This window comes from Aquarana catesbeiana, linkage group LG05 (assembly GCF_042186555.1).
Source record: "Aquarana catesbeiana isolate 2022-GZ linkage group LG05, ASM4218655v1, whole genome shotgun sequence".
Taxonomy (NCBI): domain Eukaryota; kingdom Metazoa; phylum Chordata; class Amphibia; order Anura; family Ranidae; genus Aquarana; species Aquarana catesbeiana.
This window is the reverse complement of record NC_133328.1, coordinates 346,524,090-346,668,268: the sequence shown is the minus strand read 5'-3', so window position 1 is coordinate 346,668,268 and position 144,179 is coordinate 346,524,090.

The window sequence follows — 144,179 nt, the reverse complement described above, 5'->3', positions numbered from 1 at the left end:
CAGTGAGGCTGCAATTGATGGGCACAAATTATGGGGGGGTTTCAGTATTTTTCAGTTTGTTTGCACCCCCCAAAAAATTTTGAGCACCAGACACCACTGATATTGAATATCTGGGGATATAAGTCTGATATCAAATAGAATTGGGCAAACAGTTTGGGTCAAGCAAAAGTTCAACCTGACCATCGCCTGTTCGCCCCCTTTGGCAAACAGCCAAATTTGCAGGCTGCTCGGCAGGATGTTTGCCCGCCAGAAACCCCATAATTCTTTTTGCACGCTGCACACTGCATTCTAGGGCCCTAATTGGATGAAGCCTTCCACCTTACCACTGGTCAGGTGGAAGGCTTTGCCAATTAGGGTACAGAGCACTGTCAGAGCCCTGATTGGACAAAGTGATGATGACTTTGTCCAATCAGGACTCAGTGCTCATAGTCCCACCCCCCACTATAAAAGGTTCCTTCCCACAGGAAGCTTGTGCAGTGTGTTGTTGGAATGGAGGTAGATAGAGCAGGGCTCAATTTGCTACTAGCGAGTTAGTGTGTTCACTTATTGTGACTGAGTGTAGAGTGTTAGTGTAGTGTTAGTATAGTGTGAGTATAGTGTGTCAGTATAGTGTAGTGTGAGTATAGTGTGTCAATGTAGTGTGTCAGTATAGCGTGAGTATAATGTAGTGTGTGAGTATAGTGTAGTATGTCAGTATAGTGTGGGTATAGTGTGCCAGTATAGTGTGAGTATAGTGTAGTGTGTTAGTATAGTGTGAGTATTGTGTAGTGTCAGTATAGTGTGTTAGTGTAGTGCAGTCTTTAACACAGCATTACATAACATTTCGTGCTGTATACAGTGCTGTATAAATTTTTTTGTTTGGTTGCTGTGTGTTTTGTTTTTTTTGTCCCCTGCCTGCCTCCTTTTTTTAAAATAGTCAGCCGCAGTTTTTCTGACTGCAGCGCTGGTGTTCCTCCTTTTTTATATTTACATTGTTTTCTCGTTCAATATTTTTATTGAAATTTTGCAAATCGATAGTTACAATGACACATCAGACATAAAAAGACCAAAGCGGCCAGAAGAGGTAAAAACAGAAAACTTACGAGTTATCTCTTACAGTGGTGATATAGCATCCAAGCACCGATAAGTCTACACAAGTGACACTGTATTTCTAACTAGGAACATTCCCTTTTTGTAACTGGGAAACTATAGCTCTCAAGATAGGAGCCAAGAGTAAAAAAACCTTTAGAGATAGTAAAATAACAACTAAGGATAACAGTATATCTCAGGGTATAATTGTTTCCCATATGCAGACTTTCTACTGTGAAAGACGTGTTAAGAAACGTAGAGTGAGCACCCTTGGACGCTAATGGGTCACCAGGCGGGGGGGACAGAAAGATCTGACCCCCCGTGCCTGCCGCCCAGCCCAGCAGATCATTTCAGTGTTCTATTGCAGCTGATGGTCAGCTTTAGAGTAATTTTGACTGGGACGTCCCCCAGAGTGAGCCCGCGAGAACCACAATCCACCCCAATGGGAACACACTGTGGAATGAAGTAGCTCGAAGACCACTCCCGGTAGGAATACACATCTAACATCCATTGGCTCCCACCGGAGGACACTCCCACCAGGAAGTTCCCCAGACATTGCGCTCCCCGTAAAGGAGCCGATAGTACCAATGTCTAGTTCGGATGACCAAAAGTGAGTGGCTGTTCTCTGTGCTGGGTTATTCAACATACTTTTGAGGACAATCCGTGTGGAGCCCACGAGAAGGTATACACCCTGTAGACCCAGTATCTGGTGGTATTGATCATGGAAAAGAAGAGAGGAGAGAATAGAGAAAAGGAAGTGAGCAGGGAGGAGAGGAAAGGAGGTGGGGTGGGGTATGAGGTAATGGAGTATGGACTCGCTGGACCGCCCCCTACTTCAGTAAGTGGCCTGGGTAAAGTTGAACCCCGACATGAGTGGCCCAAGGTTTCCAGATCCCTTTAAAACGCTGAACTGTGTCTCGCAGTTTCGCCACTGTTTGTTCCTGTGACATGATCCACAAAATTTGGCAGCCATAATGGACACCGTGGGAGTTTTCCAGGCTTTTGCCAAAGTGATCTTGGCTCCCAAAAACATAAAGAAAATGAGCTGTTGTGTGTACTTAGGTGAGTTGTGTACTCTGCAGTTTATTAGAATGTATGTGGGATCCTGCGGATCGTCAATCCCGGTCACCTTCCGTAGGAGGTGGAGAGATTTGTTCCAGTAGCTTCGTATGCGGGGACATGCCCACCAAATATGAAGCATTGTACCCATGTGTCCACATCCTCTGTAACAAAGAGGGGAGGCATCAGGAAATATTGTGGCGAGCCTGGTGGGGACATAGTACCATTTAGTGAAGACCTTAATGTTAGCTTCTATCAAAGCAATATTTAAGGTACCTTTAGACGATCTGCTGAAGGCCTGAAACCACATGTCGGGATCCCACCCGATATCCAGATCCGCTTCCCAGGATCGGGCGTATGCCGGGGCGTCTGTCCTATCTGCCAGGGAAGCATAAATAATGGAGATCCTGCCTTTTTGAGGTCCTATCGAAGAGCACCATTGCTCATATATCGTGGCCTTAGGGTTGCTCAGCTTGTCAGTCCAGAGCGTGCGGAGGAAGTGCCTGGTCTGCGACAGTCTAAATGTTTCCGAAGCAGGCATTTCTAGTGTATTTAGACAATGGCTTAAGGAGATAGGGCCATTAGGTGTAAGGAAATGGCCTATCCTGTAGAGGCTTTTGTTCAGCCACCAGTGAAATGCATGTATATTAATTCCTGGGGGGAGGCTGGGATTATGAAATAGGTGCGTGAGGGGCCTTAGCGGGGAGATCAAGTGTATATTTTTATGTAATTGATCACAGAGTGTCAAGGAGTGAGACAAGGTAGGGGCTAAAATGGCCAGTCTATGTTTCGAGGGTCGCCACGCTAAAAAGTCTAGAGTGAAATGTGGTGTGGCCTGCCTCTCAAGGGAGATCCAGTCCAGCCTATGGTTTTTAGCATAGATGGCAGAAAACTGAGCAAGCTGTGCTGCCTGGTAATAAAGCCATAATTTCGGTAGGCCTAGACCACCCTGAGTCTTAAGTCAGAACAGGATATCCCTTGAAAAGCGGTGACCCCGGTCAACCCAGACAAATCTGACCACCCTGGATTGAAATTTTGATAGGATAGATTTTTTAATTAGGATAGGGAGGGATCGGAACAGGTACAATAGGCGGGGCAGAAGATTAATTTTGACTGCGTTGAGTCTACCTAGCCTTTGACCATTTCTGAAGGTCCAACTCTATTGAGCGGAACATGGGGGGGTAGTTAGCAGTGAATAAGTTGCCAATGCTTTTAGTCAGCCTTATGCCCAGAGAGGGGATTAAGTCTGCTGCCCACATGAAGGGAAAATGTTGTTTGAGTTGATTGAGTAGTGGTGTGTGGACCGAGACATTGAGGGCTATTGATTTGGTCACATTCACCTGAAGCCCTGAGATGGTACCAAAGGCAGAAGACATTTGGGGCAGATATAAGAGGAGCTGTCAAGAATAATAACATGTCGTCGGCGAAGAGGGCACATTTGTGTTCCTCAAGTCCACATTTAACCCCTTTGATGTTCTCATTTGTTCTTATGGCTATGGCCAGTGTTTCAATCGCTATAGCGAAAATCAAAGGCAAGAGAGGGCAACCCTGCCTGGTCCCCCTGCGAATGTCAAAGGACTGGGAGTAGTGACCCATTAATCGTACCTGAGGGGGATGAGTAAAGTGTGCGTATTATAGTAAGAAATCTGTCCCCGAACCCCCAGCGTTCCAGAATATCGAAAAGATAGGGCCATGACACAGAGTCAAAGGCCTTCTGCAGATCCAGTGACAACAGGAAACCCTCTTGAGTGGGGCCCCCATCCCACTGAGTCTGCAGAAGGGAAATCAAATCAATTGCTCTTCTGACCTGGTCCGGACCCTGTCTCCCCGGGATGAAGCCCACTTGGTCTCTGTGAATGTAACTTGCTATGAAGTTAGACATCCTATTAGCGAGGATTTTTGTCATAATTTTGAGATTGTTATTAATTAACGAGATGGGGCGGTAGCTATCGATCTCGCTGGGATCTTTACCCTGTTTGTGAATGACCGATATAAAAGCTGCCTTCAAAACGCTTGGGAGAGGGGCTCCATCCCGGAGGGAGTTGAAGAACCGGGCCATGTAGGGAGCTAACTTTGGGCCAAACTTCTTGTAATAAAAAATTGAGAACCCATCCAGGCCAGGAGCCGAGGACGACTTCAAAGATTTAATGACAGCTAATATTTCTTCTGATGAGAAGGGAGCGTCGAGAAGCTCTCGATGTGTTTGCTTCAGGAGAGGGAGGTTAATATCCTGGAGGAACAGCTTTCTGGCCTTGAGATGAGTGTGAGGAAGCCTCTCATAAAGGTGTGAATAGAAATCATGAAATGATTCCATAATGCTCGTTGGATTCTGTGTTAAGTTGCCTGTTGCGGTGCGAATTTTGGGAAATACCGAGGTGCGAACCCGTGAGCTTAGTTTGGCCGCAAGCTTGGAGCCTATCTTATCTGACTGGTAGTATAAGCGTGCTCCCGACCACCTCAAGTGTTTCTCAGCCGAAGTGGTGAGAGAGAGATTAAGTTTCTCTTGAGCCAAGTCAAGTTTGGCCAGGTTGTCTGGTGTGGGATTTTGTTCGTCTCTTACTCGCCAGGTGACAGTCCTCGGTGAGTCGTGAGACTTCTGCCCTGCTCTCCTTCTTGAGTTGTAAGGAGAGTTGTAAAAGCCTACCCCGCATCACCGCCTTGTGTGCTGCCCACAAAACGCCTGGTGAAGTAGGCTCCGTGTCGTTTTCACGGAAGTAATCCATTAAAGCTGTTTCTAGGAGTTTGCAATGAATTGGGTTAGTCAAGAGGGTTTAGTTGAGGCGCCATCTAAAGGGTCCCTTCTCATTCGTCCCACCCTTTAGTGTCAGTGTCATTATAGAGTGGTCGGACAGTGGTGTGTCATAGATTTTGGAGTTTACTACCCTTGGGATTACGTGTGTTGGGACAAAGATGTGGTCTATCCTAGAGAAGATATGGTGGGGGGCGGAATAGTGTGTATAATCTCTAGAATGGGGATTCATCTCCCTCCAGATATCAATCAGGCTGAAGGACTGGACAATCTGAGCTACACGAAGGCTGCGTTTAGGGGGGCGTTTGGTTCTCGGTTTCAGGGGGTCAGATTTGTCTGAGGAGTAGGCGAATGGGGTGTTGGAGTCTCCCCCCACTACCACTGTGCCCACAAAGTGAGGTTTTAAGATCTTCAGAGTGGCATCAAAGAATAGGTCTTGGAGCGTGTTTGGTGTATAATATGAGACAAACATGTAAGCCTCTCCGTTAATCATTCCGGTTACTAATATGTAACGACCCTCGGGATCTGTGACGGTGTTCGAGTGGGAAAAGTGAGTTCTGTTGGAGAAGCAGATTGCCACACCTCTTGTTTTGTTGTCGGCGTTAGCTAAATGAAAATGCGGGAAGTTTTTGTGGAGAAACATGGGGTGGTAGGTAGCTGGGAAATGAGTCTCTTCGAGCAGTACTACGTCTGCCTTCAATGTATGGAACTGTTGCAGTATTTTGCGTCTTTTCACGGGGGAATGTGGGAAAATATCTTGAGTGTCCCAGCCGTCAGTGTGGTGTCAGACATGGGGTAGTGATAAGTGTAGTACTATGTGCATGTGAGTCTTACCTGACCTCATTGCTGTGCCTGGCAGATAGTTGGTGACCCCAGCAGTATTGCGGACTTGATCTGTATTCCAGAAAAAGGGAGATCCAGCGAGACCCTGTATCTGAAGGGGAGAGGGGGAGGAGGTGGAGAGGAAAGGGGGGAGGAGAGTGAAAAAGAGAAAGAATATAGCGACAGGTAGAGGAGTGAAAAAAGGAGACATTAGATAGTGCATCAAATAGTAACAACCACAACCCCCTCGGACCAGAGAGGGACCCATCCCTGCCTGAACCGGTACCCAAATGAAATGCACCGCGACCTGAGGGTTTTAAAGCATCTGGGTCCGACAGAAGAACATGCGTTCAACTATCGGGGCCAGAGGGAGGCGCACTACGACCACTCCGATCAACGCCGCCTCATAGCAAACCTGTGGTGGTATATAAATAGTACAGTCTAAGCCCTGCTTGCGTTTAGTGGAAATGTACACATGGCCTAAAAAAAAAAAAAAAAAAAAAAAAAAAGGGGGGGGGGAGAAAGTTAAATGTTTAAGAGTCCATGGGGTAATCCCAGAGAGCACGTAGGTAAGGAGAGTTACCATTAGAATGGCATGAGTCGGGTCACCGACTCAGACCAAAAGGAAGTCTATAGACAGGTTGAGAGCAGACTGCAGACTTGGTCATGGTGGGAAGGATTCTTTCGATCCTTTGGGAAGTTGTTTCTGCCACACTGGAGACACGGGGCTGTTAGGTGATGGTCTTTTGGATGATGAAGCTCCTCGGGATGAAGACATCGTGGAATTTCCTGGGCTATCAAATCGAGGTGTAGAAGAAGTTGTTCCCCTTCTTGGAAGGTGGAGAAGCTATACGGTTTGTTGCGGTACGAGAAATTTAGTCGCAGTCGGAAGGCCCATCTACAAGTGATCTCTTTGCCCACCAGGACTTGCAGGAGCGGTTTCAGGGCCCGTCGCTTTTGTACAGTGTATGGGGATAGGTCTGTGAAGACTTGAATCTGGTGTCCCATGATCGTCAGTTTTTCCGCCGATCTGGTATGTTTCATTACTTCTTCCTTTACCGCGTAGAAATGCGGTTTCACTATGATGTCCCTCAGGAGACCGTCAGAGCGGGGGGGTTGTAAAGCCCTGTGAGCCCTGTCCAGCTCCAAACGATGTGCCGGAATGTCAGGAATTAAACTTTTAATAAAGTCTTAGACTGCCATGTGGGTGTCCTTTACGATTTCAGGGAGACCTCTAATGCGGAAGTTGTAGCGTCTAGACCTGTTCTCGAGGTCGTCTATTTTAGAGGTGGCAGTCTCAAGTTGATCCTGGAGCTCCTGGATTTTAGCAGTGTTTTGGTTGATCCGCAGAATAGCTTGGTCAGATTTTTGTTCAATCACCTAAATCCTGGCACCAATCTGCTGCATATTGGCGTGTATGGAGGCTGTAATCTGAGCTGCCGTTTGGGATAGGCCTTTTGAAAGCATCTGGGAGAATGCGGCCATCATGGAGGGAAAGTCAGTGGGGGGGAGGAAGGAGTCCCTGGCCTGTGTGTCCCATGGATTCAGGCTGTGTAGCAGGTCCTGCTGAGGAGTGAGAGCTCCCCCTCCCAGTGTCCTCCCTAGCAGAGATTCTGTGGAAGCTGGTGAGGGGGCCCCAGGGAGGTCACTTACTGTGGCATCCGATGATTGGGAGGATGGGGGAGCATCTTGGTCCTGGTCGGCAATGGAGTCCATCAGGTCAGGCAGGCCTCGTGAGGAGATGTCTGCCATTTTGGGAAGACCGGACCTCGCTGTGGAAGCGTTCAGTGCAGCTGTGAGGTTCCTCCGGGCCGCACTTGAGGACCTCTAGCTGTTGTGTGGAGTGTCCACAGTCGGCAGAGAATTCTGCCGGGCCGGAACGAGGGCTTAGATGGCTGCTGTGGCGGGCATTAGGACGGAGTGGCGCGAAGCTCCTGGTCTAAGCGGCCATCTTGGACGCCGCCACGCATGCGCCTATATTTACATTGTTTTATAATTTTTACATTTTTGTCAGCATCGGTCCTCAACTTAAAGTGCACCAAATAACACTTTCCCAGTTTCTTTTACATAGTTACATAGTAGGTGAGGTTAAAAAAAGACACAAGTCCATCAAGTCCAACCTATGTGTGTGATTATATGTCAGTATTACATTGTATATCCCTGTATGTTGTGGTCATTCAGGTGCTTATCTAATAGTTTTTTGAAACTATCGATGCTCCCTGCTAAAGCTACCGCCTGTGAAAGGGAATTCCACATCCTTGCCGCTCTTACAGTAAAGAACACTCTACGCAGTTTAAAGTTAAACCTTTTTTTCTTCTAATTTTAATGGTAGCCACGTGTCTTATTAAACTCCCTACTACGGAAAAGTTTTATCCCTATTTGTGGGGTCACCATTATGGTATTTGTAAATTGAAATCATATCCCCTCTCAAGCGTCTCTTTTCCAGAGATAAAAAGTTCAGTGCTTGTAACCTTTCTTCATAACTAATATCCTCCAGTCACTTTATTAGTTTAAATTTGGGTAATAAGCCCCCCTGGGAGGCAAACAAGGAGAGGCAGACGTTCCCATGCCACTATGAGGGGACCAGCAGTGTCTGTCCTCAGTCAGGGCACATTTGTCTCTCTTTAGTGATGTTGCATGTGCTATCCAGCCTCATCACTTACATCAAATACTTGATTCTGATGTTGGTTGTGAAGTAGAGAAAGGGAGTAACATGAGCCTACAGAGAGGCGAGAACACTGATAAACAACAAATTGGCAGTCATGTTCCCCCAGCCACAGCGAATTGCCAAGATGGCTCCAGTGATGATGAGGATGGAGGGGGTGATGATGATTATGAGTAGGGATGGGCCGAACACCCCCCCAGTTCGGTGAGAACATACCAAACAGGCAAAAAATTCAGCAGAACACACGAACAACGTTAAAGTCTATGGGACACAAACATGAATAATCAAAAGTGCTCATTTTAAAGGCCTATATGTAAGTTATTGTCATAAAAAGTTTTTGGGGACCCGGGTACTGCCCCAGGGGACATGTATCAATGCAAAAATAAGTTTTAAAAATGGCTGTTTTTTCGGGAGAAATGATTTTAACAATGCTTAAAGTGAAACAATAAAAGTGAAATATCCATACCAGGCCCTTCAGGTCAATAAGGAGGTCCTGTTTCTGGTACAAGAAAGTATCAATCTATTTAATTAATTTGGTCATTTATAATGCCTACATAATTTAGACCAAATCCACAGAAATCCCTGCCCACTTCCTAAAATTCATCGAAGAAGTTGTCACGTCCCTCATCTACCAGCAAACCCCCCCACCAGAAAACCCTCGTCCTGCCCCAGGGGACATGTATCAATGCAAAAAAAAAGTTTTAAAAATTGACTTTTTTTTCGGGAGCAGTGATTTTAATGATGCTTAAAGTGAAAAAAAAAGTGAAATAATCCTTTAAATATCGTACCTGGGGGGTGTCTATAGTATGCCTGTAAAGTGGCACGTGTTTCCGATGCTTAAAACAGTCCCTGCATAAAACAACATTTTTAAAGGAATAAAAGTAATTTAAAACTGCTTGCGGCTTTAATGTAATGTCGGGTCCCGGCAATATGGATGAAAATCAGTGAGACAAACGGCATGGGTACCCCCCACCCCCCAGTCCATTACCAGGCCCTTTGGGTCTTGTATGGATATTAAGGGGAACACCACACCCAAATTAAAAAAAGGAAAGGCGTGGGGCCTCCAGGCCCTATATACTCTGAACAGCAGTATACAGGCGGTGCAAACAAGACAGGGACTGTAGGTTTGTTGTTAAGTAGAATCTGTTTGTAATTTTGAACTGGTACATTTTTGAAGTGTGGCTCCAGCCAAAAAATCTATTTTTAAGCTTTTTGGAAAACATAGGGAAGGGTTATTACCCCTGTAACATTTGTTTTGCTGTCTGTGCACCTCTTCAGAAGATTTCACCTCACTTTCTGTGGCAATGACAAATATTTTTTGAAAATTTGGGTTTTTTAGTGAAACAAAGATTGGTGATAAAGCATCAGTGAAGAGGAGACACGTTTTTCCCATATTAACTCTTACAGGAGAGAATTTCCCTTTCTAGGGGTAGATTTCATCTCACTTCCTGTTGTCTCCTTCTGTTTGCAAGTAGCAGTCGTAAGTTGGATGTTTGAAAGTAGGGGCCTGCCCTATATACGCTGCAGAAATTGGAGCCTTAGGTGTTGGTGTTGCCACAACACTATAAACCCTCACAGTTACTCTTGGTGGGTGCAGGAAAGGGCCGTGCTGTGAAATATTAGACCATGAATTGTAATTACATGCCATTGTTGAACAGTGGTAGAAAAATTGGGCCTTTGGTGGTGGTGGTGGTGCTGGTGCCACAACACTGTAAGCCCTCACAGTTACTCTTGGTGGGTGCAGGAATGGGCCCTGCTGTGAAATATTAGATCAAGAATTGTAATTACATGTCCCTGTTAAACAGGGGCAGAAAAATTGGGCCTTAGGCACTGGTGCCACAACACTGCAACCCCTCACAGATACTATAGTTGGAGCGCAGGAATGAGCCCTGCTGCAAAGTATTGCATCAAACATTGTAATTACACGCCCCTGTTAAACAGGGGCAGAAAAATTGGGCCTTGGCCACTGGTGGCGGTGCCCAGAACCAAAAATGTTCTTACAATCAGCATGAAAATTGATGAGGAAGAGGATTGTGACTCAGAATAATAGGATAGTCACTCAGCATCAGCATAGACAGTCTCGAAGGGATCTCACATTAAAAAAAAATCCATCAGTTACATCAGCATCAGGTGCTTGGTAGCTGGTGATCCAAGACTGATTGATTTTTATGAAGGTCAGCCGATCGACCGATTCGGTGGACAGGCACACCCTGTGATCGGTTACAAAGCCTCTAGCAGCACTTTGTCCAGCAGGACCAGAAAATTGTAACCTCCCAGGCTCTGGAAACGCGTTGCACAAACCTTTCTGCAAGGCCTCCCGAAGATGTTTCATCCTCAGCTCCCTCTGCGATGGCAAGATAAGGTCTGCAACCTTACACTTGTAACGTAGATCAAGGAGGGTTGCCAGCCAGTAATCATCCCTCCCCATGATACCACGAATACAAGGATCCTTCCGCAGGCTTTGCAGGATCAGGGAGGCCATGCAGCGTAGGTTTGCTGAGTAGAGATGAGCCGAACACCCCCCTGTTCGGTTCGCACCAGAACATGCGAACAGAAAAAAAGTTCGTTCGAACATGCAAACACCATTAAAGTCTATGGGACACGAACATGAATAATCAAAAGTGCTAATTTTAAAGGCTTATATGCAAGTTGTTGTCATAAAAAGTGTTTGGGGACCTGGGTCCTGCCCCAGGGGACATGGATCAACGCAAAAAAAAGTTTTAAAAACGTCCGTTTTTTCAGGAGCAGTTATTTTAATAATGCTTAAAGTCAAACAATAAAAGTGTAATATCCCTTTAAATTTCATACCTGGGGGGTGTCTATAGTATGCCTGTAAAGGGGCGCATGTTTCCAATGTTTAGAACAGCCTGACAGCAAAATGACATTTCAAAGGAAAAAAAATGGAAAATTGTATAATCACCTTTCCATAATTTTCCTTTCCTGACGCATCTTCATGGCAGCACACACTGGGTTGTGACTCCGCCTCCACAACCTGACAGGATTGGTCTAGCTATAAAAGTTTGAAGAGAGATGACCCCCACCATTCTCTGTATATATCATCTAAGAACAGGGTGGGAACCTGTGTGCTGCCATGAAGATGCGTCAGGAAAGGAAAATTACGGAAAGGTGAGTATACAATTTTCCATTTTCCTGACGCCTTCATGGCAGCACACACTGGGAAATAACTCGCCAGTCGGGAGGGTGCAAACAAACACATTTTATTATTCTAAAGAGCTGTGGAGTTGGCTTTAATAATGGATCTGCCAAAATCTGCTGTTGTTAGTTGAGCAAAGTCAATTTTGTAGTGAGAAGTAAACGTATGTCTAGATGACCAGGTCGCTGCTTTACATATTGTTTCTGGTGAAACCCTGCAGTATGCTGCCCATGAAGTTGCCACTGCCCTGGTTGAATGTGCCTTGATACCTTCCGGGATATTAAGTTGCTGAGTAGAGTATGCCTTTTTGATGGTGTTAACCAGCCAGGATGCGATGGTTCGAGAAGTTGCTGGATGACCTTTCCTAGGTCCGTGTGGAATTATGAGAAGAGTATCGGTTTTCCTGAAGGAAGCTGTGGTTTCTAGATAGTTGGTAATGACTGTTTTGATATCCAATGCATGAGGCTCACCTTGGTCGTCAGTAAAGGATGGAAGGGTGATATCCTGGTTATAATGAAAAGAAGATGCTACTTTGGGAGTGAAATGCTCCGAAGGCTTCAATACCACTCTATCGGGATAGAGAACTAGGTATGGTTCTGTTATCAGTAGTGCTCTAAGTTCCGAAACTCTTTTTGCAGATGTAATAGCGATAAGGAAGGTTAGCTTTAGAGTCAGGTTCCAAAGAGATATTGATTCAACCGGAAAAAAAGGAGGTTTTGATAATGCGTCAAGTACTGTAGAAAGATCCCATGCTGGAAAGGTGGGTTTTCTTGGAGGTCTGATTTTTAGGCAAGCCTTCATGAACTGGATCACCAGAGGATGCAGGGCCCATCTAATGCCTGTTTTAGCCGATAGGGCAGAAATCTGGACTCTAAGGGTACTTGAGCTTAATCCTTTGTTGATACCCAGCTGAAGGAATTCCAGAACTTGCGGTGGCTCGGGTGATACTGGGTTCCAATTTTTTTGTTGAGCTAGTGAACAAAACCTATCCCAGACTTGTGAGTACGTTTTGTTAGTGGTGCTTTTTCTTGCTTGTAAAAGGGTTGCAATTACTTCCTGCGAGCATCCCTGCTCTAATAACCTAGTCCTTTCAATTTCCAAGCTGTCAAGTGTAGTTTCTCTGGTGCTGGATGTAGAAATTGACCCTGAGATAGGAGGTCTGATGTTACCGGGAGAGGCAGTGGATGTTGCAGGCTGAGCTGTAGTAGGGTAGTGAACCAAGGTCTCCTCGGCCAAAGAGGAATTACTGCTATTACTGTGGCTGACGATCTCCGAAGCCTGGATAGGAACCTCGCGATTAAGGGTACTGGTGGAAAGATGTAGCCCAGCTTGAAATTCCATGGATGGGTCAGACAATCTATCCCCTCGGCCGACGGGAAAGCCGCCCTTGACAGGAATCTCCGACATTTGGTGTTCGTAGGGGTGGCTGCTAGGTCGATCTCCGGTATTCCCCAAGTTGTTGACAGGAGGGAAAAAGCTTGTTGGCTCAATGACCACTCGTTGTTCGAGAGAAGTTCCCTGCTCAAATAGTCGGCCAGCATGTTCTGGGCTGCTGGGACATATACCGCTCTCAGGTCTACAAGATGCACTTGTGCCCAATCCATGATAGGACGAACTTCTTCCATTAATGTGCGACTCCTCGTACCCCCTTGCCTCTGAATATATGCTACTGCTACTCTGTTGTCCATTTGGATCACAACGCTTTTTCCCGTCAGGTATGGAGAGAAAGCCAGGAGTGCCTGAAAGGCTGCTCTGAGTTCTAGTATATTCGACACTATACCATGAGCTTGAAACTTCCATTGCCCCTGGGCTGCTAGGTTTTGGTAATGAGCTCCCCATCCTGCCTGGCTGGCATCCGAAGTGACCACCTCTGGCTGTGGAGGTACTATAGGTTTGTATCTTTTGAGGTTGCTGGATCGTGTCCACCACCATATGGATTGTTTCACATACCTGTGAATGTAGATCGTCTGAAGCATTGATGCTCCATTCCACTGCCTCAGGAAGGAATTCTGTAAGATTCTTGTGTGCCATTGGGACCACTGGATCATGGGCAGGGTTGCAGACATGGAGCCTAGGATACTCATACATACTCTGGCTGGTAGGTGTGTAGCTGAGATTAGCCTCTGAATTTTCTGGATCAGGGGCATGATCTTCTCCTGAGGAAGCTGCACTCTGTTCTGGATGGTGTCTAGTTCTGCCCCCAGAAATACCATCTTCTGTGTGGGTTGTAGCCTGCTTTTCTGCCAGTTCACTAGCCAACCGAAATCTTGCAGAGTTGAGAGTAAGATTTCTCGGTGTTGTATCAGGACCTGGCGACTCTCTGCTAGAAGAAGTATGTCGTCTAGATAATGGTGCACCCTCAGACCTTTTTCCCTGAGGTATGCAATGACGGGTAGAAGAACTTTGGTGAAGGTCCTGGGAGCTGACGAGATGCCGAAGGGTAGGCACTGGAATTGGAAGTGATGTTGGTTGATTGAAAAGCGGAGAAATTTTTGAAAGGCAGGATGTACTGGGATGTGAAGATAAGCGTCCGATAAATCTACGGACAGCATCCAATCGTCTAGATTTACTGCTAACAGAATGGATTGTAGACTTTCCATTTTGAAGGATTCTAACTTGATGTTTCTGTTTAGTCTCTTTAAGTCCAGCACTGGCCGTAAGTCCCCTGTCTTCTTTTTTACTAGAAAAAGAGGGGAGTAGAATCCTCTGCCTCTTTGACATAGCGGAACCTCCAAAATGGCCCTTTTCTGTACTAATTCTGTTATGTACTTCAGATGAATCCTTTTCTTGTCTGGAGAAGACGGTAGTTTTGTTGGAAGGAAGTGGTTTCTGGGAATCTTGCACAGGAATTTCCACTTGTGACCGAATTTGATCGTGGAAATGGTCCAAGGGTCCTTGATGTTTTCTGACCATATTCGTGCAAATTCTTTGAGTCTGGCGCCCACCCTCAGAGGATGGGCGGGCGTACCTTCAAAAGGACTTCTGTTGTTCGCCGGAAGGGGTGGCCTTGGTTTTCCGCATCCTCAGAAAGGATGATTGTGTGTTCCTCCAGTTTCTTTTAAATTCTTTACCTGGTCTATAGGTTTTGGCTTCTCTGTATCTTTCGGGAAGACTACCCTTGTAAGCAGGACCTCTTGATCTCCTAGGTCTTTTGTCAGAGGGAATAAGGCCGGATTTTCCCCCTGTTACTTTGGAAATGGCTGCATCCAACTTAGAGCCGAAGAGATTCAAACCATCATAGGGGATTTTGCACCAATTCGTCTTTGATGCTGTGTCGGCCACCCAGGGTTTTAACCACAGAGCCCTCCTAGCCATCACCGAGGCTAACATTGCTCGGGCCGAGCACCTGATAACGTCCACGGAGGCTTCTGCGATAAAATCGCCTGCCAATTTAAGTTCCTGCAGAGACGTAATCACTTTCTGTAAGTCTGTTCCTTCTTGGAGAGATTTTTCGATATTGACAGTCCAGCTAGAGATGGCTCTACCAACTGCTGCTGTGGTGACTGCTGGTCTACATGCGCCACCTGCTGTGGAGTAGGCTTTCTTGAGTTCCAGATCAATCTTCCGATCTAGAACGTCACGGAAAGAAACAGCGTCCTCGATGGGTAGTGTGACATGTCTTGCCAGACGCATTAGGGAGGCATCCACAGTGGGAGCGTTAATCAAGGGATTGACTTTAGGTTCTTTCAAAGGATACATCTTGGCTAGTCTATTGTTTAGGCTGGGCCTCTTGTCGGATCTTTCCCACTCATCCTTGATCAAATCATTCAATTCCTCAATGAAAGGGAAGGTCTCTGGGTCCCTCTTTAGGTTTGGAAAATACTTCCGGATTTTCTGAGGTGCTTCCTCAGATTCTTCCCAACCTATGGCTTCCTTGACTGATTTTGCAAATGGTTCGACCAGAGTGAAGTCAAACCCTGGTGGTCCATCTGGATCTTCGTTTTCTGAAGGGGATTCTGGTTCCATCCCAGCCTCGATAGCTGAACGAGGGGGGGTCATGGAAGTACCTGGGTCTGATCTGGCCGGCATGGGTGTTGCTGATTCCATTATGGATTCTTGCACGGATTCCCGAATTAGTTCGGTTACTTCTCTGACGTCAGATTCTCTTTCTTTTGTGGCTTCATTGAAGCACGTACGGCATGCTAATTTGTCTGGCAATGCGGTGGCGCCACAAACCCAGCAGGTATTAACTGTGGGACGGGTATGTTGACTTCGCCCATGACGTGATGAAGAAGATCTTCTGTGATGTGATCGACTACGCCGAGAGTGACTGCGGCGTGAGTGACCATGGCGGGAATGACTGCGGCGTGAGTGCCTGTGACGGGATGAGGAGCGTGACCGACTTCTGCGGGATTTCCTGCTTGAGTGACTTGATTTCTCTGTGCGTTTTGATTTAGACCTGGAAGGGCTGTCAGAAGGATTCTTGTTAGAAGATATGCTCTCTTTTTTTTTTCTCTCTCTCTTCAATACTTACCACTGAATGCGGACAGCCTCTTACCCTTACCGGCCTTGGATGGTCTGCTGGGGCAGTGGTCTCCATGAGCAGAGAGGAAGAGGCAGGCAGGAACAGAGGAAGTTCTGGAAGGAGGACAGAACAGACATATATATACATATATATATGTGTGTATAAACATATACACACTACCTTCATCATGACGATTTTATTTATTTATTTAAAAAGATAAACAAGAATAATAATCAGAGAGGAAGAGAAACAGGCACTTACCTGGATCCAGTGGAGTAGTTTCTGGGCAATGATGTGCAGAAACGAAGGCTGGAACCATAACTAGAATATTTTCCTTCATCTGGAGTCCTCTTTTAAAAAAGACCGCCGCCGTCGCGGCAAAATGACGCTTCGCGCATGCGCAGAAGCAGCGCGAAGATTCCGGCGCCATCTTGGAAGCTGGAAAAGGCTTAGAACGGCCCTATCTTTGCCCCTCGCGCATGCGCGATGCAGATGAGACACGCGGTGGCCATGACAGGCATAGAACTAGCGCTGTGGGACTACAGGTCCCAGAGGAGAACAAAAAAGCATGAGAAAAGTGAAAGGAAAGAAGGAAAAAGAGAAAACGGAGACCACTGCAATTGTTGAAGCTTCTTTAAAGCTTGCTTAATGCCAGAGGATATGTGCTGAAGCCCCTGAGACCACCAGAGTGGGGTTCCCTCCATAGAAGCTCCTTTAGAGACTGTACAGGAGGGACTTCCAAACAGGAGAGGCTTGAACCTGCTGGGGCGATGCGGTAAGAGGCTCTGCGATGTCCATCCATCTTGTCAGGTGAGGATAAAAAAGAGAATGGTGGGGGTCATCTCTCTTCAAACTTTTATAGCTAGACCAATCCTGTCAGGTTGTGGAGGCGGAGTCACAACCCAGTGTGTGCTGCCATGAAGGCGTCAGGAAAGTCATTTAAAACTACTCGCGGCTATTGCATTGCCGGTCTGACAATACACATAAAAGTTAATTGATAAAAACGGCATGGGAATGGGAACCCCGAACCAAAATTAAAAAAAAAAAATGACGTGGGGGTCCCCCTAAATTCCATACCAGGCCCTTCAGGCCTGGTATGGATATTAAGGGGAACCCCGGCCAAAATTAAAAAAAAAAAATGACGTGGGGGTCTCCCGAAATTCCATACCAGACCCTTCAGGTCTGGTATGGATGTTAAGGGGAACCCCGCGCCAAAATAAAAAAAAATGGCGTGGGGTCCCCCCAAAAATCCATACCAGACCCTTATCCGAGCACGCGAACTGGAAGGCCGCAGGAAAAAACGGGGGGATGAGAGAGCACCCCCCTCCTGAACCGTACCAGGCCACATGCCCTCAACATTGAAGGGTGCTTTGGGGTAGCCCCCCAAAACACCTTGTCCCCATGTTGATGAGGACAAGGGCCTCATCCCCACAACCCTGGCCGGTGGTTGTGAGGGTCTGTGGGCAGGGGGCTTATCGGAATCTGGAAGCCCCCTTTAACAAGGGGACCCCCAGATCCCACCCCCCCGTGTGAAATGGTAAGGGGGTACTTTTCCTACCATTTCACTAAAAAACTGTCAAAAATGTTAAAAATGACAAGAGACAGTTTTTGACAATTCCTTTATTTAAATGCTTCTTATTTCTATCTTCCTTCATCTTCTTCTTCTTCTTCTTCTGGTTCTTCTGGCTCTTCTGGTTCTTTCTCCGGTGTTCTCGTCCAGCATCTCCTCCGCGGCGTCTTCTATCTTCTTCTCCTCGGGCCGCTCCGCACCCATGGCATGGGGGGAGGCTCCCGCTCTTCTCTTCATCTTCTCTTCTTCATCTTCTTCTCTTCTTCTGTTCTTCATCTTCTTCTCTGGGCCGCTCCGCATCCATGCTGGCATGGAGGAAGGCTCCCGCTGTGTGACGCGTTGCCTCTTCTGACGGTTCTTAAATAATGGGGGGGCCACCCGGTGACCCCGCCCCCCTCTGACGCATGGTGACTTGACGGGACTTCCCTGTGACGTCACGGGGAATGACACAGGGAAGTCCTGTCATGTCCTGTGTGTCAGAGGGGGGCAGGGTCACCGGGTGGCCCCACCCCCCATTATTTAAGTAATGTTAGAAGAGGAGACGCGTCACACAGCGGGAGCCTCTCACCATGCCAGTATGGGTGCGGAGCGGCCCGGAGAAGAAGATGAAGAAGAGAAGAAGAGAAGAAGATGAAGAGAAGAGCGGGAGCCTCCCCCCATGCCATGGGTGCGGAGCGGCCCGAGGAGAAGAAGATAGAAGATGCCGCGGAGGAGATGCTGGACGAGAACACTGGAGGAAGAACCAGAAGAGCCAGAAGAACCAGAAGAAGAAGAAGAAGAAGAAGAAGATGAAGGAAGATAGAAGAAAGAAGAAAGAAGAAGCATTTAAATAAAGGAATTGTCAAAAACTGTCTCTTGTCATTTTTAACATTTTTGACAGTTTTTTAGTGAAATGGTAGGGGTACAAGTACCCCCTTACCATTTCACACGGGGGGCGGGATCTGGGGGTCCCCTTGTTAAAGGGGGCTTCTAGATTCCGATAAGCCCCCCGCCCGCAGACCCCCACAACCACCGGCCAGGGTTGTGGGGATGAGGCCCTTGTCCTCATCAACATGGGGACAAGGTGTTTTGGGGGGCTACCCCAAAGCACCCTCCCAATGTTGAGGGCATGTGGCCTGGTACGGTTCGGGGGGTGCTCTCTCATCCCCCCTTCTTTTTCTGCAGCCTGCCAGGTTGCGTGCTCGGATAAGGGTCTGGTATGGATTTTTGGGGGGACCCCACGCCGTTTTTTTTTTAAATTTTGGCGCGGGGTTCCCCTTAAAATCCATACCAGACCTGAAGGGCCTGGTATGGAATTTAGGGGGACCCCCACATCATTTTTTTTTTAATTTTGGTTCGGGGTTCCCCTGTGGGGAATTCCCATGCCGTTTTTATCAATGAACTTCTATGTGTATTGTCGGACCGGCAATGCAATAGCCGCGAGTAGTTGTAAATGACTTTTTTCCTTTGAAATGTCATTTTGCTGTCAGACTGTTCTAAACACGGGAAACATGCGCCCCTTTACAGGCATACTATAGACACCCCCCAGCTACGAAATTTAAAGGGATATTACACTTTTATTGTTTGAATTTAAGCATTATTAAAATCACTGCTCCTGAAAAAACGGCCGTTTTTAAAACTTTTTTTTGCATTGATCCATGTCCTCTGGGGCAGGACCCAGGTCCCCAAACACTTTTTATGACAATAACTCGCATATAAGCCTTTAAAATTAGCACTTTTGATTTCTCCCATAGACTTTTAAAGGGTGTTCCGCGGCATTCGAATTTGCCGCGAACACCCCAAATTGTTCGCTGTTCGGCGAACTTGCGAACAACCGATGTTTCAGTCGAACATGAGTTCAACTCGAACCCAAAGCTCATCCCTATTGCTGAGATATTCGGTCCAGAGTCCTCTGGGTCACTAAGGACGACATGATGTGCAGCCCAGCCACGTACAAGTCCATGGGTTTCTTCGGACTGTAAATGATCCCTTGAAAACTGCTGCTGATGCTGAGTGCCAGGCTCCACCTCCATGCTGACACAATCCTCCTCCTCCTCCTCCTCATCCTCTTCCTGTGTGATCAGCGGGCACGCAGGAACACTGTCTGGATAAAGGGGGCCTTGAGAGGTAAGGAAGTCCTCCTCTTCCTCCCTCTCTTCTGCCTCAAGTGCCCTGTCCATTATTCCATGCAGCGTGTGCTCCAATAGGTGGACAAGAGGGACAGTGTCGCTGATGCATGCACTGTCACTGCTCACCATCCTCATGGCCTCCTCAAATGGTGATAGGACAGTGCATGCATCCCTAATCATAGCCCATTGGCGTGGGGAAAAAAAAAAGGTCCCCTGACCTTGTCCTGGTGCCATAGTCACATAGGTACTCATTGATGGTCCTCTGCTGCATGTGCAGCTGCTGCAGCATGGCCAATGTTGAACTCCACCTGGTGGGCATGTCACAGATTAGGCGGTTCTTGGGCAGGTTAAATTCCTTTTGGAGGTCAGTCAGCCGAGCACTGACATTATATGACCTGCGGAAATACACACAGACTTTCCTGGCCTGCCTCAGGACATCCTGTAAGCCTGGGTATCTGCCCTAGAACCTCTGCACCACCAAGTTAAGGACATGAGCCAAACAGGGCACATGGGTCAGTTGTCCCTGTCGGAGGGCAGAGAGTAGGTTGGTGCCATTGTCACAAACCACCATACCTGCCTTAAGCTGGCGTGGCATCAACCAGCTCTGAACCTGCCCTTGCAGAGCTGACAGAATCTCTGCCCCAGTGTGGCTCCTGTCCCCCAAGCACACCAGCTCAAGCACTGCATGGCATATTTTTACCTGTGTGCTTGCGTAGCCCCTTGAACGCCTACGGAGCAGCGCTGGTTCCGAGGACAAATCAGAACAGGAAGAGGCCATGGAGGAAGAAGAAGAGGAGGGGGTAGAGGAGAGAGGTGTGGCAGAATCACCACTAGTAGAATTTTGGAGGCGTGGTGGCAGAACAACCTCCAACATTACTGCACCCTGTCCTGCATCCTTCCTAGCTGCCAGAAGAGTCACCCAGTAAGCGGTGAAAGATAGTTAACATCCCTGTCCATGCTTGCTGGACCATGAGTCAGTGGTAATATGCACCTTACCGCTGACCGCCCTGTCCAGCAAGGCCAAGACATTGCCTTCCACATGCCGATAAAGAGCCGGAATCGCCTTCCGTGAGAAAAAGTGGCGTTTGGGAACCTGCCACTGAGGAACCACACATTCCACAAACTGACGGAAGGGGGCAGAGTCTATCAACTGAAAAGGCAACAGTTGAAGTGTTAGCAATTTAGCCAAGCTAGCATTCAAACGCTGTGCATGTGGATGGCTGGGAGCGAACTTCTTTCGGCGGTGCAGCAGCTGGGGCAGGGAAATTTGCCTGGTACAATCTGATGTCGGTGTACCGATAGCAGATTGCCCGCAATTACTTGGCTGTGACACACCTAATTCTACACCTTCATTCCTCTCAGTGCAGGTTTCGGAGAAGACTGAAGGTATAGTGGGGTTTGGAGATCACAGCTGATGAGGAGCAAGGAGAGGTCCGTTTTGTTCTTTGGTGTGGGTCTTTTAGGTACGCTTGCCAACAAACTGCATGGCAGGTCGACATATGTCTGGTCAAGCATGTGGTGCCCAAGCGGGTGATGTTTTGGCCATGCTAGATACACTTGAGACATATGTTGCAAATAGTAGCGGTGGGATCTGATGCACTCCTCTCAGAAAAGGCCCACACCAAAGAACTTTTGGAATAACGTGCAGAGACAGCAGCGCCCTGCACATGCGGAGCTCTGCGGTGTGATGCAGTCGGTTAAGCTGGCCCCTGGAGGGCATCCTGCCTCGTTGGAGATGTGCCTCCTCCTCCTCTCTCCTATCAGGCACCCACATGAAGTCAGTGACCTCATCATCCCCTCCCTCCTCATCACTGGAGCAAAGCTGACAGTATGCTGCAGCTGGGGGAACATGACTGCCAGATTGCTGTCCTTCTTGGGCACCCCCTCTCTCTGGGCTCACGTTACTGCCTTCCTATAACTGGGTACCATCATCGGAGCCTTCAAAATGGTGGACATCCTCCTGGAGCATGTACCCAACACTGTGGTCAAACAGTTCGGAGGGCTCCTCAGGAGGACAGGAGGGCTAGGGAAGGAGTGACTGATGCCATTGAGCTTAGGGAAGAGGCCGCGTTGGCAGCTGCTTTGTCAGACAAAGTACCCTGAGCCTGGGTGAGAGAGGATGAGGAGGATGAGGACGGCTTGGTCATCCACTCTACCAAGTCTTCCGCATGTTGCAGCTCAACATGGCCAGCTGCTGAAAAAAAGGACAAGGGTGTCCCATTGCCACGTGTTGATGAGGATGCACTGTCTTCATGACCAGCACTGTTGCCTCTAGACACAGAGCCTGTTTGCCCTCTTTTATTGGATTGTGACTGTCTGCCTCTCCTTGTTGGCCTTCCAGACATACTAATGGCCTGCAGTGAGATGTAGCTGGGATGTATATGTATACTGATACTGCAGCTAGCAGAATCAACTGCCTGCCTGTGGTACTAATAGGATCAGAAGAACACCAGCAATTGTCTTCAGGTAGCTATAAGTGCACACTGTGCAGAGGACACAGTACACTAACTGTAAATACTGTAGCTGCCTGCCTGTGGTATTAATAGGAGCAGAACAACAGCAATTGTCTTCAGGTAGCTTTAGGTGCACACTGTGCAGAGGACGCACTACACTAACTGTAAATACTGCAGTTGCCTGCCTGTGGTACTAATAGGATCAGAAGAACACCACCAATTTTCTTCAGGTAGCTTTAGGTGCACACTGTGCAGAGGACACAGTACACTAACTGTAAATACAGTAGCTGCCTGTCTGTGGTATTAATAGGAGCAGAACAACAGCAATTGTCTTCAGGTAGCTTTACACTGTGCAGAGGACGCAGTACACTAACTGTAAATACTGAAGTTGCCTGCCTGTGGTACTAATAGGATCAGAAGAACACCACCAATTTTCTTCAGGTAGCTTTAGGTGCACACTGTGCAGAGGACACAGTACACTAACTGTAAATACTGTAGCTGCCTGCCTGTGGTATTAATAGGAGCAGAACAACAGCAATTGTCTTCAGGTAGCTTTAGGTGCACACTGTGCAGAGGATGCAGTATACTAACTGTAAATACTGCAGCTGCCTGCCTGCGGTACTAATAGGATCAGAAGAACACCACCAATTTTCTTCAGGTAGCTTTAGGTGCACACTGTGCAGAGGACACAGTGCACTAACTGTAAATACTGTAGCTGCCTGCCTGTGGTATTAATAGGATCAGAACAACAGCAATTGTCTTCAGGTAGCTTTAGGTGCACACTGTACAGAGGACACAGTACACTAACTGTAAATACTGTGGCTGCCTGCCTGTGGTATTAATAGGATCAGAACAACAGCAATTGTCTTCAGGTAGCTTTAGGTACACACTGTGCAGAGGATGCACTACACTAACTTGTAAATACCACAGCTGCCTGCGGTACTAATAGGATCAGAAGAACACCACCAATTTTCTTTAAGTAGCTTTAGGTGCACACTGTGCAGAGAACGCACTACACTAACTGTAAATACTGCAGCTGCCTGCGGTACTAATAGAATCAGAAGAACACCACCAATTTTCTTCAGGTAGCTTTAGGTGCACACTGTGCAGAGGACACAGTACACTAACTGTAAATACTGCAGCTTCCTGCCTGTGGTATTAATACGGTCACAACAACAGCAATTGTCTTCAGGTAGCTTTAGGTGCACACTGTGCAGAGGACGCACTACACTAACTATAAATACTGTAGCTGCCTGCGGTACTAATAGGATCAGAAGAAAACCACCAATTTTTTTCAAGTAGCTGTAGGTGCACACTGTGCAGAGGATGCACTAGCTAATAGGACTAATAGGATCAGAAGAACGCCAGCAATTATCTTCAGGTAGCTGTAAATACTGTAAAAACACCTGCCTGTCTGTCAGTAGGAAGAGAATAACAGGAACGGATCTAGCTAAACTGAATACAGTGTATATATCTATATAACACCTAGGATGCATTTATATACACAATACACTGTAAGTGCAGCTAACTGACTCGCCTACCTACTCTATCTAACTTAAATCAAATGACACTGTCTCTCTCTCTCTCTCTATCTATCTCTCTCTCAACGCTGGAACACACTACACAGGGCTGACGTGCAGGTGGCCTTATATAGTGTGGGGCGTGTACTAAATCCCCTGAGCCATAATTGGCCAAATCCACCCTGGCTTTGGCCAATTACGGCTCTCTGTACAGATGGCACTGTGATTGGGCAATCATCAGCCAGCAATGCACTGTGATGCCGCAGTGAATTATGGGCCGTGACGCGCCACTCGAATTTGGCACGAACGGCCCATATCGTTTGCAATTCGACGAACGGGCGAACATGCGATGTTCGAGTCGAACATGGGTTCAACTTGAACTCGAAGTTCATCCCTACTCAGAACTCGCCTTTGCATTGGTGAACGCTTCCCACTGTTTCACACATCCCTAAAATATTAGCCCATATTCTTAACCATTTCCCCATTTTCATCATCTGTGCTGACCATTTCCCATGCTTCCTCAAATAACCATGCCACTGTCTTCCATGTGAACTTACCCTGGCCTGTTTTTTGACTATGCCTCTGCCTACCATTTGAACGGCTTCCATGTGAACTGACCCTGGCCTGTTTTATCAACTATGCTTCTGTCTACTGCTTTGACTGCTTGCACATGAACTGACCCTGGCCTGTTTTATGGACTATGCTTTTGCCTACCATTTGGAGTGATCTCTTGCCCTGCTACTGTAGTACACAGGGGTCTCACATGTGAGGGGCTCCAGAAATGTTTTTCCGGATGGAGAATTTTTTTTTTGTTTTCTCCGTTTTTTGTAATTTCCAGATTAGTGTCTGGAGTCCGGAGACTTCATAGAGATTTGGGTTGGCGAAGCCTCTACCCTTGTGCCCCTGTGCACAGGTCTTACCCAATTGCGGCCCTTAGCCAGCTGCTGCCTTGCTGCCATCATGCCTCTACCTTCCGCATGAACTGACCACACCTCTGCCTGCTACCTGGACTATTAATTAGCTGAAGCAAGAGGCAGTATGTTTATGAAGGGCTGGAGAGTGGTACAATAATGAGTGTCTGCAGGTAAGAGTGTACCAGGACCAATATTATGGCTGTGCTGGCTGTCTCTGCCTGGACAATTTCTATGGACAAATGCTTTGGTTGTGCTGATGATATCCTTGTGCTGACTATAGACAATATTCCTGCCTGCTGCTTGGATAATTACTATTGTTGTCGCTAAGCACATCCCTGCCTGCTGCCTGGACCAATTCTCTCCTCTGTGTACATTACTAAAACCACAGGTAATACTTTTTTTTTCCTTTTCCTCAGTAGAATTTATTTTGGAGTGTAATTCTTGGTATGTAAATATTATGTGTTAGAAATATGAAAGGCCTTCAAAAATTATAGGTTGTCAGGAAATTAGATGTGTAATTAATGCTCCTAGAATTCCTGAAGGTGCTATTTGAATGTTGGGTCTCTGTATGTGGCCAGGCTTTGTACAAGTCTCACACACATGGTATCGCCATACTCAGGGGTCATTTTGTAGGCAGTTCCATTGTCCTGGTGCTCCAGGGCCTTAAAAACCGTAATAGGTGGTTGAGAAATGAGATGTGTAATTTATGCTTGTAGAATGCCTGAAGGTGCTACTTCAATGTTGGGCCTCTGTATGTGGCCAGGCTGTGTAAAAGTCTCACACATGTGGCATCGCCATACTTAGGAGGAGTAGCAGAATGTATTTTGTGGTGTCATTTTTGCTATGTACATGCTATGTGTTAGAAATATCTTATAAATGGACAACTTTGTGTAAAAAAATGCATTTTCAATTTTTTCCACATTTTTCAAAAACTTCTGGAAAAAAATTAACTGTTCAAAAGACTCATAGATCATACGTTGGGGTGTTTGCTTTGCAAAATGGAGTCATTTTGTGGGCAATTCCATTGGTGCTCCAGGGCCTTTAAAAGTGTAATAGGTGGTTGAGAAACGAGATGTATAATTTATGCTTGTAGAACACCTGAAGGTGCTACTTCAATGGTGGGCCTCTGTATGTGGCCAGGCTTTCTAAAAGTCTCACACATGTGGTATCACCATTCTCAGGAGGAGTAGGAGAATCTATTTTGGGGTGTAATTTTTGCTATGTACATACTATGTGTTGGAAATATCTTAAATATGGACAACTTTGTGTAAAAAAAATGCGTTTTCTTTTATTTCACATTTTCCAAAAACTTATGGAAAAAAATGAACCATTCAAAAGACTCATTATGCCTCATAGATTATACGGTGGGGTGTATGCTTTCAAAAATTGGGTCATTTTGTGGGCGTTTCTATTGTCTTGGTGCTCCAGGGCCTTCAAAAGTGTGATAGGTCATCATGAAATTATATGTGCAATTTATGTCCTTAGAACACCTGACGGTGCTCCTTGCATGTTGGGCCTCTGTATGTGGCCAGGCTGTGAAAAAGTCTTGCACATGTGATAATGTTTTTTTGAAAATGTCTAGGTGTTTTTAATGAGCCTTGCTGGAGGTAAATGTCTTTTTTGCATGTGTGCGCTGTAATATTTTGTTCTGTTGTATGGTCTTATGGCTGCACCATCTTTAATGCATCTTTTAGGGCGTGCCCCCCAAATATCTTGTTTGCGTATTGTATGGATTCTGACCAAATTCTTTTGGGTGCAGAGCACCCCACTGCCTCGTTAAGTACCTCTCATTAGTGTCCACCTGTGTCAAGGGTGGAGACCCCAAGTTCTCCCATATAGAGGAGTGTATTTCTCCCATGGTTCAGGGAAGCAGGATCTCACAATCTATGGATAGTGTAGGACCCACTAATCATGGGGTACTTTGTCGCAGTAAGTGGGCTTAAGCACCATATAGCAATGTGGTGTGACCAAATCCCCATATCTTTTGATAATGTTTTTTTGAAAATGTCTAGGTGTTTTTAATAAGCCTTGCTGGATGTAAATGTCTTTTTTTGCATGTGTGCGCTGTAATATTTTGTTCTGTTGTATGGTCTTATGGCTGCACCATCTTTAATGCATCTTTTAGGGTGTGCCCCCCAAATATCTTGTTTGTCTATCGTATGGATTCTGACCAAATCCTTTTGGGTGCAGAGCACCCCACTGCCTCGTTAAGTACCTCTCATTACTGTCCACCTGTGTCATGGGTGGAGACCTCAAGTTCTTCCATATAGAGAAGTGTATTTCTCCCATGGTTCAGAGAAGCAGGATCTCCCAATCCATGGATAGTGTAGGACCCACTAATCATGGGGTATTTTGTCGCAGTAAGTGGGCTTAAGCACCATATAGCAATATGGTGTGACCAAATCCCCATATTTTTTGATAATGTTTTTTTGAAAATGTCTAGGTGTTTTTAATAAGCCTTGCTGGAGGTAAATGTCTTTTTTGCATGTGTGCGCTGTAATATTTTGTTCTGTTGTATGGTCTTATGGCTGCACCATCTTTTCTGCATCTTTTAGGGTGTGCCCCCCAAATATCTTGTTTGTTTATTTATGTCCTTAGAACACCTGACAGTGCTCCTTGCATGTTGGGCCTCTGTATGTGGCCAGGCTGTGAAAAAGTCTTGCACATGTGGTATCGCCATGCTCAGGAGGAGTAGCAGAATGTGTTTTGGGGTGTAGTTGCAAGCATGAATATGCTGTGTGAGAGAATTAACCTGTTAATATGACAATTTTGTAAAAAAAGAATTGTGGGAAAAAATGACAACTTTAAAAAACTCACCATGCCTGTTACTAAATACCTTTGGATGTCTACTTTCCAAAAAGGGGTCATTTGGGTGGTATTTGTACTTTCCTGGCTTGTTAGTGTCACAAGAAATTAGATAGGCATTCAGTACATCATGTGTGATCAGATGTGATCAATTTTCAATGATTGGCACCATAGTGCTTGTAGACTCTATAACTTTCACAAAGACCAAATAATATACACTAATTAGGGTTATTTTTTACAGAAGATATGTAGCCATATCCATTTTGGCCAGCATTTACAAAGAAAAATTACTAATTTGCAAAATATTATGATGGAAACAAAGAAAAAAGCATTTTTTTAATCAAATTTTCAATCTTTTTTTTTTTTATAGCACAAAAAATAAAAAAAACCCACTAGTGATTAAATCCATCAAAATAAAGCTCTATTTGTGTGAAAAAAGTAATTGTCATTCAAAGTGTGAGAGCGCTGAAAGCTGAAAATTGGTCTGGGCAGGAAGAGGGTGAAAGTGCCCTGTAGGCAAGTGGTTAAAAACATTTTTTTTAAAAAGGTTTTTTTTTTTTGCATTCTACCCCAGGGCAGTATCTGGGCCCCCATACTTGTTTTATGGCCAATAACTTGCATATAAGCCTTCAAAATGGAGACTTCTGATTTTTCAGGTTTGGTCCTATAGACTTTAATAGGGTCTGAGGTTTGGGTCCAAACGTATATAAATACTACATTAATCCAAAGAAGGTAGCAATCAGTGACAGGTGAATAAATAAATAAAAAACATTGCTATAAAATCAGCCACTTTGTATCTATATACTGTATCATAAAAGCCTACCTCCAGACAGCGAGGCAGCAAAATAGAGGCAGCAGACTAATTCCTTTTACAGTATGTTCTTCCCACCAAAGATAATGCAAGTGTTCTTGCGTTACTTCCGATACAGATGCCACAACACGCATGTGCAAGCCAAGGTAAGGTTACAGATGCTAGATTGTGATCCACTCACGACACACAAAACATGCCCAACTGCCAGAAATGAAATGGAATCAGAGGAGATGCCAAGGACATCCAGCTTGACAACGCTAATGCAGGCACACCCAAAGTGCACACAAAGTGTGCAAACCAGCAGTCACAGGACACAAGAGATGCCCACAGCGCCCACCCAGATCCTTCAATATCCAATGTCGGCCAAGGCCCAGAGAGAGAGAGGGATTAAAATTGGAAACACTGTTTCACAAATGCCACAGACAACAGGGTATGGTAAAGAAGAGGCCATAGGATGGATCACATTACAGGCAAAGTAATACCCTTGGCAGCACCGCATTGAGGTTAAAGGACCCATTGCCCAAATTAGGGTGAAGGATCCCCTAGGTGTCCATACTGTTCCCCGGCATGGGGGTAAAGATAATGAGAATAAAGTATGAAAAATGTCAAAAATTACAAAACGTTAAAAAAAATACAGTATAACCTGCATATTCTCACAGTTCTCCTCTTTAATAGTGTTTATGTAATTAAAAAGAAAAAAATCAATATGATACCTTAAATCGTACTAACCATTAGACACTCTAAAAAGAGTATCTTAAATGTGTAACAAGTTCAATCACTATAAAACACTCCACAATGCTGGAAATTAAATGTCCATCCACTACAATTCATTCCACATTGGAATTTAACTTGAAATTAACTGTCCTAATATTGTCACACAAAGAAAGAGATTTGTTTAAAGCAAGTTCTTTCAAGTATACATGTGCTTGGCTTCCCCTGCAGTCCATTTCAATCCATTCCTTTACCTTGTGATTACACTGAGGTAACACTTGACTGGAGGAATAAGAAGGCTAATAAGGTGTGGCCAAGACTGTTTTTCCTGTGTGGTCACAAGATATCCAGTCTTTCAAAACCCTAAAAAAGTATTTTACCTTTTACTTTTTCTATCTTGTGGCATTTGGACCCTGTCTTGCTGTTCTTTTTTGAGGTTGACACTTCTGAGATGGGGCAGGAGCTACTTTGTTGCAACATTATTCATTATTACAATAGAGGCATCATTGTCTGGAGGGGACCTGATGTTCTATTACCATCTATACAGATCACAAGAAACCTGAGTACGTTAACCACTTCAGCCCCGGAAGATTTGGCTGCTCAATGACCGGGGCATTTTTTGAGATTTGGCACTGCATCGCTTTAACTGACAATTGCGCGGTCATGCGACACTGTACCCCAACAAAATTGACGCCCTTTTTTCCCCACAAATAGAGCTTTCTTTTGGTGGTATTTGATTGCTTCTGCAGTTTTTATTTTTTGCTCTATAAACAAAATTAAAAAAAAAAACACAATGGGGGTTATTTACAAAAAAAGGCAAATCCACTTTGCACTACAAGTGCACTGCAAGTGCACTTGAAAGTGCACTTGGAAGTGCAGTTGCTCTAAATCTGAGAGGTAGATCTGAAATGAGGGGAAGCTCTGCTGATTTTATCATCCAATCGTGTGCAAGCTAAAATGCTGTTTTTTGTTTCCCTTGCATGTCCCCCCTCGGATCTACAGTGACTTTAATTCCAAGTGCACTTTCAGTGCACTTTCATGTGCACTTGCAGTGCAAAGTGGATTTGCCTTTAGTAAATAACCCCCTATATCTTACCTTTTGCTATAATAAATATCCCACATTTTTTATCAAAAGAACAACATTTTTCTTCAGTTTAGGCTAATATGTATTCTTCTATATATTTTTGGTTAAAAAAAATTGCAATAAGCGTATATTGGTTTGATTTTTGGCATTTTTATTATTTTTTTTCTAGTAATGGCGGCTATCTGAGATTTTTATCGGGACTGCGACATTATGGCAGACACATCGGACACTTTTTAAACATATTTGAAACTGTTGACAATTATACTGCGATCATTGCTGTAAAAATGCACTGATTACTGTATAAATGTCACTGGCAGGGAATGGGTTAACACTAGGGGATAATCAAGGGGTTAACTGTGTTTCCTATGTGTGTTTCTAACTGTGGGGGGGGGTAAGACTGTTTAGGAGGAGAGAAAGATTGGTGTTCAAACATAGTATGAACACACAATCTATCTCCTCTCCCCTGCAAGAACCAGGCTCTGTGTGTGTAACCTCGCAGATAAACTCGCCCTCTCGCGAGCGATCGCGGGAGCATCGGCTCCGTGTACACACTGCAGACACGCGTGCTCCCCTAGTGGCCAAAAGGCGAATCGACATAATGTCGTTTCGTCCAGCCGAGCCATTCTGCTGCAGTAAAACTGCAGAGGCTGGTCGGCAAGAGGTTAAAGGGTTAAAGTGTTATTTAATCCAAAAAAGTATAATTCAGATCCTGTTCCCTTAAAGCAAGTTAAACAGCACAGTGCTCTAAACTGTAAAAAAAAACTGGCTGATCCTGCCACTTCATGTGTCCTTCTGTCTGTGCTGTCCATTCGCAGCTGTCCTCTCTGCATCTACCACAGCTGTCCTCTTTGCTATCCTCTCTCCCCCTCACCCCCTCCTCCCCACCTGTCAGCTCTGTGTCTGTGTCTCTGTCTTCGCCCCCCCGTGCCGCTATTAGTGAAAATAAAAAACTTACAATGGTCACTGCCAGCCCCTCTATTATAGACAGGCATACCACACTGTGTGGACTCACAGCTGCTTTACATCTCCGAGACAGGGGTTCTGAGGGAGGGGCTGAGCGGCCACATGACTTCTGGCTGATGTCAGAGGGAGATCTCGGCCCCTCCTGCAGTATCCATGTATCAGAACTGTAAAGCGGTCGCAAGTCATGTAGTCGGCCTGAAGATCACCCTAAAAAGCTATTTACAATCCTTGTTTTTTATAAAAGACATGTACAGTACTTTTGAGTTAACAAACACTTTAAGTCAGCAAAATGCCTAAATTCTTGGTAGACTTGGTGGCCCCTCTTCTTTTCCAGGTTCAGTTTTATTATGACCTACTGTCCAGGTTCTAAAAACATTAAGGTAGATGTTCTTTTTCAAAGTTCTTTAGGGAAGTGCCCAGGCATTATGACATTTGACTGACAATAATTTAACTTGTAGCCTTAAAAATTGCATTGATTTCTAATATTCAGCTTCTATTGACTTCAATAAGGTTTAGATTCAGCACCCGAACTTCAGTACACTTTGACAAACCAGGGGACATACTAAAACATTTAATGTGAAAATGTCTTAATGTAGCTTAATGTGTAATAAATTGCCTAAACCTCATTCAATTGCCCTGAAACTTTGCACAGCCTAAGTTTTTACCTTTACAAACCTATCCAAGAAGTTTCATGCGATTTGGTGTGCCACAAGGCAAACTAGGGACATTAGCTTGTTTTTTGGGGAGCTTAATGTGGCTTAACGTACAAAAAAGACCTTAAGTGTTAACCAATTTCCCCCAATCTTCACACAATAGAACACTGTATCTATGCCAATATATTCTGAAAATTTCAGCTCATTTGGTAAATCACACCAAAAGTTATTCCCGTTAAGCTATATTTTACAATGCTAAAACATTTAATGTGAAAATGGCTTAATGTTGCTTAACGTGTAATAAAGTACCTAAACCTCAATCAATTGGCCTGAAACTTTGCACAGCCTAAGTTTTTACCTTTCCAAACCTAAGAGGTTTTTATGCGATTTGGTGTTCCACAAGGCAAACTAGGGACATTAAGCTTGTTTTTTGGGGAGCTTAATGTGGCTTAACGTAGAAAAACCCTTAAATGTTAATTAATTTCCCCCAAACTTCACAAAATAGAAGACTCTATCTATGCCAACATATTCTGAAAATTTCAGCTCATTCGGTTAATCACACCCAAAGTTATAAACAAGCAGGGTTAACCTCAATTGTATATGGGAAACATTATCATTAAAATCAGAGAGGGGGGAGGGGGAGGGAAACAAAGAGACACACAAGACAGGCCACAAAAGGGTACATGTATAAGTGAACTGGTATTGTGACCAGAACACTCATACACACACATCTGGACATACAGAGACTGTGGAAGATACCGCTTGACCCAGAGATGGCATGGTGATCCAAGTCACCATGTCCTCTGGTATAATTCCAAAAGAACAATGATCTAGGTTGCCAGGAAGGGTTGTAGGTTAAGTTCCGTATTGAGGCCCATGGGCACAAGAGAGCCCAGCTGGAAGATCCACCGTTTTTCCTTCTGCTGTAATACCTGGTCAAAATCTCCTCTTCTAGATGAGAGGTTGAGGACATAGATGCCTTTAACTCGCATGCCAGACAATTTGCCCTGGTGGAACTAGGCAAAGTGTCTGGCCACCGGTTTGTCCAGGTTTTTTTCCCCTATTTCTCTCATGTGTTCTCCCAGACGAATTCTGAGCTGCCGTTTCATTTTGCCTATGTACATCTTGTTACATGACAGGTAATCATATAGATGACTCTGGTAGTAGCACAGTTGATAAGATTTTTTATATGGAACTCAGTTTTACTCTGGGAGTCACTGAAAGTGGCTGTCCTGTGCACATATGGGCACACCTGGCAATGTCCACAGGGGAACATCCCCTTACTTTTAGGGAACTGGGACAGCCAGGAAGTGTCCATACTTCTGGTATGTTCCGACTGGATAAGGCTATCACCCAGGTTTCATGCTCTTCTTGCCACCATCTTAGGGGAAGAACCCACTATCTGTTCTAAGCCGGGGGTATTGGTAAGAATTCCCCAGTGTTTCTGTAGTATAGATCTTACGGTATCCCACTGGGTACCAAATTGTGTAATGATCCTCACTGGGCCAGGGTCAGTGGTAGGAGGGAAGGGGAATATGGAAGGCTTTTTCTTTTGTAGAAGGATAGAGAGTTCCTGACCTGCTGCCTAGCGCTTTGCCCTTCTAATTTGTTTATGGAAATAGCCTTGTTCCCGAAAGCATCTATATAGGTCGTCGCTTTCCCGTCTATAGTCTTCTGCCTTGGTACAGTTCTGCTTAATGCGGAGAAATTGACCCACTGGTATGCTATCCTTCAACCATTGTGGGTGATGGCTGTCTGCTCAGCATAAGGTATTGGCCGCAGTCTTTTTACGGTAGGTATAGGTTAAAAGGGTGTGATCACTGATACCTATGCACAAGTCCAGAAAGGAAATCCTTTTGCGATCGCAGGCAAATGTCAGTTTGATGTTGCGATCATTGGAATTCAGAATACCAATGAATTCCTGAAGTGATTTCTCATCGCCCTTTCATATGACAAACACGTCATCAATGTACCTGAGCCACGTGTGTACATGGCTCATGTACATTGGCGAGGTGTAAACCAAATCCTCCTCCCATAGCCCCAGATGCAAGCATGCATATGCTGGGGCCCAAGGTGCTCCCATGGAGGTACCATTGATTTGTTGGTAATAATGAGAAAGAAATTGAAAACAGTTGTTATTCAGGGCGAAGGTGAGAAGATCCACCAGAAACTCGTTCTGGGGTCCACAGCTGGGGAAGTGTTTCTCAATAAAAGTTTCTGTGGCTCTAACCCCTTACTCATGGGGAATCGACGTGTAGAGTGACTCCACGTCAATCCCCACGATTAGGGGCTCCCCCTGTAGGTCAATTTCCGCAATATGTCCCAGGACATCACCAGTGTCCTTGACATATGACCTAAGGACTGATACCATGGCCTTAAGAAGATTGTCAAGGTGCCACTCTCTCTAAGGGACCTTTTATGGCCGAGACAATAGGTCTCCCTGGAGGATTCTCCAGGAACTTGTGTACCTTAGGGATAGCGTAAAAAATAGGTACATTGAACTCCTCCACTGTGAGATAGTCTAGTTCATGCTTACTCAAAAGGCCCTCCTCCCCCGCCAGGCGCAGTTTCTCATTAAGGTTCAAAATAAGTTTAGGAAAGGGGTCGCAAGGTAATTTTCTTCTGCCTTCTGCTCTGCTGCTGGGACCCTTCCCTGTCTCAATACCCAACTATTCAGCAGGAGCTGTCAGAAAAAAAGAAGCAGGCTGGCAATGTTTATCAACAACCACATCACAGAAAGTTACATTGAAACATTATCAATTGTAACTTTCTGTGTTTTGCATTTACAGATGGAAGGGATGAACTTCAATTTGCAGGTGAAGAGAGTTAAAGCATCCTTGACAAGTAAAAACAAAATATTTTTTTCTAAATAAATGTTCCTCTGTTGAACCCCTTATTAACCCTTTAGTTTTCTCTAATCAGCACTGATTAACTCTATATTCTCCTTCTCTCCTTTTCCTGGTGATTTTTTTCTTTTCTATTTTATTAACTTATAGTTAAACTTTTTTTCTGTTTTTGTTTGCTTTGCTTATTAATATTTTTTACACCTTTTTACAAATATTTACTGCTGAAAAAAAGAAAAAAATGCCTTTTGTTTAGTTTTATTACATTTAATTGTCTAAGGATTGCAAAAAAAAAATATTGTTGCATGACAATATTCACAAAAAGAAAGCCTTGCTTGTCCTTAAAAAAAAGTACATGTATTACATTGTTATCTTAAGTCAGGGGTAGGCAAGCTCGGCACTCCAGCTGTGATGAAACTACAAATCCCATCATGCCTTTGCCTCTAGGAGTCATGCCTGTGATTGTCAGGGTCTTGCAATGTCATTGCTGGATCTAGATGGGACTCAGGATAGTGTTAGGGGGGCTGCTGCACACAGAAGGGTTTTTATCTTATTGCATAGAATACATTAAGATAAATAAACCTTCTGACTTTACAATCCCTTTATGCTTGTTTTTTGGGGAGCTTAATGTGCTTTAAAGTGATTGTAAAGGCAGAAGGTGCATTCTATGCATTAAGATAAAAAGATAAAAAACCTTCTGTGGGCAGCAACTTCCTTCAGCTCCCCCAATACTTACCTGAGCCCCCTCTCTATCCAGTGATGTGCATGAGTGCCTCGGCCATTTGGCCCCTGGCCTCGGCCCTCCTGATTGGCTGAGACACAGCAGTGGTGCCATTGACTCCCGCTGATGTCAATCAAAGTCAGGTAGGCAATCAGGAGAGAAAGGGGCGGGCCTGAACCATGGCTCCGTGTCTAAATGGACACACGGTGCTGTGGCTTGGCTTGAGTGCCCCATAGCAAGCTGCTTGCTGTGGGGGCACTTGGCAGGAGGGAGCAGCCAGAAGTGCCAGGGAGGGAACTGAGAAGAGAAGGATCAGGGCTGCTCTGTGAAAAACCATTGCACAGAGGAGGTGCGGTATCTCACAAGAGTGAGTACAGCCCTCACATTTTTGTTAATATTTTATTATTTCTTTTCATGTGATAACACTGAAGAAATGTCCTTTAAGAGCCATAGCAGGTGCATGACTACTGCACAGTGGGGGGCACGGTGCGTGTGGCCTGCAGGCACGATAGCCACCGGCCACCCGTGATCGCGAGAGCCAGGACGGGGATTTGTGTATGTAAACACACAAATCCCTGTTCTGACAGGGTAGGAGAGACAGATTGTCTGTTCCTACTATGTAGGAACAATGATCTGGCTCCTCCTCTAGTCAGTCCCATCCCCTCACAGTTAGAAACATACCTAGAGAACACATTTAACCCCTTGATCGCCCCCTAGTGTTAACCCCTTCCCTGCCAGTGACATTTACACAGTAATCAGTGCATTTTTATAACACTGATCGCTGCATAAATGTCAATGGTCCCAAAAATGTATCAAAAGTGTCCAAACTGTCCGCCACAATGTCGCAGTCATACTAAAAATTGCAGATCGCCGCCATTACTAGTAAAAAATAAATAAATATGCCATAAATGTATTCCCTATTTTGTAGATGCTATAACTTTTGCGCAAACCAATCAATATACGCTTATTGTGATTTTTTTTTTTTTACCAAAATTATGTAGACGAATACATATTGGCCTAAAATGATAAAGAATTTTTTTTATTTTTTGGGGGATATTTATTATCACAAAAAGTAAAAAATATTGTTTTTCAAAATTGTCGCTCTTTTTTTGTTTATAGCGCAAAAAAGAAAAAACGCAGCAATGAGCAAATACCCCCAAAAGGAAAATCTATTTGTGGGAGAAAAAAAGGACATCAGTTTTGTTTGACTAAAACCTCACATGACTGCACAATTGTCAGTTAAAACGACGCAGTGCTGTACCACAAAAAATGGCTTGGTCATTAAGGGGGCACTTCAGCCCTTCCAGGGCTGAAGTGGTTAATCAATAGCCTTGAAACTTTGCACAAACAAAGTTTTTATCTTCCCAACCCTATCCTGAAAAGTTTATGGATTTTAGTTTCTCACAAGGCAAATGAGTGACATTTAGCTTAAAGGATATGTAAAGGTTCATTTTTTTTAAAAACAAACATGTCATACCTCCTCTGTTTAGTTGGTTTTGCACAAAGTGGCCCCAATCCTCCTCTTCCGGGGTCCCTCAGCGGCGCTCCTGGCTCCTCCTCTTCTCGAGTGACCCGTTGGAGAGCTGCTCTCCCTCAGGGAAACTGCTGCTGCATCTACTGACACAGACAGCAGGACTTGGCCCCGCCCCAACTCCCATATCATTGAAATTGATTGACAGCAGGAGAAGTCAATGGCTGCTATCATTCTATTCAATCAGGACCCGAGACAGCGTCTGGAGCTGGTGTGCTTGCCCCCGTTGCTGGAAAGACCGGGTTCAGGTAAGGCAAAGGGGGGCTCTGGGGGCTGCTGCATCACAGGAGGTTTTTCACCTTAATGCATAGAATGCATTAAGGTGAAAAACATTTAGGGTTTACAACTCCTTTAATTTTTTTGGAGCTTAATGTGGTTTAATATACACAAAAGAACTTGTGGAAAGTTACAAGGCAATTGATTGAGATTTAGGCTAGAGCTGCATGATTCTGGCTAAAATAAAAATCACTATTTTTTTGCTTAGAATACAGATCACAATTCTCATGGTGTAACATTTTCTTTCACATTACACAAAAAAAAAATTGGGCAAACTTTACTGTTTATTTTTTTTAATACATTAAAGTGTATTTTTTCCAAAAAAATTGCGTTTGAAAAACCGCTGCGCAGTGTGTGACATAAAATATTGCAACAACCATCATTTTATTCTCTAGGGTCTCTGCTAAAAAAAAATATATCATGTTTGGGTGTTCTGAGTAATTTTCTAGCAGAAAATAATGATTTGATCCTTTGATAAAAGAACAAAAAGATAGATTTTTTTCCAGCTGTGCAAACTCTCTGAACTTGTTAGAAAGAATTGTGACATGCTGTTTTGAAGATCAGGAAGGGAAAAAGATTGCAATTTCGATTCTTAATGATTATTCCTACAGCTTTAATTTAGGCACTTTATTACACATAGAGCCCCTTTTACATTAAAGTTTAAATTCACCTTTGCAGAAAATCTGTAAGGTGAACTTACACTGGACCCCCTCCCCATCCCCCCGGTCCCGCTAACCTGGAGTCCCGCGATCACCCGCTGTGACACATCAGCTTTACCGGTACAGGGATTTGAAGTCCCCACGGCTTTCTCTCCTCTTCTCCAGCGCTGACAAGATGGGCTAGGCGGGTTCTGATTGGTCGGTGCCACCCATGTGATGGCGCCAACCAATTAGAATGCCTCCTATATGTACATTTACGAGGTACGTTTAGGAGATCAAGCCACGGGGATATCAAATCCCCTGACTAGTAAAGCAGCGACCCAATTTGTCACAGCGGGTGACTGTGGGGCTTCAGGTCCGCTGGACCCGGGGGATGGGGAGGGGGTCCAGTGTAAGTTCACCTTACAGATTTTCTGTAAAGGTAAACTTACCCTTTAAGCTATTCCAATTAAATGTTTCAGAAATAAAATAAAATTGTTAAAAGTGAATAACCTTTGGTCTGTTTTACCAAACAACTTGAGATTTTTAGAATATTCTGGCATAGATATAGTTTTCTAGTGTGTGAATTTTGGCGAAATTGGATAACATCCAAGATCTTTTTTGTACATTAATCCACATTATACTCCCAAAAAAACAAGTACAGCACCCTCCTGACCCCCAGAAGCAAAGCATGGACCCCCAAAGTCAGGGAAGGCTGACATTTTGATCTTGGGCAGATCCTAGGCCAGTGAAGAGCTGTGCGATCAAAGAAAAGTTTGGCGCCAGTCATTTAAAATAATTATTGAATGCTTTATTGGAGAGCCCAATAACTGATAGAGAAGGTATAGCGCTGAGAACATCCATGGCAAAACTAGATTAGAACAGAACTCCAGTCCCTTTCAGTATTCCACAGTGCAGAATCAATAGGGGCATGGGCTGGCACTGGGTTTTAGAGCAGCAGCTGAATAGGGATAAACATAAGATCTTCAGTAGGAGAGACACCAGACATGCTCCTTAGGTCCTTTCCAGTAACAGGTACCTCCAGTAGCCATCCAGGGTCTCTGGTTCTCCTCCTCAATCAGCATGTGAGGTCTCTTCTAGGTTTGAGGCATAGTCAAACCTTTCCCACACTTGAGCATTCCCATCTCCAGGACAAGCGTGGATTTAGCCTGTATGAAGACTGAGCACATGGCTATTCTCCTAAGTATATACGCACTTCCCCAGCATGCACCACTGGCCAAGAAACCCCTAGTGATTGGCTGGCACACACACACACATGCACAATATTCCACCATTGGCTGTCCCACACTATGGCCACTACACATTAGGTGGCAGGGACTACACAAGCTTAATGTCACAACAAAAATCCATGAAACATCTAGGAAAGCTTGGGTTGTGCAAAGTTTCAAGGCAATTGATTAAGGTTTAAGCACTTTATTGTAAGTTAAGCACCATTAAGCTCCCCACAAAAAACAAGCTTAACACCCTCATTTTCTTTGTGGGAGACCAAAATCCATGACTCTTCTAGGATAGGTTTTGGAAGTTGAAAACTTAGGTTGTGCAAAGTTTCAAGACAATTTATTAAAGTTTAGGCACATTATGGTACATTAGGCTCCTTTTGCACTAAGCCACATGTTTTGGGATTGTAAAATATAGCTTAATGTGAAAAACTTTTGGTGTGATTTACCAAATGTTCTAAAATTTTCAGAATATGTTGACATAGACAGAGTCTTCTATTGTGCAAAGTTTGGGGGAAATTGGTCAACATTTCAGCTGTTTTTTGTATGTTAAGCCTTGTGGAACACCGAATCGCATGAAACTTCTTGGATAGGTTTGAAAAGGTAACAACTTAGGCTGTGCAAAGTTTCAGGGCAATTGATTGAGGTTTAGGCACTTTATTACACGTTAAGCCACATTAGGCTCCCCAAAAAACAAGGTTAATGTCCCTAGTTTGCCTTGTGGAACACCGAATCACATGAAACTTCTTGGATAAGTTTGGGAAGTTGAGATATTAGGCTGTGCAAAGTTTCAGGGCAATTGATTGAGGTTTAGGCACTTTATTACATGTTAAGCTACATTAAGCTATTTTTACATTAAATGTTTTAGCATTGTAAAATATAGCTTAACAGAAATAACTTTTGGTGTAATTAACCAAATGAGCTGAAATTTTCAGAATATGTTGGCATAGATAGAGTCTTCTATTGTGTGAAGTTTTGGGGAAATTGGTTAAAATTAAGGGTCTTTTTTGTACATTAAGCCACATTAAGCTCCCAAAAAACAGGCTTAATGTCCCTAGTTTGCAATGTGGAACACCGAATCGCATGAAACTTCTTAGATAGGTTTGGGAAGTTGAGATATTAGGCTGCGCAAAGTTTCATGGCAGTTGATTGAAGTTTAGGCACATTATGGTACATTAGGCGCTTTACATTAAATGTTTTAGCATTGTAAAATATAGCTTAATGTGAATAACTTTTTATGTGATTTACCAAATGAGCTGACTTTTACAGAATATGTTGACATGGATAGAGTCTTCTATTGTGTGAAGTTTGGGGGAAGTTGGTTTAAGGTCTTTTTTGTATACTAAGCCACATTAAGCTCCCAAAAAACAAACTTAACGTCCCTAGTTTGCCTTTTGTAACACTGAATCACATGAAACTTCTTGGATAGGTTTGGAAAGGTAAAAACTTAGGCTGTGCAAAGTTTCAGGGCAATTGATTGAGCTTTAGGTACTTTATTACACGTTAAGCTACATTAAGCCATTTTCACATTAAATGTTTTAGTATGCATATCACCCACATCTAATGGATAAAAAGAGATCAGATCCTAGAATAAATCCCCTGATGAATGAACTGAATGGGCCAGTTACCTCTAGTGGGCAGAGTTTGATTATAACAATTGGACACCCTCTTCCTCTCAGTTTTTACCCTTATTTTGTGTGTGTAGTCTCCATCCCAGGGTCTGTCACTTGTAAATCTGTGCATACCAACTGTGTGCATGCCTTGAACTCCCAAAAGGCCCTTGATGATATCCAACATTTAACTACTCCCACCTTCAAGGTTGTTGATTTGGCATGGCTATCCACAATATCTTCCACTAGTCTCAGAAACTAGCTCCAAGGTTGATTGGACTTTTTAAAATAAATAAACAGATCAACCCTGTTTGTTTCTAAAATGCTCTCCCCCCATGAGGTTAACCAACTCGTTCCTTGTTTCTTTGCTGCAAACAGTCCACCCAAATATAGAAAAGCCCGTAGTAAGACGCAGGCTAGGCGCAGGGCTATCATAACTGGGGCAGCAGGGAAAACCAGCAGTGAAAGGGGTTAACAGTTAGGGAATGTTCCGGCTGCGGGGGTAGTCACACCTAGTCACACCTTGCCACGGTATTTTAAGCAGGGGAAGGGACGTTCCAGGGATTCTTCAGGAAAGAGGGACGACTCCAGTGAGAGTGGAAAGGATGCTTTCTTTTCTAAGTAGATATCCAGACTGGGCAGCTGCCCTACTTTTGGAATCATCTTTAAGGAAAGGTTTTTGCATACCGTGTTCATTACAGTGCATCCCCCCCTTGTCTAGAAATTGATGGTCAGCATTACAACATCCTTCGGTAGTAGTGGAAAAGTTTGGAAAGGAGGTGACTTTTTAACTCCTCCGCTGGCAAACTTAGTGGTTTCTCCATTGTTGGTAGTGCCCAAAAAGGAGCCGGGTAAATTTAGTTTGATCCATCACTTGTCCTTTCCTAAAGGGGGTTCTGTTAATGACGCCATTGATCCGGAGGCATGCTCGTATCATATAGGGTGCCCTTATGGTGAAAAGGGCCGTGGAGGCTGCATTCCGGTTGCTGCCAGTTCATCCGGACAGTTTTTACCTGTTGGGGTATCAGTGGCTGGACATGTTTTATGTCGATCGGTGTTTACTTATGGGCTGTTCGATCTCATGCTCTCTGTTTGAGACCTTCAGTTTATTTGTAGAATGGGTGGTTAGGGATGTGTCAGGCATAAACTCTATCATCCATTATTTGGATGATTTTTTATGTGTGGGCCTTCTGGCTTCCAGATCATGCGGGATTTTGTTAGCTATGCTGCAGCATATTGTGGAACATTTCAGTATACCTTTGGCGCCGGATAAAACAGTTGGCCCGGTGGTTGAGATTCGTTTTTTGGGTATAATAATTGATTCACTGGAGTGTTGATTACCAGAGGACAAGTTACATGGGCTACAGGCGGAGATCGGCTTAGTGGTGGGAAAATGCAAAATTCAACTTAGGCAGCTGCAGTCCCTGTTAGGGAAGTTGAATTTTGCGTGCAAAATTATGTCCATGGGGCGGGTATTTTGCCGCCGCTTGTCGACTCTTATAATGGTCGTTCTTTGTGGATGGAGGGGCCGGTGAGCAACTTTGATCTTGATTTCTATACCAATGCGGCCGGGTCGACCGGTTTTGGGGCTTATGTTGGGGGGCGGTGATGTGCGGAGAAGTGGCATGAGTCTTGGCGAGGGGCAGGGTTCCTCAAGAACCTGGTATTGCTGAAACTGTTTCCGGTGATTGTGGCAGTGGAGATTTGGGGGTCCATCTTCCAGGACAGGAAGATAAGGCTTCATTGTGATAACATGAGGGTAGTTCAGGTCATCAATCACGTGACTGCCTCCTCGGTGCCAGTGGTGAAATTAAATATTCTTAAAAACTATTAAAAAATTTTATTTTTTTTTTGTATGCAGTGCACATTCCAGGAACGACTAATACAATGGCTGATGCTTTGTCTCGGTTTCAGTGGGACAAATTCCGAGAGTTGGCACCGGAAGCGGAGCAACACGGGAGTCTTTGTCCAGCTGTGTCAAGTCGCATTAGAGTCGTTGCGGGTTTGATCAGGAAATCCGCAAGCAAGGGTACTTGGTCAGCGTATGCGAAGGTTTGACAGGAGGTGTGTGACTTGCTGGAACGGGTGGGACAAGTGATGGGAGAAGGGGTTGTCACTGTATTGTTATACTTTATTGGTTTAAATTATGAACAACTAACGTCAGTATCATTAATTAACCTTAAGATGGTGGGGTTGGCCTTTTGGTTTAAGTTGACAGGGAGCAGGGATGTTACAAAAGAGTTCGTGGTCAGGCAGGCCTTGAAGGGTTACAGGACTGGCAATAAGAGACGTGACGACAGGCACCCAGTCACTTTTGCCATATTGCGAGAGTTGATGTTACAGGTGAGTACGGTGTGTACTTTCGGTTACGAGGCCAGTTTATTTAAGGCAGCATTCTCATTGGCATTTTATGCGGCCTTTAGGTTGGGGGAACTGGTCATCCAGGTGTCCGATGTGCATTGTAGCAGTTCTTCAGTGGCCATATTCCTCCGCCGGTCAAAAACGGACCGGTGGGGAAAAGGTAAGTACATGCATGTGTACAGAATCCTGGGGGAGGTGGTTTGTCCAGTGGCAGCTGTTCAGGACTTCTTGGTTGTCCGTCCATCAAGTGGGGGTTCATTTTTGGTTCATCAAGTTGGGATGTCATTGTCAGTATTTCAATTTCATTCTGTTTTTCATAAGTGTTTGGTGGCAGCAGGCTACGATCCATCTGGTTACTCGTCTCATTCCTTCCGCATTGGGGCTGCTACTGAGGCAGCCAGATGGGGATTGGACACAGCGGTAATCAAGCGCATAGGGCAGTGGAAATCAGACAGGTCTAGGCTCTATGTTCGTCCCCATTTGGTTTAAAGAATGAGTGTAATGTGTTATGCCTTTATGTTGGTTATTGAGTTATTTGTGCTATGTGCTACATTTTTCTTTCAGATGATGCGGCTGGTCTTGTGTGGATCATGGGACACTCTTTTGTCTTTTGAGGGGCAAAGTGGGCTGATGTACGGCCGAACGGTCGTCGGTTAAGTGTTCCCAGGGACACAGCTATGGTTTGGTGGATTGGAGTGTGGGGCATGCTGTAGTGCAGGGTGTTGCCTGAAATTCATAAATATGCCTGTTTGGATCGTGCCCCTGATGTTCTTTTACATGTTGGGGGTAATGACTTGGGGGTTAGGTCCATGAGGCACTTGCTCAGGGACATCAAGTATGACTTTCTGAGAATTTGCACAGAATTTCCACAAACCATGGTCAAGTGGTCTGATATAGTTGGCCGCACGTCTTGGCGATGGGCCAGGTCAGTGGAAAACATCAACAAGACCCGAATAAAAGTGAACAAGGAGGTGGGCAGTTTTATTGTCTGGAATGGAGCTTTAGTGGTATGTCACCGGGAGTTGGAAGTGAAGACCCAGAGAGGATGGTGTTCATCTTAATGCAGTGGGCTTATATATGTGGTACTTGGGACTGCAGGATGGCATTCAGAGAGCATTGCGTTGTTTGGGGCATCCTCAGGTGTAAGGTGTCACACCTGTGGTCTGTGGCGGTTGGGGATCTTTGGAGGCATAAAAAAGTAAGTTCAAGATGGGGTATGTGGGGAACCATCATGGTATGGGATCCTCGGGTGATGCCAGTTAACCGAGGTTTAACTGGCATTGGGAGATGGGTGTCAGCGTTGTAAGGTGCAGAGAGGTTTTTTTCTCTTCGAGTCGGTGAGCTACGACTGGGGACCTTGTGTGGACGAAGAAAATTTGGTCTGGGCCTCCAATGATCCTCAACATAGTTAATACATATATGGGAGAGTATGGTTAGATAAAGGTTATGTTGTTATGTTAATAAAATGACCGTTGAGGCCAATTTACTCCAAAATGGGTGTCGTCTGGTTATTTAAGAGGTATGCAGTAAGTGATGATATTTTAGATAATATGCAGTTTGCATCTGCTTTAACATAGTCATATTGTCTCCTCTAAACTGACAAGTAATAGGCTCTGAGCTGACAGCAATATCTCCCCACTCTTGCTGGCGGGTGACAGGAGGCATCCTCCTGGTTTGGCACTACCTGTTCTGTATCCTTCCCCTCTGATTGGCTGCAGCTTTATTTGAGCATGATTCTCATGGCTTTGCGTTTATAATATCATTCAGCTTCTCGGGTCTGTACCTGTGCCTTACTCTATATTACTACTGTTACTTGACCCCCAGCATGGATTCATTTATTCTACTGTTTGCTGCCTGCACTGACCTTACCTGGAAATGGATTACTCCACTGAATTCTCTGGCCCTTGCTTGGATAACAATAATTCTTCTGATTGCCTCCTGCCCTGACCCCTGCTTGCATATAAAACTCTAATGCCCCGTACACACGTTCGGACTTTGTTCAGACATTCCGACAACAAAATCCTAGGATTTTTTCCGACGGATGTTGGCTCAAACTTGTTTTGCGTACACACGGTCGCACAAAGTTGTCGGAATTTCTGATCGCCAACAATGCAGTGACGTCAAGCACATACGACGAGACTAGAAAAGGCCAGTTCAGAACCAAGCGCGGCACCCTTTGGGCTCCTTTTGCTAATCTCGTGTTAGTAAAAGTTTGGTGAGAGACGATTCACGCTTTTTCAGACTCGTGGTTTTCAAATCGTTTTCTGCTGTTCAGTTTGTGCTTGTGGGTTTGTATCTGCTCTTCAGTGCGTGCAGTCAGTTCGTATTGGAGTTTTCTGTGCGATCTTGTCCGCTCATTGCTGTTTTTCAGGTCGCTCTTCACAGGCCTTGCTGTTCTTCAGTGCGTTCTGTTACTTCGTTCTGAGCAGCCGACTGTTTTCTAGCCATGTTGAGTATGCGTACTCCTCGTAGAGTTCATGCTGTGCGGGGGCTTGGTGTTGGGGTCCTGACCTTGACACAAGTCCAGTCCATGAACAGGGTGGGGAGGAGTTCATGGACCAAGAATTGGTTGCTTCAGCGTGACCAGTTCTGTCACATGCCTTTGCTCCGTGAGATCCGTGAGAATAATCCTGATGATTTCAGGAACTTTCTCAGGATGACGGACCCCGTGTTTCACCGTCTGTTGGCTTTTCTGACCCTTTATATTAGCAGGCAGGATACCTGCATGAGGCAAGCCATCACTGCGGAGCAGAGGCTCGTCGCTACCCTGTGGTACTTGGCGACAGGGAGAAGCCTGCAGGACTTGAAGTTCTCGACAGGTATCTCTTCCCAGGCTCTGGGTATCATCATCCCAGAGACCTGTTTTGCCATCATACAGGTCCTGCAGAAGGAGTATATGAAGGTAAGATTTTTATCCTTTAATATCACATTTTTTTGTATTTAATGTTTGATAATATATTGTATTTCTTTCCTCATTCCCTAATTACCATGATTGGAATCTGCTGTGAATGTCCCCTTTGTTCTCATGCATGCTGGATTTTTATGTCATTATTTTTTTAGGTCCTTCATACAGATTGGCCTTCAATAACCTCCCCAGCATGTTCTCTCCGGGCCCTATATTCACCTCATGTAGTCACTTAACAATGTATTTTATCAGCTCCATAGTAGTGCTTTACCCCAAAACACCCCCTAAAATGTTTATAAATGTTAGTTTAGCTTTAAGAGTGGCAGAGGCTTATTTTTTGTGGTGTCCCCAAATCATTTTTAGTAACCCTCCCTCCCCCCAACTGCTAAGTCAGCTGATCCTAATTCTCTATCTATCCTCAATCATCTATCTGCTGACTTTGCCAAACCCATACACACTATACCCATCTCTTTTGTGCTCTGATTTATGGATGAATTCCCCAAAGCATGTAGTGCAAGGGCCTGCCTGTATACTTTCCAATGGTACTGTTTGAATTTTTAAGATACTATTATTATCTTGAGTAAGGTAATAGCAGAATGTTCAAATGTGCTCAAATGTGTACAGTGTGTATTTATATCTTTGTATTATGACACTTCTTACCTGTCCAGTGGGCTGCCAATAGTGTAACTGGGGGGCTGTTCCAAGTAATACCCTGTATTTAGGCATTCATCTCTCAATGAAGTGAAGAGGGTTACCTGTCCAAGATTTACACACCCCCCATAATGTTTGAAATGGCCCATGAGAGGGGGGGGAATATGATAGGTGTACCTTAGACTTTGGTGTTGTTAAAATCCCCTTAATAAATGCTATCTGGAGGTTGCCCCAGAATGTTTGTGCCTAATTTGCTTGCCATGTTTCTGTGCAAAAATATTAATTTATTTTTGTTTTCCTCAACAGTTTCCTTCCACGCCACAGGAATGGCAGACTGTGGCCTCCCACTTTGCCCAGCGGTGGGACTTTCCTAACTGCGGAGGGGCAATTAATGGGAAACATGTCCACATCATCCCACCACCTAACTCGGGGTCGTACTATTTCAACTATAATGGGTTCAATAGTATTGTGATGTTGGCGGTGGTGTCGGCTAATTACGACTTCTTGTATGTGGACGTGGGGAAGAATGGCCGGATGTCCGATGGTGGAGTCATCGCCCAGACGGAGTTCTACAGGCGTCTCCAGAATGGCAGCTTGGACTTACCAGCTCCAGAGGACAATGTGGAAGGACTCCCATTCGTGTTTGTTGCTGATGAAGCATTTGCGCTGGGGGACCACCTGATGCGGCCATTCCCGATGAGGACCCTCACCCCGGAACAGAGGGTTTTTAATTACTGGCCAGAGCCCGAAGAGTGGTGGAGAACACATTTGGAATCCTGGCCAGCCGGTTCCGCCTATTTCTGACACCTATATATATGGCGGAGTATAAACTGAACCATATTATACTGGCGTGCTGTATTCTCCATAACTTTTTAAGGAAACATTCGGCCAACTATGCTGGCTCAGTTGGGCCTGAGGCTGGAGTGACACCTGAAACGCTGACGGCGCTTGAAAGCGGCCGTCCTGGCTTGCCCTCCCTGAGTGCCCATGATGTCCGGTTACGATACCTGGAGTTCTTTGCGGGTAGGGGGGCCATCAATATGCCTTCAAATTTGTGAAGCCTTTTTCCAATAAAAAAAAATAAAAAATTCTTTGTGGACATTTACTGCTTGTGTTTGTTTTAGCTGACCCTGACAGCAATGTGTGGAGTCCTGAAAATGGCGTGATTGTGTAACCTTATACAAAGCACTGTTGGCTGTTATTTACTAAAGGCGTATACACTTTTTAGACTACAAGTGCTCTTGAAACTGCAATGAAAATGCTCTTGTAGTGCAAAGAGGATTTGCCCTTAGGAAATAACCACCATTTTTTACGAAAACAGCAATTACATCACCATAAAATGTTGTCGCGTTGAGACAATAATCCACACATTCTTGATTAACAAACTTTTTAATACCTGCACAATCACATGTGCATTTAGAAACGGTTTTTAGAACAAACCAACATGCTTGTTGTATAACAATTTTTGGGGTGGCATTATCAAAAATAGAAATGTCCATTTACGATAAAACAGGCCTGTGTAAAACCAACAAGAAAGACCAAAAACTTGAACTTACAAAGTTCACATATGGTAATCACCCCTTGAAAAGCCAAATTTGGAAGATGCACACCAATTTACGAATGTCAAGGGACGTGTTTTGGGGGAGCAAGCCCTTCCTCACCGCTACTTTATTATTGAGGAAGGAGTTGCACCCCCAAAACGTGTCCATTGATCTCCTGTGATAGCAGATAGCACATGTTGGCACACTGTGTGCATCCTCCAAATTTGGCTTTTCTAAACATTACAAAAAAATTTTGAACATTGTACCACACAAAACCAAAAGTGATTTTGTGGGGTATTAAATTCGCCCCAAAACATCAATGATGTTATTATTCCTTTTAATCACATCATTGATTTTTGTCTTTAGGTTCTCCAATTTGAAATAACACCCCATGATCTCCCCGATCAGCATCTGGGCACTTTCAGATGTGAAAGGATCTCGTTCACCTAAAAAGAGAGAAACCAAACAAAAACAGGTATCAAAAATCTGCCAGCATCCATCTCTTACCTGAGCCTGTGGTCGCAGACACTCACCTGTTGTGGTGGCAATTTCAACCACATCTTCTTCCTCCTCCTGCTCCACTTGGGTTGGGGGTATTTCCCCTTCTTCCCGAGGTGGGGGGTCTCTGTTCTTCTCGGATGAGGGGTGTCCTCCGAGTCTTTTCTCCCCTATGTAAAACAAAAATGGTATAATTAGCACACAGTGATTTGATGGCAGAACTATAAATAGGAAACATTGCTTGGAAGTGGGGTACAATTGTCTATTTTAGCAGAGTTCCAAGATGTCGCTTTTTTATTGTCCTTTGCCAACCTGCAATACTTTACCTGTCTTGTACAAGCTTCACAGATGGAGACCCCCCTATAGTATACACTGGAGCACCTGTGTGCCCCCCCAATAAAAAGGGTGTTCTTGTGTCCCACACTAGTGCTCCAGTGTCCAGATGTGAAAATAGCTGCTGAGTGTCCTCTCCTTACACAGAATCTAGTTAGCATTTCATTCTAGTAACAAACCCATCTACACAACCAAATATTTTTCATCCAAGTAGGCCCTAAAAAATGTGGGCAAATGCATATGGCAGAAACAATGTTGTTTTAGAGGGTGAAAAAAAATTTTTGTAGACGAACGAATAATGGACCCATGAACATTAAAACTGACAGTTTAAACTGTACAATTAAGATAAGCATATGGAGCAGCACGAACGTAATAAAGACAAAAATAATAGGAACACAGCACAACTACTTACTTTTTTGCAGCACTCTCCGGATCTTTCGGTACTGCTCGGGCTCTTTTAATTTTAGTTCTGACCACTGCTTCCTGAGCTGATCTTTCGATCGTCGTACCCCGAAGTTTCTGTGCAGACTTTTGATCACTTTCGCAATGATTTTGGCCTTTCTGATGTTGGGGTTGGGGTAAGGCCCATACTTTCCGTCATAGTCGGCCTTCTTCATGATGTCCACCATCTCCAACATCTCCCCAAAGGACATATTTGTCGCCTTAAATCGTCTCCTTCTGGACTGGGACGTTTCCGGATCCGGGCTTTCCTTCTCCTCCTCCTCGTTGCTAGAATTAGCATGCACCTGCTCTAACTCCGCCATGTGCTCTTCACCCACTGCGCCGAACGAAAAGGGGCGGGGAATAGACTAGAAAGAACGTCAGGGGCGGGCGGAGTTATACGCATGCGCAGTGTGTATAAAGCGCAACACGCGTGCGTAGTATGTAAGATCTGTGAGCGGACGAAGGAGCATTGGACGCGCCGATCGTAAGAATGAAGGTAAGAGACAAACTTGTGCCTATACTGCTTCTATATTGAGGCCTATATTGTAACCAGATTAGGAGAGTTTTTTCTGACATTAGGCTTTGTCTTGTGTTGTGTCTTGCAGTGAACATGGATATCTTATTAAAAGATAATGACTTCATGTCAATATTCATTGATATGTTAAGGGAGCTGCCATGTCTGTGGGAGATCAACCACCCACATTACAAGAACCAAACAAAGAGGAAGGCAGCGCTGGATCAATTGTTGCAAATTGTGAAGCAGGTGATCCCCACGGCAGACATCACATATTTGGAGATCCTAATTGGTGGCCTGAGGAGCACATATGTAAGGGAGCACCAGAAAGTCCAGGATTCGCAGAGATCCGGAGCAGCAGATGACATCTATGTCCCCAGGATGTGGTACTATGACAGGCTGCATTTTCTGGCAGGCCAGACTGAACCCATGTCATCACTCTCCAGTCTTCCTTCCACGCTTCCTTCCCCCCCAGCTGAGGCTTCTGATGCCCAACCTGGGCCTTCCAGGCAGCGACATGTGGAGGAGCCCAGCTTGAGCCAGGTATAGCATTCCTCTAAATACTGCTGGTTGTCCAATCAATGATGTTAACTAGATATTAGTTTGGAGCACTAGTTTATGATTGTGATTGATGATGCAAAAAATAAAACCATGTCCCTTTTTCATACACAGGGAAGGCTCAGCCAGGAGGTGGCTGGGCCGAGCCGCCTGCCTGATCTGCAGGTCCCTCCCCAACACCTGGAAAGAGAAAGTGGCAGGAGGAGGAGTGCCCTAGAGGAGGCTGCCATAGGTCTCTTTTGGAGGGCTACAGAGGCCCTGGGAGCACCACACACCGTGGAGGAGGCCATTGCTGCCCTCATTGCCTCTAAAATGCAGAGGATGGAGGAGGGACAACAACTCATGTGTGAGTCGCTCATATTGGAGGCTCTTAATAAAGGTATGAGGGGCCAAATTACATCTCAGACACACCTTTGCGAACTCACAGATGGTCCTCCTCCTCCTCCTGCAGGTTCTCCTCCTCCTCCACCTCCTCCTCCTCCTTCTCCTCCAGGTCCTCCCAGTCCTCCTCCTCCAGGTCCTACTCCTCCTCCTGCCACATCTCCAACAGCACAGCCACAGCCCGGAATGAAGCGTGGAAGGAAGACCAGAAAGTGAGGACCCTGGATCCAGTCTGGTCGGCCAAAAGATGCAGCCTCTTGTGGTACCACAGCCTGGGGACACAGATGTCATCTGCTGCTTTCCGGATCTCTGCGACTTCTGGACCAGACTGGCCTCCCTTACATATGGACTCCTCAGGCCACCAATTTTGATGTTCAAGAATTGATGTCTGCCCTGGGGGTCCCAGGCTTCGCTAATTTCTCCTGTTGATCCAGTGTTGCCTCCCTCTTTGTTTGGTTCTGAGCCCTTAATAAAGGAATTTTGTTTTGAATTATACTTGCCTATGTGTGTTTTACTTCAAAAAGGACAGTTTGTTTGTGAGGATTCAGGTACATTTCAAAAATACAATGTGAAATTAACAAGGGACACCAACACCAAGCAATCTCCTTGAGATTAAATAATAAAAGATATCAATGGTGTTGTGGTAACTTGACACACAAAACAAACACGAAAATAGTCTGGAGTAAAACTAAAAATAACATTAAACAAAGATCAGCCTTAGAAAAAATACAAACATAAAATCTAAACCAAAAATGGCTTGAAATCACACAAAAAAAAAAAAAAAAATTCTGTCAGATGTGACAAATAACAATATATTCAGGGAATCCCAAGAAAAAAACACAAAAATAAGTTTGTGAGAAGTGTGTGTGAATATGAGCAGCAAAACTGCAAAACTACTTAATTCTTGTCACATTATAAAGAAGAAGAGAGTGCGCTGTATTAAACCATTTTTAACATTGCAGCATGACGAAAGTGCTGTATCCATTGCGAACGCTAATTTTACCTGACTGAGCTGTTCCGTGTCGGAATTTCTTCTGAGCATGCGTGGCACTTTGTGCGTGGAACAGGCCACACACGGTCGGAATTGACGCGATCGGATTTTGTTGTCGGAAAATTTTATCTCCTGCTCTCCAACTTTGTGTGTCAGAAAATCTGATGGAAAATGTCCGATGGAGCCCACACATGGTCGGAATTTCCGACAACACGCTCCGATTGGGCATTTTTCATCGGAAAATCCGACCGTGTTTACGGGGCATAACTCTGCCTGCTGCAAGGCAGCCTTGACCACTGCACGCTTGCCGTCCACCCAGCCTCTAGTCAAGGTAATTTCTGCACATTGTACGTACCTTGAACCATCTCATCATTTTGAATGCACCTGACATGGTTCTTTATCACCATACATGGGTACAGAGTGTCTTGGTACTGCAAATATAGTTCCACACCTTAAGTCCTGACAAATCCTAGTACTGGTAGACATACTAGTCTTAATGGAAAGGAGCCTGATATAGGTGAAGCTGGGCAACAACTGTCATTATTTTTGCAGAACAAGATGTAAACCAGCAAACCTTACAGCTTTCTCCTGATCTTTCCAGCTTCAAGAATTCACTATGATGCCTGAATGCTTTTAATTTTATGTAACCAAGTGTAGCGCTAAAAAATGAAAAAGAGAATATTGCTATATCACATAAAATAGCAAAATGAATTGTGAAAAGATAGTGTTTTGTATACTTTGTGAACATTCATACATATAGAACACTTATGTTATAAAGCCTTAGGGTCACCAAAAGTGATGACAGGATGTAAAATGGCAATAAAGTCCAAAACTGAATATGCAGGTACGGTGAACATAAATATTGCAATGGTGATAAATTCCAAAACATATATTCGTGAGAGATTTCTGTATGTAATCCAACATGTGCTGACAGACACTTGTGCGAACCACCACCTAGGATGACTGGAGGCTTACCAGAAAGTTGGGACCCACCTAGCATACGCTATATGGGTCAAACAGGCTTGAATTGCTCACTGGCAATGAAGGTAAGGAACCAAAGGCTGGTGAATGGTGAAGTAGTAACGTTGCTATCCCAAAAAGGTCTTCTTCATATGGAAGCTCGGACACCAACGGACATTACCCACATGTAATGAAGAAGGGGCTCATAGCGTAATTCCGTAAACCATAAAAAATTTTATTAAAAGGAAAAACACTTACATTTCAGAATAAAAAGCGCTTGCAAGTAAAATGGCGGCAGTGGAGTCCTCCCGACTGGCTCACTGCAGCCCACTGCAACCAGTACCCCAGACGAAGTCTTGTATGACGAAACACGTCGGGAGGACTCCACTGCCGCCATTTTACTTGCAAGCGCTTTTTATTCTGAAATGTAAGTGTTTTTCCTTTTAATAAAATTTTTTATGGTTTACGGAATTACGCTATGAGCCCCTTCTTCATTACATGTGGGTAATGTCCGTTGGTGTCCGAACTTTTCACAATTCATTTTGCTATTTTATGTGATATAGCAATATTCTCTTTTTCATTTTTTAGCGCTACACTTGGTTACATATGATTTATTACAAATTTTCTATTTGTTGTGTTAGCTGCTTACATTTATGACTTTTTTGGAGTAAGCGCATGGTTTTTAGGTTTTTTATGCTTTTAATTTTAGACCTAGAATGATCCATGCTTTACGCACATTTTGCCCTGTTTCCTCAAATCTTTCAGATGCCTCCACTGGTCAGAAATAGTTGGATGTACATTCTGGACTTATAAGCTTTTGAGTTCTGTATCCATCCTAGTGGCTTTCTTAATGTTGGTGTTATTAGCAGTCCACAATCTGTTATCATTTTCTTTTGCTTAGGATACACTTATGAAGCTACCTCCTTTTTGTTTTTTGTGTAGCTAAACTTTGACCATATTGTATGCACTTATGACCTGTTCTCTCAGCTCAGCTTAGCAAATCCTGGTATTGTGTAGCCCCCTTTTAACCCAATTTGTAATTTTTGACATTCTCCTGGAATGCCTCAAGAGAAGTAAGGGAATCAGGGTGCTTGCAGATTTATACTTACCTAGGTCTGATGCTGCATCTGTCCCCCGGCGCCTCTGCACTGAGAACCGAGCTATCGAACATCGCCGATGGCTCAGTTCTCTCAGCTCCCCAAGCAGAGAGCTTCTTCCTTTCAATCAGCAGCTCTGCTGCTCTGCTCCTCCATGCTCTCTGGAGCGCTGAGCTGTCGAGGGGCCTTCTCAGCCTCTCAGAAGGGAGATGAGAGGCTAAGACGGCTATCAGTCCAGACACCTGGTGGATCCAGACTCCCAGAGTCTGGATGGCGTGGTGCTGGTGTTTGCAATGTCAGGTGTTTGCCTGTTCGCCGAACAGCGAACATTATGCGGTGTAAGTTTTTAAAACTATTTTTGCATTGATACATGTCCCCTGGGGCAGGACCCAGGTCTCCAGACACTTTTTATGACAATAGCTTTCATATAAGCCTTTAAAATGAGCACTTTGGATTTTTCATGTTCGTGTCCCATAGACTTTAATGGTGTTTGCGTGTTCGTCTGAATTTTTTGCCTGCTTGCATGTTCTGGTGTGAACCGAATCGGGGGTGTTCGGCTCATCCTTAATGGGGACCCAGGTACTGCCCCAGGGGACATCTATCAATGCAAAAAAAGTTTTTAAAACAGCAGTTTTTTCAGGAGAAGTGAATTTAATAATGCTTAAAGTGAAACAAAAAAAATGAAACATTCCTTTAAATATCATGCATGGGGGTCCCCTTAGTCTTCCTGTAAAGTAGCACATCTTTCCTATGTTTATAACAGTACCACAGCAAAATGCTCGTGGCTGTAATGTATTGCCAGATCCCGGCAATATATGTAAAAAATCATTGAAAAAAATGGCGTTGTCCCCCCCCAGTCCATTACCAGGCCCTTTGGGTCTGACCCTGGTGCCCCCCCCCCCCAGAGTAAGAAGCTGAACAATCAGGGCTAGTGTACCCACAGACCATGGTGGGTAGTCATACAGGTGTAATGAAATGAAAACATGCATCGTATGATGTATGTTATACGGGCGAGAAGATTGTGGTCAACAATCATTTAAAAATGAAACTTCAGCCACTATGAATTTGTAGACGTGACAGTCCTGCCATGTGAGCACTAGCTAACTAAACCCAGGTAAACAAACATGAAGATGAAACGGCTGTTGGTTTATGCCAAACTGCATGGCACTGACCTGCTACAACAGAACATGCTACGACATGACCATTATGGCAGAAACACTCTATGACAGAAACATGCTATGACAGAAAACGCTATGACAGAAAACGCGCTATGGAAAAAACACGCTATGGCAGAAACCACTGAGACAGAACATGCTAAAATGGAACTCTGTGACTGATCCGCTATGACAGAACATGCTGACAGAACCACTGTGACAGAACCGTTATGACAGCACCACTCTGACTTAACACGCTGTGACTGAACACGCTATGACTGCACCTGCTGTGACTGATCACGCTGTGACAGCGCCCACTATGACAGAACTAGCTATGAGAGCACCCATTGTGGATGACCTCCCTCATGATACCAGCGTGAGCCCGGGAGGAGGAGTGGGTGGACGGGCGGGTGGCCCTGCTGATGATGCCGGCATGAACCCGGAAGATGAAGTGGGGTGGACGGGCAGGCACCCCCCCACGATGCCCAGCGTGCACATCGGGAGAAGTGGGCAGGGCAGCCTCCCTTGAAGATGCCAGATGAGCACCGGAAAAAAGAGTGGATGGAGGGCGACCCCCCTCTAGGATGCCAGCATGAGCCCAGGAGAAGCAAGTGGATGGATGGGTGGGCGGCGGCCCCCCTTCAATGATGCCCGGTGTGAGCACTGGGGAAAGAACCGACTGCTGCAGCCAACCGCCGCTCTGCCAAAACAACGGAAGTGACGTGTGTCGACTGCAACCCTGAATACAAGGCCAACTCCTGATCAGACAGGGGAGGAGGGTTATGTACCCCTTAGACTCCTCCTACAAAAACCCCAAACCAAAATTAAAAAAAAAAAATGATGTGGGGGTCCCCCTAAATTCCATACCAGGCCCTTCAGGTCTGGTATGGATATTAAGGGGAACCCCGGCCCAATTTTTTTATAAAAATGGCATGGGGTTTTTTTTTTTAATTTTGGCCGGGGTTCCCCTTAATATCCATACCAGACCTGAAGGGCCTGGTATGGAATTTAGGGGGACTCCCACGTCATTTTTTTTTTAAATTTTGGTTCGGGGTTCCCCTGTGGGGAATTCCCATGCCGTTTTTATCAATGAACTTCTATGTGTATTGTCGGCAATGCAATAGCCGCGAGTAGGTTTAAATGGTTTTTTCCTTCGAAATGTCATTTTGCTGTCAGACTGTTTTTAAACACGGGAAACATGCGCCCCTTTACAGGCATACTATAGACACCCCCCAGCTACGAAATTTAAAGGAATATTACACTTTTATTGTTTGACTTTAAGCATTATTAAAATCACTGCTCCTGAAAAAACGTCAGTTTTTAAAACTTTTTTTGCATTGATCCATGTCCCCTGGGGCAGGACCCAGGTCCCCAAACACTTTTTATGACAATAACTTGCATATAAGCCTTTAAAATTAGCACTTTTGATTTCTCCCATAGACTTTTAAAGGGTGTTCCGCAGCATTCGAATTTGCCGCGAACACCCCAAATTGTTCGCTGTTCGGCGAACTTGCGAACAGCCAATGTTCAAGTCGAACATGAGTTCGACTCGAACTCGAAGCTCATCCCTAGCCGCGAGTAGTTTTAAATTACTTTTTTCCTTTGAAATGTCATTTTGCTGTCAGACTGTTCTAAACACGGGAAACATGTGCCCCTTTACAGGCATACTATAGACACCCCCCAGGTATGAAATTTAAAGGAATATTACACTTTTATTTTTCACTTTAAGCATTATTAAAATCACTGCTCCCGAAAAAACGGCCGTTTTTAAAACTTTATTTTGCTCTGATCCATGTCCCCTGGGGCAGGACCCAGGTCCCCAAACACTTTTTATGACAATAACTTGCATATAAGCCTTTAAAATTGGCACTTTATATTATTCATGTTCGTGTCCCATAGACTTTAACGGTGTTCGCGTGTTTGAACAAATTTTTTGCCTGTTCGCATGTTTCGGTGCGAACCGAACAGGGGGGTGTTCGGCTCATCCCTAGTCTATGCATATGAAACTTATTCACAGAGACATGTGATCATATGAAATAGTTACATTTATTGGTTGACAAAAAAACAAATATTCACATGAAATTAGGATACCAATTGCGTTACATGAACGTCTTGAAAATCAATAAAAACACTTGCAAAATGGGCATACAGTCCCTTTGACATAATACCACCATGATAACTTCTCGGTAGAATCAATAACCTTGTGAAAATGACAATGAAACAGAATGTCTGTATTTCACACGTCCAACCGTTACTATACTGCAGGTAAGTAAGTGGTTAACAATGTGAAATAAATTAGACGTTTGTTTTGTCAATAAAAGTGGCAACTATGCAAAAAGAAAAATATAATGAAAAATTGAATCTTTAGAGAAAAATCTACAAGGTGGTTATTGATACGGGAGAACGATTATCAATAGTATAATATTCAATACCTCAATATTTGAGAGAACATACAAGATAAAATCAACATGACATAATTACCCATTCCAAGATGGCTACTAGTCTGGATTGCTGGTTACCAGGATTTTTAAGATGGCTGCCATGGCTTTCAAAATGGATACTCTTAAAGAGGAAATACGTCTTGCGGCCTCCGAGTTCCAAGTATCAGGTGTTGAGGCATTTTCATGAATGTAAAGATATGTATTGATGCATGAGTATCAGTCTGGGAGTATAGGCATCTCCCAGTGTCCCCCCTCAGGGTGTGTCCCTGAGTGTGTGTGAGGGAGGGTCCCCTGAGCTTCTTCCCCTTTCATGGCATTTTACTTGCCTCTAAATACCATCTCAGACAATGAGACCATAAAAATTATAATAACTCTGCCCAAAAGGTATGGCTTATTTTCTATTGGTTAAGCAAAGCCTCATCATTTACCTCCCAGGGAGTTCCGTGAGTTTTAGGTAATATCACCTTCAACCACTAGGCGTGTCTGAGAGCAGAAAATGTGTTCTGAACTCTCTTTTAAATGAAATGTTCAATTTTCATACTATGTATAATGGTGAGAAGAATATATACCTTTAAATATTCTGGAAATCGGTCTAATGTAAAATACACTCAGTATAATTTTTATCAATCACTATTACATAAACTGGTTATATATATGTATATCCATAAATGTATATCTATAAAAACTGGTCTATCTATGAAAGACACATGTTAATCAATATCACATAAAATGATTATCTATATGGATATCTGTATAATTCTGGTATATCCAATGAATATTTGTTTATCTAAACATAGGTTACAGTCTTATATACGGTAATTATAATTATATGTTTTTCATAATATTGATTGGCATCTTAAACAATTCTACTTATAATTTGTCTTACATCACAACTTTTATATTTTTACCTTATACCAAAGTTATTAGGTCAGCAGATACTAATTATAATCATATCCGTGACCTGCAATAACATACATAATTCAAATTACTTATAATAACCATATAGGTCCTTTTAAAATATTTCTGACTTGCATAGACTTCAAATCTTTCCCACCATATGTTGAATTGAACTTAGTTTCAATGGATGTTTAGATAGTTTAGCTGTGTCCACAATTCCTAAAATCTACACAATGAGTTGTGTTAGCTATTTAAACAGTTCCTCACTCGAACACAATAGGTTTTGTCCGATACAAGTGCGTTCTATGGGATAACAGTCTGTATAACCTTTTTTTTCCTATGGCTGTGTTTGTAGTGCTTATTTACAAATCACAGACAGGTACACATTTTCTTTTTTTCGTGAAATGAGACCTTATTGTCCCAGCAAGTCTCTCTCACTCAAGACTTTTATAACCTGAAGAGATAGTTGATGCATTAAGCCTTGTAAAGCATACAAGTTCACCTATTTTGCATTAAATGGTCCCAAGAGGGTAATAGTTCAATTATTGCAAATCCGCAGTCCATATTCTCTGACGCCTAAGCGAATCTCACACTTCTGACAGTAAATATAAAATGTATTTCTTCATGAATCCACAACAAGCCTTATATAGTGTGGGACGTGGACAATTATTGCTCTCTCAGCAGAGCGTGTCAATTATCATACAGCAATGCACTGCGATCTTGCAATGCATTATGGGGCATTCCACAGCACTCAAATTTACAGCGAACACCCCATATGTTTGGTTTGTTTCAGAATGAATGAACACCCGATGTTTAAGTCAAACTCACGTTCGACTCGAACCGCGGGTTCATCCCTACCTGTGACCCATTGGAGAAGCCCAGCCAAATGAGCTCAGGCTGGACTTCTCCTTTAACACCTTAGTTAAAGGGGGTTGTAAACCCTCTTGTTTTTTCACCTTAATGCATCCTATGCATTAAGGTGAAAAAACTTCTGACAATGAGCAGCCCCCCAGCCCCCCATTTTAGTCACCTGAGCTCATTCAATCCGACGGCGGAGACATGCTCTACCCCTCTGTCTGTTGTCTCGGCTCTTGATTGGATAGATTGATACCAGCGCAGCCATTGGATCTCACCGGGGGGTGGGGCCGAGTCCTGCTTTCTGTGTGAATACCTGTAGAAGCAGGACCCGGTAGCATGCCTGCATAGGTATCCGACAAGAAAAGTGCTTTTCCAACATAGACACCCAATGCAGGGAGGATCTACCAGCGCCGCTGGGGGTCCCCAGAAGAAGTGGATCGGGTCCACTCTGTGCAAATCGAACTGCAGAGGTAGTATGAACTGTGGAGGTAAGTATGACATGTTTGTTGTCTTAAAGCGGAGTTCCACCCAAAAGTGGAACTTCTGCTCATTGGATTCCTCCCCCCCTCCGGTGTCACAGTTGGCACCTTTCAGGGGGGTGCAAATACCTGTCTAAGACAGGTATCTGCACCCACTTCCGGGAATAGACTCCCATGGTAGACACACCCCCTCCCACACTCCCTTGCTGTCTCCTGGGAAAGACACAGGTCCCAGGAGATAGCGGGGGCCATTGAGAAAGCGCAGCGCGACTCGCGCATGCGCAGTAGGGAATCGGGAAGTGAAGCCGCAACGCTTTACTTCCTGATTTCCTCACTGAGAATGGCCGCGGCAGCACCCGAGGATCGAGGGACGGTTCGGTCTCGGGTGCCGACATCGCTGGACCCTGGGACAGGTGAGTGACCTTATTTTAAAAGTCAGCAGCTGCAGTATTTGACGCTGCTGACATCTAAAAAAATTTTTTTTGCGGGACTCCCGCTTTAAAAAAAACCTTTAAGGGCTATCAAGGCATTTTCTCTGATTTGTAAAACTATTATTATGGCAATGTAATAAAGAAAAAGTGCTGCGCTGCTGACCAACTTATACGGTAAGTGAAGTGATACAAAGTTATTAATATGCAATCCAAATCTGTTAGTCCATCAATAATGTAATACAGTCTTGCCAATAATACATGAGTGTTTGTAAACATAAGTGTATAACAATAAAAGATTCTTCATGAACACATTGTTTCTTCAGTGCTCATAAAGTCCCACACCTCTTGGTACATTTGGGTGCTTCTAACTAAAACCCACACTTGCCACCTTTGTGCTCACCAAAGTCTTACCTTCATACTTCAGGAACTATGCCAAATAGTCATCATCTGTCAATGTGTTGCCATAAGGTGATTTCCAAACCTTCTGTCCACTAGGGACTCTTCAGATTACAAATGTTACAAATGTCATTAGTATAATTGGGTTCTGGTCCCTTTAGGGCCAGTTCCCACTGGTGCGATGTCTATACATAGGATGTGATTAGCACCGCACTGCAGTGCAAATCACATGCAATCTCTGTGCGATGAGAGTTTAGCCATACAGATAGTAGGACCCTTTTTTGGTCTGCAGCAGAATCGGATAGAATGGGTGTTCACATCCAAACAATCCAATTCCTCTCTGAATTTGCAGTTCGCACTGAGATATGCAAACAGATTAACTTTTAATTGACACTCCCAGCTGTTAGCGTAGGGCAGTGTGAACTGCCGCCGGGAGACATGCGGTGCTGGAACCTACAGTGGATTTGCAGGGTTCCCGCATCGCTGCAGGGTGAACCGAGCCTTAAGCCTCCGGATCACTCAGGCGATTGTAGGCATGTAAAGAAAGAGCATATACACAGCCTTTCATGCTGTAGCATTTTGATATGTGCTAATGTATTCATGCACTTACAATGTACAAACATTAAAAATGGCACAAAAAGTATAAGAACTCGGAACAAAGTGGTCCATGACTGCCTCTGACACGCCCTACGCATTAAGTTACAATCACATCACTTCATGGGGGAAACTGGATTGGCAGTCAATTTAGACTTTTTATACTCTAGGCGAAAATGATGCAACAGTCACCATTGTGTTGGAGCCGGTATACTGAATGCAGGTCGGCAGCCATTTTTTTTGTACGAGAAATAACCTTCAGCCATTTTGTTGAAGATGTAAATATTAATCATAGTTTGTTATTTTCTTGTAGATGAATTGAAATATTAATAAACTCAGTCCCAGAGGGCAGTGGAGGGGTGTGGGGGGTGCAGAGGGATGACACCCAGGGCCAGCCGCCAGATTGCCTCCTCTGCTCCACTGTGTATCCCACTCTGCATGCCCAAATAAAGTAGGAAAGGGGCAGAGCTGCAGGGGGTAGGGGCTGTGTAATGTAAAGGGGTCCAGAGGTGGGTGTGGGGGGGACTGTGTAAAGTAAAGGAGTCCAGAGGTGTAGGGGGCTGTGTAATGTAAAGGGGTCCAGAGGTGTGGAAGACTGTGTAATATAAACGGGTCCAGAGGTGTGGGTGGCTGTGTAGTGTAAAGGGGTCCAGAATTGTGGGGGGCTGTATAATGTAAAGGGGTCCAGAGGTGCGAATGCTGTGTAATGTAAAAGGGTCCAGAGGTGTAAGGGGCTGTTTAATCTAAAAAGGTTCAGAGGTGTGGGGGGCTGCGTAATGTAAAGGGGTCCAGAGGTGTGGGGGGGACTGTGCAATGTAAAGGGGTCCTGAGCTGTGGGGGCCGTGTAATGTAAAGGTTTCCAGAGGTGTGAAGGAGTAATGTAAAGAGGTCAAGAGGTGGGGGACTGTGTAATGTAAAGGGGTCCAGAGGTGTGAGGGCTGTGTAATGTAAAGGGGTCCAGAGGTGTGGGGGAGGCTGTGTAATGTAAAGGGGTCCAGAGGTGTGTGGGGGACTGTGTAATGTAAAGGGGTCCAGAGGTGTGGGGGCTGTGTAATGTAAAGGGGTCCAGAGGTGTGGAAGGGATGTGTAATGTAAAGGGGTCAAAATGTGTGGGGGCTGTGTAATGTAAAGGGGTACAGAGGTGCAAAGGCTGTGTAATGTAAAGAGTCCAGAGCGGTGGGGGCTGCATAATGTAAGGGGTTCAGAGGTGTGGGGGGCTATGTAATATAAAGGGTCCAGAGATGTGGGGGACTGTGTAATATAAAAGGGGCAAGAGGTGCGGGGGACTGCGTAATGTAAAGGGATCCAGAGGTGTGGGGGGTGTAATATAAAGGGGCCCAGAGGTGTGGGGGGGCTGTGTAATGTAAAGGGGTCCCGAGGTGTGGGGGGACTGTGCAATGTAAAGGGGTCCTGAGGTGTGGGGGGGTTTGTAATGTAAAGGTTTCCAGAGGTGTGAAGGGGCTGTGTAATGTAAAGAGGTGGGGGACTGTGTAATGTAAAGGGGTCCAGAGGTTTGAGGGCTGTGTAATGTAAAGGGATCCAGAGGTGTGGGGGAGGCTGTGTAATGTAAAGGGGTCCAGAGGTGTGTGGGGGGCTGTGTAATGTAAAGGGGTCCAGAGGTGTGGAAGGGATGTGTAATGTAAAGGGGTGAAGATGTGTGGGGGTTGTGTAATATAAAGGGGTCCAGAGGTGTGGGGGGGCTGTGTAATGTAAAGGGGTACAGAGGTACAAAGGCTGTGTAATGTAAAGAGTCCAGAGCTGTGGGGGCTGCATTAAGTAAGGGGTTCAGAGGTGTGGGGGGTCTATGTAATATAAAGGAGTCCAGAGATGTGGGGGACTGTGTAATATAAAAGGGGCAAGAGGTGCGGGGGACTGCATAATGTGAAGGGGTCCAGAGCTGTGGGGACTGTGTAATGTAAAGGGGTCCAGAGGTGCAAAGGCTGTGTAATGTAAAGAGTCCAGAGGTGTAGGGGGCTGTGTAATGTAAAGGGATCCAGAGGTGTGGGGGGTGTAATGTAAAGGGTCCCAGAGGTGTGGGGGGCTGTATAATGTAAAGGGGTCCAGAGGTGTGAGGGCTGTGTAATGTAAAGGGGTCCAGAGGTGTGGGGGGATGTGTAATGTAAAGGGGTGCAGGGGTGTGAGGGCTGTGTAATGTAAAGGGGTCCAGAGGTATGGGTGGCTGTGTAATGTAAAGGGGTCCAGATGTGTGGGGGCTGTGTAATTTAAAGGGGTCCAGAGGTGCAAGGGCTATGTAATGTAAAGGGGTCCAGAGGTGTGGGGGTGTAATGTAAAAGGGTCCAGAGGTGCGAGGGTTGTGTAATGTAATGGGTTCAGAGGTGTGGGGGTCTGTGTAATATAAAAGGGGCAAGAGGTGCGGGGGACTGCGTAATGTAAAGGGATCCAGAGGTGTGGGGGGTGTAATATAAAGGGGCCCAGAGGTGTGGGGGGGCTGTGTAATGTAAAGGGGTCCCGAGTTGTGGGGGGACTGTGCAATGTAAAGGGGTCCTGAGGTGTGGGGGGGTTTGTAATGTAAAGGTTTCCAGAGGTGTGAAGGGGCTGTGTAATGTAAAGAGGTGGGGGACTGTGTAATGTAAATGGGTCCAGAGGTTTGAGGGCTGTGTAATGTAAAGGGATCCAGAGGTGTGGGGGAGGCTGTGTAATGTAAAGGGGTCCAGAGGTGTGTGGGGGGCTGTGTAATGTAAAGGGGTCCAGAGGTGTGGAAGGGATGTGTAATGTAAAGGGGTGAAGATGTGTGGGGGTTGTGTAATGTAAAGGGGTCCAGAGGTGTGGGGGGCTGTGTAATGTAAAGGGATACAGAGGTACAAAGGCTGTGTAATGTAAAGAGTCCAGAGCTGTGGGGGCTGCATTAAGTAAGGGGTTCAGAGGTGTGGGGGGTCTATGTAATATAAAGGGGTCCAGAGATGTGGGGGACTGTGTAATATAAAAGGGGCAAGAGGTGCGGGGGACTGCGTAATGTGAAGGGATCCAGAGCTGTGGGGACTGTGTAATGTAAAGGGGTCCAGAGGTGCAAAGGCTGTGTAATGTAAAGAGTCCAGAGGTGTAGGGGGCTGTGTAATGTAAAGGGATCCAGAGGTGTGGGGGGTGTAATGTAAAGGGGCCCAGAGGTGTGGGGGGCTGTATAATGTAAAGGGGTCCAGAGGTGTGAGGGCTGTGTAATGTAAAGGGGTCCAGAGGTGTGGGGGAATGTGTAATGTAAAGGGGTGCAGGGGTGTGAGGGCTGTGTAATGTAAAGGGGTCCAGAGGTATGGGTGGCTGTGTAATGTAAAGGGGTCCAGATGTGTGGGGGCTGTGTAATTTAAAGGGGTCCAGAGGTGCAAGGGCTATGTAATGTAAAGGGGTCCAGAGGTGTGGGGGTGTAATGTAAAAGGGTCCAGAGGTGCGAGGGTTGTGTAATGTAATGGGTTCAGAGGTGTGGGGGTCTGTGTAAGATAAAGGGGTCCAGAGGTGTGGGGGGGCTGTGTAATGTAAAAGGAGCAAGAGGTGGGGGGCTGTGTAATGTAAAAGGTTCCAGAGGTGTAGGAGCTGTGTAATGTAAAGGGATTTGGAGGTGTGGGGGACTGTGTAATGTAAAGGGGTCCAGAGGTGGGGGCTGTGTAATGTAAAGAGGTCTTCCTACATTTTAGCTGCAGTTATAGCTGCAGTCCTATAGATTTCTTTTAGGTTCCACATTTATTTTCTGCATTTTCTGAAAGCTCACCAAAAGTCCCACTTGCTGTATCTTTGGAGCACAAATATTTTTTTTTTTTTGGGGGGGGGGTGCACCAGGTTTTACTGCACCAGGTGACACCAACACTAGTGATGCCAAAAATACTCGGGGATAAAATAACTAAGGCCAAATAAATTATTATCAAAGGGCAGACCCATATGAAAAAAATGTATTAATATAATTGAAATAATCTAGATGTGTACATAAAAACAGTAAAAAATGGTTGTTTATTTACATAAGAGAGATAGTGGGCAGCAAAGTTTTTGTTCCTATGCAAAATCGAATTGAGGGAAGTGATTTCAGTGACTCTGTTGTGAATTTTAATGAAGATTAATTTCTCAGCAATACCTAAAGCTGCAGAGATGAATAAGGACTTGTTTTGAAGTGATTTTACTGCTTGTTTAGTTTATATGCATAAGAAAATGAACAGCAGGGTGCTGAGGTCAATATCAAATAAAAAATCACTTAATACGCAGCACACTTACATTGAAGTTAGCATGAAACAGCATGGCCAAGCATCTGTGATCAGTGTAAGGCTGTTTCACGCTAACATCATGTAAGTGTGCTCCTTATTTTAATAAAGTGATTTTTTATTTGATACTGACCTCAGTGCCCTGCTGTTTGTTTTCTTCTGTGTTAAGGTGATACTACCCAAATCTTCTTTGGGAGCTGCAGAGGTTCCAGTCTTAGTCCCTTCTCCTGCTCAGCCATCCATCCATCAACTACTCTCTCATCCATTCATTCATCCAGTCTCCCCCCTCCCTTTCTCTACCCTGTTAATGGTCTACAGATACAGATGAAGGTTCCAATGACTCTACACTTCTCCTAGGAGTGCTGTATCTATGTATTGCCTGCTTGTACACTTTTTGGATTCGCTATACTGTTGTTGAGATTATATAAACACTTTTATGTGCAGAGTCTGGGCAAAAGAAAAATCACTTTAAAGCATATATAAACCTAAAATAAGTAATCTATTGCAACTTGTCAATCATGTTGTAGCTGCATTGGTTTCCTTTTATAAGCCTTTTTCCCTTTACATTGTAATTGTAACTGGTAACTGGTAATTCTGTGAGTAACATATTTTCTGGGGTGACTATACTCACTCACATTACTGCATCTATGGAGGAAGCTAGGGTTGTCACTAGACTACTGTCTAGACTGTTTATTTACACCTTCTCTTAATTACATAGGGTGGAATTCTTTTATAATCCACAGAGGGTAGCTGAAAACTGAAAATATTATTTGTAATATCAGTCTATTGCACAGGAAGTTACAGGGACACTATTAACTCTGGCACGATAAACAGTTGTGTTTCTGTACTGTTCTGTAGTTGTGTTTCTGTACTTAACCCACCAAAAAAATAACTAACCCAGCAACCACATCTAAGAATTTTTAAGTTACAAAACATTATTTTGATTTAAAATTTAGATAACCTTTAACCGCATAAGGACAGAGCCTCGTTTTGAGATTTGGTGTTTACTGGTTTAAAACAGGTTTTTTTTTTGCTAGAAAATTACTTAGAACACCAAACATTATATAGTTTTTTCTAATACCCTAGAGAATAAAATGGCGGACGTTGCAATACTTTCTGTCACACCGTATTTGCGCAGTGGTTTTACAAGTGCACTTTTTTCAACAAAAATACACTTTTTTGAATGAAAAAATAAGACAACAGTAAAGGTAGCCCATTTTTTAAATATTTTGCGAAAGATGATGTTATGCTGAGTAAAATGATACCCAACATGTCACGCTTCAAAATTGCGCCCGCTTGTGGAATGGCGACAAACTTTTACCCTTAAAACTCTCCATAGGCGGTTTAAATAATTCTACAGGTTGCATGTTTTTAATTACAGAGGATGTCTAGGGCTAGATTTATTGCTCTTGCTCTAACAATCGTGGTGATACCTCACATGTGTGGTTTGAACACTGTTTACATATGCGGGCACTACTCATGTATGTGTTCGCTTCTGCACGCGAGCTCGGCGGGACGGGGCGCGTTAAAAAAAAAACTATTTTTATTTTCTTATTTATTTTACTTTTTATACTTTATTTTTACACTGTTCTTAAAAAAAAGTCACTTTTATTCCTATTACAAGGAATGTAAACATGCTATGTAATAGAACAAAAGAATGACAGGACCTCTTAAATATGAGATCTGGGGTCAAAAAACCTCAAATCTCATATTTACACTAAAATGCAATAATAATAAAAAAAATATCGTTTGAAAAAATAATTAAAAAAGGTCCCTTTAAGAACTATGGGCAGAAGTTACATCTCCCGTCACCGATAAAAGTGATCTTGTGGCGAATCCGTCGCTAAGACCACTTTTATATGAAAGCAGAATGCCCGCTGAAGAAGAGGATACTGGGGCTATGGCAGCTAGCTGCTACCATAACAAAGATATTCCACTTCAAACAGCCGACATATATTGACGGCAGGCAGTTGGCAAGTGGTTAAGATCCCCAGAAGCACAGAGAATTGATACCTGATACAGATGCTTGTTGATAGATAGATAGATAGATAGATAGATAGATAACATCTGACTACTAGTACACACGAAAAATAGTGACAAAAGATAACAAATATAGACAACAATAGAACAAAAAGACATTTAGATGGTAATTGCCACAATTACATTTTTGTGTCATAACAAAATAGTGATGCAGAGATGTCCATTTTAATCTTAGTCTCAGACAGAAAAAATACCAGCAAATGAATATGATCCCTCATTGATCTATGAACCAAACAATAGACTTAAAACCCCAAAAAGTGGATGTGAGCAATGTTGAATTTTACCTTTTAAAAATGTAGGAAAATATTCAAAATGTGCATTTCTGTTCAATTTTTGTAACCGAGCTTTAAATTTGAGAAAACTGCTCAAGTCTTTTACATACATGGTGCATATCCTGCCTATCCTGGTTTGCAATTAATCTAGTGGTCAGTTATATCTTTATACTGTAACTGAATTTTTTTTTTCCCCACACACACATAATAACCTCTCTACGGGTAAACAAAAGCAAAAGAAAGTCAGCCATAACACAGCAACTTACACTACACTGGTTAACTATACACAAAGTGGTTACTTAATTGGAAATGACTTATGACACAAGTAACCATTATTCCATGGGATTTGCAAAGATGCAATGTCCACTGTGGTATGATTGTTGGTGTCAAACATGTTTACAACATCTTGGAAAGTGATGATTTCCTTGACTTCTGAATCCCTGTAGTCTATAGAGAAAAGGACAAAAAAAAAAAAACCATTGAGTGAGCAGAAGTTGCGAGACTTCAAATGTTTTGTTAATAAAAGATATTAAAGGGAAACGGCTGGACCGTTTCAATTTAATAGGAAAACCACAAGTGTTGAAGTAATTGTTGTTCACAACAGTGTTGGGCCAAGGGTATGTGTGTGTGCACAATATGTCAAAACTATAGACTTATACCACAGGTTATACCACCATACACAAATGAAAAATATATTGAAGAGACCCATGTGCCTTATAAAAATACGATTTTTTTCATCATACTTACCTGTAAAATCTTTTTCTTTGAGTACATCATGGAACACAGAGTTAGGCTAATATTCATTACCTACTGGGTTATATGCCATCTGTAGGTGAATGGACACTGGTAGGCAAAATCATAGACAGGAAGTGATCCCCTATATAACCCCTCCCATACAGGAAGTACATACGTTTTGTAGCAAGCACTGAATCCTCAAAAAAGAGGGTAGGGATCTTTGTGTCCCATGATGTACTCAAAGAAAAGGATTTTACAGGTAAGTATGACGAAAAAATCCTATTTTCTTTTTCATACATCATGGGACACAGAGTCAGGCTAATATTCATTACCTACTGGGACATCCCAGAGCAATAGCCTTAAGGGGAGGGAGACACCCTGTCAAACAATAGCCATCAGACCTTATACGGCAGCCCACAGTACACTGCAGCATAAAGCCGAATCCTCGGCTGCTCGAACATCCACTTTTGTAAACGTATGCACTGAAGACCAGGTGGCAGCCTTACAAACCTGAGCCACAGATACCTGATGGTGAAAAGCCCAGGAGGTTCCTACACCCCTGGTAAAATGAGCTCTCACCCTAAAGGGAGGAGCTTTACATTTCAGGCCATAGGCCTGAATGACCAATTGATGGACCCTATTGGCAATGGAAGCCTTGGAAGCTGCCTGCCCCTTCTTGGGTCCTTTTGGTAAAACAAAAAAAAAGGAGTCTGATCCTCGGATCTCCCCAGATCTAGACAAATAAACCTTGACTGCCTGGACAACGTCCAAGGAATGTAGTCATCCCTCTTCCGCCGAACGAGGCTGAGAGAAAAAAGAAGGCAAAATAATGTCCTGATTTAAATGAAAGGCTGACACCACTTTTGGGAAAAAAGATGGAACAGGTCGTAACATGACCCTGTTGTGGTGAAGGATCAAGTATGGTTCCCTGCATGAAGGGGCCACCAACTCCGACACCCTTCTAGCCGAGGTGATGGCCATCAGGAAGGCTAGCTTGCGTGACAGCAAGTCTAATGAAATTTCCTTGATAGGCTCAAATAGTTGTTTCTTTAACACAGACAGCACCAAGTTCAAATCCCAAGGACACATAGGTGACCTAATGGGGGGAAGCAAACAAATTGCCTCCTGCATAAAGGTTCGGACCAGCGAATAGAAGGCTAAAGGCCTTTGGAAAAATACTGACAGGGCCGAAATCTGACCTCTGATTGTACTCAAAGCCAATCTGATTTCCACTGCTCACTGTAGAAAAGAGAGAATTTTCCCAATCATGTATTTCTGAGGATTCCATTTTCTGGCTTCACACCAAGTAATATAAGTCTTCCAGACCTTATGATAGATGTTCCTAGTGACAGCTTTTGCATTCACCAGGGTAGACACCACTGGTCGCGAGATGCCACAGTCCTTCAACACCCTGGCTTCAATAGCCATGCCATCAAATTTATAGATTGTAAATTGGGGTGGAATATAGGATCTTTAGACAGTAGATCCAGGCGACGTGGAAGTGTCCATGGCCTGTTTATTGTCAGTCTCACAATCTAAGGGAACCAGGGCCTTCTGGGCCAGGCTGGTGCCACTAGAATGAGTGGAACGCCCTCTCTCCAAATCCTGTGCAACAAATATGGAAGGAGAGGGATCAGGGGAAAGCATAAACCAGGGAGTACTGGCTCTCCCTGGTACTAGTACTGGAACTACCAGAGCATCTGCACCGATTGCCAGAGGATCCCTTGTTCGGGACACAAACTGTTGTAGCTTGTTGTTGAACCTGGATGTCAATAGGTCGACCTCTGGCCATCCATAACGCTGGCAAATTTTCTGGAACACCCCTGGGTGTAGGGACCATCACCATGCTGGCGGCTGAGATAATCTGCCTTCCAGTTCTCTACTCCCGGGAAATGAACTGCCAATAGAATCGGCACATGTCCCTCTGCCCAGGCTAGCATATGGTTCACCTCCTTCAGAGCTGAACCACTCCTGGTACCGCCTTGGTGGTTTATATAGGCCACTGCACTGGCATTGTCAGACTGAACCCTGATAGGGCAGCCCTGAAATTCCACCGCCCAGGACCGTAGAGGCAGACGTACTGCATGTAACGCCATGATGTTGATGGGCAGGACCTGTTCTGTATTTGACCATTTCCTCTGAGCTGTGAGCCCCTCTAGAGTTCCTCCCCAGCCTAAGAGACTGGCATCTGTAGTCAGTACTCTGCAAGTTACTGAGAGGAAGGATCTACCCTTTTACAGGTTCTGATCCTGCAACCACCAGTTTAGGCTTAAGCTTGCCCATGGAGATAAAAACATTGGATAATACAGGGCTTGTCTTCTCCTGTTCCAAGCCAAGAAGATGTCTTGTTGTGTAGGCCTGGAATGGAATTGGGCATAGGGCATTGCCTAGAAGGAGGACACCATCCTTCCTAGAAGACTCATACAGAGTGAATGGAGGGTTGTCTGGTGCCCCTTATCTGATGCACCTGATCATTCAGGGCACATATCCTTATGGGTGGCAAAAATACCCTTGCTTGGACCGTATCTAGGATCAGACCTAAATACTTCAGACTATGAGCTGGTCTTAAGGCTGACTTTTCAGTATTTATGACCCAGCCTAAACTTTCCAAATACCGCACTGTGCAGGCTATGATCTGTTCTAGAGCCTGTAATGAGTGATCTCTGAGCCAGAGGTCATCCATATATACCAGCACCTGAAAAGACCCAGTACTGATGCTAGGACCTTTATGAACACCCGGGGAGCTGTGGCAAGCCCAAAGGGTAGAGCCACAAACTGAAAATTACGTTCCTCTACTGCAAATCGCAGGAACCTCTGGTGAGGCTGAAGGATAGGTACGTGTAAATACGCGTCCTTTATAACGCTGGAGGCTAGAAAGTCTCCCATCTGAAGCGAGGCTACAACTGAGCGGACAGACTCCATCCAAAGGGATGGAGTAGATACAGGTTTAGGGATCTTAGATCCAAAATAGGCCTTGTGTCCCCGTTTGGTTTCTGAATCATAAACAGGTTCAAATAAAACCCTGTGCCCCTCTTGGATACAGGAACCTGTACAATCACTCCTTGATGCACTAATTGATGTAGTGCCACCTCTAGCCCCCATGCCCCCCCTCTCTCCCCATCGCTCCCACATCTATCTGGTCCCCTCTCATCATACATCCAGAATATCAAACCATCTTCTCCATATTTTTTCAAATTTCCCTAGACTGCCTCTATGTAAAAAGGTATATTTTTCCTTAATTATGGTTTCCCTTACTTGCATTTTCCATTCTGCTACTGTAGGTGCATATGGGGACAACCATGTTTGTGCTATAAGCTTACGAGCCTGAAATAAACTTCTAATTATTGATACAATGTATTCCCCCGGAGTTCTTAGTTCATCCATGATACCCAGGAGACATCCCCCCGGTTCTATAGACATCTTAATCTCAAATACATTATTAATCATAGATACCACCCCGTACCAATAGTGATGGAGTTTAAGCATCTCCATATCATATGTATTAGGTTGGCTGCCCTCCATTTACATCTAGGGCATTGGTCTGTATCCCTCCGTTTCCATTTAAATAACTTCTCGGGTGTATAATGTACCCTATGTAGGATGAATAGTTGTGTTAAATTTTGAGTTGGAGATAGAAAAGCCAAAGGTATTGCCGACAGTGCCAATGCCCACTGTTCATCAGAAATTGGACCTATATAGCCAGCCCATGCTGATCTTGCAGGTATATTCACAGCACCTTTAGTTTTCTCATATAATATATCATATAATTGTGATATCAAACCCTTTTTTCTTTCCATCTTATCGAGCAAGGCTATTACCACTGATTTATTAAACTTCAATTAGTGCGATCGACCCTGTGCTTTTAATGCATGCCTAAGCTGTAAAAATTGAAAAATCTTTGGTTTGGGATATTATATTCATTTCTTAATTCACTAAAGGTTTTCATCTCATCTTTCTGAAATAACTGTACCATGTACCTTAGTCCCTTCTGCCTCCAAATTTCAAACCCTTCCAGTTTCAACAGTTCCGTATAGCTACTATTGTTACATATTGGAGTATATGACGTATATCCCTTTATTCCAGTAATTCTCCTCATTTCCTGCCATACCTTATCAAATAATATTCCTGTAAAAAATCCTTTATCAGACAATTGATTTCTCGACTCTAATAGGGAAATTAAAGGATAGACTTCATAAACTGATAGTAACAGCCGCTGTATAGGATCAGAGTCTGATACTGTTGTCCAATAGGGATGAGCTTTGTGTTCAAATCGAACGCATGTTCGACTCAAACATTGCCTGTCCGGTCGTTCGCCGAATTCCGAACAATATGGGCCATTTGCGCCAAATTCGAGTGGCGCATCACGGCCCATAATTCACTGCAGCATCGCAGTGCATTGCTGGCTGATGATTGGCCAAGCATGCACTATGACCCACATGCTTGGCCAATCACAGCGCCGTCTGTACAGAGAGTCATAATAGGCCAAAGCCAGGGTGGATTTGGCCAAATTTTGGTTTAGGGGGTTTAGTACACGCCCCACACTATATAAGGCTGCCTGCACGATGGCCCTGTGTAGTGTGTTCCGGCGTTGAGAGAGAGATAGATAGACAGAGAGACAGTGTCATTTGATTTACGTTAGATAGAGTAGGCAGGCGAGTCAGTTAGCTGCACTTTCAGTGTATTGTGTATATATATATACATCCTAGGTGTTGTATATATATATATATATATATATATATATATATATATATATATATATATATATATATATATATATATACACACTGTATTCAGTTTAGCTAGATCCGTTCCTGTGATTCTCTTCCTACTAATGACAGGCAGGCGTTTTTACAGTATTTACAGCTACCTGAAGAAAATTGCTGGTATTCTTCTGATCCTATTAGTCCTATTAGCTACAGTATTTACAGTGTAGTGCGTACTCTGCACAGTGCGCACCTAAAGCTACCTGAAGAAAATTTGTGTTCTTCTGATCCTATTAGTACAGTACCGCAGGCAGCTGCAGTATTTACAAGTTAGTGTAGTGTGTCCTCTGCACAGTGTGCACCTAAAGCTACCTGAAGAAAATTAGTGGTGTTCTTCTGATCCTATTAGTACAGTACCACAGGCAGCTGTAGTATTTAGAAGTTAGTGTAGTGCATCCTCTGCACAGTGTGCACCTAAAGCTACCTGAAGAAAATGAGTGGTGTTCTTCTGATCCTATTAGTACAGTACCACAGGCAGCTGCAGTATTTACAAGTTAGTGTAATGCATCCTCTGCACAGTGCACAGTGTGCACCTAAAGATAATGTAAGAAAATTAGTGGTGTTCTTCTGATCCTATTAATACCACTGTAGTGCGTCCCCTGCACAGTGTGCACCTAAAGCTACCTGGAGACAATTGCTGTTGTTCTGCTCCTATTAATACCACAGGCAGGCAGCTACATTATTTACAGTTAGTGTACTGTGTCCTCTGCACAGTGTGTTCCTAAAGCTACATGAAGAAAATTAGTGGTGTTCTTCTGATCCCATTAATACCACAGGCATACAGCTACAGCATTTACAGATAGTGTAGTGCGTCCTCTGCACAGTGTGCACCTAAAGCTACCTGGAGACAATTGCTGTTGTTCTGCTCCTATTAATACCACAGGCAGGCAGCTACAGTACTTACAGTTAGTGCACTGTGTCCTCTGCACAGTGTGCACCGAAAGCTACCTAAACAAAATTAGTGGTGTTCTTCTGATCCTATTAGTACAGTACCGTGGGCAGATGCAGTATTTACAAGTTAGTGTAGTGCATCCTCTGCACAGTGTGCACCTAAAGCTACATGAAGAAAATGAGTGGTGTTCTTCTGATCCTATTAGTACAGTACCACAGGAAGCTGTAGTATTTACAAGTTCGTGTAGTGAGTCCTCTGCACAGTGTGCACCTAAAGCTACCTGAAGAAAATTAGTGGTGTTCTCCTGATCCTATTAGTACAGTACCGCAGGCAGCTGCAGTATTTACAAGTTAGGGTAGTGCGTCCTCTGCACAGTGTGCACCTAAACCTACCTGAAGAAAATTAGTGGTGTTCTTCTGATCCTATTAGTACAGTACCGCAGGCAGCTGCAGTATTTACATTTTAGTGTAGTACGTCTCCTGCACAGTGTGCACCTAAAGCTACCTGAAGAAAATTAGTGGTGTTCTTCTGATCCTATTAATACCACAGGCAGGCAGCTACAGCATTTACATTTAGTGTAATGCATCCTCTTCACAGTGTGCACCTAAAGCTACCTGGAGACAATTGCTGTTGTTCTGCTCCTATTAATACCACGGGCAGGCAGCTACAGTATTTACAGTTAGTGTACTGTGTCCTCTGTACAGTGTGCACCTAAAGCTACCTGAAGAAAATTAGTGGTGTTCTTCTGATCCTATTAATACCACAGGCAGGCAGCTACAGCATTTACAGTTAGTATAGTGTGTCCTCTGCACAGTGTGCACCTAAAGCTACCTGGAGACAATTGCAGGGGTTCTGCTCCTATTAATACCACAGGCAGGCAGCTACAGTATTTACAGTTAGTGCACTGTGTCCTCTGCACAGTGTGCACCTAAAGCTACCTGAAGAAAATTAGTGGTGTTCTTCTGATCCTATTAATACCACAGGCAGGCAGCTACAGTATTTACAGGTAGTGTAGTGCATCCTCTGCACAGTGTGCACCTAAAGCTACCTGGAGACAATTGCTGTTGTTCTGCTCCTATTAATACCACAGGCAGGCAGCTACAGTATTTACAGTTAATGTAGTACGTCCTCTGCGCAGTGTGCACCTAAAGCTACCTGAAGAAAATTAGTGGTGTTCTTCTGATCCTATTAATACCACAGGCAGGCAGCTATAGTATTTACAGTTAGTGAAGTGCGTCCTCTGCACAGTGTGCACCTAAAGCTACCTGGAGACAATTGTTGTTGTTTTGCTCCTATTAATACCACAGGCAGGCAGCTACAGTATTTACAGTTAGTGTACTGTGTCCTTTGCACAGTATGCACCTAAAGCTACCTGAAGAAAATTGATGTTGTTCTGCTCCTATTAATACCACAGGCAGGCAGCTACAGAATTTACAGTTAGTGTACTGTGTCCTCTGCACAGTGTGCACCTAAAGCTGCCTGAAGAAAATTGGCGGTGTTCTTCTGATCCTATTAATACCACAGGCAGGCAGCTACAGTATTTACAGTTAGTGTACTGCATCCTCTGCACAGTGTGCACCTAAAGCTACCTGAAGAAAATTGATGTTGTTCTGTTCCTATTAATACCACAGGCAGGCAGCTACAGTATTTACAGTTAGTGTACTGTGTCCTCTGCACAGTGTGCACCTAAAGCTACCTGAATAAAATTGGTGGTGTTCTTCTGATCCTATTAATACCACAGGCAGGCAGCTACAGTATTTACAGTTAGTGTAGTGCATCCTCTGCACAGTGTGCACCTAAAGCTACCTGAAGACAAATTGTTGTTGTTCTGCTCCTATATTAATACCACAGGCAGGCAGTTACAGTATTTACAGTTAGTGTACTGCGTCCTCTGCACAGTGTGCACCTAAAGCTACCTGAAGACAATTGCTGGTGTTCTCATACTAATAATACTACAGGCAGGCAGTTGATTCTGCTAGCTGCAGTATCAGTATATATATATACATCCCAGCTTTGTGCAGCTACATCTCACTGCAGGCCATTAGTATGTCTGGAAGGACAACAAGGAGAGGCAGACAGTTAAAAGCCAATAAAAGAGGGCAAGCAGGCTCTGTGTCTAGAGGCAACAGTGCTGGTCGTGGAGACGGTGCATCCTCATCAGCACGTGGCCGTGGGACACGCTTGTCCTTTTTTTCGGCAGCTGGCCGTGTTGAGCCGCAACATGCGGAAAACTTGGTAGAGTGCATGACCAAGCCATCCTCATCCTCCTCATCCTCTCTCACCCAGGCTCAGGGTACTTTGTCTGACAAAGCAGCTGCCAACGCGGCCTCTTCCCTCAGCTCACTGGCATCAGTCACTCCTTCCCTAGCCCCACCATGTCCTCCTGAGGAGTCCCCTGAACTGTTTCACCACAGTGTTGGGTACATGCTCCAAGAGGATGCCCACCGTATTGAATGCTCTAATGATGGTACCCAGCTAGAGGAAGGCAATAACGTGAGCCCAGAGAGAGGGGGTGCCCAAGAAGGACAGCAATCTGGCAGTCATGTTCCCCCAGCTGCAGCATACTGCCAGCTTTGCTCCAGTGATGAGGAGGGAGGGGATGATGAGGTCACTGACTTCATGTTGGTGCCTGATAGGAGAGAGGAGGAGGAGGAGGAGGCACATCACCAACGAGGCAGGATGCCCTCCAGGGGCCAGCTTAAGGGCAGCACACTGACTGCATTACACCGCAGAGCTCCGCATGTGCAGGGAGCTGCTGTTTCTGCACATTATTCCAAAAGTTTTTGGTGTGCACCTTTTTTGAGATGAGTGCATCAGATCCCACCGCTGCTATTTGCAACATATGTCTCAAGCATATCTCTCATGGCCAAAACATCTCCCGCTTGGGCACCGCATGCTTGACCAGACATATGTTAACCTGCCACGCAGTTCGTTGGCAAGCATACCTAAAAGATCCACACCAAAGAACAAAGAGGACCTCTCCTTGCTCCTCATAAGCTGGGATCTCCAACCCCACTATACCTTCAGTCCTCTCTGAGACCTGCACTGAGAGGAATGAAGTTGTAGAATTAGGTGTGTCACAGCCAAGAACTTGGGGCAATCTGCTATCGGTACACCAACGTCAGATTGTACCAGACGAATTTCCCTGCCCCAGCTGCTGCATCGCCGAAAGAAGTTCACTTCCAGCCATCCACATGCCCAGCTTTTGAATGCTAGCTTGACTAAATTGCTAGCACTTCAACTGCTGCCTTTTCAGTTGGTAGACTCTGCCCCTTTCCGTGAGTTTGTGGAATGTGCGGTTCCTCAGTGGCAGTTTCCCAAACGCCACTTTTTCTCACGGAAGGCGATTCCGTCTCTCTACTGGCATGTGGACGGCAATGTCTTGGCCTCACTGGACAGGGCGGTCAGTGGTAAGGTGCATATTACCGCTGACTCATGGTCCAGCAGGCATGGACAGGGACGTTACCTATCTTTCACCGTGCACTGGGTGACTCTTCTGGCAGCTGGGAAGGATGCAGGACAGGGTGCAGTGTTGTTCTGCCACCACGCCTCCAAAATACTACTAGTGGTGATTCTGCCACACCTCTCTCCTCCACCCCCTCCTCTTCTTCTTCCTCCATGGCCTCTTCTTGTGCTGATTTGACTTCGGAACCAGCAGTGCTCCGTAGGCGTTCAAGGGGCTACGCAAGCACACAGGCCAAAAGATGCCATGCGATGCTTGAGCTGATGTGCTTAGGGGACAGGAGCCGCACTGGGGCAGAGATTCTGTCAGCTCTGCAGGGGCAGGTTCAGAGGTGGTTGATGCCACACCAGCTTAAGGCAGGTATGGTGGTTTGCGACAATGGCACCAACATCCTCTCCGCCCTCCGACAGGGACAACTGACCCATGTCCCCTGTTTGGCTCACATCCTTAACTTGGTGGTGCAGCGGTTCTTGGGCAGGTACCCAGGCTTACAGGTTGTCCTGAGGCAGGCCAGGAAAGTCTGTGTGCATTTTCGCAGGTCATATAATGCCAGCGCTCGGCTGGCTGACCTCCAAAAGGAATTTAACCTGTCCAAGAACCGCCTAATCTGTGACATGCCCACCAGTTGGAACTCAATGTTGGCCATGCTGCAGCTGCTGTACACGCAGCAGAGGGCCATCAATGAGTACCTGTGTGACTATAGCACCAGGACAGGGTCAGGGGAGCTTGGTTTTTTCCCCACGCCAGTGGGCCATGATCAGGGATGCATGCACTGTCCTGTCACCATTTGAGGAGGCCACGAGGATGGTGAGCAGTGACAGTGCATGCATCAGTGACACTGTCCCCCTTGTCCACCTGTTGGAGCACACGCTGCGTGGAATAATGGACAGGGCACTTGAGGCAGAACAGAGGCAGGAAGAGGAGGACTTCCTTAGCTCTCAAGGTCCCATTTATCCAGACAGTGTTCCTGCATGCCTGCCGATCACACAGGAAGAGGAAGAGGAGGAGGAGGAGGAGGAAGAGGAGGTTGTGTCAGCATGGAGGTGGAGCCTGGCACTTAGCATCATCAGCAGTCTTTAAGGGATCATTTACAGTCCCAAGAAACCAATGGACTTGTACGTGGCTGGGAGGAGGGGGCTGCGGATCATGTCATCCTCAGTGACCCAGAGAACTCCGGACCAAATGCCTCAGCAAACCTACGCTGCATGGCCTCCCTGATCCTACAAAGTCTGCAGAAGGATCCTCATATTCGTGGTATCAAGGAGAGGGATCAATACTGGCTGGCAACCCTCCTTGTTCCACGTTACAAGGGTAAGGTTGTGGACCTTATCTTGCCGTCGCAGAGGGAGCAGAGGATAAACATCTTCGGGAGGCCTTGCAGAAAGGTCCGTGCAATGCGTTCCCAGAGACTGGGAGGTTACAAACTTCTGTTCCTGGACAACGTGTTGCTGAGGCTTTGGTCAGTCAAAGAAGGAGCGGTGGAGAAGGTGGCCGTCTGACCGATGATTTCAGACAATTTTTTAGTCCGCAGCCCCAAGGTATAATCGGTTCCAGCTACCATCACCAGCATCTGTTTTACATGGTGCAGGAATACCTAGGGGCAAGATCTGACTCCTTTCCCATCGAAAATCCTCTGGGTTACTGGGTCTTGAGGATGGATCACTGGCCAGAGCTTGCACAGTATGCAATTGAGCTACTGGCCTGTCCTGCATCCAGCGTTCTTTCGGAACGCACATTAAGTGCTGCTGGAGGTTTTGTAACCAATCACAGGTGTAACCAATCACAGGGTGCGCCTGTCCACCGACTCGGTCGATCGACTTACCTTCATAAAAATGAATCAGTCTTGGATCACCACCAGCTACCAAGCACCTGATGCTGATGTAACCGAATAATTTTTTTTGAAATGTCAGATCCCTTCAAGACTGCCTATGCTGATGCTGAGTGACTATCCTGTTATGCTGAGTGACTATCCTCTTCCTTCTCAATGATCATGATGATAGCTTGTAAAAATATTTTTGCTTCTGGGCGCTGCCACCAGTGACTAAGGCCCAATTTTTCAGCCCCTGTTTAACAGGGGCGTGTAATTACAATTTTTGATGCAATATTTTGCAAGGAGAGTTCGTTGTTGCACTCAACTAGAGTATTTGTGAGGGGTTGCAGTGTTGTGGCACAAGCACCAGTGCCTAAGGCCCAATTTTTCAGCCCCTGTTCTACAGGGGCGTGTAATTACAATTTTTGATGCAATACTTTGCAGCAGGGCTCGTTCCTGTGCTCCAACTAGATTATCTGTGAGGGGTTGCAGTGTTGTGGCACCAGCACCAGTGCCTAAGGCCCATTTTTTCAGCAAAAAGTGGACAAGGAAAGATTACTCCTGCGCTTGTGAGGGTGTATTAGGTTTGGAATGGTAGTATTGTAAGCTGTAGAGGAACTGAAAGAGATGGTATTGCAAGTCCCACTGCCCAAACTGACCCGGGGGTGGTCAGAGTAAGACTATATGGAGAAGGGTGTATGGAGGGTGCATGATCAATCGCTCACATCAATATATGTATAATTTATTCATATATAATGAAATAAAAACAAATAGTTAATACCAATACTACGTTTCATGCAAACAGGTAACAAAATATGCATAAAATAAAAAATAAAAATAGGTTAAAAGTAACACAAGCCCATGTTAAGGTGAGTGTTTAAAATTGGCTGATGCGTTTCGAGGATAACCTCTTCATCAGAGCCTTGAGAACCAGGGCACAGTTGGTATAGGCTGGTAGGCCAACATGTGTACATAAAAAGGAATGGCTAGTTGGGAGGTGTAGCCTGTGATGAATAGTTAGTTTTTCTGAGTTCCATACCAGTCCACGTTCAAACGTTTTATGTGGTATGTTGACAGTATGTGTGTTCTCATTTAAATTGTTGATGTGAGACTGTGGGGTGATCCTGTCTCACGGGTTGGATGGAGGAGAGGCTGCAGCCTGTGTACGTACTAGGGGGAAAAGGCAGTCCTGTGCTCTAGAAGGATGGAAGAGGGAAGATATCTCTTTATACAATGCTGGAGCTGTGTGTGTCTTAAGCCGTCTCTCCGCCTCAGACATAGGTGAATGTCAGCATTTTAAACACTCACCTTAACATGGGCTTGTGTTACTTTTAACCTATTTTTATTTTTTATTTTATGCATATTTTGTTACCTGTTTGCATGAAACGTAGTACTGGTATTGTCTATTTGTTTTTATTTCATTATATATGAATAAATTATATATATATTTTGATGTGAGCAATTGATCACGCGCCCTCCATCCACCCTTCTCCATATACCACTTTTTCAGCCCCTGTTTAACAGGGGCGTGTAATTACAATTTTTGATGCAATATTTTGCAGGCGGGCTCATTCCTGCACTCCAACTAGAGTATCTGTGAGGGGTTGCAGTGTTGTGGCACCAGTGCCTGTAACGGAACGTTCCACACTCCGCTTGAGTGCTTCCATCAGTATACCACTTACTCCCAGTCTGTACACAGATATCAGATATTCCAACCGCTCCCAAGCATAAAACAAGGTGACACTTGTTTCACTGCTAACGTGGACTCACTCTTTATTTGAGATCTCACCCAAATATATACAGCAGAATGACTAAAACCTAACCTAATTAACATGAGCTAATTATCTAACATGACCTTTAGCCCAGACTTGTGGTCACCGAGCTTCACACAGTACATTATACATTATCATAAGTACAACCACAGGACATTTTCACAATAGCAGGAGCTAATTACAATTAACAATACAAACAGTGTCCCCCCCCCTCCTCAGCCTGGTCATCAACAACTATAGTAGGAGTAGACTGTTCGTCTCCTAGCCAGTCCTGGAGGCTAATGTGATCAGCTCACACAATTAACATGTTGAGTTCAGAATCAAACAAACCAATAATAGTCTCTTCATACATCCTGGGAGATATTGTGGACAAATATTACTGTCCATTTTAAGTAGTCCAAGATATATTTTCTCACTCACCCTGTGCCAGGATAGCACAGGGTGACTTAGACATAAGAGGTGTATGGCGAGCTGAAACAAGGGTATCCCCTACTTTCCAAGGGATTTTGAATTCCACGGGCCCTCCCGTCACAGTGCCTAAGGCCCAATTTTTCTGCCCCTGTTCAACAGGTGCATGTAATTACAATTCTTGATCTAATATTTCACAGCAGGGACCATTCCAGCCCCCACCAAGAGTAACTGTGAGGACTTACAGTGTTGTGACAAAACCACCACCACCACCACCACCAAAGGCCCAATTTTTCTGCCCCTGTTCAACAGGTGCATGTAATTACAATTCTTGATCTAATATTTCACAGCAGGGCCCATTTCTGCGCCCACCAAGAGTAACTGTGAGGACTTATAGTGTTGTGGCACCAGCACCACCACCACCAAAGGCCCAATTTTTCTGACGCTGTTCAACAGGGGCATGTAATTACAATTCTTGATCTAATATTTCACATTAGAGCCCATTCCTGCGCCCACCAAGAGTACCTGTGAGGGCTTACAGTGTTGTGGCAACTCCAACACCTAAGGCCCCAATTTTTCTCCAGAGTATATAGGGCAGGCCCCTACTTTCAAACATCCAACTTACAAACGACTCCTACTTGCAAACTGAAGGAGACAACAGGAAGTGAGATGAAATCTACCCCTAGGAAGGGAAATTCTCTCCTGTAAGAGTTAATATGGGAAAAACTTGTCTCCTCTCCACTGATGCTTTATCACTAATCCTTGTTTCACTAAAACCCCCAAATTGTGAAAAAACATTTGTCATTGGGACAGAAAGTGAGGTAAAATCTTCTGAAGAGGTGCACAGACAGCAAAACAAATGTCACAGGGGTGATAACCCTTCCCTATGTTTTCCAAAAAGCTTAAAAATAGATTTTTGTTATAAATTTTTTATTGAACGTGAAGGGTCAGTGCATGTTATACATATCAAGAAAAGAAAAACAAAATGTAATAAAGCATTGTTATCCAAAATGCATCACTTGTTCTTTAGTAGCATATATAATATCACAAGTAAGCGAGAGCATGACAAAGCATTGGGTAACTGTTGCAAATGTACACTCAACATATGAGGAATATATCTTTGAATGTAAGGTCAGCAGATATAAACACGTAATCCTATCTGCCGGTGTTAAAATTGTAGAGGGAAGGGTCATAAGTCGAGGATGGAGTGTTTGATTGTTTCTATACAACTTTTAGCAAATACCAGACCGAATATTCTCTGTGTCAATAGGCTATACTATGAGGTATCTGGCACGAGTTCCGTGTCAAGAATGCCGGAACGAGGAGATAAGTAGTTGGGGGGGGGGGAGTCTCTTTTTCTCTTTTATTTCTCCCTCCTCCCTCTCCCTTTTTTCCTTTTCTCTGCCACAGCTCCCACACCTCTCTCAGGGGAAAACTTTTTTGTATTCCTCTGTGGTGAGGAAATGTAGCCAGCAGGCCCATGTGTTATTGAATTTGGCAGGTGTTTCTTTCGCTTGATGTATGAGCTCTTCCATTCCCACAGTTTTTTGTATGCGTTTGAACCAGTCTGCCAGAGTTGGAGGGTCAGGAGAGCGCCATTGGCATGGGACACACATCTTTGCTGCGTTTACCATGTGCATGGCTAGGGAGCGGAAGTAGGAGCGTGGTGGAATTGTAGAATGGTGAATGAGAAACTGCTCTGGGGTGAAGTCAAGAGTGTAAGTGGTTACTTGTTGGATAATTCTGTGGACCTCTCTCCAGAATGGTTGAAGTTTGGGACATGTCCACCATATATGTATGAGAGATCCTGTGTCTGTTTTGCATCTCCAGCATTGCATGGGGAGCGCAGGGTTGAAGTGGTGTAGCTTAAGTGGAGTTCTGTACCACCTGGTTAATATTTTGTATGCATTCTCTTGTACCTGAACATTTAGAGTTCCCTTATGTACAAGTGTGTGGATATTTTCCCACTCTTTCTCTGTAAGGTTAATGGAGAGCTCTTGTTCCCATTTTTTATTGGTCCAGTGAAGGTTGGAATCTTGGTTTGAGAATAGCATGGTGTATGTAATAGAGATTAAGTGTTTTTGGGGTTCCTCTATCAAGCATAGGTCTTCGAAGGCCGTAGTACGTCTAGACCAGTCTGGCCGGGGCTTAGGATTATCAAAGAAGTGTCTAAGTTGTACATATGTCCAGAAGGGGAACGAGGTCTTGGACATTTTGGTAGCCAGTTCCGTTTGAGTTAAAAGGCGACCGTCTACAAAAAAGTGTCCTGCTCGAATGTTCGGGTGAGGCCAGCCATCGTCTAGAAAGGAGGTATGTTTGCCTGGGGTGAAATCTGGATTTTGGGTTATTGGTGTCATTGGGCCTAGAATGGAAGAGATTTTGTGTTTAAAGCATGTATCTTGAAAGGTGAGAAGAGTTGGGTTAATGAGTATGTGGGATTTACATTCTGGGGGAATGTGTTGCGGTGTGATCCATGGAAGTTGGGCTAACGGCAGGGGTGATATTGATTGTTCCAATTGGATCCAATCTTTGTACTTGGCATGTATGTTCCAGTCTATGATCCTGGCAAGGTGGCTTGCTTGTTGGTATTGTCTTATATCGGGTAGCCCTATACCTCCTTTGAGTTTGGGAGATGTGAGCTTGAGGTAGTTAAGTCTCGGTCTTAGTTTGCCCCACACAAATTTTATGCAAGTTGTACGGTACGTTGAGAAAAAGGCAGACGGGATCTTAATTGGGATTGTTTGCAAAAGGTACAATATTCTGGGCAAGATATTCATTTTAATGATTGCGGCTCCAGGAAAAGAGACCGGAGGCCCATTTCGTTAAATGTTTTATTATGTTTTGTAGTAATGGTAAGTGGTTCAAGGAGTATAATTCAGTAAGGGATTTTGGGAGTTGTATGCCCAGGTAGGTGATCGCTCTATCATTCCAAATGATTGGAAACATTGTTTGGCAATGTTCGCATATTGTGGATGGTAGCGTAATGTTTAAGGCTGTATATTTCGTGAAATTAATTTGTAGGTTAGTTAGTGTCCTAAAGGTATCAAAATCTTTGAGTAAATTCGGGATTGTGATGAGCGGGTCGGTTAGAAAAAGGAGGATGTCGTCCGCAAAGGCCGCTAGTTTGTATGTTCGTTTTTTAATCTCAATGCCTTTGACATCTGGATTCTCCCTTAATCTTCTAAGAAGAGGTTCAAGGGTGAGGATGAATATTAAAGGGGAAAGGGGGCAGCCCTGGCGTGTTCCATTCGACATGGAGAAGGCATCCGACAGGTGGCCGTTCACTTGGACTCTGGCGGTAGGGTGGGAATATAGGGTCATTATGAGGTTTAGCAGTTTGGAAGGGAGGCCAATGGCCCGTAGAGCTTCCGTCATGTAATCCCAAGCCACTCTGTCGAATGCCTTCTCCGCATCGAGGGAATGTATGAAACCCTGTTGTTGTGTGGAAGTAAGCCAGTGATGTATGTTGATGGCCTTGAGCGTATTATCTCTCGCTTCCCTGCCCGGGACAAAACCAACTTGGTCGAGATGTACTAGTTGGGGGAGAAGCGGGAGAAGTCAGTTGACTATTGTTTTGGCGTACCATTTGAGATCTACGTTGAGTAGCGAAATGGGTCTGTAATTAGAGACTACTGATGGGTCCTTGTCTGGCTTAGGTATTACGGTAATGTGGGCAGTAAGTAGGTCTCGTGGGGGTGCCGCAGAAGACGCGAATGAGTTAAATGAGGATAGAAAAAAGGGGGTAAGGATACTCGCATAAGTTTTGTAGTATCCTACAGTCAGGCCTTCGGGCCCTGGGCTTTTGCCCATTTTCATTTGTTTCAGTGCTCTGTCAACTTCTTCTGTGGTCAAGGGATGATCAAGCTCTTGTGCTAAAGAATCGTAAATAGGAGCTGGGCTGTATTGTCGTAGGAAATCAACAATCAATTGTTTCCTTGTCTCCTCGTCTGCTGATGGGGTCGTTGGGGTGAGGTTATAAAGTTTAGTGTAGTATTTAACGAATTGGTTCGCTATGTCAGGGGTCGAGTTCAGTCTTGTCCTATTGGTATCTATGATTGAGTGTATCGCCGTTGAAGCTTTTTTGTGTTGTAGGGATCTCGCAAGCATTTTACTAGCTTTGTTGCTGTATTCGTAGAATGTTTTCTGAGAGAGGATGTATTTACGGCGTATTTGTTTTCCTAAGAGGTCTAGCAATTCAATTCGTGCTTGTATAAGATCAGTTAAGGTAGCTACAGCTTGCGTGTGTTTGTGTGCTTTTTCTAGTTTTTGGATCCGCTCAGTGACAGTTGTGTAGTGTTGTCTTCGATCCCGGTTACGTTTTGCTGCCGCGGCTATAAGAAAGCCTCGGATCACACACTTGTGGGCTTCCCAGTTAATAATTGGGGTGGTGTCAGGGGGTGTGTTCTCTTGGAAAAAGAGTTTGAGATGGTTTTGGACTTCGGCTGCTATATTAGGATCAGTAAGTAGGGAGGGGTCCAGTCTCCAAATTTGTGCGCGAGAAGGAGCGTCAGGGAATGTCAATATCATGGAGATAGGGTGGTGGTCAGAGAGGAACATCGTGTCTATGGACGCCTGTTTGAGCATGGGCAGATCTTTTTGTGACATGAATATGTAATCTATTCTGGAGTAACGGTGGTGTGGGGGCTGAGTAGAAAGTGAAATCTTTGCCATTGGGGTTTAACGTCCTCCAAGTGTCGTGGAGTAGCAAATTTTGAAGGAGAGATTTTATTGTTCGGAGGGCTGCATAGGGGAGAGATGAGGTGCCCGATGAGGTATCCTGTGTGGGATTAAGCGGTATGTTAAAGTCTCCACCAAGGATGAGAATACCTTCCTGGAAGGTGGATAAGGAGTCAGTAATGTTCTGAAAAAATGTAACTTGGCCACTGTTAGGGGCGTATACGTTAGCTAGCGTGATTTTCTTATTGAGGTATGAACCTTTTAGAAAAAGGTATCTGCCATCTTTGTCAATCAATGTATCCGTTGGTTGAAAAGGGCAGTTCTTTGCTATGAGAACAGAGAATCCTTTAGATTTGGATAGCGGGTTGGTTGCATGATATACCGTTGGATAATGGTGGTTATGTAATTTCGGTGTGGAATCGGCGCGAAAGTGAGTTTCTTGTATAAAGGTAATGTCAGCTTTATTTCGATGCATGGTCATAAGAAGTTGAGAGCGTTTTTCTGGTATGTTGAGTCCTTTAGTATTAAGTGAGATAATTTTAAGCGTGGGTGTAAGTGTAGGATTTCGTGAAGCACACATCTTAAAAACCTCTCTGCGGGTCTTTTTGTAAGAGGGTGGTAGGTGTGGCCGGAGCTGTGGCAGAGAAGCAGGTATGTTGGAGGTTTGGGGTCCTAAAGTTAGCTGTGAGTATTTCTTAACTCGTTTCGGTCTGCGAGCAGATGGTGCTCTTCGGATGATGAGATGGGGGTAGAGTGATGGGTAAAGGAGATGGGAAAGGAAAAAAAAAAAATCCAAATAAAAGGGGAAGGTAAAGGCGGGGTATTCCGGTGGCAAGTGGCAATTTGCTCACCTGTCTAGGTTGATGGAAAACTCAAATGCGGGTAATCCGGAAAGTGTCAGTGGCGTGCGATAGCAGCCACTGTGTGGGGGTTGATCTGTCAAAAGAAAGATGTAAAATAAGTTCTACAGTCTGAGTCGTCGGACCTATAGCCTTATCGTGCAAAGAGGTAAATTGGTAGGGATTGAGTATATTAGGTGGACGTGCTGGACGGTATGTCGATGGTTAAGTGTTCGGTAGGACACGGAGAGTGGGTGCAGTATGGCTTGTCTCTATAGTGTAGTTATGGTGGCAACCTGTTAGAGTGAAGCATTTGTATGAATTTACTTTGTCTGAGCGTGATAAATGTCATGTAAAACACCATCAAGTTGGCAAACTATAAAACTTAAAACTTGTAACATTAAACAATAGTAGATCTATAGTTGAGTATTTAAATATTCCCCTTTTTAATATTGTGGCATGACTAAGAGGGGGTGATACAGCAAAAGGGGAAGCAAGAGAGAAGGGAAGGGTCTGTTGTTTCTTTCTTCTCTGCTTCCTTCCCCTCAACCTGCTCTTTTCTGTCTTATCCTTTTTCCTTCTTCCCTTTTCCCTTTTCCCTCCCGCTTTCTGCTGCATTCAAGCTGTTAATCGGCAACACGACAACAGGTAATCTGACGTAAAATATCTTTTATACGCTAGTGGTTAGAAGATCATTTCACATGAACAGAAACACAGTACCGCAGTGAAAAGGGGAGGGTGAAGGTGTGCGTGAGCAGCTACCACCCATGGTATCTGCGGGGTAATTGAAATTATAGGATATGGTAGGTATTGCCTCTATCATGAGGAATATAGGCGTCATGGGCGGGTCGGTTCGTTTTATGGGGAAGAATCAGTTGGTCCCTTATATTATCAAAGACCCCTTTTGCTGTTATGGATCGGGGACGTGGGCTGAGCTGGTACTGTGTTCATTTGGCACTGTGCCTCTTAGCTCCTAATATTGCTAAGCTTGTAACCTACTTGTTGAAAAAAAAAAAAAAAAAAAATTTTTTATCAGAATATAACTACTTACTAATTACTCCAAAAAAAGATTACAGGTGAAAAGAGTCAATGCATAGGATTCCGCTGATCTCCAGTCACAGTGTGTTGTATTAGATTATGTTCAGTCTGTGACTGTGATTGTGATGATTGTAGAAGGGAGTTGGCATATGTTTGTATCGCCGGACTATGTAAGCTCACCTTGATGGGATCTGTCTTCTGGAATGGCGTGTGCATCTTTTGCTGAGAGTCTGAAGCCCGTGTGTGGATCGGTTCTTGGAGAGCTGCTGATGGGGATGTGCTGAGATCAGAAAAACAGCTTTCCTGGTAGTCTGCATGGTTTTTGGACGTCCCCTCCGGAGTAGTCTGTAGCCTTCGCCATTCACTATGTCTGTTTCTGCGGCGTGGAGTTTGCTTTGAGCTGGGTTGGCAGGGCGGCCATTATAGGATTCCACATCTTCAGTGCATGGCTGGATGGGGTAACATTAGCATGTTGTATTTTAGCAGAATATGTCACCTGGAAGTCGTGCAGGTTGGTAAAAAAGATGAACAGAACAACTAAAACCAGATAATAAAGAAAAACTGATGAGTAAGATCTGACAAAAACTTATGTACTGAGCCGGGGATTCTTCAGTGCTGTATCTTTCAGTAATCACGGCGTGCTCTGCGAGGCAAGGGAGCAGTCATAGGGCTCGCTGGATGCCGCAGAGGTATTGCAGGAGAGCCGTGCCTGTTTGCTGAAGGTGATCTGTGTCTCCTGAGGCTCATGTTTTGGGCATCCATTGGTTCCTCTCCGGAAGGGTGTTCTGGGTTAGAGAAGGTAAAGTCCGCGTACCAATTTGGGACTTCAACATATGGAATGTCCATGGTTTGGCAGAATGTCTCTAGCTCTTCAGGGACTCTCAATAAGGCAGAGTTACCTTGATATGTGGCCTGTAGACTGAACGGGAACTTCCAGCGGTATTTTATTCCTTTATTCCTGAGGACATCCAGGAGAGGACGTAGGTCTTTACGGTGTCGGAGCGTGATCACTGATAGATCCTGATAGATGTGGATCGGGCGCCCCTCAAAGGTTAGTTGTTGTTTGTCTCGGGCTTTCTTGAGGATACTTTCTTTAAGAGTAAAATCATTTACGTAGCAGACAACATCTCTCGGTGGGTCTGTGTCTCTGCCTCGAGGCCTAAGAGCCCTGTGTATGCACTCCATGGCAATAGGGGTATGGCGTGGCTGATCGAGGAGGCGGTTGAACAGGTCTGTTACCGCTGGAAGGATCTGGTCATTGTCAATAGATTCGGGGAGGCCTCTCACCCGCAGATTATGTCATCTTCCTCTGTTATCGAGATCTTCCACGTGTCGCTGAAGATCTCGTAATTGTAAGGTGTGTGTGTCAACTTTATGGTGCACTTTCCGGATTGCGGACTTGTGTTGTGCCGTTGTATTTTCCATTCTCTAGACTCTTCCCGCTATGGCCTGAATTTCGTGACGGAGGTCCGTTATGGCTGCAAACAGAGTGTCCTTAATATCTGCCGCTACCGCTCTGAGATCGTTCAAGCTCGGTTGTTGGTTTAAGGCAGGGTTGTTTTCTACCTGCGCTGGAGTTTGCTCTGTCGGAGACAGAGTAATCCCTGTGGGGTTCTGAGCAGTCGCTGAGGTGGGAGCGGATGCCGCCATGTTGGTTCTCTGGGTTCTGAAAATCTCCAGTATATTCTGGCTTAGGCGACCGGTAAGTTCTCTCGGTGAGCAGGATCTGGTTGCGGAGGGTCCACGGGATGAAGTCCCCATGATGGGTGAACTTTTGGTAGCTGAGTTCCCCACTTGTGGGAGTAGTGTAGGCTATGGTTCGACGGAGCTCGGGAGTTAAGCAGCCATCTTCCCTCAAGGCAAACCACGCCCCCCTCAAAAATATATTTTTTTGGCTGGAGCTACACTTTAAAAATGTACCAGTTCAAAATTACAAACAGATTCTACTGAACAACAAACCTACAGTCCCTGTCTTGTTTGCACCACCTGTATACTGCTGTTCAGAGGGCCTGGGGTTCCCCTTAATATCCATACAAGACCCAAAGGGCCTGGTATTTGACTGGGGGGGGTACCCATGCTGTTTGTCTCACTGATTTTCGTCCATATTGCCGGGACCTTACATTACATTAAAGCCGTAAGCTTTTTTTAATTACTTTTATTACTTTAAAAATGTCATTTTGTGCAGGGACTGTTCTAAGCACGGGAAACACGCGCCACTTTACATGCATACTATAGACACCCCCCAGGTACAAAATTTAAAGGGATATTACACTTTTATTGTTTCACTTTAAGCATCATTAAAACCACTGCTCCCGAAAAAACGGCCGTTTTTGAAACTTTTTTTTGCATTGATACATATCCCCTGGGGCAGGACCCGAGTCCCCAAACCCTTTTTAGGACAATACCATGCAAATTAGCCTCTAAAATTACCACTTTTGATTTTGAACGTTCGAGTCCCATAGACTTCAATGGGGTTCTAACGTTTGTGCGAATTTTCGGTCCGTTCGGAGGTTCTGGTGCGAACCGAACCGGGGGGTGTTTGGCTCATCCCTACTTGCAGCATATGATATAATCAAACATACCCCCAACAGGCATGCAAGGTTGCACAACCATTGTAATTAAATAAAAAGGGGGATTGGGAAAATTGGGACTTTAAATGAGGTAAATATGGCTGGGTAAAGCCATGTGCCTCCCTCCCTGTCATCTGTAGCGAAATATACACTAAAGCGGCCAAAGCAACAAAGTGTATCAAAAATGGGCCTCATTTAAAGTCCCACCATTTTTGATACACTTTGTTGCTTTTGCACAACCATTGTGTCCAGCAGTGAGATGCAACTGCATATACACTAACTGCCAATGTATTTAAAGTAACATGGTGTTTGAACTGGTCCTACCTAGGAAGATCTAAATCCCCAGTCCTCTTAAAGAGAAGTCTACAGCTTATGAGAAGATAAATATTCCACATGGAACTAATAGCTAGTAAGTTATATACCAAGCACTCCTGCTGTATAGTATTCAATCACAAACCTTTCAAACGCACTTTTATGTGTCATGCAGGCAGAATTAGCCATGTACAATCTCAAATAAAAGTCATAAAAATGCTTGAGTATACTGACGGCACTGTTGGAAAAGTGTATCATATTTCCTATTCAACATCCCAGATAGCAAGGATAACTTGCCACAAATTTGTGGCAGTGTTGAATTGTAAGTCTGTTAACTTGCTGCACATTTTCACAGGTAAGTTGTACACTTGCAGAGCTCTTGAAGCACAAATTCTAGCTGACGCTTTTCCAATTTGCAACAAGTTTGCTTGGCAAGTGCCTAGCAAGAGCAAGTTGCAGTGGTGAGTCTACAGCAAGAGCTCTGCCATTTACAGCATGCAAATTCAGCCACAGTGACCCCCTGTGGTGGGATGACTATTGCACAACATACAGTGCCTTGCAAAAGTATTCACCCCCTTGGCTTTTCACCTATTTTGTTACATTACAGCCTTTAGTTCAATGTTTTTTCAACATGGGGACAAGGTGCTTTGGGGGGCTACTCCAAAGCACCCTCCCCATGCTGAAGGCATGTGGCCTGGTACGGTTCAGGAGGGAGGGCCCTCTCTTATGCCCCCCCTCTTTTCCTGTGGCCTGCCAGGTTGCGTGCTTGGATAAGGGTCTGGTATGGATATTGGGGGGACCCCTACGCCATTTTTTTACATTTTGGTTGCGGGTTCACCTTAAAATCCATACCAGACCCTTCAAGTCTGGTATGGATTTTGGGGGGACCCCATGCCATTTTTTTTTGTTTAGTGCAGAGTTCCCCTTAATATCCATACCAGACCTGAAGGGCCTGTATGAATTTTGGGGGGACCCCCACACAATTTTTTTTTTATTTTTGGTTCGGGGTTCCCCTTAATATTCAACAGACCTAAAGGGCCTGGTAATGGACTCATTTTTTTTCAATGAGTTTTATCTATATTGCTGAGACCCGACAATTCATTACAGCCACGATCAGTTTTAAATTACTTTTTTTCTTTAGAAATGTCATTTTGCTGAGGTAATGTTCTAAAGATGGGAAAACTGTGCCACTTTACAGGCATACTATAGACACCCCCCAGGCACGATATTTAAAGGAATATTTCAGAATATTTCATTTTTATTGTTTCACTTTAAGCATTATTAAAATCACTGCTCCCAAAAAATGGCTGTTTTTAAAACTCTTTTTTGCATTGATACATGTCCCCCGGGGCAGTACTCGGGTCCCCAAACACTTTTTATGGCAATAAATTGTATATAGAAAGGATGTTAAACCCGCGCAGTGGAAATAAAAATCTATTGGTGAAATTTATGGAACTGCTGCCGCCCAACAAGCAATCACCATAAATGGGGACAGCTGAATTGGTTAGTGTGGTAGAAGGGTCTGGCGCTGTTCCTTTAACTAAATAATAATTCCCTGCCTACGCTGTATGTCTCTAATTCAAAGCAAGGCGTGTGAGTGTAAATTCCTAAATATGAACAAAACGTACATGTATCCAGTGGTAGTATCCTTAGAAGATTGTGCAATTGTAAACAAGCTTTAAATATGAAAAAGAAAAAGCAAACTATAAACACATAAATATAATAGTATTTTCAAATCCCATATATAATAGTGCTGGTAGTGTTCCAAATGGCATAAAGTGTAGGTGGAGGAGGGGGAGGGTCGGGGGGGGAGGGGAAGGAAGGGGTGAAGGTGAGGGGGAGGGGAGGGGGGAAGGGGGGAAGGAGAGAGGTGTGGGAAATCTATTGGAATTACTCCTAGTAAAGTGCAAACATGCTGTCAAAGTTCATAAAAAGTCCTTATTGTGTATATACTCTTATTAGAGTGATATCTTGTGCAATATCTTGTGCAGTATCTTAGTGCTAATGACGTGATGCTTGTAATCCTTCAATGATTTAAAATCCTTGTTCTGAAAGTGCAGCCACTCACCGGATCACTTCACCCCTGCAGGGGTACTAGGCGGTTACAGTTTGGCGCCACTGTACGGCAATCACTGGCAGACTCAGGATCATGATGTTTCATATAAAAGGAGAGAAGGAGTGCCCATAGCATAAAACCGTTTTTAAAAGGTTTATTAAACAAATGAATAGGTACTCACAATTTCACAATACAAATCAAGCGGAGTGGTAAAAAGTCACGATTAGTCCTCAGCGCTGGTAAGTAGGTGATAGTGGGAAGCACAGATTTAGGCCACGCCCTACGCGTTTCGTCGTTAGGACGTCTATGGGAGCGTGACCTATGCTGTATCTTCCCACCCTTATATAGTGTGCGGTGTCCCCTTGTTAATTCTCGATTGGCGTCCATTTTCCTGTGGTTCCGCGGACCGGAAGTGTGTCCGCGGCCATTTTGCCTATATTCTGCAGACCGAAGACCGCCTATATCTAGTGGTCTAGTGCTACAGAGGGACAGTTTGTTTAAGCTATTCGGCGGCCATTTTGTCTGAGATTTTGGCAGACAGTAGACCATGTTCATTGTCTCTGTGTGCATACTTCTCCAGATCCCGGCGGCCATTATGCCTATGATTTTTATAGACACAGGAGACCATAAGGAAAAATTCCCTTGCAACTAATTTACCTTAGTTTTGTTTTTAAGATGATCCCAATCCAAATTTGCTGATTAAAAACAAGTGTATGGTAATAGGTATACCGCACATTATAAAAAGGTTGTAACAGTCTATTAGTATGCAATAAAACCAGAATCTTTATACTAAAATCAAATATAAAAAACGCCGACATATAAGCCACTATAATGGACAATTACAGTAGGTAAAAAATATACATGACAAATAAAATCATAAAAAATGAAAAATAATGAAAATGAAATAAAACTTTTTAGATAAAACCATTGGTAATTAAAACACTGTGTATTCTATGTAAATTATTGTTTTCGCATATCTTTTATTTTTGTTTATATTTTTATTTCCATATGTTGTTCTGGGAAGAGGGAGGGAAATGTTTATGTGGGGGGCTTATTATATATGTTAGGTCAACTGTTAAAATGTATTTATATTTGTACATTATGTATCCATATCTGGTTATTATGCTGGGTTATCAATTCTGTAATGTACAACTGGAAGAAATATATTAGGTGTCTGTACTAGATTCCTTGCTGGATGTAAATGTGAACCTGTGTCAAATAAGACTTAGGATTTTTTTTTTTTTTTTAAATATATATACATGTTAAGCAAGTGGAGAAACAAAGGAGAAAAAAGGAGAAATCAGGAGGATTTTTTCTGATTGTGGAATGCGTATTTCCTCTAGTGTGGGCCAGTGACCTCATACTGTAGTTATATGTTAGAGGGAGGGGTTTTGAAGTCTGTGTTGTACAATGCGCGCATATCTATTTGCATGTTTTACGTGTATATACAAGGACTCTTACTTAAAAGGTATGTAAGACTTTTTAACTCTTTATCTTGGGAAATCGTTGGTGCACTTTTCTCAATAGAGATGATTGATGTCAGTTCCCTTCATTTTTTCGGGGACAGGGCTAGTTTGTTGCTGATGTACTTCTAAGGCCAGATGTAAGGTGCTACATGTCTCCCATTTTTAGAGTTACTGTTACTGGTTGTTTAGAAAGCAGCTTCATGCGATGCTGTGTGTCTCCCATACTTGTGTTACTGTTAATAGTTGGTTAGGAAGCAATTGAGGTCGAGGTCTATATTCATACCCATAGGCTGTAGGGTATCCAGCAAAAATATCCACTTGGTTTCATTTTGTGAAACCTTGGTTTTTTTATTTTCGCCTCTCCAATGGCCCTTGATTTTGTCTATTGCATAGAATGTCATATATGCTGGATCCCTATTATGATAGTCTCTGAAATGCCTAGAGACGCTATGTTTGTTGAACCCTTTTTTGATGTTTTTAATATGTTCCCTAATCCTAACGTGTAACTCTCTAGTAGTTCTTCCTACGTACTGCTTCCGACATGGGCACTCTAATACATAGGTAACGTGGGTACTGTGGCAGGTAATGAGTTCTCGGATGGTAAACTCTTTGTCATTGACAGTTGATCTGAACTTTGTTGTTTTTTTGTTAGTTTTTTTACTGGTTCTACAGGGTAAGCATTTTCCACATTTGTAAAACCCTTTTAGACCTTTTCCTATTCTTATCTCTCTTGGTGGGTCTATTGCGTTGTGCACCAGTTTATTTCTCAGGGTTGGTGCTTTCCTGTAAATGAAAACGGGTTTTTTAGGCAACATGGAATTAAGGACCCTATCGGATTGTAAAATGGGCCAGTATTTTTTAATTATAGTTTCCGCATGTTTGTATTGCCTATTGTATCCCGTTAAAAAGGCTACTTCCATTTTTTGTTTTTTTGTTCTTCTATGTTGTATTGCCGTTTCATCTATCAGTTTATTCCTATCCATATCTCCTACCTTGTGTTTTAATGCCACTAAGTCCTTCCTTTTGTATCCCTTTTCTACAAACCTATTTACTAGGATGTCCGTTTGTTTTTCATAATCCTGTTTACTGGAGCAGTTCCTGTGTAGTCGCATGAACTGGCCTTTAGGTATATTTCCCAACCATCGTGGGTGGTGGCAACTGCTGGTTGGGATATACCCATTTCTGTCCGTAGCTTTGAAAAAAGTTCTTGTTCTCAAATATCCGTTGTCCTTATATATTTGTAGATCTAGATAGTCCACAGTTTCTCTGTTCCAATTCCCAGAGAAAGTGAGTCCATAGGCATTGCCACTGATCTCGTCAAAGAAATTCTGTAGTTCTTCTACCGTGCCCTCCCATACAATAATGATGTCATCTATGTACCTCCGGTATAATTTCAGATGTCTTCTTTCGATACTGTAGATCTGTTCCTCCTCCCATTTATTGAGAAGTAGGTTCGCTACACTGGGGGCATATTTGGCCCCCATAGCTACTCCTTTCATCTGGGCGTAGAAATCACCTTTGTGCCAAAAATAGTTATGGCTCATGGCCAGTTTCAACCCCTCTAGTATGTAATTAATTTGTGTTTCCCTTAGGTCTGTTAGTGTATGTAAGGCCCATTCCACCCCACTCAGACCATCATCCTGTACGATGTTTGTGTACAGGGAATTTATATCAACAGCTACTAGGATGTCGTTTTCATTTATCTTGAAGTTATTTAGTTCCCCAATTAACTGTTTGCTGTCTCTTAGGAACGATTTTCCTCGTTTCACTAGTGGTTGCAAATAACCATCCAGATATGCTCCTAATCTAGAGAACAGTGAATCGATGCCACTGATTATCGGTCTTCCAGGGGGCTTCTGCTGGTCTTTGTGAATCTTGGGTACATAATATATAATTGGGGTTTTTGCTGTTTCTGGGGTTAAGTATTTGGCTTCCTTTTTTGTTAGGATCCCCATTTTTTTCTCCTTTTTTGACGTAGGTCTTTAATTTCTTTCTATATTCTGTTTTTGGGTTGCCCTTCAGTTTCTTGTATGTATTGGGTGTCTCCAGCAGCTTCTTCATTTCTGATTCATAGTCTTTTTTATTTAATATGACCAGGCCCCCTCCTTTATCGGCCGGTCGGATGACTATGTTTTTCTTCGCCTCTATTTCTTTAATGGTATTCCATATGTTTGTTTTTATCTTTTTCGGTTTCAGTTTCCTGAGATCTTGTTCGACCATCTTTTTAAAGGTCATCAAACTCTCATTTTGTTGCACCCCTGCAACCCTTGCAACCCTTCAGAAATCGGAACAACGGAGACCCAGAACGGAGTTGGAACCCGAGATTCACCAGAAACACATATATGGGCCCGAGGAACAGAATACAAGAAGAAACCCAACGGGAGGAAAGAACAGACCACATATACAGACCACAGAGATGGGAAAGAGGAGAAGAGCACGCGGGAAGAGAGGAGGAATCAAGAAGAAAAAGAAGAAGAGAATACTAGGAACAGGGATTTTTAATTTAAGTGAAGCCAATTTTAGTGAAGAAGAACTGAGAGTACTGGACTTAGGTCTTAAATATGCCCCTGACAAAAACCTTGACCCCTTCGAAGTATACATAGATCTCCAGAAATTTGTAAGAAAACTTAACATCAAAAAATTTTATCTAATGAAAGGGGACAACAATAGTAACACTCAAACAATAGAGGACCCCCCGCTATTCCAACACTCAGGACTAAGAAATAACTCAACTTTTAACCCTAACGTGCAACAAAATGAGAGTTTGATGACCTTTAAAAAGATGGTCGAACAAGATCTCAGGAAACTGAAACCGAAAAAGATAAAAACAAACATATGGAATACCATTAAAGAAATAGAGGCGAAGAAAAACATAGTCATCCGACCGGCCGATAAAGGAGGGGGCCTGGTCATATTAAATAAAAAAGACTATGAATCAGAAATGAAGAAGCTGCTGGAGACACCCAATACATACAAGAAACTGAAGGGCAACCCAAAAACAGAATATAGAAAGAAATTAAAGACCTACGTCAAAAAAGGAGAAAAAATGTGGATCCTAACAAAAAAGGAAGCCAAATACTTAACCCCAGAAACAGCAAAAACCCCAATTATATATTATGTACCCAAGATTCACAAAGACCAGCAGAAGCCCCCTGGAAGACCGATAATCAGTGGCATCGATTCACTGTTCTCTAGATTAGGAGCATATCTGGATGGTTATTTGCAACCACTAGTGAAACGAGGAAAATCGTTCCTAAGAGACAGCAAACAGTTAATTGGGGAACTAAATAACTTCAAGATAAATGAAAACGACATCCTAGTAACTGTTGATATAAATTCCCTGTACACAAACATCGTACAGGATGATGGTCTGAGTGGGGTGGAATGGGCCTTACATACACTAACAGACCTAAGGGAAACACAAATTAATTACATACTAGAGGGGTTGAAACTGGCCATGAGCCATAACTATTTTTGGCACAAAGGTGATTTCTACGCCCAGATGAAAGGAGTAGCTATGGGGGCCAAATATGCCCCCAGTGTAGCGAACCTACTTCTCAATAAATGGGAGGAGGAACAGATCTACAGTATCGAAAGAAGACATCTGAAATTATACCGGAGGTACATAGATGACATCATTATTGTATGGGAGGGCACGGTAGAAGAACTACAGAATTTCTTTGACGAGATCAGTGGCAATGCCTATGGACTCACTTTCTCTGGGAATTGGAACAGAGAAACTGTGGACTATCTAGATCTACAAATATATAAGGACAACGGATATTTGAGAACAAGAACTTTTTTCAAAGCTACGGACAGAAATGGGTATATCCCAACCAGCAGTTGCCACCACCCACGATGGTTGGGAAATATACCTAAAGGCCAGTTCATGCGACTACACAGGAACTGCTCCAGTAAACAGGATTATGAAAAACAAACGGACATCCTAGTAAATAGGTTTGTAGAAAAGGGATACAAAAGGAAGGACTTAGTGGCATTAAAACACAAGGTAGGAGATATGGATAGGAATAAACTGATAGATGAAACGGCAATACAACATAGAAGAACAAAAAAACAAAAAATGGAAGTAGCCTTTTTAACGGGATACAATAGGCAATACAAACATGCGGAAACTATAATTAAAAAATACTGGCCCATTTTACAATCCGATAGGGTCCTTAATTCCATGTTGCCTAAAAAACCCGTTTTCATTTACAGGAAAGCACCAACCCTGAGAAATAAACTGGTGCACAACGCAATAGACCCACCAAGAGAGATAAGAATAGGAAAAGGTCTAAAAGGGTTTTACAAATGTGGAAAATGCTTACCCTGTAGAACCAGTAAAAAAACTAACAAAAAAACAACAAAGTTCAGATCAACTGTCAATGACAAAGAGTTTACCATCCGAGAACTCATTACCTGCCACAGTACCCACGTTACCTATGTATTAGAGTGCCCATGTCGGAAGCAGTACGTAGGAAGAACTACTAGAGAGTTACACGTTAGGATTAGGGAACATATTAAAAACATCAAAAAAGGGTTCAACAAACATAGCGTCTCTAGGCATTTCAGAGACTATCATAATAGGGATCCAGCATATATGACATTCTATGCAATAGACAAAATCAAGGGCCATTGGAGAGGCGAAAATAAAAAAACCAAGGTTTCACAAAATGAAACCAAGTGGATATTTTTGCTGGATACCCTACAGCCTATGGGTATGAATATAGACCTCGACCTCAATTGCTTCCTAACCAACTATTAACAGTAACACAAGTATGGGAGACACACAGCATCGCATGAAGCTGCTTTCTAAACAACCAGTAACAGTAACTCTAAAAATGGGAGACATGTAGCACCTTACATCTGGCCTTAGAAGTACATCAGCAACAAACTAGCCCTGTCCCCGAAAAAATGAAGGGAACTGACATCAATCATCTCTATTGAGAAAAGTGCACCAACGATTTCCCAAGATAAAGAGTTAAAAAGTCTTACATACCTTTTAAGTAAGAGTCCTTGTATATACACGTAAAACATGCAAATAGATATGCGCGCATTGTACAACACAGACTTCAAAACCCCTCCCTCTAACATATAACTACAGTATGAGGTCACTGGCCCACACTAGAGGAAATACGCATTCCACAATCAGAAAAAATCCTCCTGATTTCTCCTTTGTTTCTCCTTTGTTTCTCCACTTGCTTAACATGTATATATATTAAAAAAAAAAAAAAAAAAAAAAAATCCTAAGTCTTATTTGACACAGGTTCACATTTACATCCAGCAAGGAATCTAGTACAGACACCTAATATATTTCTTCCAGTTGTACATTACAGAATTGATAACCCAGCATAATAACCAGATATGGATACATAATGTACAAATATAAATACATTTTAACAGTTGACCTAACATATATAATAAGCCCCCCACATAAACATTTCCCTCCCTCTTCCCAGAACAACATATGGAAATAAAAATATAAACAAAAATAAAAGATATGCGAAAACAATAATTTACATAGAATACACAGTGTTTTAATTACCAATGGTTTTATCTAAAAAGTTTTATTTCATTTTCATTATTTTTCATTTTTTATGATTTTATTTGTCATGTATATTTTTTACCTACTGTAATTGTCCATTATAGTGGCTTATATGTCGGCGTTTTTTATATTTGATTTTAGTATAAAGATTCTGGTTTTATTGCATACTAATAGACTGTTACAACCTTTTTATAATGTGCGGTATACCTATTACCATACACTTGTTTTTAATCAGCAAATTTGGATTGGGATCATCTTAAAAACAAAACTAAGGTAAATTAGTTGCAAGGGAATTTTTCCTTATGGTCTCCTGTGTCTATAAAAATCATAGGCATAATGGCCGCCGGGATCTGGAGAAGTATGCACACAGAGACAATGAACATGGTCTACTGTCTGCCAAAATCTCAGACAAAATGGCCGCCGAATAGCTTAAACAAACTGTCCCTCTGTAGCACTAGACCACTAGATATAGGCGGTCTTCGGTCTGCAGAATATAGGCAAAATGGCCGCGGACACACTTCCGGTCCGCGGAACCACAGGAAAATGGACGCCAATCGAGAATTAACAAGGGGACACCGCACACTATATAAGGGTGGGAAGATACAGCATAGGTCACGCTCCCGTAGACGTCCTAACGACGAAACGCGTAGGGCGTGGCCTAAATCTGTGCTTCCCACTATCACCTACTTACCAGCGCTGAGGACTAATCGTGACTTTTTACCACTCCGCTTGATTTGTATTGTGAAATTGTGAGTACCTATTCATTTGTTTAATAAACCTTTTAAAAACGGTTTTATGCTATGGGCACTCCTTCTCTCCTTTTATATGAAACATCATGATCCTGAGTCTGCCAGTGATTGCCGTACAGTGGCGCCAAACTGTAACCGCCTAGTACCCCTGCAGGGGTGAAGTGATCCGGTGAGTGGCTGCACTTTCAGAACAAGGATTTTAAATCATTGAAGGATTACAAGCATCACGTCATTAGCACTAAGATACTGCACAAGATATTGCACAAGATATCACTCTAATAAGAGTATATACACAATAAGGACTTTTTATGAACTTTGACAGCACGTTTGCACTTTACTAGGAGTAATTCCAATAGATTTCCCACACCTCTCTCCTTCCCCCCTTCCCCCCTCCCCTCCCCCTCACCTTCACCCCTTCCTTCCCCTCCCCCCCCCCTGACCCTCCCCCTCCTCCACCTACACTTTATGCCATTTGGAACACTACCAGCACTATTATATATGGGATTTGAAAATACTATTATATTTATGTGTTTATAGTTTGCTTTTTCTTTTTCATATTTAAAGCTTGTTTACAATTGCACAATCTTCTAAGGATACTACCACTGGATACGTGTACGTTTTGTTCATATTTAGGAATTTACACTCACACGCCTTGCTTTGAATTAGAGACATACAGCGTAGGCAGGGAATTATTATTTCGTTAAAGGAACAGCGCCAGACCCTTCTACCACACTAACCAATAAATTGTATATAAGCCCTTAAAATGAGCACTTTTGGTTTTTCATGATAATGTCCCATAGACTTTAACGATGTTCCGCGGCTTTCAAATTTGCCGTGAACACTGCATAATGTTTGCTGTTCGGCGAACAAGTGAATACCCGATGTTCGAGTCGAACTTACGGCCGCACATCAAAACTCACGGACCAGGCAAGGAGGGCATTAATCAGAGAGGCAGCACAGAGACCTAAGGTAACCCTGGAGGAGCTGCAGTGTTCCAAAGCACAGACTGGAGTATCTGTACATAGGACAACAATAAGCCATACTCTCCATAGAGTTGAGCTTTATATCAAGAAGTAAGCCACTACTTTCACTAAGAAAACAAAATGGCACATTTTGAGTTTGCGAAAAGGCATGTGGGAGACTCCCAAAATGTATGGAGGAAGGTGCTCTGGTCTGATGAGACTGAAATGGAACTTTTTGGCCATCAAAGAAAACGCTATGTCTGGCACAAACCAAACACATCACATCATCCAAAGAACACCATTCCCACAGTGAAACATGGTGGTGGCAGCATCATGCTGTGTGTATGTTTTTCAGCAGTTGGGACTGGGAAACTGGTCCGAGTTGAGGGAAAGATGGATGGTGCTAAATACAGGGATATTCTTGAGCAAAACTTGCACCACTCTGTGTGTGATTTGAGGCTAGGACGGTTCACCTTCCAGCAGGACAATGACCCCAAACACACTGCTAAAGCAACACTTAAGTGGTTTAAGGGGAAACATGTAAATGTGTTGGAATGGCCTAGTCAAAGCCCAGACCTCAAGCTAATAGAAAATCTGTGGTCAGACTTAAAGATTGCTGTTCACAAGTGCAAACCATCCAACTTGAAGGAGCTGGAACAGTTTTGCAAGGAGGAATGGCCAAAAATCCCAGTGGTAAGATGTGGCAAGCTCATAGTGACTTATCCAAAGTAACTTGGAGCTGTGATAGCCACAAAAGGTGGCTCTACAAAGTATAGACTTTAGGGGGTGAATAGTTATGCACATTGACTTTTTCTGTTATTTTGTCCTTTTTGTAGTTTGCTTCACAATAATAAAAAAAATCTTCAAAGTTGTGGACATGTTCTGTAAATTAAATGATGCAAATCCTCAAACAATCCATGTTAATTCCAGGTTGTGAGGCAACCAAACACATGAAAAATGCTAAAGGGGGTGAACACTTTGCAAGGCACTGTAACTGAACCAGAACTTGCAGCAGACATGCAGAACATTTGCAAAGATGTTGATCTGGAGTCATGCGATGCAGACTTGCTGCATTTGTGCAACAAACTTGTGAAGCCTGGCAAGTCTAGCAATAGCTTAGCAAGTCATTTTCCTTGTCAAAAGAAGTTTATTGAGTATACAATGTTATAAAGCTATATAAAGTAAGTTTACAAGGATCTATAAAGTAAGCTCATTGTTGAACAGTAGGGTTTATATAGGTAAATATCATGAAATTTCAAATATTAAACATTGGGTTCACGTAAACCTAAATTAAAGATATATGTCATTTCCTTAGTTACTTTTGTAGGTATTTAAATGATTTATACCTACTATACATATTGTTTACAGGCAGAGTGTATATAGGTCAAATAAATTCTGATAATGAGCTTTAATCGTAAGGTGGAGAAAAGGAAAGAGAAAGAAGAAAAAGGGTAGAAAGGTAGAGGTATGGTCCACAAGGTTGTCCCGCTCGTCAGTTTATTATTCTTTTTAGTTCTCTTTGAAGCCTTATGCCCCGTACACACGGTCGGATTTTCCGACGGAAAATGTGTGATAGGACCTTGTTTTCGGAAATTCCGACCGTGTGTAGGCTCCATCACACATTTTCCATCGGATTTTCCAACACACAAAGTTTGAGAGCAGGATATAAAATTTTCCGACAACAAAATCCGTTGTCGGAAATTCCGATCGTGTGTACACAAATCCGACGGACAAAGTGCCACGCATGCTCAGAATAAATAAAGAGATGAAAGCTATTGGCCACTGCCCCGTTTATAGTCCCGACGTACGTGTTTTACGTCACTGCGTTCAGAACGATCAGATTTTCCGACAACTTTGTGTGACCGTGTGTATGCAAGGCAAGTTTGAGCCAACATCCGTCGGAAAAAATCCTAAAAGTCCGACCGTGTGTACGGGGCATTAGAATGGGTGTCTCTGTAAGTCATTTAATCTGTTACCATGGCAACAGGACAGAGTCATTGAAGTTTGACAGGAACTGTTGTTTTATCCAAGGATGCCAAAGTTTTTCAAATTTTGGAATTTGATTTTGATCGATGGCTACCATCTTAGCATGGGACATTGTATTATTCATTCTGTGAATTGTTTCTGCTAGTACCAATGTAGGAGATTTCCATGCCTTGGCCACTGTTTGTTTTGCAGCCGTTATTAGTTGGATCATAAGTTTGAATTGAGAGAGTGTTAACCATTCCGGTTTTAGATTAAGTAAAGTTATATATGGATCTGGTTGTATTATTTTTTTAAATATTTTAGATGCAATCACGAAGACTTCCTTCCAGAAGGTTTGGATTACTGGGCACGTCCACCATATGTGTAAATGTGTGCCTATTTCTGGGCATCCTCGAAAACAAAGAGCTGAGGTATTAGGTGAATATTTTGCCACTCTAGCGGGTACAAGGTACCAGCGAGTTAGGACTTTATAACTTGTCTCCAGTGCTAAGATGTTGGGTGAAGATGACTTAGATGTGAGCCATATGTTAGACCAGTCCGTGTCTTCTAAAGTTCGTCCCAGGTCCTCCTCCCACCTCTGAACGTAAGAGGGTCTATTAAGATTTGCTACTCCATATAATTGATTATAAAGTGATGAAATTGTACCTTTAGCAAATGGATCTTTTGTACAGATTGATTCAAAAATGGATAATTGGGATAATGGTGTATCCCCCTTTAGGAATGATGTATAGAAGTTTTTGATTTGGAGATATCTAAATATCTCAGAGTTTTGTAGATCATATTTTTCTCTAAGCGATGGGAATGAAAGGAATGATTTAGATGCTATGAAGTCATTTAGTGTCTGAATGCCTGATGTTGTCCAAGCTTTAAAAGAATTTGGGTAGATCCATGCCGGTTAAAAGGCCGGATTTCTGATAAAAGAAAGGAGAGGATTGTGTGGAGATTGTAACTGATATTTGGTTTTTAGTTTATCCCAGAGAGATAAGAAGTGTTTAGTTATGGGATTATGAATTTTAAAGCGGTCTTTAGGATCAAGCCATAATAAGTTTGATATTAATAGAGGGTCATTTTCTGAAGCCTCTATAAATACCCATAATGGGATTTCCTGTTTTGCATGTTATTTGGACAGACTGGCCAAATGTGCTGCTCTGTAGTAGTTAGTAAAGTTAGGGTATCCCAGGCCTCCTTTATTTTTGGGAAGATGTAGTGTGTGTATAGGTATACGTGGTTTAGAAGAGCCCCATATAAACGAAGTTGCTCTTTTTTGTACTATTCTCAAAAAATAGGAAGGAACTGGAATAGGGAGGACTCTGAATAGATAAAGCAATTTGGGTAGAATAGTCATTTTGATTGCATTAATCTTCCCTATCCAGGATAAAGGAAGTTGCGACCATTGTTTTATTAGGTTTGTGATCTGTCTTAATACAGGAGGATAATTGGTTGAGAATAAGTCAGAATGAGATGCTGTTAAATGAATTCCAAGATATGGGATTGATTTTTCTGCCCATGTGAATGGGAGTGCAGCCCTAGCCGGGATCAATTCCATGTTTGTGAGTGAAATATTAAGCACTAGGCATTTCTTAGGATTAATCATAAGGCTGGATAGGGCTGTAAATCCATCAAGAGCTGGTATTAAGTTAGGACCAGAGACCTGTGGTGATGATAGAAAAAGTAATATATCGTCTGCAAATATACATAATTTGTGTGTAATACCTCCTACTTCAATGCCAGTTATAGTTTGGTTTGTTCTGATGTATTGGGCCATGGGTTCGAGTATAAGGGCAAATAATAAGGGAGATAATGGGCAACCCTGTCGGGTACCTCTTTCAATATTAAAGGCATCAGATTTGTATCCAGCATATTTTATATAGGCTTTGGGTTTATTATATAATGCTTTGATCCATGTTAAAAAGTGGGGTCCAAAACCCTATTTTTGTAATGAATATTGCATATATTGCCAGGATACTGTGTCAAATGCCCTCTTAATATCGAGAGATAGAAAACATAAAGGGATTTTCCGTTTTTTAGCAATATGTGCCAATATTACTGCCCTGCGTATATTATCGCCTGCCTGTCTATTTGGCATGAAGCCTACTTGATCTCTATGTATTAATTTTCCTATAATGCTATTGAGGCGTTTTGCTATTATTTTTGCTAATAATTTAATATCAAGGTTTAACAGAGAGATAGGCCGATAATTCACACAGGAAGAATCATCAGAAAGGGGTTTTGGGATCATACAAACAATTGCCATTAATGTTTCTTGCCGAAAAGAATGTCCATCTAGAAGTTTGTTAAAAGTTTCAGTGAGAATGGGAGAGAGTATTTCTGAGAATGTTTTATAGTATAAAGCCGAGTAGCCATCTGGGCCTGGTCTTTTATTAAGTTTTAGGTCTTTTATGGCGTTAGCAACTTCATCTATAGTTATAGGCTCATCCAAACTGCTTTTTTGATTCTGAGATAACTCTGGTAAGGTTATTTTTGAGAAGAAGGATTCAGCCTCTGTAGGATTAAATTCATTGTTTGTCTTGTATAAAGTTGCGAGATGTGAGTGAAATTTATGGACTATTTTAACTGGATTACAAGTATAAACATTTTTTGATAATTTCAAACGTATTGGTTTGAAAGATTTGTTAGTTGAATTTAATGCCCGAGCCAAATATGTACCTGGTTTGTTTGTATTCATGTAGAAATTGTGTTTGGAGCGTTTGAGGGATTTATCAACTGACTCAGTGAGAAATAGATCGTATTCCAATCTAGATTTTTCCAGATGAGATTTTGTACTCTGAGATAGATTATCTTGGAATGATATGTAGTTTTTTTGCTAGATTTTTGCGTTCCCGTTTAAATAGTGCCATTTGTCTTTGTATTGTACCATGCAAGACAGGCTTATGAGCTTCCCACAGTGTTATTGGGGAGATGTCTGTTGTATTATTAATTGATATGTATTCCTTTAAAGCTTGTTCAATGGCCATCTGATGTAGTGGGTGTTTGAGCATTATGTCCGGTAAGTACCACGTTGGGTCATGCGCTTTTGGTATGGCTGAGGCTATAGTAGTGTATACTGCATTATGGTCAGACCACGGAATCGGAATTATATCTGATGCAATAATTTCTGGTATCATTCCTATTGTTAGAAAAATATGATCTATTCTGGTGAAGGTTTGATGAGGGTGCGAGAAATAAGTGAATTTCTTTTTCATTGGGTTACTTTCTCTCCACGAATCTACCAGATTGTATTTGGAAAGAAGTTGAGAAAAAGGTAATCTAGAGGTTGTTTTGGATGCTGTAAAAGGTGATTTATCTAGAAATGGGAGGAGGACCTGGTTTGAATCCCCACACATTATCACTGTTCCTATTTTGTGTGTATTAATCACTTGTAATATATGTGAGAGGAATGGTGTAGGTTGTTTGTTAGGAGCGTAGTAGGAAATCACCGTGATTGCTGTATCCATTATATAACCCATGAGTATCAGGTATCTACCTTCTGGGTCTTTAATTTCTGATGATAAGGTGAATGGTGTGGATCGGTGAAATGCAATTAGAGTTCCCCTTTGCTTGGTACAGGCAGAAGCCGTGTATATTTGTTGATAAAAAGGAGAAATATATTTTGGAGTAGAATCTTTGGTGAAGTGTGTTTCTTGGAGGCATACTATGTGAGCCTTCTTGTTATGGAAAGTACGGAAGGCTTTGGTCCTTTTTTGAGGGACATTTATTCCCTGAACATTCAGGGAAAGTATATTCAGTGGTGCCATGGCAACAGATCAAATAGTTTTGACTTACTTTTTGTTATGCAGAGCTGACTGCGCAGATCAACCTGTGTGGACTGAAGAGGCGAAAAGATAGAAAAGAAACCAGTGAATTCTGGAGTAAAGAGTAAACAAAAAACATATGAGATTAGATGATACATTGTATAAATTATTTTTTGCAAGTAATCACAATTTACCCGTGAAAGAGAATAAATATCTCTCTCAGGGGAATAAGTGCCTTCGTCACACTCCCACATAATATGGTTGGGAGAATGAGGAAGGCTAATGGGGGTACACGGATCTTCCGCTTACAGGAGAGAAGTGCTATGTCAAAAGACATCAAAATGATGTTTCATTAATTGGAGTGCAAAATATCGTTTTTGTTGAAATTATTTATTCCAGGGTGGTTGTATATGGTTAGTCTTGCCCTAGGCTAAATAATTCAGTTAGAAAGGTACTGTTAATAACTTTGGTATTGATGAAGATAGTTTGGATTATTTTGGGATTTTAACCCTTTTAGAGTAAACAATTACATATTTTATTCATATGTAACTGTTTAGATATGTTAACTCATAAAATTGAGGTTGTATTGCTTCAGATTAGAATAAACAAAAACATAATTCTAGGAACTAGTTAGGTAATAATATATTTGTTTTAAGAAAAAAAAGAAAACGCTTCCATTACTTCTGGATTATTGAACATATTTGTCCTAAAAAGTAATAAATCTATTGTTATTACCTGATAATATATAACTGAACAAGAATTTCCTTATTTCACTTATATATTCTAAGGCTATATGAATCAGAAGCAATAAGAAATATAACTGGAATGTAACATGATCCCACACAGTGTGTGACTATCAGAATGCAGTTACATTCAGTTATAAATACAGGTTTTTTATTGAGAACCATCTCTTAGTATAATAAATGAAGAGATATCAGGAATTAGGATGTCAGTCCATTGAATCTTCTTGGTCCATGGATGATGTGGCATAACGGCCTCTTTTGTGAGAATGATGATTCCCATTTTGTTCTGGAATTTTCTGGCTGCTGCCTGAAGGTGAAGATGATGCCATTCTTCTGCGTGTGGGAGAGTTGCTGCTTGTGGGTTCTGTCAGATTTAATTTTAAAAGGGTTTGTTGTAGTTCATCTGCTGATCTGCTTCTGTAAATTGTACCTTGGTGGTTAAATCTGACTGAAAAGGGGAAGCCCCAATGATACATAATGTTGTGGCGTTGCAGTTCCATTAGTTGGGGTTTCATGGATCGTCTTTTAGTAATAGTAAGTTGGGATAGGTCAGCAAAAATTTGATAATTGTGTCCTTGAAAATTAAGTTCCTTTTTTTCTCTTGCAGCAATTAGTATTTGTTATTTCGTTCTGTAATAATGAAATTTTGTGATTATATCACGTGGGGGTCCATCTTTCTTTTTGGCTGTGAGGGCTCTGTGTACTCTGTCCAGTTCTAAACGTTCAATAGGGATATCTGGCTTTAGTTCTTGTAATAGAGCAGTAATAGTAGATTGCAGGTCTGTCACAGTTTCAGGTATTCCCCTTATGCGCAAGTTTGAACGTCTTGCTCTATTTTCGTAATCTTCGAGCTTAGTTTGAAGTATTAAATTCTCTTCTTTTAATTGTTCCAATTCTGTTATATTTTCTTGGGTTGTAATTTCAATTTCATCCATTTTTATTTCTAAGGCTGCGGTGCGGTTTCCCAGCTCTCTTATTTCTTTGGTTAGGCTTTTTGTTATTTGGTCTGAGGTTTGTTTTAAAGCCTTATGAAGTATCTTTTCAAATTGTAATAATATTTCTGGGGATGCTGAGGAGGCTTGTGGAGAAGTTTGTGAGAGGATTTGTTCTGTATCTGACTCAAATGGAGAGTCTAGCTGTGACATTTTCTGTCTGTGAGAGCGCCCTGATGCTGTATCTTGTGAGGTGACTAGAGCTGCTTCAGCTGCAGTGAGTGCCTGTGAGCTCTTTGTGAGGTGATTTTTATTTCTGCCACGGTTTCCTCCCAGTACCATATTTCCTGCCCAAACTTTCACAGTTTGTTCCCAGGGGCAAAAAGGTTCAAATGGATACCTTTTGAGTCTGCAGGCTCCGCTTTGTCCTTCTCTTCTCTCCTCAGCAGTGTGGAGCTCTAACAATGCATGTCTGCTCCGCTAGGCTCCGCCCATCTCCCCCCTAGCAAGTCATTTTCAAACTTGTAGCTCAATTGCTTGCTATCTGAAATCTCATACAGGCTGATAGCTGATGCGATACCCACGGATGAATGAAATCATCACATAGTGGGGATACTCCCCTGCATTCTAAGTAAGACTTGAATAAATATGCTAAGCAAATAGGTTTCACTCCATAAGACTGCAGCACTAGTAAAAAGGGAAGCCTCACTCCAAATTAAAAGTCATGGATGAAAATTGTATAAATTGCTTGGTGCATGATGGTTCACTTGAACTTGTTTCACTTGTATTGAGCTTATTCATAGATTACCCCATGATTGGCCCCTTTAAAGCACTGGACCACAGATCAGAGGTCAGAAAGTGCATTACTGCACTATTACTAACATACATTCTCAATAAGACTTGACTAAATATGCTAAGTAAATCTGTATCATTTAACAAGGCTGATCATTGATAGCAGCATACAAAAGCATGACATGCAGGTGAAACTCATGTCATAACTGTCAAAGTGACATGTTGACCATGTTGTGAATATATGCAGTTCTCAACATAGTGATCGCCTAGTCCGATAAGATGAGTTGTATGTGATATAGTCATCGCTCTGTTCAGTCTATCTGTATAGGTCAGCCACAATATAGGACTACAGATGGCATATCTTTATACATACATGGCTTGCAAGATGCATGTATAACCAAAAATCGTAATGATTGTCAGCATATGAACACCTGCCCAATGAGTGCAACAAATCATACTGTAGAAGAGATTGCACATTACTCCCATGTGGCATGAGTATCCCCCCGAATGTGTGGATGTTCTGGCACTGTTGCACCTCACTTCCACTAGAATGCCCCACAATTAAGCCATACACTTTAATGTTCATAGTTTACAATTCCAAAGTATGTGACAGGCTCTCAGTAGCAGTTGGATACTATAGCATGAGACACATGTATCTAAAGTTAGATTGAATGAACAAATATTTTTACGAGTGATTGGTGTTTTACTCCCCTCTTTTTTCCAGGATTTCCCTTTTACTCTGCCCTTCAATCCTTTATGTATCTTTGGCCAAGATTTACTAAAGGCATATAGACTGTGCACGCTGCAAGTGCAGTTGCGCCAGAGCTTAGTAAATGAGGTAAAGCTTCACTTTACAAAAATACCTAACCACATGCAAGGAAAATTTAAAAAACATTTTTGCTTGCACATGATTGGATGATGGAAGTCAGCAGAGCTTCTGTTCATTTATCAAGCTCTAGGTCAAAAGCACTTGCAGAGTGCAACTCTATTTGCCTTTGTGTATTTATCTTCAAATCTTCATTAGTCCATACTGTTAAGTGTAACACACCCCCTATTTATAGTTATTTATTTACAATGTTGATTTTTGACTACTCACAGCAGTCGGATTGGACACATAGATGGGAATACTGCAGTAGAGTACAGTAATACTGTTTTTATTGCATTTTTGCATATTACAAATTGTTTGGCACGTGAGTTTATCAATCAATGATTTTAAATGATTGTGTCAAGATGGTCGGCAAAAGGGGGTTAAGAGTGTAGATTGATACAGGTATGCAATTGTTTGGTTGTATATTTAAATAGCTTGTCCTTGATACTGTTTCTGTTGGGGTACCCCAAGGCTCAATCTTTGGGCCCCTCCTATTCTTTCTCTATACCTCTTCCTTGGGTCAGTTGATATCCTCCCATGGCTTCCAATACCACCTCTATGCTGACCACACCCAGATCTATCTCTCCACTCAACATACCCCCTCAATCTCCTCAGGTATCTAACAAAACAACATAGTATGGATGTAACACCACTTCCTCAAACTCAATCTTTCTAAAACTGATCTTGTAATATTTCCTCCTCCCCTTTCCACCCCCATGGTTTTACTATTGAGATCAATGGCACAATTATTGGTCCCTTCACACAAGGTGCTGGGTATAATCCTAGACTCTGACCTCTCTTACAGCCTCCACATCCAATCACTGGATACATCTTGCCATCTTAACCTATGCAACATTTCCAGAATTTGCCCCTTCCTGACTAACACCACAAAACAACCTATTCACTCCTTGGTTATTTCCTGCCTTGATTACTGCAACTCTGTCCTCACTGGCCTACCTATACACAGGCTATCCCCCTTCAGTCTATTATGAATGCTGCTGCTAGACTAATACACCTGATCTGTGACTGTTTCTCCTGTCTGCAAATCCCTTCACTGGCTTTCCCTACCCCACCGTATAAAATTCAAAATACTAACCACAACATACAAGGCCATCCACAACATCGTCTCCAGCTACATCACCAACCTCATCTGCAGATATCACCCAATTCACCCTCTCCACTCTTGCAAAGACCTCATGCTCTCCAAAGACCTCAGGACTTCTCTAGAGCCTCTCCCATCCTCTGGAACTCCCTGCCCCAGTATGTCCAGTCAGTTGCTACCCTTTAGGCGTTTCCTGAAAACCCTCCATCAGATCATTCCCTGCAGCTATCACCTTTCGTATCACCCCCCTCCCCCTCCTTTAGATTGTAAGCTCTATGAGCAGGGCCCTCCTATTCCTTCTGTATTGAACTGTATTGTAATTGTCCCCCTCTATATTGTAAAGCACTGCATAAACTGTTGGTGCTATACAAATCCTGTATAATAATAATAATACTCCCCGTGTCACAAATAGGCACGTGATTTGAGTGTGAAATGCATAAACAGTTTGTCCGTTACTGCTCTCCGGACAGTGGTGATAATAAAGTTACTGTCAGGAGAATGGCTAAAGAAGAACTGGCAATATTGCCAATACTCGTCATGGCCGCATCAGGCGCACTCCTGTGCGCATTGGCACAAGCATGGCGAATTGGCGCACCCAGGTGCATGGCAGCGCAAATCAGTAAACTCACATGAACAGTATCAGTCACATAATATGACAGATGCTGGCGCCCACTGGCCTATCGAAAACTGCTGCTCTGCTCACTAAATTGCTGCCCCCCTATGTTCCTGTGCCTCTGTGTGTTCTAATTTTGGATTCCATGTTACCGTCCTGGCTTGCCTTTGACCTGTCTCATCTTGATTCCTTGCTCTGACCTTTGGCTTGTACTACTGAATCTGCTGCTATCTGTCTACCTGTGTATGGCCCTGGCTTCTTCCAGTTCTTGCTATTTACCTCTTCTCCCTACTGATCCACTGTGCATGACCCCTGGCCTGGCTTCTGGTACTGTCTCCTTTTAGCCCCTCTGCAAAGTACGTCTGGAACTGTGGAAGGACACCTGCCCTACAATGCATCCTGCTTGCTCCTGCCACCATTCGGTGATCAGCAATTTAGACTACTACAGCTGGCAACCCATGCTTCTTTGGCCACTGCATTGCCTGTACCACCTTTAGGTGCCACTCAGCCACAAGTGTGCCCTCTCAGAACTCTGGCCTTCGACCAGTACATAACAGTAACCTGTTTTGCATCGGCTCTATGGTGGTGTGTGGCCAATTATTCTTTTCCTCTTAATTTATGCAGTGGCAAGCCAGAGCAGGCACCCACACTAAACTGCAGCTAAGTGACTCACCTGAGCGGTATACACACTCTACATTGTTGAAAGTTATAGCTCCTACAGACTATGGAATGTACAGTATACTGGAATTGTATTTTTTTCGTACTACTAATGGCGGCGAACAGCAACTTATAGTGAGACTGCGATAGTGTGGCGGTCCATCTAACACTAACTGACGCTGGGGGGAACTGACTGTCACTGACATTATCAGTGACATTAATACAGTGATCAGTGATAGTACTATACACTGTCCCTGTACTAATGACACTGGCTGGGAAGGGGTTAACATCTAATGAATGTACAGTGTGCTGATTTTTACTACTGATCTCTCAATTTCTCATCCCTGCTTTGCAGGGACGAGAACTGACAGATAGCTCCCTCAGTACAGAGCTCTGTATGGTCTACCAATACTGTTGGGCGAACGGTTCAGGCTGAGCATAAGTTCGACCCAAACATTGGCTGTTCGCTCATTCGATGAACACCTGAATTGCGGGGCGTACGACTGTTTGGCCCACAGAATGCCCCACAATGCACAGTGCATTGGAAGCCCTGATTGGCTGAAGCAATGAAGGCTTTGCCCAATCAGCACACATAGCCCTGTCAGAGCCATGATTGGACACAGTCATGTTGACCCTCTCCAATCATGGCTCATTGCTCATAGACCCACCCCACACTATAAAAGGTTCCTTCTCAGAGCAGTCGATTGCAGTGTGATATTGGAGTGGAGATAGATAGAACAATTCATTGCTACTAGCAAGTTAGTGTGCTATGGTGGGCTATTGTGATCCTGTTGTGAGTGTAAAGTATCAGTGTAGTGTGAATATAGTTATAGTGTAGCGTGAGTGTAGTGCGATCGTACATTTTTACTGTGGTGTCAGTTTAGTGTGTCAGGGCAGGTTTACTGAAGTGTATTGAAGTGTGCCAGTGTAAAGTGTCAGGACAGAGTAGACTCAGCAGGGGTACGATGGAAGGCGGAGCAGAATGAGTCTCCTTAGTCCTGTACACACTGTACTGCTCATTGCTTATCAGATCGGATCGGCACTGCACAGCGCACTTGCCCCTAGCTCACAGGCACCCCCCTTCCTGGTTGGCAAGGAAGATGAGGCAGTGCTGAAGATATAATACAATGGATTACTCTGGGTGTGTAGTGCATGACAAGGCACAGTGAGTCCCCCTTCCCTAGGGATCTGTGTGCCCTGCACACTTCTGCACTCTGTAGTATTGGTGCCTGGCAGAGGCGTAACTAGAACCTTCAGGGCCCCAGTGCAAGAAACCATGAAGGCCCCCCCAAGGATCAGTGGCAGCAGTGGTGGGGGGATGGGATCAATGGCAGAGGTGGTGGTGGGGGGGGGTGGGATCAGTCCACTGATGGTGGTGGTGGGGATTGGATCAGTGGCAGCAGTGGTGATGGGGATGGGATCAGTCCACTGAGGGTGGTGGGTGGGATGGGATCAGTGGCAGCGGTGGTGGTGGTGGTGAGGGGGGTGGTATCAGCCCACTGATGATGGTTGGGGGATGGGAACAGTGGCAGCAGTGGTGGTGTGGGATAGGATCAGTCCATTGAAGGTGGTGGAGGAGTTTGGATAAGTGGCAGCAGTGGTGAGAGGTGAAAGCATCAGTCCACTGAGGGTGTTGGGGGGATTAGATCAGTGGCAGCAGTGTTGGGGGTGGGGGGATAGGATTAGTCCACTGATGGTGATGAGGGATGGGGTGACATCAGTGGAGGTGGCCGTGGTGGGGATAGGGATGACATCAATGGTTATGGTGGGGATAGGGATGACATCAGTCCACTTGCACTGATGTCAACCCTATTCCCACCACTGATGTTATCCCTATCCCCCACATCACCACTGCCTGATGGAAGGGGGATGGAATCAGTTAGAGGCAGCAGAGGTGATGGGATCAGTGGCAGAGGGATGGTGGAGGAGGGATTGGATGAGTGACAGAGGGATAGGATCAGTGGCAGAGGGATGGTGGTGGAGAGATTGGATGAGTGACAGAGGGATAGGATCAGTGGCAGAGGAATGGGACCAATGGCAGAGGAAAAGTGGTGGAGGGATGGGATCATGATAGAGGATTGGTGGTGGGGGGGATGGGATCAGTGTCAGAGGAATGGTGGTGGAGGGATGGGATCAGTGTCAGAGGAATGGTGGTGGAGGGATGGGATCAGTGACAGAGGGATAGTGGTGGAGGGATGGGATCAGTGACAGAGGGGACTGGTGAAGGGATGGGATCGGGGCAGAGGGATAGTGGTGGAGGGATGAGATCAGTGACAGAGGGATAGTGGTGGAGGGATGGGATCAATGACAGAGGGGACTGGTGGAGGGATGGGATCAGAGGCAGAGGGATAGTGGTGGAGGGATGAGATCAGTGACACTGGCACTCACTTGCTCTCAGTGTCAGTCCCTTCCCCCTCCCCCATGCTCACTGTGTCTCTGCCTCTCGTCTCCCTTCCGGTGCCTCCAGTGATGCTCTCGTCTGACATGGGGTCTCCACGCACAGTGGAGAGCTCCTTCCCCTTCACTCTATTGGCAGTCAGCTCATCAGCTGACTCACTGCTCCAGTCTGCTCCACCTCCTGATGTCATGTCATGCATCTGACTGCAGCAATAGGCGGGCGACCCCTCCCAGGCGAGAGGCCCCAGTGGCGGAATGGGCAGACAGGGCCCTCCATAGTGGCAAAATGGGTCTCCCACAGTGGTGGAATGGGCGTACAGGGCCCCCCACAGTGGCAGAACTCCAGGGCCTGGTCACACATGGTTCTTCAGGCTTGCATGGCCATTTAGAGAATATGCGATTACATTATATGCTGCAAAGGTGATGGTACACTGGGTTGTTATTATCTGTTATATACAGTATATGGCAGTATTGCTTTTATATGATAAATATACAATATAGCCCAAGTCCTCAGGGATCATGGTGTACTTTACACAATTTTTACAGTTTTAAATGAAAAAAAATATGGTTTTATGTAACACATGGATCTCTCATAATTTCTTGTTTATTACTTATAATGATGTATCATTTTGAACTGATGTTACAACTACCTGTTGCACACATTATACATGTAAGCTTATTTTGTGTGAATATTTTATTTGAGGTTTGTTTGGACTTTTATGCTCTCTTGTTTTCATGTTAAGTACCAATTTGTTTTTTTTGTAACTCACAAAACTTGATTGCTTAGTAACTAAATTGCATGATTTCCTGCACAGTTTAATCTAAACACAAATATTCATAACAACAATCTAAAGTGATGAACTGATTATTATCCAGATTCCGTTATTCTAACTCAGTGGCTCCAGATGACAGTGTGGGGAATGCCTTCTTGGAAAATGTTAGTTCTCTTACTACCAAATGAGCATTGTTTGCTTGCCATAGTGTGTTTGAAGATCATTGTTGACAATTTGAGAATTGTTATTGGCAATAGATAGATGTACATAATAAAGTGTGCAGTGAGTGTAGTATACAGTGATGGACCCAAAGAGATATACAAAATAAACAATATGAGTGCCAAAAAACATAAAAGGGTGGTAAAAAATAGTCCCAACAATAGGGAATGTGGATGTAATAATGAAAAGTCCGTGAATAAAACCATCCAAAAGTGTTAGGAACAAATAAAGGTGAGGTTAATCGATCACAAAGACACCAATATGTGAGGAGATCCACCACCGTATGTACTGTACGCTTACCAGACGGCAAGCTTTGGTAAGCTTGTATGGCGACCTGACACTCAGTGGCTGATAACGTCACACCACGGGTTTCCAGTAAGGACCAGAAACTAACAGGGTAGCTCCATTCAGTACGACAGTCAGTAGGCGGGACCTTTGTAGAACAGGCTGATGTTAGGCTTAATGACCACAGTTGGAGGCAGGTGTTTCAAGCATGCTCCTTTACCTCCCCAGTGGGCAGCATTCAGCAGAAGTGATGGTGGATATGACCTCGGCTCTCTCACGATCTCCTTCCTCCAGATAATGTCACAAATCCAGGGCCACAGCCACTTTTGCATTTTTTGCACACATGTTTAAAAAATCATTTTAGGCCTGAACATTGCATAAAACCCCAAAATATTATTTATTTTCTGAAAACAGATACCCTGAATAATAAAATGGTGGTAGCTCCAACTATTTATGTTACACAATATTAGCATAAAGGTCTAGGAATGTAAATTTCAGTAAAAAAATATGCTAAAGGAATTTTTAGTGCACACAAATGCAATACATTTTTTAACATTCAAAGTTTATTGAGTTTCAACAAAAGTATAGAAATGTATACATACATACAATAAAAGTGTACCTTACGAACAAATATACAAGGTCTATTGTATATGATAGAGAGTGGTAATGTAACGTATCAAAACCTTTGTATTCAAGGTCAGTAAAATGCATCATACACAAGTTTCCTGACAGTCTGACTTCTATTATTGGTTCATTGTCTTGGTAAGTTCTAATTGAAATCTTTAACTATATTTACATTGATAACCTGTATAGGCACATTTCATTTTTATTCAAAATCGTTCTATACCCATATGTTTCAGTTTGCAGAGATAAAGAATATAAAGTGGTGAAAAGAGAGTGGAGTATGGTTGGGTTAGAAGGGGGTATCTAATACGGGTTGCATGGTCTTTTAGCAAGAGCATGCAATTCCCGAGATAGTCAAGTGTTCCATGTCCAGAGAGATACGTCAAGGATGTGCTCAGTTTCCTTGTAAATCTTTATATGCATCAGAATAGCGGAATTCAAACCAGGGCATCCAAGTTTTATGAGACCTGTCCACTCCGTCTGAGGCTTGCGCCAAAGTATCTTCCATTTCACAAATTTCTGAGACTCTCGCTAGCCACTGTGAGATAGTGGGAGCCCATGTGGTTCTCCAGTGGGCAGGTATCAGCATTTTAGCTGCATTTAGCAGGTGTTTGGTTAGCAAATTCTTGTATTTTTTTAAAGGGAATGAGGTGATGTGGAGAATACAGCATGCCGCATCCAACACGATCCTAGTTTCAGTAATTAATTTAATTGTGTCTCTAACCTGTTGCCAGAACATGGTCAAAAGGGGGCAATGCCACCAAATATGTATTAGCGTGCCGCCGTCACGTCCGCATCTCCAGCAAACATCGGGGGTCTGTGTGCACCAAATGTGCAGTTTAGCCAGTGTAACATACCAGTCCGTAAGTAGTTTGTAGGATGTTTCTTGCATCTTAGTACTAATAGAGCACTGTTGCACAAGAAGGCATGCTTTTGTCCATTGACTGTTAGTGACTGTATGATTGAGTGCCTTAGACCAGTTCTTTTTTTAATCTGTCTTCTGTTTCAGGGATTAAGTTTTGTAACCATTTATATGCAATGGAAGTTGTTTTTTGCAACCGTTCCCCATCAGCGCATATTTTTTTTAAGTCAGTTAGTGGTCTAGAAAAGTGTCCTCGTCTGGATTTGTCATTTACATAGCTGCGTATCTGGAAGTAAGTCCAGAATGGCATGTTGTGTATCCCACTGTCTTTTGTTAAGGTCATGTGATCTTTGAATTTCCCATTTTGAAAGCAGTCTCCTGCTTGTGATGTCTTGTTGGTGAGAGGTCTCCAGAGAAGTTTGCTGTTCACTCCCGGTGGAAAGTCCGGGTTGTCAGGTAAGGGAGTAAGGGGGCTCAGAGGGTGGGTCAGTGTGAGGTTTTTGTCTGTTTTTTGCATATAGCTAGTGTGGTGTGCAGTAGTGGATGTTGTTTTACCTTAGTGAGTCTTTGCAGTCCAGGATTCCATGGGGAAAAAAGGAGTGGATATGGGCTTAGTTTTTTTTCAAGTTCTACCCAATCCTTGTCTCCCCCGTGCCAGTGCCAGTCAACCACCCTCGTAAGGTGAGCCGCTTGATGATATTTCCTGTAATCTGGAAGTCTCATTCCTCCCATTTCCTTAGGTCTGGTCATAAGTGAGAATTGGATCCTGGCTCTCTTATGTGCCCAGAGGAAATTTAGTGAGGTGGTGTGTAGTCTTCTGTAGAATTTTTGAGGTAGATTGACCGGCAATGCCCGCAGGAGGTACAAAAGCCTAGGGAGTATTACCATTTTCAAAATGGCAGCCCTCCCAAACCACGAGAAGTATCCTGCATTCCAGAGTTTTAAATCCCTTTCTATCTTTAGGAGCGGGGGGGAAAGTTATCCTCAAATAGCATTGTTGCTTTAGTTGTCAGCCAGACTCCCAGGTATTTTAAGGCCGTCCATTCCCATTTGAATGGGCAATTGGCTTGTGTCATTGTCAGGGTAGTGGGTGATAAATTGATATTCATGGCCTCTGATTTTGTGAGATTTATTTTGAGGGTAGAGAGATATCCGTAATGTGTAAAGGCTTTCATGAGATTGGGAAGGGTAGTGTGCGGATTCGTTATAAAGAATAGGAGGTCATCAGCATATGCTGCTGTCTTATATGTCTTGTCTTGAATGGTGATGCCCCTAACTGACTCATCTTTATTGATTGTTCTTATGAATTGTTCTAGTGAGAGGATGAACAGCAGCGGGGACAGGGGGCATCCCTGCCACGTGCCATTCACTATCTCTACTTTTTCTGAAAGTGAACCATTGACCTTTTTCCTCGCCGAGGGTGTCTGGTAAAGTATTGTGATCCAAGCCATCATATTTGGTTTTAGACCCACATGTGTGCATGACGCAAACATAAAATCCCATGCTACCCTGTCGAAAGCCTTCTCCGCATCAGTTGACAGGAGAAGGCTCTCGACGTGCAGGGAGCGTGATGCCTGTGTAAGAAGGAGCGCCTTGATAATATTGTCCTTCGCTTCTCTGCCTGGCATGAAGCCTACCTGTTCGGGGGCCAATTATTTCTGCTAGTAATGGTCGAAGACTATTCGCAAGGATCTTGGCTAGTAACTTTAAGTCGATATTCAATAGGGAAATGGGTCTATAGCTTGAGCAATTTGCTGTGTCTTTGTCGGGTTTGGGTAATACCGTAATGTGTGCGGAAAGGATATCCAATGGAATGGGTCTAACGTCAGTCAAGGAGTTAAAGGCTCTTAGCAGGGGGTCCATGAGTATGTTGATAAAATTCTTATAATATATGGCGGTGTAACCATCTGGTCCTGGGCTCTTCCCGGGTTTGAGTGCTTTGATAGCTTGTTGTAATTCCATTGGTGTAATTTGTGCGTCTAGTTGGGTTACATCTTCTGTTTTTAGTTGTGGTAGCCCACTATGTTTCAAATATTCTTGTATGGCCTGTGTTCTATCTGCAGGGATACTTGGAGGTCTCCGTTGTGTCGGCAAATTATATAATTCTGTGTAATATTGTGGAAGTGTCTGGCTATGTCTTCTGTTGTAACGTCTAAGGATCCGCTCCCGTTTCTAATTGCCGAAATGTGTTTAGAATTGTGTGGTTCTCTTAAGGCCCTAGCCAAAAGCTTGCCTGATTTATCTCCTGCCTCATAATATACCTTTTTCCAGAAAAAAAGAAGGTGTTTCGTTTTAGTATTTAGGATTTGTTGTAGATTTTTCCTGGCCTCCAGAAGATTACTAGCGGAGGATTCGGATAGAGATTGCTTGTGTTTTGTTTCCAGTGAGGTAATCTGTTTTAACAGTTTATTGATTTCAGCCTCCTGTAGTCTTTTGCGATGTACCCCCATGCGAATCAAGTCTCCTCTTATCGTACATTTATGGGCTCCCCATATCATTAGAGGGTCTGCTCCTGGTGTTTCGTTCAAATGGAAGAATTCTTTAAGCTTATTCTTAATTTTGGGTAGTAATTCTACATCAGTCAGGAGATGCATTAAGTCTCCAGGAGGCCGATTTAGTTGTGTTTGGGTTCCCTATTATCGTCAAAGATATGGGGGCATGGTCTGATAGGGACTGAATTCCAATTTTAGCCTCTGTCACTCTAGTTAGGTCTTTTTGGGAAATGTATAAATGATCTATACGGAATAGCGGTTGTGTGGAATGGAGTGAAAGGTATAGTCTTTATCTGTCGGGTGTAAAAACCGCCATGTGTCAATTAAGTGTGGTGAGTGAAATAGGAGCTTGATTTTTTTGAGTATCTTATAGGTTATGCAAGTCTTCCCTGTGGACGTGTCCAAGAGTGGGTTAAGTGGTATATTAAAGTTCCCCCCAATATTAGACAACCCGTTGCAAAGTCCGATAACGCCCGTATCATACGTTGACAGAAATTTACATGTGACGAGTTGGGGAAATATACATTTGCAAGGGTAATCGGGGAGCCTGCATAAGTGCCCTTCAGGAAAATGTATCTTCCTTCCGGGTCTATCAGTTTGTCTGCCAGATTGAATGGGGCTTCCTTACTGATCAGAATTGATACTCCTTTAGTCTTGGCCACCGAGTTTGTAGCAAGTATTGCTTCTACAAAATATGGGCTGGTCATTTTTGGTATTTTGTTAGTTTGAAAATGGGTTTCCTGCAAAAAAGCAAAGTGCGGCCTACCTTTCCTTAGTTCTCTTAGCAGCGTGGATTGTTTTTCCGGGATGCTCAGCCCTTTCACATTATGTGATATGACAATTGGGCTGTGACCCAAGGAAGAGTAAGCCAGCCCATGAGCACAAGATCCCACGAGGTATCTGCAATGAAGACTTAAAGTTGATTAGAACACTTTTTAAGTGGTAGGGGGGGGGGGGTAAGAAAGAGGTGAAGAGGAATAAAAGGTGGTAAAAAAGAGAAATATTCAATTGAGAGAGATCAGGTCACCTCAGAACGTAACTATCGTCCTATGGTATTTAGTTAGTGGGTCTAGAGACTGTGTCCAGCCCCCAGAACCACTTTGAGGTAACGAAGCTGGGCTACTTCCAGGCAACGGAAGTTGTTACCTAAACACTTTTCCTAGTCAATCTATAATATCAATGAGATATGTTAAATGTAACAACCAAATTTCACGTAATATATATAGCACAGCCAAAAAGTGAGAAATGGAACCCGGCCTATATAATTATTTGAAATGACCCAACCACCGCGTCCAACAGGCGCCACGGATGGGGCACAATACAAAAAAAAAAGAAAGAAACCTTGCAATTGGCTTCCTATTACAACTGTAATAGTAGTAGATCTTAGATCGCCCTCTGAGATTGTAGAGGACCCTCAGAGATGACTTTTTGTGCCTTTCTGTGACATCAACCCACCATCCCTCCCAACTAGCGCTGCTTTGCTACAGGTAGGTCTGCCAGGTTCATAAGATTTTTCATGCGTCTGATGAGTCGTTGAAGCAGTGTCTTGGAGTCTATGTTCTTCTCCTCTGTCTTTTCTCCGGAGGGAGAAAACATAACAAAAAAGAAAAAGAAACATAAAGTGAAAACGAAAAACTGTTCCAGACTCAGTCAGCGGGTTGTTGCTGGGTAGGTAAGTTAAAGCTTCATCTACAACCATTGTGCAGACACTGGAGAGATGGGGTGAACAGTCCCTTCTTGCAGATCCAGAAAAATGAGAGAGGAGCAAATTTATGACACATATGGTGTCTAAATGTAATTTCCAAGTGGATGTAGCTCCAATGTAATGGTAATTCCCCATAGTATGCGCCAGGAGAATTCTGACAAAGTGAAGCTCTGCTGCTCACCAGTCATTGGGGTCGCCTTGATCCTCTTCTGGGGCTTTAGGAGCAGCCTGTCTGGAGTTGGGAGTGCCTCCATGAGAGCCGGATCCTCAGGCTCCATGTGTAGGGATTAAAAGAATTTGGGCAGGTCAGAGGGAGTGCGCAGTACCTGCTGCTTGCCTGCTTGCGTTACAGTTAAGGCAAAAGGGAAGCACCACGTGTATCTCAGATCACTCGCCCTCAGCTTGTCAAGAAGGGGTCGCAGAGCCCTGCGATTACATAAAGTTATTTGGGATAAGTCATGGAACAGCATAATAGTCTCTCCATTGAATACAATGCTGTCATTGTCCCTGGCCTTATTCATGATGGATTCCTTTAGAGGGAAGCTCTGTAAGCAACATATTATGTCCCTTGGGGGAGCGGTGTCAGGGCCTTTGGGTCTGAGAGCTCTGTGTGCCTGTACAAAGTCAATGGCAGTGTCTTCCTGTCTTTCAAGGAGGGTGTTGAAGACTCTCTGTAGGGCTGGGATTATCTGTGCTGTGTCTACAGATTCGGGGATACCTCTCACCCTAATATTGCACCTTCTTCCCCTATTATCTAGATCCTCGAGGTGTCTGTTCATCTCAATTTGGTGAGAGGAGTGAGAGACTGCCACATTTTCCAGTCTGTGCAGCCTCTTATCTCTGTGTTTCCCATTGGCTTCCACTGTTGCCAGCTTGTCAGTTAACACTAGCAGGTTAGATTTCAGGGTGGTAATGGCGGCAGAGAACATAGATTTTATGTCCACTGCAAAGCCCGACATGTCTGCGTAGGTCAGGGGTTGGTTTGTCTGGGAGTAGCCCCTACCTGAGTCGCCTGCAGTGAATAAAGAGTCCTCGCTGGAGTCTGCCCCTGTTCGCTGCGTCCACGCCATTTTATGTCCCGCCATGCTGCCGCGGGATATCGCTTGGTTTTTAAAGAGATCCAGAATATTCCTGGCTTGGGAGGCAGCGGTGCTACGTTTAGGGCGAGTCTGAGGGGTCTGGTACAGCTTTCTGCCCATAGCTGGGTCGCTGGAAGCAAGGTGTCTGGCTGCAGGCCGGGTTCCTTCATGGAGCTCTGCTAGTGTGCATCTGTCGCCATCAAGCGCCAAGCCACGCCCCCACAAATGCAATAAATTAGACAATTTTGGGGGGGAGAAATATAAAAAATGAGGTTGCGTCGAGTAAACAGATACCCAACATGTTAAACCTTAAAATTGCACGTGCCCGTGAAATTAAAACAAACTTTAGTTCCCTATATTTTTCATAGGTAATGCTTTAAAGGGTCTTACGCAGCAGCTCTGGTGCTAAAGTTATTGCTCTCACTCCAATGTGCGTGGTAATATTTAACATGTATATTGCAATCAATATTTATGTGTGTAGGCTCTCCCAATGTGTGTTTACATTTGTATGTGTGTGTATGTGGGGGGCCTCAGAAATTTTGGGGTGGAATTTAGTTTTGAATGTAACTTTTTTTTTAAATTTTTTTGAATTAATTTTTTACTTAACTTTTTTTTTCATCATATAGGGGACCAAAAGTCCCTTGTGTGATGATTTTGTGACAGCTTTTCTTTAATAGGACACCAGGGGTCTAAAAGACACCTGATGTCTCATCTGTCCTCCAGTGAATCTAATTCCATGCAGATCACATTCCATTTGGTTCATCCTCAATAGGAACCCCTTGGTTTGGTTCGCACCAGAACATCCGAACAGACAAAGAATGTGTGTGAACATGCGAACACCGTTAATGTCTATGGAACACAAAATTGGAAAATCAAAAGTGCTAATTGTAAAGGCTTATATGCAAGTTATTGCCATAAAAGGTGTTTGGGGACCTGGATCCTGCGCCAGGGGACATTTATCAATGCAAATGGCTGTTTTTTCAGGAGCAGTGATTTTAAGAATGCTTAAAGTGAAGCAATAAAAATGAAATTTTCCTTTATATATCGTGCCTGGAGGGTCCCCTTAGTCTGCCTGTAAATTACCACATTTTCCCCATGTTTATAACAATACTGCAGCAAAATTACATTTCTAAAGGAAAAAATGTCATGTGATCCCGGCAATATACATTAAAAATCATTTAAAAAAATGGTGTGGGTCATGTCAGAGGGGGCAGGGTCACCCGTTTATGTCACTGGGTGGTCCCGCCCTTACTTATATAACAGGTGTCAAAATGAAAAAACGGCAGTCGGCGGGACGCCTCCCATGGAGACAGAGTTTTTTTGTTTAAAGGGGCTTCCAGATTCCGATAAGCTCCCTGGCCACAGAGCCCCACAACTACCGGGCAAGGGTTGTGGGGATGAGGCCCTTGTCCCCAACAACATGGGGACAAGGTGCTTTGGGGGGACCGCAAAGCACCCTCGCCATGTTGAGAGCATGTGGCCTGGTACGGTTCAGGAGGGGGCGCTCTCTCTCCCCCGCTTTCCTGCAGCCTGCCAGGTTGCATGCTTGGATAAGGGTCTAGTATGGATTTTTGGGGGGACCCCCACACCATTTTTTTTTTCATTTTGGTGCGGGTTCCCCTTAAAATCCATACCAGACCTGAACGGCCTGGTATGGATTTTGAGGGGGGGCCCCCACACCATGTTTTTTTTGGTGCAGGGTTCCCCTTAACCACTTTAATACACTGTTATATTAACTACACTGCCTGCATTGACTGAATATAGAGTATACACTGAATAGCTAGTCTACGCTAAATGCAGAGTGTAATATATATATATATATATATACACACAGGCTTGCATTGCAACTATTTCAATACATACACAGTTAGCCGCCTAGGACCGCCCCTCTCCACCTCCTGCCACACAATCCCCGCCCAGACTCGCCGAACGTGCTGGTCAATAAACATGAAAGAGCCGCCTGGGACCGCCCCTCTCCACCTCCGTTCTGCTGCACATTCCCACCCAGACACACAGACAGTGCATTATAATATACATTCAAGAGCCACCTGGGACTGCCCTTCTCTGCCTCCCTCCTGCACGTCCTTGCCCAGGCACACAGACTGTGCTGTTCAATAGGCATTAAAGAGCCATTTGGGACCGCCCCTCTCCACCTCCATTCTGCTGCACATCTAAGGAGTGGGGCGGTAGTAAGTGGGCAGGCTCAAACCCTCAGTGTGCACAGTGATGGTTGAACCCGTGAGTGCAGAATGGTAAATTGCACAGTGTGCTGGAGGCATTTGTACAATGGGGTATTAAACAAGATGTGTGCTGGTGTGCTGGGGGGTGGTGGTATTGAGAGAAAGCATGTGCTGGATTGGGGGGGTGTTAATTGGAGGCATAGATATCATGGATTGAGGGGGGTGGGTGGAATTGGAGGTCTGAATCATATCTGTGCCTCCAATTCCACCCCCCTTCCTAATCCATCATATCTATGCCTCCAATTCCACCCCCCCTTCATAATCCATCATATGTGTGCCTCCAATTCCACCCCCCTCTTCCTAATGCATCATATCTGTGCCTCCAATTCCACCCCCTTCCTAATCCATCATATCTATGCCTCCAATTCCACCCCTCCTCCCCAATCTATGATATGGTATGATAGATTGGGTAGGGGGGAGTGGTGGTGGAATTGGAGGCATAGATATGATGGATTGGGGGGATTGAAGGCATAGGTATGATGGATTAGGTTAAATACTGAAAGCATAGATGCGCCGGATTGGGGGGTAGACTGGAGGCATAGGTGTTCTGGAGAGGGGAGGTCAAAAGATGAGGTGTGCTGGGGGGCCGTTAAAAGCACAGATGGGGGGGCATTGGAGGCAGAGATATGCTGGGAAGAGGGATTAGAGGTAGAGGTGTACTGGGGGGAGGTGTTGGAGGTAGAGGTGTACTGGGGGAGGTGTTGGAGGTAGAGCTGTACTGGGGGGAGGCGTTGGAGGTAGAACTGTACTGGCGGGAGGCGTTGGAGGTAGAGCTGTACTGGGGGAGGCATTGGAGGTAGAGCTGTACTGGGGGAGGTGTTGGAGGTAGAGCTGCACTAGGGGGGAAATGTTGGAGGTAGAGGTGTACTGGGGGAGGCGTTGGAGGTAGAGCTGTACTGGTGGGGTGTTGGAGGTAGAGGTGTACTGGGGAGAGGCTAAGGAGCAAGAGCTGTACCGGGGGAGGTGTTGGAGGTAGAGGCATACTGGGGGAGGCAAAACAAAACCTAATACTGAATAAAGCATTTAACAGTGTAATTTCATGAGATAATTTATGAGGGCGTGTTTAAGGGCGGAATTAGGGGCGGGGTAGGGTTTGGGTGGGGCAACTGGTGGCGAGTAACTCTTAAGGCCTGGCTAGTAGCTCAGGACTTGAAATTTTGAGCCCTGACTTAAGTATGTGATAAATCAGAAAAGCAGAACTTAATAATTGGTACAGAAACCTTTGTTTGCAATTACAGAGATCATACGTTTCCTGTAGTTCTTGACTCCTCCATACAGACCTTCTCCAGATCCTTCAGGTTTCGAGGCTGTCACTGGGCAATACGGACTTTCAGCTCTCTCCAAAGATTTTCTATTGGGTTCAGGTCTGGAGACTGGCTAGGCCACTCCAGGACCTTGAGATGCTTCTTATGGAGCCACTCCTTAGTTTCCCTGGCTGTGTGTTTTAGGTTGTTGTCATGCTGGAATACCCAGCCATGACCCAATTTCAATGCTCTTACTGAGGGAAGGAGGTTGTTGGCCAAGATCTGGCAATTCATGGAATCATCCATCCTCCCCTCAATACGGTGCAGTCATCCTGTCCCCTTTGCAGAAAAGCAGCCCCAAAGAATGATGTTTCAACCTCCATGCTTCACGGTTGGGATGGTGTTCTTGGTGTTGTATTTATCCTTCTTCTTCCTCCAAACACAGCGAGTGGAGTTAGACCAAAAAGCTCTATTTTTGTCTCATCAGACCACATGACCTTCTCCCATTCCTACTCTGGATCATCCAGATGGTCATTGGCAAACTTCAGATGGGCCTGGAAATGCGCTGGCTTGAGCAGGGAGACCTTGCGTGCGCTGCAGGATTTTAATCCATGACAGCGTAGTGTGTTACTAATGGTTTTCTTTGAGACTGTGGTCCCAACTCTCTTCAGGTCATTGACCAGGTCCTGCCAGTTCTGGGCTGATCCCTCACCTTCCTCATGATCATTGATGCCCCATGAAGTGAGATCTTGCATGGAGCCCCAGACCAAGGGAGAATAACTGTCATCTTGAACTTCTTCCATTTTCTAATAATTGCGCCAACAGTTGTTGCCTTCTCACCAAGCTGCTTGCCTATTGTCCTGTAGCCCATCCCAGCCTTGTGCAAGTCTACATATTTATCCCTGATGTCATTAAACAGCTCTCTGGTCTTGGCCATTGTGGAGAGGTTGGAGTCTGTTTGATTGAGTGTGTGGACAGGTGTCTTTTATACAAGTAACGAGTTCTAACAGGTGCAGTTAATACAGGTAATGAGTGGAAAACAGGAGGACTTAAAAAAAAAATAACAGGTCTGTGAGACCCGGAATTCTTACTGGTTGGTAGGTGATCAAATACACTGCCACTATCTAACTTGCCTGACTAATCTAGCTTAATCTATCTCCGACCACCCACTATACACGACTGCTATGTAAGCAGCCATATATAGTGTGGGGCATGGATTTAGTCCCCCTGAGCCATAATTGGCCAAAGGCACCCTGCCTTTGGCCAATTATGGCTCTCTCAGCAGAGCGCGCTGTTATTTGGCCAAAGCATGCAGGTCAAGTGCATGCTTTTGCCAATCATCATACAGCAATGCACTGCGATCTCGCAGTGCATTATGGGGCATTCTTCGGCGCTAGAGTTTCCCGTGAATGCCCCATAATATTCACTGTTCAGAGAACGGGCGAAAACCGATGTTCGAGTTGAACTTACATTCGATTCAAACATCAAGTTCATCCCTATTCCTCAACCATATAGGCTGGCTAAACTGGCATTTGGACCTGGAAGTGACATCTTACATATTGCTTCTGGATCAGCAAGAAGAAGGGGAGGAGAGCAGATGCATGTCCACTCAGCTCCCTCCCCTCCACCCAGTGGCATCTGACTGGCTAGTCCCGGGCATACTGATGGGCATGCAGAGCCTGGTATACATGATGGGCGTGCGCAGGGGGTGACTGTTTCTGCGGGAGTTTGGAAGCGATCCAGATACAGTTGCAATTAAAAGTATGTGAACCCTTTTGGAATGATATGAATTTCTGCACAAATTGGTCATAAAATGTGATCTGATCTTCATCTAAGTCACAACAATAGACAATCACAGTCTGCTTAAACTAATAACACACAAAGAATTAAATGTTATCATGTTTTTATTGAACACACCATGTAAACATTCACAGTGCAGGTGGAAAAAGTATGTGAACCCCTAGACTAATTAGATCTCCAAGAGCTGATTGGAGTGAGGTGTAGGGATGAGCTTCGAGTTCGAGTCAAACTCATGTTCGACTCAAACATCGACTGTTCGCCCATTCACTGAATAGCGAACAATTTGGGTTGTTTGCGGCAAATTAGAAAGGCACGGAACACCCTTTAAAAGCCTATGGGAAAAATCAAAAGTGCTAATTTTAAAGGCTGGTATGGGTTTTAAGGGGAACCCAGCGCCAAAATTAAAAAAAAAATGGCGTGGGGTCCCCCAAAAATCCATACCAGACCCTTATCCGAGCACGCAACCTGGCAGGCCGCAGGAAAAGAGGGGGGACGAGAGAGCGCCCCCTCCTCCTGAACCGTACCAGGTCACATGCCCTCAACATTGGGAGGGTGCTTTGGGGTAGAACATTGGGAGGGTGCTTTGGGGTAGCCCCCCAAAACACCTTGTCCCCACGTTGATGGGGACAAGTGCCTCATCTCCACGACCCTTGTCCGGTGGTTGGGGGGTCTGCGGACGGGGGGCTTATCGGAATCTAGAAGCCCCCTTTAACAAGGGGACCCCCAGATCCCGGCCCTCCCCCCTGTGTGAAATGGTAAGGGGGTACAAAAGTAACCCTACCATTTCACAAAAAAACTGTCAAAAATGTTAAAAATTACAGGAGACAGTTTTTGACAATTCCTTTATTTAAATGCTTCTTCTTTCTTCTTTCTTCTATCTTCTTTCTTCTATCTTCCTTCAGTTTCTTCCTCCATCTTCTTCTTCTTCTGGTTCTTCTGGTTCTTCTGGTTCTTCCTCCGGTTTTCTCGTCCTGTATCTTCATCTGCGGCGTCTTCTTCCCTGCTTCTCCTCGGGCCGCTCCACATCCATGATGGCATGGAGGGAGGCTCCCGCTGTGTGACGCTTCTACTTTTCTGATGGTTCTTAAATAACATGGGACCGGAGCCACCTGGTGACCCCGCCCCCTCTGACGCACGGGGACTTGACGGGGACCTCCCTGTGGCATTCCCCGTGACATCAGAAGGGGGTGGGTTTACGTAACAGGTGACCCCGCCCACCTCTGACATCACGGGAATGCCGCAGGGAAGTCCCCGTGCATCAGAGGGGGGCGGGGTCACCAGGTGGCCCCGCCCTCGTTATTTAAGAACCGTCAGAAGAGGAGAAGCATCACACAGCGGGAGCCTCCCTCCATGCCATCATGGATGCACAGCGGCCCAAGGAGAAGAAGGGAAGAAGACGCCGCGGATGAAGACGCAGGACGAGAACACCGGAGGAAGAAACAGAAGAACCACAAGAACCAGAAAAAGATGGAGGAAGAAACTAAAGGAAGATAGAAGATAGAAGAAAGAAGATAGAAGAAAGAAGAAAGAAGAAGCATTTAAATAAAGAAATTGTCAAAAACTGTCTCTTGTCATTTTTAACATTTTTGACAGTTTTTTTATGAAATGGTAGGGGTACCCCCTTACCATTTCACACAGGGGGGAGGGCTGGGATATGGGGGTCCCCTTGTTAAAGGGAGCTTCCAGATTCTGATAAGCCCCCTGCCCGCAGACCCCCACAACCACCGGGCAAGGGTTGTGGGGATGAGGCCCTTGTCCCCATCAACATAGGGACAAGGTGTTTTGGGGGGCTACCCCAAAGCACCCTCCCAATGTTGAGGGCATGTGGCCTGGTACGGTTCAGGAGGGGGGCGCTCTCTCGTCCCCCCTCTTTTCCTGTGGCCTGCCAGGTTGCGTGCACGGATAAGGGTCTGGTATGGATTTTTGGGGGGACCCCACGCCATTTTTTAAAAATTTTGGTGCGGGGTTCCCCTTAAAATCCATACCAGACCTGAAGGGTCTGGTATAGATTTTGAGGGGGACCCACGCCATTTTTTTTTTAAATTTTAGCTGGGGTTTCCCTTAATATCCATACCAGACCTGAAGGGCCTGGTATGGAATTTAGGGGGACCCCCACGTCATTTTTTTTTTTTTAATTTTGGTTCGGGGTTCCCCTGTGGGGAATTCCCATGCCGTTTTTATCAATGAACTTTAATGTGTATTGTCAGATCGGCAATGCATTAATAGCTGCGAGTAGTTTTAAATGACTTTTTTTCCTTAGAAATGTCATTTTGCTGTCAGACTGTTCTAAACACGGGAAACATGTGCCCCTTTACAGGCATACTATAGACACCGCCTAAGGAATGAAATTTAAAGGGATATTACAATTTTATTGTTTCACTTTTAGCATTATAAAAATTACTGCTCCGAAAAAACGGACGTTTTTAAAACTTTTTTTTGCATTGATCCATGTCCCCTGGGGCAGGACCCAGGTCCCCAAACACTTTTTATGACAATACCAAGCATATAAGCCTTTAAAATTAGCACTTTTGATTTCTCCCATAGACTTTTAAAGGGTGTTCCGCGGCATTTGAATTTGCCGCGAACACCCCAAATTGTTCGCTGTTCGGCGATCTTACGAACAGCCGATGTTCGAGTTGAACTCGAAGCTTATCCCTACTGAACAGTTGCACCTACAGTATAGCTACCTGAAGCCAGGTGCAGGTGTTCTCATACTAATAATACTACAGGCAGGCAGTTGATTCTGCTAGCTGCAGTATAATCGGTATATATATACATCCCAGTTTTGTGCAGCTACATCTCACTGCAGTCCAATAGTATGTCTGGAAGGACAACAAGGAGAGGCACACAGTCACAAGCCAATAAAAGAGGGCAAGCAGGCTCTGTGTCTAGAGGCAACAGTGCTAGTCGTGGACATGGTGCATCCTCATCAGCATGTGGCCGTGGGGCACGCTTGGCCTTTTTTTCCGCAGCTGGCCATGTTGAGCTGCAACATGCGGAAGACTTGGTCGAGTGGATGACCAAGCCGTCGTCATCCGCCTCATTCTCTCTCACCCAGACTCAGGATACTTTGGCAAAGCAGCTGCCAATGCGGCCTCTTCCCTCGGCTCAATGGCATCAGTCACTCCTTCCCTAGCCCCACCATGTCCTCCTGAGGAGTCCCCTGAACTGTTTGACCATAGTGTTGGGTACATGCTCCAGGAGGATGCCCCACGTGTTTTGAAGGCTCCGATGATGGTACTCAGCTAGAGGAAGGCAGTAACGTGAGCCCAGACAGAGGTGGTACCCAAGAAGGACAGCAATCTGGCAGTCATGTTTCCCCTGCTGCAGCATACTGCCAGGTTTGCTCCAGTGATGAGGAGGGAGGGGATGATGAGGTCACTGACTCCACGTGGGTGCCTGATAGGAGAGAGGAGGAGGAGGAGGAGGAGAAGGCACATCACCAATGAGGCAGAATGCCCTCCAGGGGCCAGCTTAAGGGCAGCACACTGACTGCATGCACCACAGAGCTCCGCATGTGCAGGCCGCTGCTGTCTCTGCGCGTTATTCCAAAAGTTCTTTGGTGTGGGCCTTTTTTGAGACGAGTGCATCAGATCGCACCACTGCTATTTGCAACATATGTCTCAAGCGTATCTCGCATGGCCAAAACATCTCCTGCTTGGGCACCACATGCTTGAACAGACATATGTTGACCTGCCATGCAGTTTGTTGGAAGCGTACCTAAAAGACCCACACCAAAGAACAAAGCGGACCTCTCCTTGCTCTTCATCAGCTGGGATCTCCAACCCCACTATACCTTCAGTCCTCTCTGAGACCTGCACTGAGAGGAATGAAGGTGTAGAATTAGGTGTGTCACAGCCAAGTACTTGCAGGCAATCTGCTATCGGTACACCAACGTCAGATTGTACAAGGCAAGTTTCCCTGCCCCAGCTGCTGCACCGCAGAAAGAAGTTCGCTCTCAGCCATCCACATGCCCAGAGGTTGAATGCTAGCTTGGCAAAATTGCTAGCGCTTCAACTGCTACCTTATCAGTTGGTAGACTCTGCCCCCTTCCGTGAGTTTGTGGAACGTGCGGTTCCTCAGTGGCAGGTTCCCAAATGCCACTTTTTCTCACGGATTCCGGCTCTCTACCGGCATGTGGAAGGCAATGTCTTGGCCTCGCTGGAGAGGGCGGTCGGCGGTAAGGTGCATATTTCCACTGATTTATGGTCCAGCAGGCATGGAAGGGACGTTAGCTAAGTTTCACGGTGCATTGGGCTACTCTGCTGGCAGCTGGGAAGGATGCAGGACAAGATGCAGTAGTGTTGGAGGTTGTTCCACCAATACGCCTCCAAAATGCTACTACTGGTGATTCTGACACACCTCTCTCCTCCACCCCCTCCTCTTCTTCTTCCTCCATGGCCTCTTCCTGTGCTTTGTCTTCGGAACCAGCGGTGCTCTGTAGGTGTTCAAGGGGCTATGCAAGTATGCAGGCCAAAAGATGCCATGCGGTGCTTGAGCTTGTGTGCTTGGGGGACAGGAGCCACACTGGGGCAGAGATTCTGTCAGCTCTGCAGGGGCACGTTCAGAGGTGGTTGACGCCACGCCAGCTTAAGCCAGGAATGGTGGTTTGCGACATTGGCACAAACCTCCTCTCTACCCTCCGACAGGGACAACTGGCCCATGTGCCCTGTTTGGCTCATGTCCTTAACTTGGTGGTGCAGCGGTTCTTGGGCAGGTAACCGGGCTTACAGGATGTCCTAAGGCAGGCCAGGAAAGTCTGTGTGCATTTCCCCTGGTCATATAATGCAAGTGCTCGGCTGGCTGACCTCCAAAAGGAATTTAACCTGCCCAAGAACCGCATAAATCGGTGACATGCCCACCAGGTGGAACTCAACGTTGGCCATGCTGCAGCAGCTGCACACGCAGCAGAGGGCCATCGATGAGTACCTGTGCAACTATGGCACCAGGACAGGGTCAGGGGAGCTTGTTTTTTTCCCCTACACCAGTGGGCCATGATCAGGGATGCATGCGTTGTCCTGTCACCATTTGAGGAAGCCACGAGGATGGTGAGCAGTGACAGTGCATGCATCAGTGACACTGTCCCCCTTGTCCACATGTTGGAGCACACACTGCATGGAATAATGGACAGGGGACTTGAGGCAGAACAGAGGCAGGAAGAGTAGGACTTCCTTAGCTCTCAAGGCCCCCTTTATCCAGACAGTGTTCCTGCGTGCCCACCGATCACACAGGAAGAGGATGAGGAGGAGGAGGAAGAGGAGGATTGTGTCAGCATGGAGGTGAAGCCTGGCACTCAGCATCAGCTGCAGTCTTCAAGGGATCATTTACAGTCCCAAGAAACCCATGGACTTGAACGTGGCTGGGGGGAGGTGGCTGCGGATCATGTCGTCCTTAGTGACCCAGAGGACTCCAGACCGAATGCCTCAGCAAACCTACGCTGCATGGCCTCCCTGATCCTGCAAAGCCTGCGGAAGGATCCTCATTTTCGTGGTATCAAGGAGAGGGATCGTTACTGGCTGGCAACCCTCCTTGATCCATGTTACAAGGGTAAGGTTGCGGACCTTATCTTGCCATCGCAGAGGGAGTAGAGGATGAAACCTCTTCGGGAGGCCTTGCAGAAAGGTCTGTGCAACGCGTTCCCAGAGACTGGGAGGTTACAAACTCCTGTTCCTGGACAACATGTTGCTGAGGCTTCGGTCAGTCAAAGAAGGAGCGGTGGAGAAGGTGGCCGTCTGACGGATGCGTTCAGACAATTTTTTATTCCGCAGCCCCAAGGTATGATCGGTTCCAGCAACCATCGCCAGCATCTGTTTTACATGGTGCAGGAATACCTAGGGGCAAGATCTGACTTGGACACCTTTCCCACCCAAAATCCTCTGGGTTACTGGGTCTTGAGGATGGATCACTGGCCAGAGCTTGCACAGTATGCAATTGAGCTACTGGCCTGTCCTGCATCCAGCGTTCTTTCGGAACGCACATTCAGTGCTGCTGGAGGCTTTGTAACCGATCACAGGGTGTGCCTGTCCACCGACTCGGTCGATCGACTGACCTTCATAAAAATGAATCAGTCTTGGATCACCACCAGCTACCAAGCACCTGATGCTGATGTAACTGAATATTTTTTTTTAAAATGTCAGATCCCTTCAAGACTGCCTATGCTGAGTGACTATCCTGTTATGCTGAGTGACTATCCTCTTCCTCCTCAATGATCATGCTCATAGCATGTAAGAATATTTCTGGTTCTGGGTGCCTCCACCAGTGGCTAAGGCCCAACTTTTCAGCCCCTGTTTAACAGGGGCATATAATTACAATTTTTGATGCAATATTTTGCAAGGAGTGTTCGTTGCTGCGCTCAGCTAGAGTATTTGTGAGGGGTTAAAGTGTTGTGGCACCAGCACCAGTGCCTAAGGCCCAATTTTTCAGTCTCTGTTTAACAGGGGCGTGTAATTACAATTTTTTTATGCAATACTTTGCAGCAGGGCTTGTTCCTGCACTCCAACTAGAGTATCTGTGAGGGGTTGCAGTGTTGTGGCACTAGCACCAGTGCCTAAGGCCCAATTTTTCAGCCCTTCTTTAATAGGGGCGTATAATTACAATTTTTGATGCAATATTTTGCAGGAGGGCTCATTACTGTGCTCCAACTAGAGTATCTGTGAGGGGTTGCAGTGTTGTGGCACCAGTGCCTAAGGCCCAATTTTTCTGCCCCTCTTCAACAGGGACATGTAATTACAATTCTTGATCTAATATTTCACAGCAGGGCCCATTTCTGCGCCCACCAAGAGTAACTGTCAGGACTTACAGTGTTGTGGCACCAGCACCAGCACCACCACCACCAAAGGCCCAATTTTTCTGCCCCTGTTCAACAGGTGCATGTAATTACAATTCTTGATCTAATATTTCACAGCAGAGCCCGTTCCTGCGCCCACCAAGAGTAACTGTGAGGGCTTAGTGTTGTGGCAATACCAACACCTAAGGCCCCAATTTCAGAGTATATAGGGCAGGCCCCTACTTTTTAAACATCCAACTTACAAACGACTCCTACTTGCAAATGGAAGGAGACAACAGGAAGTGAGATGAAATCTACCCCTAGGAAGGGAAATTCTCTCCTTTAAGAGTTAATATGGGAAAAACGTGTCTCCTTTCCACTGATGCTTTATCAACAATCCTTGTTTCACTAAAAACCCCAAATTGTCAAAAAACATTTGTCATTGAGACAGAAAGTGAGCTGAAATCTTCTGAAGAGGTGCACAGACAGCAAAACAAATGTAACAGGGGTGATAACCCTTCCCTATGTTTTCCAAAAAGCTTAAAATAGATTTTTTGGCTGGAGCTACACTTTAAAAATGTACCAGTTAAAAATTACAAACAGATTCTACTTAACAACAAACCTACAGTCCCTGTCTTGTTTGTACCGCCTGTACACTGCTGTTCAGAGTATATAGGGCCTGGGGGCCCCTCACCTTTCCTTTTTTAATTTGGGTGCGGGGTTCCCCTTAATATCCATACAAGATACAAAGGGCCTGGTAATGGACTGGGGGGGTACCCATGCCATTTGTCTCACTGATTTTCATCCATATTGCCGGGACCCGACATTACATTAAAGCCGCAAGCAGTTTTAAATGACTTTTATTCCTTTAAAAATGTCATTTTGTGCAGGAACTGTTCTAAGCACGGGAAACGCGCAACTTTACAGGCATACTATAGACACCTCCCAGGTACGATATTTAAAGGAATTTTTCACTTTTTTTTCACTTTAATCATCATTAAAATCACTGCTCCCGAAAAAACGTCCGTTTTTCAAACTGTTTTTTTGCATTGATACATGTCCCCTGGGGCAGGACCCAGGTCCCCAAACCCTCTTTTAGGACAATACCATGCAAATTAGCCTTTAAAATTAGCACTTTTGATTTTGAACATTCGAGTCCCATAGACTTCAATGGAGTTCTAAAGTTTGCGCAAATTTTTGGTCCGTTTGCAGGTTCTAGTGCAAACTGAACCGGGGGGGTGTTCGGCTCATCCCTACTTAGCAGGTACTCCATTCAGTTGCAGCATGGATTTATTTATCTTGACAGCAACAGAGTTTGCTCCCATGATACATAAAGCCGTGACTCCAGTGCTGTAGGAGGTAAATTCACCACCATAGGGGGAACTACCTAACTACCGATGTGGTTTTATATAGAATATTAAATTTTTTGTATACTCGCCTAACTCCGCCAATTGTAGCATGGATTAGTAGCTTAGAAAGTTTATTTAACATTTGGTAATGTGAGGGGACAGATCATTGCCCCAGTTGAAGACCTCCTAGTGTCGAAACGCGTTGGGCCAGCATTACTTGTACCCCACATTGCTTTTATCTTTTATTTTAATTAGTTTTGTGATCACTTTTAATGTACTGCGATTTGATATCAATAAACTATTGCACTGCACCATTTGGAGTCCTTTTTCCCTCTCCCCTTTCTTCATGTGTTGGTTCCTTGGAGCCTACGAAGAGTCGGACTTATAGACTATCATTCTGACTGCAAGGTATCTTGAAGACCCACAGACCGTGAGTTGGTGACATCCCATCAGGACCCGCCTGACCTCCACATCTGTATCACACTCCATGAGACCTGTTTAGCCTGTACAACCCCTCTGTCATACGACACCTGGGGTCCACCATATCTGGTAAGAGTATTCACTCTATTTGTCTATTGAAAAACTACTACAGACAAGCATTCAGTTACCTATATATGACTGAAGACACCTTCACGGGAGCAATCCATTTTATCACAATATTGTGGACTCTATACACTTTACAGATTGAACTTTATTTATATTTTGCTTAGTTCACAGTTTTTTTTCCAACTTTGTTTTTGGCTATGATACAATTGCATATTGGTTGGCCATAGTTGTACCTTGACTGGAATACACACTGGTTCAATTTTTTTTTAGCACTACACTACCACTTTCACATTTCCTTGAACCGTGTATGTTTGAGTGTTGGCTGCTTTTTGCTTTTTATTTTCACATCTACAGTAGCGCAGTTCTTTCTCTCACATTTCCTGAAATCTTTCTCCACAGCCCTGTTTCAAGAGCTCTCACCCTATATTCCGATAGAAAATTTAGAATTTGACCGTATACATAGAGCTCTCACCCGCCATCAAACAGATGGCCCACCGTGGGACATCATTATCAAACTACATTTCTTTCGTACAAAGGAGCAACTGCTGGCTGCCGCTTGCAATAAAGGCACCCTCCTGTTTTAGGGCCATACCTACCAACTTTTTTCTGACCTGGCCCCTCTCAAAATAGCTAAGCGCCGCGCGATGAAGCCACATTTGTAAATCCTAATGCAACACCAACTGAAATACACATGGCGCGTTCCTTTCGCCCTGCAGTTTTCTTATCAAGGGCAGCAACACTCCTGCACTTCACCTGAAACACTTCAACGTCTCCTCGAGTCCCTACATTTGGCATCCTCAGCGCAGCAGCCAGAAACAGCATTACCCGCGCGCCTGCCCGTGCTACTGCCCATCCATATGCGGCCACCCCAAAACGGGCCCAACAAGGCCCTTCTTCAGTTCGGAAGAGGACTCCTTCTCGATCGCCTCAGAATGGCTCTTCTGATCCGCAACTATATGTACCATGCTGAAAGTGCTTGGACATCCTGGACGACCTGTTTTTTTGTTTTTTGCCCCCTCCTGGACAGTTGGCAGTCTCTTGTTTGAAGTTTTAGAATCTACACACGTTATCTGATGATGTCTCTTCAATCAGGACATAGGGGAACTGTCCCGTTGTGGGTTCACCCCAACATCTAGGTAGATGGCCCACGCAGCTCCCCTCCAACTACGGGGGGTCGCACAGGTTCAGACTTTTTTCTCACCTAGTGCTGAAAGTTATTTCTGTTGGATAGCACATTGCTATTTTTGGTTTGATAGTATTATTTGTTTTAAACCTTTATTACACTCAATTTTAATGCTACAGGACTGCAAATGTAATAATACATACTGACACCCATTTATTGTAGCTTAAATTGTTCCGCTAGATGGTTTCCCTTTACCTCCTATCCCATCCCTCTCTCCCCCCTCCCCCCCCTCCTTCCCCCCTCCTTCCCTCCCTTCCTCCCCTCTCTCCCTCCCCACATCCATCCATCCTTTCCCCTCCCTTTTTTCCTCCTTCCCTCCCCCTCCTTCCCTTACCCCTCCTCCCCTCTCCCCTCCCTTTCCCCCCTCCGTTCTCCTTTCCCTCCCCATTTCCTCCTCCCCCCTGCCTTTTCCCTCCCTCCCTTTCTCAATCCCCCCCCCCTTCCCCCTACCATTTCCTCCATCCCTGTCTCACTTTTTGTGTACGTTCTCCACATACCTCCCAACCCTCACCATCTCTAGTACCTTTCAACCTCTAAGAAATTACAATACAACAGTTGTAATTCTCTTTATAATACTCAGTTATGTTATTGGTTATGTCAATAAGCAAAGCCAGATATAGAAGATCTATGTGTTTATGTTTAAGCTTAGGTTTGTTATATCCCATTTGCAGTGGTTAGTGGTCACTGCTCCCCCCTCTTAAAGTGCATCCACCCTCCGGCTAGCTGGCTTGCTGGAGAGTTTGTGCACTATTTGGTCGGGCAATACAGTCCAACCTCCTTGTTTCCTCATGACCAAGGGCTTGCCCTACAGAACCCTTTTCCTATTCCTTTGTCCTCCTACTTACCTCTTTTTGCTTTTCTTCTATTACTTTTCTTCCCTATTTCGGTTGGTCAGATCGCATGGCCCCAGAGGCACACTGTAATAATAGCTAATATGCCCCAATATGGCCTCCCTGAACATACTTTCCCTAAACGTTAAGGGCCTTAACTCCCCCAACAGAAGGGTCAAGGCCTTTCAATCATTTGCAGCCCTGAAAGCGGGCAAATACTTTAGCTCTCATTACCCCCAAATGTTTACTGCTTCCGCCACTACAAAGCAGCGAGGTGTCTTGATAGCATAGGCGTGCGCACGGGCTGTGCCGGGCGTGCCTGGGCACACCCTAATGCCCAGGCACACCCCAGGGCTTTTTTGTGCTGCCAAAATGTGTGAGAATTCTTTTTTTCTTCTTATTGACACTGGTAGCTAGCTGCAAGTGGGACTATTTGTCATGGATGTGTACAACTACGGTGGGAACTGCAGCCACTGGCTGCAGAGTAATCAGTCAGTCAGCTGCATTTTCTGATGCTGACTCTGTAGTTCCAGCTACAGCATCCCTATTAGCTGAATATCACTCCACCGCCAGCTGTCAGAGATGAAGCATGTGAGCATCGGATACTTCCTGGCTGCTTACTTTACAGCTGTGGCTGCAGTCCTCACAGGAGTTACCCACCATTCTATCCCCTGTGTGCCAGAAGACAGCTTGCCAAACTCCTCTCTGATACAGCATCTGTCTCTCTCCTTGGGTTCCTGTCTGGCTGCCAGGGATTTCACAGTTTCAGTACAGGTGGGAGGAGCAGGAAGAGATCTCACAGTGTACCCTCGATCTCTTTCCTCCTGTCCAGCACACAGCACAGCTCTCTGGTGATGACGAAGATCTCAGCCTTTTACCTGTGAGTACTGACTTTCTTTCTCTGCCTTTTCCACTATACATTCGGGTTTACTGAAAGAGAAAGTAATATTCTCGAACAGGTTAGGAATTCCTGGGACTTCTGAGGTGTTACATAAATGTATTCCCACATACACATTATATCCTGTTAAAATTAATAACATATAATGTGTGTGTGTGTGTGGAATACATCTATGTAGCACCTCAGAAGTCCCAGGAATTCCTAACCTATCAAAAACTCCTATCATAATAATACAGCCCAACTCCAGGACAGTAAAAAAGTCCATCCTTGCAGTGTGTGGGGGAAGGGGGGTAACCTCTTTCACTTACCTGATTCTAATGTCTCTTCCTTCACCCCAAAGCTGTGACATCATCACATACCATACAGGGACATTAACCCTGTATGGTATGATGGGGAGGCTGGAGTGTGACCACAGCCAGTAACTTAAGACCCCTTAAGACTTAAGACTTTTCAGGTGTTTTTAGAGCCTGAAAAATGCCTCAGTATGAAAGCCAGAGTGCTTTCACACCCGGGCGGTGAGCTTGTAGGATATTAGAAAAGGTCCCGCAAGCAGCATCTTTGGGGTGGTTTGTTAGCGCTGTATACACCGCTTCTAAACCGCCCCATGCCCATTGGAATGAATGGGCAGTGCTGGCGAAGCGCCTGCAAAGGGCTTCGGCAGTGTTGCAACGTGGCCAGTTTTAATCGTTTCTTCAGCCGCTAGCAGGAATTAAAAATGCCCCACTAGTGTCCAAAAAGCGCCGGTTAAACAGCAGTAAAGTGCTGCTAAAACGAGCAGCACTTTACCGCTAATGCAGCCCGCAACCCAGTGTGAAAGGGGTCCAAAAGGGGACAAGTCACAGTAGTGAAGCGGGCTGCTGGAGCAAGTCCAGTTGAGCAGGCATGGCCTTAATTTCAGTTTGGGTGTAGCCCTCCCTGTTAGTGTCGGTTCACACTGACTTGCAGCGCGACTGCCTCAAGTCGCCCCCAAAGTCATACAGGAACCTTTTTCCTAGTCGGAGCGACTTGTGTCACTCCGATTAGAATGGTTCCATTGTACAAAACGGGACACGACTTGTCAGGCAGCTAAGTCGCCTGACAAGTCATCCCAGTGTGAACCGGCACTTAGACAGAACCTTGTTATTTTTTTTTTACAAATGTAAGACAGAACCTTGTTTAATTAGTGGCTTTCAGCCAATCGGCTACAACCCAAATCAGTGTATTCTGACAGTGAGGAGTCCCCCCATCAGAATACAGTGTCCCAGCTTCGCTTGTGTTGATGCAAGCACCTGTCAGCTAGTGATCTGAACAAAAAACCTGTGCAGGTATAGCAACTTTAGGCCTGGTTCGCACCTATGCATTTTTAGTGCATTTTCAGTTTTGCAGAAACACACTACAGTCCATTTAACATGGTTTCCTATGGACGTAGTTCACATCTGTGCATTTTATGGAAAGGCCAAAGATCCAGCAGGTTGTGTTTTTGGTTCTATAGACTTCAATGGATCATAAACGTGTATTTTCAATTTTTCAAAAAGAAAAATGCAAAATGCACTTAAAATATGCATCAACTGCAACCTGCATTGGTGTGAACAGGGTTGTATACAGCATACCTGTAGTTCATTCACACCCTCTACAGGGTTTAACATGTTTTAGTTGCCCCCTCCCCTCCTCTGCACCCACACAGCCTCATCATTAAGGCTACTTTTACACTGAGGCGTCACGCCGTCAGTGGTAAATCGCCGCTAATTTTTAGCAGTGCTTTACTGTTATTTTTGCGGTGCTATTCGGCACGTTTAACCCCCGCTAGTGGCCGAAAAAGGGTTAAAACCGCCCACAAAGTGCCGCTGCAGTGGCGTTTTGCCGGCGGTTCAGCGGGGCTGCAAATTGATTTCAATGAGCAGGGGCACTTTAGGAGCAGTGTATACTCCGCTCCTACAGCGCCTCGAAGATACGGCTGGTAGGACTTTTTTGAGCATCCTGCCACACACCGCTCCAGTGTGAATCTGAGAATGTATAAACTACAAGTTCAATTCAACACTGCAGCCAGCACACTGATCAACACACCTGTAGTTCAATCACACTGCCTACAGCTCTGCAATGACAGCCATACGGAGGTACGGGCAACTGAACTGTAGGCAGTGTCTGCAGGAGCCTGACACTTCACCCGCACTCTGCTGATTGCAGGTGCAATACTTTGCAGTCTCCAGTTTTAAAAAAGAATAAATGCCCTAGCAAAAATCTATGCATTTATTATTTTTTAATTAAACAGTGAACAAAGACACTTGTGTCAGGCAGCCATCCATCACACCCTCCCCTTTACCTTGCTAAAAGACCCTGAAGGCCGTTACATTATACTTATAGATTTATTGCAAGACGTGGAAACAACTATTGCTTCTTATTATGCCCCGAATAGCAACCCGAACCCTTTTCTCTCACATCTGTTCCAAGTAATACATACTCATTGCAAAGGAACGCTACTTTTGTGTGGCAACTCCAATTTAGTCCTGCAACCACACCTTGATAAATCTCCTTACACCCCGGAACAATACTCTCCCTCCATACGCTTTCAGAAACTTCTACAACAAGCCTCCCTACTTGATACTTGGCGCAAATGCAATGCTTCTAAGAAAAATTACACATTCTACTCTTACCCCAACAAATTATTCTCTAGGATTGACCATATTTTTGTCTCAGTTGCGTCCTCCCTGATCTTACTCGGCTCCATTATTCAACCTATCACTTGGTCAGACCACTGTGCAGTAATTACTACCATTTCCTCTCTGATGCCACAATCCAGAGACCGCACTTGGTGTATCAATGAGGTGCATCTTGCTAATCAATCATACTGTCTAGATATTGAAATCGCGCTGAAAGACTATTTATTGCATAACTCCAAACCCGGTATTTCTCTGGTTCTATTGTGGGTAGCACATAAACCGGTAATCCGAGGCACGTGTATCTCAGTATCCACACACCTCAAACACGATAAAAAATTAAAATTAGCCCAACTTGAAGCAGAATTCCACCAATGCTTTCTTCAATTCCAGTTCTCTCCTACTGAAACTCATAAATTAGCCTCGGAAAAGGCCAAAGCCGAATTGGACCTGCTGTTGGCTGAATCGGCCAATAAAGATCAGATGGGCTTTATACACGACGACAAGCCAGCGATAATATTAGAAGGGTTATTCTACTCCAACATTTAGCCCGATCTCGTAAAATACGATGCACCTTTTATCTTTAGATATAAGGAAAGCGTTTGATATGGTGTCTTGGCCTTACCTACACTATATTCTACGTCGATGGGGCTTTGGTCTGCATTTTCTCCAGTGGATTGGCTCCCTGTATAATTAACCACAAGCCTATGTTAAGTACTCAGGGTTTCACTCAGATAACTTCCTAATCCAAAGAGGAACTAGACAGGGGTGTGCCCTCTCTCCCCTAATATTTGCTTTAGTGATCGAGCCCCTAGCTACTTTGATTAGAGCTAATCCTGATATCAAAGGGCTGGAAGTCACTTCAACATCCCACAAAATCTGCCTATTCGCGGATGATGCACTCCTTTTTTAACTTCTCCACGCACGACTCTCCCTAACCTCATTCGGCTTTTAGACAAATTTGCGATTATATCAGGTTTAGAAGTTAATCAATCTAAATCTAAGGCCCTCAACATGTCTCTCTCATCAAAAGAAATTTCCCACCTACAGGATCAGTTCCCTTTTCCTTGGTCCACATCATCCGTACCATATCTTGGAATAAAACTCACTGATAACCCTGCTTCTCTTTACCAAGCCAAATATCTCCCAAACCTCCTATATCTTTACAGGGTACTCCCGATTGCAATCCCCTCCTATTTTCATTGAATCATTCAGTCCCGGGTATTTAAATATATATGGGGCTCTATAAAACCTAGGGTATCTAGAACCATCCTTCTCCGCAGCAAGCTTAGTGGAGGCCTAGGGCTTCCTAATTTTGCTCGCTAC